The 143020-nt window shown below is 39.0% G+C and overlaps 5 protein-coding genes across 9 annotated transcripts; 3 read left to right on the top strand and 2 right to left on the bottom strand.

Moving 5' to 3' along the window:
- Positions 1 to 776: 776 nt before the first annotated feature.
- Positions 777 to 16121, bottom strand: ZDHHC13 (zinc finger DHHC-type palmitoyltransferase 13). Of its 2 annotated transcripts, XM_032188464.1 has the most exons (17): positions 16069 to 16121; positions 15369 to 15511; positions 14853 to 14975; positions 14306 to 14383; positions 13060 to 13204; positions 11720 to 11784; positions 11013 to 11175; positions 9900 to 10025; positions 9427 to 9560; positions 8623 to 8723; positions 6033 to 6157; positions 4919 to 4981; positions 4451 to 4544; positions 3925 to 4008; positions 2758 to 2915; positions 1553 to 1650; positions 777 to 960 (listed from the first exon to the last, which is right to left on the bottom strand). In XM_032188464.1, exons 1-17 carry the CDS (start codon positions 16090 to 16092, stop codon positions 825 to 827), a joined length of 1860 nt encoding a protein of 619 aa, XP_032044355.1. In that variant the 5' UTR covers positions 16093 to 16121; the 3' UTR covers positions 777 to 824. The 2 variants fall into 2 exon arrangements, with proteins under 2 accessions (XP_032044355.1, XP_032044356.1); XM_032188465.1 differs by lacking the exons at positions 15369 to 15511; positions 16069 to 16121 and having other exon boundaries at positions 14807 to 14862.
- Positions 16122 to 25850: 9729 nt separating this feature from the next.
- On the bottom strand, positions 25851 to 34799 carry DHCR7 (7-dehydrocholesterol reductase). Of its 2 annotated transcripts, none has more exons than XM_032188524.1 (8): positions 34746 to 34799; positions 31714 to 31816; positions 30602 to 30824; positions 29629 to 29719; positions 28720 to 28933; positions 28113 to 28317; positions 27118 to 27249; positions 25851 to 26562 (listed from the first exon to the last, which is right to left on the bottom strand). In XM_032188524.1, exons 2-8 carry the CDS (start codon positions 31806 to 31808, stop codon positions 26098 to 26100), a joined length of 1425 nt encoding a protein of 474 aa, XP_032044415.1. In that variant the 5' UTR covers positions 31809 to 31816; positions 34746 to 34799; the 3' UTR covers positions 25851 to 26097. The 2 variants fall into 2 exon arrangements, with proteins under 2 accessions (XP_032044415.1, XP_032044414.1); XM_032188523.1 differs by lacking the exon at positions 34746 to 34799 and adding an exon at positions 33084 to 33141.
- NADSYN1 (NAD synthetase 1) lies at positions 34297 to 53160 on the top strand. Of its 3 annotated transcripts, XM_032188519.1 has the most exons (21): positions 34297 to 34381; positions 34500 to 34560; positions 35076 to 35192; positions 36167 to 36220; positions 36639 to 36728; positions 37928 to 37979; positions 38345 to 38433; positions 40417 to 40534; positions 41937 to 42068; positions 42854 to 42928; positions 43096 to 43220; positions 43390 to 43438; positions 44118 to 44220; positions 44845 to 45013; positions 45387 to 45522; positions 46974 to 47080; positions 47834 to 47965; positions 48404 to 48473; positions 49190 to 49318; positions 49975 to 50151; positions 52976 to 53160. In XM_032188519.1, exons 1-21 carry the CDS (start codon positions 34297 to 34299, stop codon positions 53030 to 53032), a joined length of 2127 nt encoding a protein of 708 aa, XP_032044410.1. In that variant the 3' UTR covers positions 53033 to 53160. The 3 variants fall into 3 exon arrangements, with proteins under 3 accessions (XP_032044410.1, XP_032044411.1, XP_032044412.1); XM_032188520.1 differs by lacking the exons at positions 34297 to 34381; positions 34500 to 34560; positions 35076 to 35192 and adding an exon at positions 35458 to 35535; XM_032188521.1 differs by lacking the exons at positions 34297 to 34381; positions 34500 to 34560; positions 35076 to 35192 and adding an exon at positions 35547 to 35665.
- Positions 53161 to 55477: 2317 nt separating this feature from the next.
- On the top strand, positions 55478 to 83044 carry TPCN2 (two pore segment channel 2). Its single transcript, XM_032188718.1, has 25 exons — positions 55478 to 55550; positions 57254 to 57318; positions 58431 to 58507; positions 58950 to 59127; positions 59789 to 59905; positions 60962 to 61068; positions 62026 to 62098; positions 65196 to 65295; positions 65608 to 65673; positions 66360 to 66424; positions 69635 to 69732; positions 70039 to 70120; positions 71287 to 71373; positions 71962 to 72081; positions 72424 to 72483; positions 72593 to 72721; positions 73367 to 73416; positions 74893 to 74992; positions 75893 to 75964; positions 78685 to 78758; positions 79120 to 79210; positions 79336 to 79418; positions 80312 to 80393; positions 82006 to 82091; positions 82805 to 83044. Exons 1-25 carry the CDS (start codon positions 55478 to 55480, stop codon positions 82881 to 82883), a joined length of 2214 nt encoding a protein of 737 aa, XP_032044609.1. The 3' UTR covers positions 82884 to 83044.
- A 42290-nt stretch (positions 83045 to 125334) lies between these two features.
- SMIM38 (small integral membrane protein 38) lies at positions 125335 to 125835 on the top strand. The gene has a single exon (XM_032189413.1). The coding sequence runs from the start codon at positions 125437 to 125439 to the stop codon at positions 125566 to 125568; it is 132 nt and encodes a 43-aa protein (XP_032045304.1). The 5' UTR covers positions 125335 to 125436; the 3' UTR covers positions 125569 to 125835.
- Positions 125836 to 143020: the final 17185 nt, after the last annotated feature.

Below are 143020 nucleotides of genomic sequence, written 5' to 3' on the forward strand. Positions count from 1 at the left end.
GATCTGTTCCTCTGCTAGTTTTCATTTTAACTGTTTTGACCTCTATTCCAACGCACTGCCCAGCCTGCAACTCTGGACTGGCCTTTGCATCCTGGGCACATGACTGCACGATAAGCATAGATTTATGTATGCGGTTGAGAATAGCTCCCTGTTATATACACTGGTATTTTCAATCATCTACTTATTCATTTTCATAAACTAGCAAGGCATATATACATGCAAAACACAAGGCAAACAGGCTTTTTCTTATAGCTTTGTGCTTACCTGTTCTTAAACTCTATTGGTCACACATCCCCTGAATCTATTTTAGTTGTAAAATATACTCAAAAGCATAGTGTTTTTTTTTTTTTTGTTTTTTTTTTTAAACACGTAAACCCACTGAATACAGAGTTCTAATATGTTTGATTTTTTTTGTTCCTTTTTTTTTTTATCAACATAAGATAACCAATAAAATTAGAGGGTGAGTGTTATATTGAATTTTTAAACATGAACTCTCATCTTAGTTTTCAAATGTAATTTTTGTTTATTATCTGCAAAAGAACACGAAGTGTATCAACATGGTTTTGAAGTTTTGCCATAAAAACTTTACTTTAAAAATATATTTAGTGTCATCACATGAAATTTCAAACAGTTTAAGCTCATACTAAATGTGGGAACACAGTGATTGTTCCATATTCAAACCTGCTGTAGCCTACGCAAAATAGGTTTAATATTGAAAACAACAGAAACAAAAACAAGCAGCTTTCAGAACAATGTGTAAAAATTAGAAAATACCCAGTTTTATTTATTGTTCAGTTCAGCAGTTTTAAAGATCGAGCAAAACTTCATACAGAATGAACATTTTTCTCCTTTACCAGATGAAAAAGTTTGTACTGCTTGGTCCAGTCAACTATGTTGGGTTTGAACATACCAAAGCACGTACACTGAAAGAAGTCTGCAAGATTCTGAAAGCATCCGAGACTGAAAATGAGAGAAACATCCATTAATAAACCTAACAAAAGATGACTGTGGACATCAAATTTATGCATTCACTATTAAGCAGTACTCTTAAGGTATAAAGCTATCAACAAGTACAGCTCTAGGCAAAGAAACATAAGAGTTCTCTGTTCAGCATTATTCCCCTGTTGAACTTTTTCAACATGTATTACATATAAGTTCAACTCAAATACTTAAAATCAGTAAGATCTTATCTGCTAACACACAAGGGATTACAAAGTTCTGATATAACAGTGAAATCTTGGCACTAATTTCTTTATTGAGCCAAATATTGCATGACAAGTCAGAAAGGCGACAGTACCTTAATACTCTCTCTGGATCTTCAGAACAGACATCAAGAGTGGTATCTTGAACAAATTCAAGAACAATTTGCTCCCCACCCCCAAGTAGTTTCTGCTAGTTAGAGCTGATTTTGGCACAACCTCTGTAACTCCTAACAGGCACGACTACCATGCCCATAGACTAGTTTTTTTGTTTGTTTGTTTTTTACATACTAGTGAAACAAATCAGTGCTATATAGATACATGCCTAAAACACCCTATTCATTAATACTCACTTGTATGAAGTTCTCCTGAGTGAAACAGGATGCTTAGAAGATTTGCTCTGCATCAGTAGGTTCATTCTCTCATGTGAGGTCAGTCCCAAGAAGGCAATCTTACAGAAAGGAAAAAAAGAAGTGGACATCATAAATTCAAATTCTGGTCTTACAAAAAAATACTATTGAAAGTGGAGGGAAGAGAAGTTGGCCATATCTAACAAATATCTACTGCCATAGTAAAGGACTTTGGATAAAACAGAATCCAGAAAGCTGTAATATCAATACTTCCACTGAGAAATCAAGCTTAAATGGGATGACCATAATGATTACACTTTTATACAAATGTCTGTAGAAGTTTAAGATCTATAGCAGTTAAGCACGTACATCTCCTCAGGTTTTGTCTATATTCTACCACAGAAATTGTTAGGAAAAGATCCTCCAGAAAAGACAAAGATAAAATAGTCAGAAGTCAATGATAACTTACTCATTTTCTTGATTCCATGTCTTGTTTCAATGAATTTCACAAACCTCTTTTTTTTTTTTTCCCCGCATTTTTCCTTACCAATTCCCTTCTCCATTTATTTTTTTTTTCTGACGACATAATCTTATAAGACCCTTATAAATGGCAGCAAAATTGCTTTGCTGCATGACATACTAAGCATCATAAAGAACAACTTACAAATAACTGTGTACAAAACACAATACATCGTTGTAAATATCCTACCTAGATTTTTTTTCCCCCCCCACAAGAAAAAAAATGTTATTTTTCCCCTCAGTTCCTTGGACATTATAGCAATCAAGCAGCACACGTTTACAATTGTGTATTTTTTCTTGTACACTGCTGAGCTCTGTCATATAGTTTTCAACTGTGAGATTGAGTTTTCATGCTGTTGTGAGGCAGTAACTCCAGTTCTGTTAGTTAATGAAGTTTCTTGCCTTTAAACATGCCTTTTTGTAGGTTTGGAATTTTTGATGAGTAGTGAAACCAAAATTCAGTTATAGGAATGATTTTCAGACTGTGATCCTACTTTTAACAGGGGAACGATAAGTATACAAGTATCCATGAAACTTAATGGACTGTTCTGGGATTTAAGATAAGCACCTAGATGTGGCATAAATCAGAGAAGTAAAGCAGGTACAAAGCTTTTATGGGAGCAGGACACCTAGAAGTTTTCATTTGGTAACTTGTTAAGAAAGGAACATAAAATAAAGCAAAATAATACCTGGTAAAGTTGAATAGTTAGCCACAATGAAGTCCATGCAATATGGAAACAGGCTAGCATGAAGATGTAGGACACCCAAGGAGAGCAATATGTTATCTGTGTCACGTATGTCCATGCTCCATCTTGATGGTAACTTGTTGAGCAGTGGTTTGACCAATCTGACAAGACACATTATCAGTTAATTACCTTTTTAACATAAGCCACTTAAAAACAGAACAAAAATATATTTGCACAGAATATTATATAACCACATGCTCTAGAAATACCATTTCCTCACTTAAAAAACACCCACAGTGTTATGTGACTGCTTGCTAGTCTTGCTGCGTAATCTTCCTATTATACGTCCATAATACAAGGAAGGAACACTCAAGGCATTAGCTAGATTTTTGTTTTGTTCTTATTTTGAAGTAAACTAGTAATACTGAAGTAAGTTATTACCTCTTATTATCAAGCCTTCTGAAATTTTACTGCATGATTGTTTGTAATTTTAGGACAAGAATTTATCATTTACCTTAAACACTATCATCAACAAAAGAAGACATGATTGTGAAAATGACAAGAAAGAAGTTTTTGCTATGTGAACTTATCCTCAGGAATTACATTATAAGGGCTCTCCACATCTCCAGAATTCTTTTTTTTTTTTTTCCCCCAATTTCTCAGGGATACATTTTGGATTATTAATGAGATATGTAATTCTCTTTTCAAAATTATCACAACACTAAAAACAAAATGAAGCTTTAGCAAATGTTCAACATAGCTATTTCCAAACAACAACAACAAAGCCTTTGTAATAATATATTTACAAACTTATTTTCAATTGCAGGAAGGGGTATACAGACTAGAATCTGTATCCTGACCCTCTTCAGCACAGCTTGCCTATGTTATCTCTAACAAAAATGGTCTCTGATATTGTATCTTCGAAAAATGGACAATCCCACTAGGGCTATATCTTAACACAACACAAACGTAACAGACATTTGATCAAAGATTCCAATGTCCTGACTTATTTTCATTTAGAAAGAGAAAATGATCACTGATGAAATTTGGTATCATCTTATGTTATTTCTGCAGGTATAATTACACTAGACAGAAATAAAGTGTTGAAAAATAATGACTATATGCACAGGTCCCTGAAAGCTAAATTAAAATAAACTCATTGATACATACACAGAAGACTTCCATAGAGCAGCCAGACACTGGTCATAGCTAGGAACAACAGGAACAATAGGTAATAACGATGGTTCCCCATGCCTGTATTTGAGGCAAGGAAAAAAAAAAAAAAAAAGCATGACATTTTAAAATTTTGCATTACTTGTAATTTCTCCTTAACTTAATGGGAATAAGAAGAATCTACACCATTTCCTATTATTACCTTATTTCCTATACTCAAGTTTGACAAGGTTGACCTCTTTCTCAACTTTCTCTTGTAAGCGATCCCAATTTATATAACAAAATTAGCTCTAATAAAGTCAACCAGTCTCTACCCCGCTCCTTTAATCATTTTACTTGTCTTTCTCTCTGTCATTTAAGTAATTTTTCCCTGGCACTTATTAGTAACCCCTTCACATTAGTAACCCCTTCAATATCAACTGTGTACTCTCTTATCTGTTCGCTTTCTAAGGAGATAAACATTTTAAAATGTTGCAGAGATAACACATGGAATTTTCAGATTTGATAAAACAAATACTCTCACCTATGCACTGCCCAATGCACAGAGAATGCTGATCATATCTGGCTACACAGGAATCACAAGCAAGACAATGCACAGATCTCAAAGGCTTCCTTACCTAGTTGAACACGAAAGAAAGGAATACAGTCATTACAAATGCATCTATTTTACTCAAGGTTTGCAGCTTCATCCGAAGAGCACTGTCATATACGGTAACTATTACTACGTAACAGGCTTCACAACACAGATAAGAATTATGCATCTTAATTTTACCAAAAAGAAAAAAACAGCAGAAATAAAACTATTTTATCAAGAATACAGTCCAAGGATCTCAAAACTTAGTGACCATAAGAGGAGAAAAGGAATCTAAGTAATACAGACAAGACAAGGCATATCATACTTGCATTACAAGAAGTGAGGGAAAAAACAATATTGTAGTGTTGAGTAAAAAACAGGCTAGAAAAAGAAAAGAAATATCAAGGCTTCACTTACAAGACAAGATGTGCAAAATGTTCTGAAGTCCAAGCATCCTGCTTCCGCAAGAGCTACAATGTTCTGAAAGACAAAGTTTGTGCTTGTATTTGGATTGCATTTTATGGAGGATCTATGAAGATTTTTTACTTTAGGCCTCTTGCAGTTATTCAGTATTTTGAGAACCAAGCACTTGCTACTCAGGGACAAGATAAGTTCCGTGACAAACAGAGCAGCAAAGACTAATGCAACTTTATTCCTGTAGCTCTATGTTGCCAAAATTAATAAATAAACTGGATGAAATACTCTTATGAAATTAGATGGTATTAAGGCACAAGGTACGTCTCATTGTCAGCTAGACGTTAAAGAGAGGAGGAGAGCTGCTATGTTTAGTCTTCCTTTATCAGTACTAGATAGCTAGTACTGCTAGCCCTGTGGCAACAATATTGACAAAGTTAAAATTGCAGTTTATTCTCCCTGTCAGTGTGAAGAAATGCAATCACATGGAGAACAAAGAGAGATCACAAACAAAATGTTGTTCATAATCAATAGGCTAAGGGACCAAACAATCAATGTTCTATGGACTGGTTGGCCATCTCTTTTTGCCTTTCTAAAATACAACTAGAAAATAGCACATAGTTCACATGAAACTTAAACATAAAGATTTAATCATTATACACATCTTGAGAGCATGTGACAATTTAAACCATTTCTAGCCTTTAGTATGTTTTATGAGCATAGACAATTGTAGAAAAGCACTGTGAGTACCTCTTGCTAACATTAGACAACTGGAATGGAAACCTTACAGAAGTTTTATTTATTAAGTGAAGTTCTATATGAGTTTATATCATTGGTAACATCAGTGATATGAATCTGTACGCTTGGCTGAAGCTCACAATTCAACGAGAAGATGGAGGCAAGGAAATCATGGCAGAACGATCAAGATATGGAAATAATCAGTAGTAAGAGGAATTATCTACAACCTACACTGTTTGATGATGGAGCTAAAAAATTCTTAAAGAATATCTTACTGCTTTCAAATTTAAAAAAAGATACAGTTGATGACAAAAAATCAACCAGAAGGGAACGCACAATGTAGCATGCTAGTCCTTCCACTTATTTTACAGTCACCTACCTCTTTTTTCTCTTTTTCTGAAGACTTAATATACCCAGGATCAGTTCTCCAAGTTTTATAGAAATAATAAAGAAAACCAACCAAGCTGACCATGACAGCAATTTCAGAAATGGTATTGGTTGTATGTATTATTCAGGTTAAGGAATATATCCTTACACACTACAATATCCCCTGTCATCCACTCTAGCAGAGTACAGACTTTTGCCTTTGAATATATAACAGATATAAAATGAATTCAGTTTAGTTTTTCCACTCTGAATACTTTTTCTTTTTTTTTTTTGCATACCTGATTAGTATTAAGATTCCAGCAGCTGTGAGAACTGACTGCTGCACAACCCCCTAAGTTGTCAAACATGCTCTTATTCAGAGAGCTTTGAGTCTTGCCCTCTATTTTTTTCCTCTGCAGTTAAAACAATTGAATAAATTCAGATAGACAAATGCAACTTTTGTCATCCTAGAACTATCTTTGTCACTCCAAAGACACACACTGAAAAACAACTTCTGGAGTAATTGAACATCTACTGGGAAACCTTTCTTCATAAGTATACCAGAAAATCCCAAATCCAAACCAGCATTTCTAGTCTAATTGGATATTTTTCATCCTGATTTTCCCCTTTACTTTTACCCAGTATTTACCCAGAGTGTATTAATTAAACTACACGGAGGGACTTAATTTCTCATCAACTCTAGAGAAGCAGACTTAAATCAGTACTTTTGAAATACGGTTCTTTGCTGCAACTTCTCTAGCAGAAGAATTATTTTTGTACATATGAGAAGATAAACAGTCACTAGAAACAGAAATTATGTTTCTGCATTTCTACACTGTGGACTAAAGACATCTGTAAGTCAGGTGAAAGGGGGAGAAAAATGTGTGAAGATTAATGATCTCCATACAACAACAGAAGAACACGGAGTGGGACAATTCTCACACCAATTAATTCAAGCAATCACCTGGACAGCTTGATCTCCTACAGCAAGGTCCATGAAGCCACCAAGAAGTAGCCAAGAGTGCCCATGCCTGTATTTCAACTCCATTGCCTACCTAGCCATTACATAAATAATAAACATATTGTGAGTAACTCTTAAAAATTAAGGAAAAGCAACCTTGAGGTTGCAGTACTCAGGAACTAAAAATATTGCAAAGTAGCTCTTATTAAAATCAAGAAGAAAAAATATAAAATAATAGCACTGTATATTACCAATCCTACATTATAATGTCTCTATCCCAACTCAATTGTGGGGTACCCTTCTGATCAAGTTATGATGATAATACATTTCCTTTGGATGCCGCTTATCTATTTGCATTTCTATCGGTTTTTGGACCTGAGAGTAGTCCTTAATGAGAATTGCTGGATTTTCATTCAGTTCAGAGGAACAGTTTGACACACATAAATGCAGTTGACTGAAATACTCAGTGCATTTATAACACTCAGATCTGTGGCCAGTTTCAGAGGGAAAACAGATTCATGAGAACAAGGGTTCGCTAGAAGAACAGAAAACTATCTCGCTAAGCCTTTAAGAATATGGCTGTGGTCATCATCTTCAGCAGAATTTAACTCAAACCCATATGGTGAGATTTTTTTTTTCTTTTAATGACGTGAAGAAAACCTTAAAATCTCACAATGCAACACTTAATCACAGGATTTTCATTTAGAAAAGCATGTGTGTATCCTCAGCAGGAATATGCTTGATAAGTTAAAGCTAATGATTACATTAAGATGATCTTAACTGGGAACAGTATAAAAGAAAAATACCACTTAAAGGACAAAGTAATTAAAAATGAATAGCAGTATATTATAGCTTGTTTAGTACAAAATTATTTAAATTTTAAATGTCTCCCTAAAGTCCTTCCTTTTCACAAAGCTTTATAATAAATGGATGACCTCTGTGCAACTGAACAGGGTACTGAAAAGTGAGTGCAAACTATTAATTAAATACTGTTGTACTCATCAGTCCAAAGCATCTTCAAATAAAGTACAAAAAAGGTAGAAGTTAAGGCACTGTGCACTGAGGATGCAGCCTAACCTCTGAATAAACAAACAAAGGAGACTGGAAGATCTACTTGAGGGAATTTAATAAAGTAGTTTGCTAATTTTTTTAATTCTTTTTCTATGCAGAAGCATGAATAGCACTATCAAATCCTTGTAATTTTATAAATAAGAAGTGTTTTTAAAAATGGAATGCATAATGCAAATGTTATTCAGCTTTACTACAAGCCAAAATACATTACTGGATGAGAGACGCAATGAGGAACCATGGAGAGTCACATGGAGATGCTAACATAGAAAACAATGTTTATAACAAAGACATTTTGATATTCTGGTAACATTAAAACAAAACAAAACACTTCAGAATTGTACACAAATATCTGCTAGAAATAAAAGAAGATACATACTTTTAGTCCATATACAACTTTCATTTAAGCTTGAAGTTATTTAACCCCAGCCCAATGTAAGAAAACCAATCTTACCAGACATTAACAGTCATGTGGAATTATCTGGGACTGCTCGTTACTATTTGCATGACTAGATTTAGATTTACTAGGAAGTGTAAGGAAAGTTCTATTGAATTTCTCCAGCAAAAAGGATATCAGGCAGAAACAAGAAAAACCAGGTCACAGACATCCAGAAGACTGAACTTAGCAACAGTGCTGTGGGAAGATACCTTAGATTCTTGAGGCCCACAAACTGCCTGAAAGAATATGAAAAGAAAGCAGTGTTCGTCTTTAATTTGTTTAAAAACTTAACTTAGTGGAGTATACGTTTATCATCAGTTTTGTTATTTTTAAAAAATTTCACTCAGCATACTTTAAGCCCCTCTTAAAGCAATCAAAAATTGCCACTCAAAGGCATTCTTTAGCCAGATACATAACAGGGTTAAAAATGCAAAAATAAACTGAAGAGTGCTCTGTTCCAGCCTAATATTATATATCTGAACTGCTGATGCACTGGGTGAAAAGAACTTTCTCTATTTACAGACTAATAATATTGCCATTTCAATGAATACTGACTGTTGTGGTGTGATGACCACTGCAGGAAACAGGAAGCCTGTGCAACAACTTAGGATATCACTGTGAGGTGTGGGGAGCAGGGAGGGAAGGAATGGCTCATTAAAACTCATGCTGGATCACAAATACAGAGGGAAAAGTTGAAATAAAGCACATTTCTAAGTGCCATGAATGGTTATCCTAGCATCTACCAGGCGTAGAACTTCAGTAACACTCTATCATTTAAAATAGCTAACAGACTGCACCTTTGTTTTTACTCACATCTCTCAGTAATGAGAAACTATGACTTTGCACACCAGACATTCCATTTCAAGATCATTCTGAAAAGTACATATAAATATATATGGTATCTAGAAAAAGTAAATACAGAGAGATAAATGCACAAACCTCACAAACAGAGCCGTCCCGAGCAGCAGGAAGAGAAGCAGACATCCTTTCAAAAGCCAAGAATCAGAACTTAGGTTCATTACGTATCCTATGGCCCACACCAATGTCAAGGAAGACGCCACCAGCAGGAACAGCTATTAAGATGACTATTGTTAAAATACGACAAAGTATTCAAGCAGGATTTACTTCAGGAGCATTCAGATAATATAATAACAAGTGCTGAGACTCAAGGTAGGTAAGACAAAGCGACAAACCACTACACTGGGGGAAGACAGGAGGGGAGGGGGAACAACAGGAGAAAGAGAAGATCCACATCTATACCACAACTAAGTACTTCTTTAGAATTTTGTTTTTGTGTGTCTTATTTTGGAAGCTTTCAAAGATCCACAAGAGCTCTCAGAAAATAATTTTCATGTATCCTGAGCACAGAATGCTGTAGCTTTATTTCCATCAATTATAACTCACGAAATTACCTCATATTTCTCCATTATTCTCAGTAACCTGCTATTTCTTCTGCTTCTCATTCTTTCTTCTTCTGTTAACATATAGACTATGAAGCGATTCTGAGTCTGAACTGCAAGGTCAAGCGGTGTCTCTCCCTTTAAAAACAAAGTTTATTTGGTTACATACTTCACAGGTAAATGCTTTCCTTTGTAACAAATAATAAATAAATTTAGCAAAAACCAAGAACAACTCAGTAGTTGCTTCCTCCAAACCCCTTTTTTCTTTAAGGCAAGGGTAGGGTAAATTCAGAGTTTGGTAGCTATAAAGACTGATACTTTCAACCAGACTGCATCCATTTGAATTACCTTTGCACTCTCTCTGCTAACCTGAAATGCTAAACTGTCAGCTAAAGTATGACATGCTTTCTGAAAGGGAAAGTTTGTTGTTTACGTTAACTTCTTAAAAATCAAACAGCGACATTCTAAGAGTCACACGCAAAAAAGTAGCAGATGGAAAAGCTGCATAGCTTAATACACCAACCCTGAGTAACTACACTATACAAATATCCATACAGGAGATATATATATATATCTACACACGTATAATTTCAACATTTATACTTCTTGGTATCAGTTTTTACAAATATTAGGACTAAGATTTTTACATGACTAGCAATTTTGACTTGCACCTACAAACAGGGATGGACAAACTTCAATATTTTCAGGATGACATATTCATCCTTTTAAAGTCTTCACAAGTCTCAGTGAATACAAAGACACTTATTTTTGAAAAAACTGACAAAAAGCATTACTCATAACAATGTTTTAAAACAGAGAACAGCTGAATAAAATAAAATAAAAAAATAAAAAAATCTGCAAATGACGCAATTATTATGCTCAGAGTGATCAAAAGAATTAGCTGTTCATTAAATGAATATCGCAAAGAATCTCAGCATTCACACTTTGTGCCACACCACAGAAGTGCTCATTCCTCTTGGCTTCCCAAGTAAGGATGCTTTTCTTATTCACCTCCACGTTCAAGAGAATATCCAAAAGGGACAGGGCTCACGTATTTCTTCATGTTCCTTTTATGCATTCATGCCACATGGGCAAAAGAAACTAAAATAATGCAAGAAATTGTACCTTGACATTTTTTATGTCCATGCTAGCACCAGCTTCCAGCAATAGATCCACTGCACTAATATTTCCTGATGTTATTGCCCAATGCAGAGCAGTGTTCTTCTGAACATTGTCAACAGCGTTGAGAGAAGGGTTAAACTTCAGTAGAAACTTTGTGGGTTCTTGTCTAGGTGGAATAAAGTTAAACAGAAAATGATCTGTACTGGAGAGAAAACTCTTGAACACCTTGTAAAAAATAAATCACAGCTCAGATCTGTGAAGTAACAGGAGATACTCTGTCTCTCAACAAGCTCATCAATAATAGATCCAAGTTTAGAACTGGGGACTCGGACTCAAGATTTTTCTCTGTACTTTTAACAGACACGAGCTATACACACAGATTTTATCTTTCTACATTTTGTATAAGCTTGCATCTCCATCACAGATACTAAGTGCACTTACTGTGAACACTTTCATTTACTTTCATTTCTAGGAAAGCACAATGATGTATGTTGCAGTTGAACCAACCACAAACCTAAACTTCTTCAAGGTTGCTTTTTGTCCTTCTTTGCTATACCTAGTTAGCAACTTCATAATTTCTCATCTCTTAAATACTGCTTATTTTGTACAAGCAAAAGAGAAAGGAATGTCACTAAACATTTTCAGAAGACTCAGGATAGTGCCCAGAAAGAGGTGAGCGACAGGTTCTTTTTAAATTGTTCACTACTTACCCCATCACTTTTTGTGCTGATAACATCAAAGGTGTTTGTCCATTGAAGTCTGTTGTATCTATGTTCTAAGTGTAAGAAGAAGATAACAAGAGAGTATCACTGATCTCAGTAAACACTTAGATTGTCAGATTCTGAGCTACACAGCTGACTTAGCTACACCGCAGAAGCGGAAAGAAACCAAAATATACCAGCCAAGAAGCCAACACTCATTTAAATAAATTTTCTTCCTTCCATGGGTCTTGCATGTCATTCATTTCAGGATATGCTGAGTGTCCACTACAGATACTTTAAAAGGAATCATGTGGATATGATTCCTTTAATTAACTGTATTTCTTGTCCTCTCTTCAGCAAAAATACCATAAATAGAGATTACTTTGGGAAGCAACATTAACTATCTTCCTTGTGTAAACAGAGGTGCCTAACAGAATGTCCAAGTACATAAAACTGGTTTATTAATAGAACATAAAATGATTACACATTACACATAATTAGAGATCTACCTCGTATTAGCGAATCTTTTCCCTTCTCTTTCACAACGAAAGTTTCCTTCTCTCCTGCATCCACCCATCATCGCATTTGAGTAGATTTAGTTATGTTTTGTAAGCACTTGGATTTTTTTAATAGAACATAAACTTTCATAAGTTTGTGATGTATACCATCTATATCTACATTCCAGAAGTTGGTTTGCTATTTAAGAGAGCTCTACGAGAAAGAAAATAAACTTACCAAATGTTTAAATCTTATCAGATGGTGTTTTGAAAAAAACACTCTTGATCATAAAAGCACTCTCCTGTCAATTTTATTAGCAAATTGTTACAGCAGTCATCAATTCTGCCTACTTCAGGTATAAGCTAAGCAGATGTGAAGTGGGTATGACACAAAATGTATTAATCAGACTATGTGTGACTTTTTTTAATGGAAATTTCTGTATTCTGTATATTATGCATGCTTCAACTGATGGCCAATTGCAGATGTTACTAGGTACAAGTCTGTAATCAAAGAGTAGATGCTTCATGATGTACTTCATAAAATATTTTTTTTTATCGGTTTTAAAAGCCAGTTGTTATTTACACAGCATCACACATGTTGCTGAGCTTTAACAACTCTGAATTGTACAAGGATGACAAGACGACTAGAAGGCATTAATTTTTTTTAATTTTTTTTTTTTTAAATAAGTTTCTCTGAACATATGGCCCAGGGAAATACTTGCCAAATATCTGCTTGTCATATAGGAAACAGAACAGTAAATTCTGCAATATATCTATAAAGCACAAGCAGTTACTCCTAACTAGAAAACAATTCTTGGGACATCAACAATTGTTGGGACATCAACAACATACCTGGCCCTTTGATATGAGGTAAGCTATAATGGGCATGTGTTGAAACAGCACTGCTAAATGAATGCTAGTGAATCCTTCCCCATCAATAAGACTGGGATCTGCTCCACATTTCAACAATAATATGACCATGGGCAGGTGTCCTTGTCTGTAACGATAGATGAAATGAAACTATAGTAATGACAAAAAAAAAAAAAAAAAAGTAAATCTTAATGAAAGCCTTGCCTAGATACCCTGAAAAAAATAATTTCAGAATCTTGTATTTTTATTCATGAGACATTTTTTAAAAACTAAGGTTTATACCAGAAGATTAAATGTTTATTTCCATAAGTTAATTTATGGCAAACTGGCAATTTAACATACAGTGTTTATTCTGCAGTAGTTTCTCCCATTAGCAGTCAATTTCATAAAAAGCATCTTTGTTCAGGAGAATATGAAACCCAGAGAAAAGCAATATTCTTCCAGTATGAGCATTTGCATTTAGTTATTCTAGAAGCAGTACTTAAGGGGAACTGTTTCCCAAAAGAGAAGTGCATCGCTCTTTTGATCATTTTATTCAAGTCCTGTCCTAGAAGCCAGTATGATTTTACTCCACACAAGTGCTAACAGTTATTGCTGCTCAGAAAGAGGTACTTCATGTTTGCAGTGGCAGCTATAAGTAGCCCAAGAAAAAATCCTGGCACTACTGGGGGAAAAGGCCAAAGGAATCTATGTGCTGCTGAGCAATGTGGCATCATACTTTGGCTCTGCTGCTGCATGCTACTACTTTAAGTCCAGGACTGGAAGCATGGAGTCTTACAGGTGCACACCAAGTTAATTTAGGGCAGAAGCTAAAACAACTGAAAGCAAATTAACTAGACATGACAAAGTCTGTCAAAGACCATGTTTCCAGACTTAAACTATGCCCTAATAGGCATCAAAAGCTAACTTCCATGAAGGAACAATATTAAGTCTTCTTTGCCTAGTAAGGCAGCACCTAAGAGGCCAAGGCTAAAAAGCATTGCTCTTGAGAAAATTCAAAATGCAAGTCTGACTGAAATCCATGGATACACACATAACTCAACTTTGTGGCCTGCAAAGTTGCCAAGAATCAGAGAACACATTTCAGCATAGTTATGGACGTGCTATGAAATTCTGTACACATGAATAAAGGAAAAACAGCACAGATTTAGGATGATCACTTCTGTCCTACACAAAACGCTACTCTTAACACTAGCGGATTTACAATGAGGAGTGGCAAGCAACATACCTAATAGCCCAGTGCAGGGGAGTTGAATTCAGATCTCCACCTAGCTGATCGACTACTGCACCTTTGGAAATATAGTATCTGTATAACAGCAATAAAATAAGATTAAGAAGAGACATAAAGCATTAGAACACTATACTAAGAATAATATAGCTGTAGTAGTAAATAGCTTATAATGAAATTTTCACTAGAAAAGCAAACAAGCAAAAACATTTTGGCAGTGAATGATGCTACTTTGATAAGTTATTTAAGAAAAAAACTATGGTAATTAGCAAGACACTTACGAAGTCAGCTTTAATCTTTCTTAAACAAAACAAATGCGGGAAAATCTAATGATTTCATGTACTACATAATTTTACATACAAAAAAAAAACACGGTAACTATATTTCAGTGACATTTTCACAAACGTAATTGGGTTAAAATTTGAATTTTATGCTTTTCTACTTAAGCAGCACACTCCCTTTGTTTTCAAGTGCAATAGCAACAAAGCAATCATTACTAACACTAGCATAATACTTGAGTTACTTTCACAGGGTCTCTAGAGCTTACTTAACCAGCTCCTGTCTGTTGTTTATCGCTGCCCAGTGAAGAAGAGTCACATTTTCTTTGTCTGGTTGTCGAACATCGTATCCTGCTTCTACCAGTTCTTTGCATCGCTCCAAAATTCCATACCTTAAAAGAGAAAAACAAGTATTTACTTATTTCTGAAATATCCTCCAAATTAAAGAGTGTCACATGCACAAAAAAGTAAATCACAATAAGCCTCATCCAATGGTTCCTACGTGAACAAATTCCACTTTGTATTCAACGGAAGTCATGCAAAAATAAGTTGGTCTGAGCCTTGATATGTAGAATTTTCTACCAAACAAAACAGACTTGAACAAGATTATCATTGTTTATGATAAAAATATTTATAATAGTATACTTAAATGATTTATCTTCTTTCACTAGAGATAGGTGATGGAACCCTAATATTTATTTTCATTTTTAAAATACCCAGCATAGCTTACATGGGAGGAACACCTGTCTATTTCAGCATCTTGCAGACACAGAAGGTACACTTACTGTGTAGCCTTTACAATATCAAACGAGCTCGGGTCCTCAACAATCGGATGTGATCCTGGTAGCACCGGCAGATCTTTCTCGCTGTGGATGCTATGACAGCTGTGCATATGAGGTCGATGAGGCCCATGACAATGGTTTTTACACTGTTGGTTAACAAAATATGTATCAATAAGTATTATTTAGAAGGGGGATACCATCCCTCCCTCCTTACAAGTAGAGGCACACATTGGACTTGCGAAGTCGCGTTAATGCAAATAAGGAAGTAGATTTAGAGCAACTGAAACATAAAACCACCTGACAAGAGGCTAATCTTTCTTCTCAGCACTGAGATACGGGAGGACAGCGCTAAGTTCTCCGAGACAAAAATTACAAAGGCGCTGATGTCCCTGCAGAACCAGCTCCCCACAGCACACCCTGACCGCAGACAGCTGCTCGCCCACAGCCCAGGCTTTCACACCAGCTGCCACAAGCTCCGTCCTCAAGCCTTGAAACACGAGAAGCGCCCCGGGAGCCCCCCAGACAGAGGCGCACACCCACGAGCCCGTTGCGAGGGACCAGGGAACTCCCCCCCGTGGCGCCCAACGCGGCTCCCCGAGGCCAGCAGCCAGCGGGACGCCCCAGCCCCGGGGCCGTGCCGAGCCGGCTCCGGGGCACCCGCGGCCGGGCCCCGCCGCCCTCCCGTCCCCGCGGCTCCCCTCACCGCCGGGCCAGCCCCGCCGGCCATCCTCCCGGCCCCAGCTCCGCGCCCGCCGCTTCCTGCTTCCTGGTTACCGGCGCCCGGGGCGGGGCTGGGCCGGGCCGCGGCGGTACCGGGGGGACGGCTCCGTTCGGGGCAGTGCCGGGGCCTGCGGAGCCCCACGGCCGAGCTCGGGCTCCGCCGCTCCGCCCGGTGCCGCCCCGGGTGGCGGCCATGTGGTGGCACCGCTGCTGGGGTCGGGCACGGGGAGGCTTGGGGGCAGTGGGACCGTGTCAGACATGGGTTAGATGATCTTGGAGGTCTTTTCCAACCTAACGATTCTATGGTTTATTTATTGCTATCTCCATCTCTGTGTCCCTAAGCACCATGTTCAACCTTTCCTTAAACACCCCCAGGGGCGGTGACTCCACCACCTCCCTGGGCAACCCGTCCCAGTGCCTGGCTGTTCTTTCTGAGCAGAAACGTCTCCTCATTATCAACCTGAACCTCCCCTGGCACAACTTGGGGCCATTCCCTCTAGTCCTATCACAAGTTATCTGCGAGAAGAGGCTGACCCCCAGCTCCCCACACCTTCCTTTCAGGCAGTTGCAGAGAGCAATGAGGTCTCCCCTGAGCCTCCTCCAGACCAAACACCCCCAGTTCCCTCAGCTGCTCCTCACAGGACTTGTGTCCAGGCCCTGCACCAGCTTCAGAGCCCTAAATAAATAAAACTCTGCCCCGTTTATGACTGTCCATGAACTGGTTAAAGCACTATCTCTGTTCAGGTAGAAAAAGAGGAAGATTAAGCTGTCCTACCACAACCCACTGACAGAAGGGGCAGAGTACGGCTTCAAGCAATCATAAATCCAACCTCTAACCAGCGAGCACCTGCTGTTGCCACAAGGACATTCCTTCCCCAGGTCTGTGTGTGCAGTTTCCCCAACTATTTTTAAGGAAAAAAGTTTCTGTTTTGTACAGTCACAATAAGCCTTTCATTTATTATTAGAACAACATCTAAATATTTCATTTTAAAACCTCAGAACTCAGCAAATGACCAAAAGAATTTATCAGCTATCTTGAGAGAATCCAAAATACTTGTCAGTTAACAGAGCGGAAGATGCCCTAGTTGCTTCCTGCTTCCTCTCCCTTTTTGACCCAAGGAAAATCTCCAGCTCAGTGCAGCATCAGCAGACAGAGACCTAAATAAGTTAGTAGGGGTGTGTGCAGGGATTTCTGATCTAAAACGAGAAAGCCTGCTCTGGATTCTCATACCTGCTTTCAGCTTGGTATGGCTGCCCTGGCAGAGGGATGATTCTTCATTAAGTTCTCTAAGACGTTCATGTCCTATTAGTAAATTTGCCAGCTACCAAAATTTCTGAGGCATGCAAGCCCGACTGAGAAAAGGGAAAACTTCAGCAAGAAAACAAACAAACACACAAACACAACTCAAATGCAGGTGTTTTGTTGCTCTTTATTAGAAATAAAAATGAAAAATCTTCACCATCCTGCAGTCTTTAGGCTTCCCAGTTCTCATGCTGGAAACCCTAACAAGGCTTCCCCAAAATCACCATAATACTGTAAAGAGAAAAATGCTGGTAGCTTACAGATAGAGGGGCTATCAAAATGCTATATACCCATGATATTGCCATTTTACTAACAGATGATGGTGCCTTCCACATTATATAAACTTCAGCTGAGATTTTCAAACATTTTAAATACATTACTAAGCTGTTTAATGAGATAGGTAAACATTGCTCAGAGCACTCCTCCTATATACCTTGCTATTATTTGCTTTTCCTGTTCTTTCTACCTTCTGAACTTACTGTCTCTAAGGCTTCTTCCTTCTACCTTCCCCCTTACTTTTTCCTTCTCCAGGTCCAGCCTCCCTCACAGCTTCATGTGCTGTCTTGAAGAAAACAGACAGCTATGTTAGGATTCACATAAACAGAAAAGAAGGATCCGAATACCACATTCAGGAATCGTGATGCTCACAAGCATGTTGTATCAATACAGTAGTAAGCTATTCCCCATCAAGCACTTTTTGCGCCTGTTCTGTGCTTGCTCTTGTGAAAGCTGCCAGTGTAAAGTCATGCACAGACACCTACATTGCCCTGAGAATCAAGTTCCTCAAGCCTGTGAAGGTGCCAGCTGAGTCACACTATTGCAAAATGCATCTCTATTTGTACTCCACATTTAGCACTGGAATATCCTGAATTGCACAGTTTAGGCCTGTAAGTTTACTGAATGGAAGGAATTAAGCGTTCCCCCCTCCACTATCAGAGATTATTTGCTTAGATGTTTTTTGTGTCTTGATCTCTACATTCCTGTTAATTTTGGGGTGTTAAAATATTTCAAAAATTATCTGCCATGTAACATTCAAATCACCAAAGAAAGAATAACTGATGTTGACTAAATTAGATCAAACTGTAAATGTGCTTGTGAGTTTTTCAGTTAAAGCTAGTACATTTAGGAAGCTGTTGTGAATGCTGTGGGCATCTGCTGTCTTCCATGGTTACCAACATGGGAGCGAATAACAGAAAGCTAATGCAAACAAGCAGAGAAGACTTCTTCCACCAGAATATGTAGAATGAGTCCACAAAAAAATAATTTCTGAACACAGCTATCAAAGGCTACTCACAGTATACACTCCTGCTACTTGCTTCCGTAGTGTTATTGTGAAAGGACAAATGTGGTCGATGCTAGCCTACAAGTTAGGCTAGATGATGCAGAATGAATGTGAAATCAAATTCCAGTTGACATGTTAATATAGCTTATTCCTTCCATATGCACAACTGCCACATAAATAGATACCAAAGTAGCTTTACTTCATCAATACTCAGAGCTTTAATTTAGTTTGGTATCACAAAATATTTTATGATTTCAATACAGAAATCACGATGGGGAAGATTAGGAGGAAATAGTCGCGTGTTAGCCCTAGGATAGCACAAAGATTTGGTAAGCATTTCAGTACCTCACTATGTGATGGATCCCAAAACTGCAAAAATAAAACTGAAGAATTTGCCAGTTTGGCATGCAAGAAGTTAGCATTTGTAAAAACAGAAGTTAATACAGATAATACTCTGTCTGAGATTATTAATGAACCTCAAAGCCCTTGATTTTATGGTATTGTATGACAATACAACTGTTAGTAGCAGTAATTACAGTAGTACAGTGGCAATTTTCAATTAGATATCTTTTAGTTTTTGTTACCTGAGGCCCTCACCTCTACAATCTTTTCATATAAAAGCCTTCCAGAAATAGGAAAAATGAATGCTTTCCTTCTGTTGTATCTATAACTGGCTTTACAAAAGAAGCCATGTTTGACCTTACTGAAATCTAGAGCAAAGCTCCTAGCAGAAGGCAAGATTTGGTTCTTAGAGAGCAGACAGGCAAATTGTCACTTAAAACTAAATATTATCTTTACTGTAGTTGTGTATTTTGGAACATACAGTGGCAAGCACTTCTTTTTTCCTTTTAAATTAGTCTGTATTTTCTCTGACAACATACAGGGATGAACTAAGTTTAAACAAAGGCGTTGCTGAGCTACTGTGGACAGTAAGTCGAGCCAGAACTTAACAGCTTTATATTCTTTCTACACAGTGCCACGATGTGCTGTTAATGCTGCACTGTTAACACAGCTCATGTATATATAACTTGGTGAATAAATTTGCTCAAGAACTCAAGTGTTTGCATGACTAAGAACAACTTTCAGTTGTTCACAATATTTAAGAGAGTGAAAGACTTAAAGCAAGTGCATTTTCTTCACAAGTCCTAAAACAATCATTCTCCCTCACAGACAACCTTTTACAAGTGACTGTGCCTGTGATGAGTGCCATCTTGATTAGATAACCAGTAAAGAGATACGTAGGCGTTCAGCAGCTTTCAAATAGCATTTTGCATTCACTTCACTGGGTAAATGACAGAAAACTGTGTGTAAGAATGCTATTTAATCAGATCAAATTGTATGAAAATTGCAATTTAAATAGTGAAATGCTTTTTGGTTACTGCAAAACATTATGCTTTCTAAATTATTATTGATGCTGCTTATTACTTTTGATGTTGCTTTATGGAACAGTACAAGCAATAAACTTTTGCACATAAGCGTCTTGTCTAAGGAAAAAAATAGAGGGCAGATGGTTTCTGGTAATAATCTGAATGCTATTTCCTTACTTTCTCTCTTCTAAATTCCTTTTTTTTTTTTTTTTTTTTTTTAATTCTGCTGTCCAAGGAGTTTTTATGGAGCCGCAGAAATAAAACCACAAAGACCTGCCAACAGAAGGATCATTTAAATTCTTCCTCCCTTTACACCACCTAAAATAAAATCATCAGCTGTCAGCGTGCTGTCTGAATTTTAACTAATAAAACCATCTTTCAAGAGAAAGAAGTGTCTTTTATTACTATTATTTTTTATTTTTTTAAAGGTTGGGGAAGTCCCAATCTGATGAATGTTTTCGTCTAGAAAACAAGAGAACTCAGTGGACAAGGCACCTCTTTTCTATGCTCTCCTTAGGAAACAAGTAGGCACAATGTTGTCCAAAGAGATCCAAGAAAAAGAAAAGTCCTAACCACATCATACAAATTAGTTACTCTCTAAGTCAAGTACTTACACACTGTGCAAAAAAAAATGTCATTGTCCTGTTGGACTGCTTCTGTCCTACTTCCTGGCATGCTAAGTTTACCTGTAGGTCAAAGAAGGACATATTCAAACTTAATAAACCTATCTGTTATATGAGTTCATTCACATAACCAGGCTGTAAATATCCTGGACTTAAAGTTCCTAAAATATTACCTTCCAAAGGAAGATACTTAACAGAAAAATTGGGTAATTCAAGTACAACGCTTAAGAACACTCATAAAAGAATGATTTGGTTTCAGTCCTTTCAGCATTTGAGTGTTTTCAGTATTCAGAGAATTGAGGCTTTTTCATATTAGGGAAGTCTGCATTAATAATGCTGCCATGTAGTATAAGATCAAATTCAGCAGTAATAAATTCTAGTCCACATCAATGTCAAAATTATATCCTAAAGTTCTGTGCTCTAATCACAGCAGCATGAATTCACATCCCGTAGTCAGTCTCTTTGAATTTACAGCTGATGGCTGATAATGCAAAATGGAAGTTTCAGAGTGCCAGTGTAAGGAATATGCTCAGACAGTTGTCCTGAAAGCAGTTACCTTTCTGCACTGTAACAGAACCACAATCTTCTTGCTAGCTACCACAGCTCTCTTAAATGTTTCCCCAAGCACCCATACTCCTAACAAACAGGTGCACAAAACATACATAAGAGCTACAACTGTAGTTTAACTTAAAGTTTTGAACAAATTGTACACTTCTTAATCTAGGTTTACTAAACTGGATCAGAGTTCTACCTAGTTCAGTAACCTGCTTGACAAAAAAGGCTTCAGAAGCTAACTCATGTATTACTTAACTGTGAATTAATCAACTCTTCTATAATTCTTTTGAACCAATATAAAGATTTGTTTTAAAATCTTTGTTAAAATGTTAACTTGAATAAGTTAACTAACTCTTACAACTTCTTGTTACCATGAAGTAAATTTACATGTGTAATTTCGAAAAAAAATTCCTTTTTAATTTCATGCACATTTTCAGGCTTTTTTTCCCACCTGTATTCACTGAAGCAGAAAAGTATGATATTCCATTTTTATTTTCAATTGCACATCACTTTTAACCTACAGTGAAGATAGTGCAATATTTCAGTTAGCCCAGTGCAGGTGTGGCTTAAAGGCAGCATGTGATGTGAATTTACACTGTTAATTCAGAACAGAAGAGATTTTGTGGCTGCCACCATGAGGCAACAGCATGTATTGCTATTGTCTGAATAAAGCTGGAACTGAATAATCAAGTTTCCTTATATTCTATACACAACACTTTTGACAAGTCACTGGGTTGTACAAAGTTATGGATTTTAAAAAGGTGCTTACAAGTTTAAAGCCTTAAAGCATTACGTATGCTACAGTCCAACACTGAAATGTGTCAGCATTCTTGCAGGCTGCATTATAATAAAACTGAACTGCAACTTTGCATGAAGAGTTATAAATTAAAAGTATTTCTGAACCCAGGTCTCCGCCTTTCGGAATAAGGAAGGTTATCGTACTGCAGTGCCATCTAGTGACAAGATTTTTTAAACGTGGGAAGGCATCCTCCCGCTCCACATGTGTTGGAGTTCCCCCACTCCCTGCCATCTGCAGATCAGATACTTACGGCCTACAGGAGCAATCCAATCCACTAGAAGGTTGTGATTTTTTCCCCCGCTTAGATCTATGGCAATCTGGAACTTGCTCAGCCTGTTGCACCCTCCTCATTGGCTTTTGTTATTTTTCTTCCTGCAGTAGTCCAAGCAAAGTAAATACATTAAAGTACCATGTTTGTATTTTCTTTACTGCTCCAAGTAACTATCAGAAGCTTTTGTTGTGTTTTTCCATTAGTTTTAAAAGGAGTTTAATGAATATCATTTTTACAAATATTGTAAATTTTAAATTTCCAACATTTTACAGACATATGCTCTAAAAATTTGATAGGTAGTATTAACAGCATTGTATGAAATAGCAGAACAAAGTTAATCTAACACATGCCCACAAGTTCTCCAAAGTAAAATACATATTGACATACTTTTTGGCATTCTGGAGGAAAGAAATTTAAAAATACCTATAATGCAAGATGTGGCAGACATCACCCTATCTGGTAACGAACAAGTCAATAGTCTTTTAAAATGATTCAGCTTTAAAGGTTTAAATCAGTTAAATACTGCTTAGAGCATTGCTTACATATTATGGCAGCATGAAGCCTACAGACTAATTTTTTTAACGTTTCTGCAAGTATCATTTATTTGTAAGAAATGCAAATCTGAATGGAATTAGTACTCTTTTCTAGCCAGATGCCCTATTAAATATAGTCCTGTTAAACATACAGACTGAATCAATACAAACAGTATTGCCACACAGATGGAACATAAATGAAGATCTGTATGGACAGCATGAAAGCCTGAAGAACCAGAATCTGTCATCCTTACAACAAATAGGATGTGAGTTTTATGCAGTGATGGCCCCTTGATTGAAAAACCTTGCAACTAATTGCTTCCTACTATGAGTTTCACAATCTGGACAACAACAAATTCTCACATGCAGCAGCTGGGTTATCTACAGGGCAAAGCCTTCTCATCAGCGGCAGCAAATTCCGCATCAAATACACAGATAAAAATCTTTCCATGCTCCACTGTCAGACTGTGCAGAAAAATCTTTGACAAATATTACATATAACAGAAATTGCTTTAGAGAATCATATGAATGCATAATACTCTAGTTATTCACAGTACTACCCTTTCTCTTCAAATTTCCTCAATTTTATTTTTAAAATGCTGATGCTTTTATTGGTCTAAATCGGGCAATTTCTTCTACTAATCTGGGATTTATCAGTGAGAAGAGCATCCTATGCTGTGCAAGGCTAGTGTGATTTCTGTACAAGGCTACTGTGATTTAGAGCCCAGATTATCTTGCAATATTTAAATAGCCTTGGCATTAACAGCAATTTGTCAGTACAACTTCCAAGGTTACTCAAGAAAATGATACAAGTACTTGTTCTTAGGCAAGGTGAGAAAAGAAACTCATCTAATTACTCCAGGAAAATCTGGGTCAGCCTAAAGCTATGAGGTACTAGCAACTGTTGGGGTCCAACAGCCCTAGAATCCCACACTCTTCCCTTCCTCTGAAAATTGTACTCTCAAATCAACTCTATTACAAGCACCACCCCTTGTTAAACTGTTAAGGTTTATGTACGATGTTAAGATTTATATACAATGTACGATTTAAGTAAAGACACTTACTACTGATTTTTTTTTCTTTCAGTATTTGCATTCAAATGTTCTACCACAGCAAAACATTTGTTGTCAGTGAGCACGCCATTATTACAGCCATTATTCCTCCTCCCAAGGCACCATATTGAATTGGCTACTGCATCAAGAACAAGCATGCAGGTACAAAGATCATCAAAAGGACCATTAAATTGGGACAGTCTACTTTCCCTGAACAGAAAAGGTTTCCAGACACAGTTGCAATATTTTGTAGCAGGTGATACCCAACAGAGATTCTGCTTTTTATTTCCAAAGGACAAGGAAGTGGTGTTGTCCCCTCCAAACTGGACGTTCAAATGAGAACAGGAGCTGTAGGAAGATGACCTACAATGAATGACCTTTGAAGTTCAGAACAAACTATAAACTATATAAATTCTTATTTCACTGTATTACTTATGCAAAATGCTAACAGCCCTTAAAGCAACACACGTCTTAGTATACCTACCTACATGATAGAGACCAGCACAGAACTGTGCAGACAGAAGGATCAAACTTTGTCTGTTTAACCTTCAAATGTAAATAGGAACACTTCTATGACATTTACTACTGCCAGTTGCATCATCAGTCCATTGTGCTTAAATACAGATTTCAAGCAGTATTTGACAATTTAAAGCCATGAAGTCTTTAACCAGCCATTACAAAACCAGCTTTTTTACTCCATGGGAATTCTTTGGGATTTGAGTAGAAGTTGTCAGATACAGCTACTCACAGCTCCATGAAACACACTGTCATGGAGTACTGAAACATGTTACCCCCCAAAATAATAAAATAGTTATGAGGCCTACAGATAGTAGGTGCCAAATAATGATAGTTAGTCTTCTCCAAGAAGGCATCTCTCCATCTCTATTCATCACTGGTACATCCAGCCCTGAAACAAAGCCAAACTTTGTGATGCATTTGTTCTCTAGGTCTGCAGAGCCTGTTTTTCACCTAGCAAAAGGTGATATTCTTCCCGTCAGGGAATGCTGCAATAGTATTAAAACATACTCACCAACGCATCACATTCAAATCTGCCATGAAGATCAGCATATCCAGCAACTTCTACAAGAAGCCAGTACTTAGTTATCTACTTACCGTAAAAACTAACTGTATATTTGTGAACATGACTACTAAGCTCATTACAGGAGGCACAGCTGGCATTCTGATCCCTCTTAATATTTTTTCTTTATGCACCCTTGAATTTGCTCCTTGGGTTGTATTCTTTGAAGAGCTGCTTTTGAATACTATAACTTGGAAAGGTAACTATGTAAACAAGGAAAGAAACAGCTGAAATAAAAATTAGAAGTTTTTTTTTTTTTTTTTTTTAATTGAAACCACACGTTTATTTCTTAAACTATTACAAATGTTATTTTAGGCAAAAATGACAGAAAGTTTTCTACCCACACTAAAGTAGTCAATGTATGATTAGTATCTTGATCAAGAAAGTTTGCGTTCAGTATCAAGACAATACCCAGCTGGTCATGGACCATGTTTGTCTGGTGCTGTAGACTACTGTAATTAGCCTACTGCAATTAATGTAGCTATACCAATTTATACCAGCTTTCACAAATATTTGTGAATCAAAGTATATCAGTCTTCCAAAAAAAAAAAAAAAAAAAAAAAAAAAAAAGGCTTATGATAAGCCTCAGTATTTCCCACGTTCAACCCTTAAAAATTCATGAGTAATAAAGCCTCCTTCAGGGAATTAGTAATTACAGGTTACGACTGTCACAAGCAACCACATCATAAAATTTCTTTCATAAACTGAACACACAGTTCTTTTGCTCCTCTCCTAATTCATTGGCAGCTGGTTCCAAAAACCTTGGTGCTCTGAAGGGTAAGGCCTCCTCCCAGCACTGGAGAGATTTCAGGAATGCAATGCATTCAGTGCATGCAACTTCTCTTCAAGTCCAAGTTAATTTAAAGAAAGAAAAAATAAAAAACCAGTTCCAGGTGAAAGTCTTTTTTTTTTTTTTTAATACAAATATATCTAAAAAGGCCATTTCAGTGCCTTATTTCATTTACTTTAAAGTCTGCCTGCTTACTAGAAGCATGTTCCTTCATTACATCAAGGAATATTCTCCAGACACCTTTTCTCTTCCCAAGCATTATTAAGCATCCTTCCCAAAATAATTTTTGTTAGTTTAACTATACAGATCGACTCTTTTTGTGTCAAAAATTTTTTGCTTCCCCAGATTCTGTGTTAGCCTTAAAATACTCCTGGTATAAGCCGGTAAGGCACTGCAGCAGTGTAGAGCTTCCAGTCCTTCCCATATTTGCTGAAACAACGGTGTTCATCCCTAATGCAACGGTGAGTCAACAGAATAGTCATATAAATGATGTAGAAATAGGGCAAGATGTGTTCAAACCCACAAGCCAGGCAGTAGGCCAAGGAGCCCATCAAATCTCCCGTGTAGTTAAAATGGCGTGCCCAGCCCCAAAATCCTGAGGTCATCAGCTTGCTGTAGTACTTGGTCCCATCCACAGACATGTAGGAGCACTCAATGTATTCTGGCTTCTTCCCCCATATCCTGCAGTTGCCGTTTGTACGACGGAAGAGATCTTTCTGGTGGTTCGTCGTTCTGAAGATATAATAGCCAATCAAGCCCAACATCAAGACCCCTATGGCACTGGCTGTGCTGAGCTGCACAGGGTGGTAAACCAAATATAAACCCTGGGGAGCAGAAAAGAGACAATCAGTACTGCACTTTAAAACATTTTTAGGATGCCAGACTAATTCCTCAACATCCAGTGACCGAGAATGGAAGGGAAAAAAAGTACCAGTAAAACTATGGAATATTTTCAGAAAATATTTTCTGCTTCCTACATTGCCTCTGTCTCTCTTTCCAAAATTGCATGTCATAGGACAAACAAGAATAAGGGAGAAGTCATGAAGATGCACACTAAATGAGATAGGGGAAAATAAAACGACACACGTAAAAACACCCAACATCCAGGAGTACAGAAAGGGCCTGAAAGGATTTAGAAAAAAAATATACAGACACTGTCAGAAAGGGGTACAAAAGATGGAGAGCAAAAGAAAAGATGTCAATTCCATGCAGGGACAGTAAGCTCTACTACAAGCGTATTGTTATAAGACTATTACAATGGTTAGTTAGCATTCAAACCATCAAGAAAGAAATTAAAATACAAATCATTCTGCTGGGAAGAGTAGTTTTGGAAGGTTTCCTTCATTTTAGCCCAAACATCTGTTGTATCACATTTTTACCTGCAAAGTGTAGAGGTAAGGCAACCAAACACAGTCTCCCCAGCCCAAGTACCATCCAAAATGATCATGGCAGATATCAATCGTTTTCAAATACCAGGCTTCATTCCAGAAGAAGTCCAAAACATAAATACCCTGAAACAGAATGATTCTACTTTAATAACACAGCACTGTCACCTGTCATCCTGTCTACCAGTGTCAACCTACTCTTTTGTCTTACAACAAAATCTCAAAGCTGATGTGTTTTCATTTTAACACTTCAAAAAATAGAGGCATTGAGAGGAACATATCAGCAGAGATCTATAATACATCTGTATAGCTAAAGCAATAATAAGTAATACAAAGCAGTATTAACATAAATTAGCACATGGAGAATAGCTGCATTACTTAAGGACATACACTTAGGAAACACACTTGCATTTTATTGCTCCTGCCTCTCAGAGAGTAGGAACAGAGCTTCTGTTAAGCAGCCTTCCATTTATGCATATTAATAAACCCAAACTACTAGTTGTGTTTATTACTTTGGGGACTCCTCAGGAGAAAACATAGCACTGAGTGCCTATTTTCAGGTGTTGGAGACATTTGCATTTCTGCATGTCCTGAGGAAAATAAATAAATAACTAACGTAAAGCTCTGCACTCAAAAAAAAACCTGCCCCAGTTGTGCTCTAACTAAAGCCACAGAACCCTGTCATTGTTCCCCCTGGTCTGAAGATCAAGCTAGAGCATAGGCTCAGAAAAATCTCTCTTAATTTAAGCCTATATCAAAATCTGCTGGCACAGACATAAGTATGCCAGTGGTAGCACACTGGATTATTCACAGTGACATGCTGAATGAATGAAAGCGTCCAAAGAAGCAAGTTCCAATGCATCAGTACCAAGTGACATTGTTCAGGCCAGGAAGAATAATTTAAGTTTGCTTTCAATGCAAGAACTTTTTCCTACTTTAACACTATTTTATTTCCAAATTGGTATCTTGTTTTCCTCCTCCAAATTTACCTGAAGGACATTGACAAGGATCATGGAGTTGGTTACTTGGCCATACAGCTTCTGTTGTTTAGCAGCATAGGAAAGGTTAATCAGAGTCCAGGCTACAATGCCAGGGCGCCCATTGAAGAACAGCTTGAAATCAAACCACTTTCCTATTCGAGGGTTAAATTCAATCCCCATCATGTAGTCGTAAAAGAAGTTGCCAGTGAATTTGCTAGAAAGCATGAGATTAAAAATTTATATTGTTATAATACACATGGTTAGTATTCTGACTATACATTTCAGATAATTTCCTAAGCGGCCTGATATAACAATAATAAAAATCATAAGACCATGTAATGCAATATAAGGTAAAAATTGATCAAAATAAAGTATTACAGTACAAGAGATAAATTGTAGCTTCATAAGCATTGTGTTTAAACTTGCTATCACTTTTCAGGAGTCCAACTATAACTTTGTTTGCTAGACATAATTTAGACACATGCATCTGTGATACCAAGGATGGCAGTCACACGACATGCAGCATGAAACATAACGGGTGGTGCATGTCTTCAAGAATCAGTTCGACATTACTATATGTCTGATTTCCTTGTATGCTCTTATTAAGACAACATACCAGTCTTTAGCATTAGTAGGGAAAAAGTAGCCTTTTATCATTGCGAATGTGGAAACTACATATCCCAGGATGTTGGCACACCATAGGAGAGGAATCCAATTGTCAAAAATGATGGTAGGCGAGAACCAGTGGAAGTAATAGGCATTGGCAAACCAAAGTACATGGGTTATGATCCAAGCCTGGAGTCCATTGATTTCATACTTATTTACTACACCTAAAGTAGGGAAGAAAGAAATCAATATTACTGATGTTACATTAGTACAGTTATTAATAAGGATATGTACACAATAGCCAGGAGGTCAATAGCTCATGAAGTGACCTACTCTGCTTACCTTCCTTGAATGTCACCCTCCGAGTTAAGTATCTTGCAGCACTTTTCTGAGTTTCATTAGATTCTGCTGCAACTTGTAGGCTAAGCTTTTTCTTAACTCTCTTCACAAAAGGATGGATTTATAATCTCACCTACAATCAGCCAAGCTCTCAAGTTATCCTCTGTCACGCTTAGCCCACATCACACATTCTGCTCAAGTCTTGCAGGTTAACTTGGCTCAAATAGGCGTGACTGCATTGTTAGATTCTAGTGATAGTCTGATAATTTTGGTGCTTTAAATCAACGGCAATCTGTATTTTTCCACTTCTGATACTGTGCTTGCTGTATTTTACTTAAGCATGAACTGATCAGCTAATTACGTGATAAATAGCTTTTTAGGAGAAAGAAGTTCTGTAATTTATTCTAAAAGAAGATAAATATTGCTCTGTTTTATTGTTTGAAATAAGCATATCGAAAGTGAAAACATTTATGTCCATGTTTCCTGCAGGTATATACAGATTGCTAAGAACTCCGTACAGAAATGCTATCATTTAAAAAGAGTGTGATTATGTTGTGGTACATCCCAAGGAATAACATACCAGCTGGAGTGACAGCACCTTCTTGTACACCTCCTACATATCCAGGAAGAAACTTGTGGCAGAAGTCAGGAACAAACATATACAAAATCACCTAGAAGTGACAGAATATATTAACCCAAAAAAATTCATACACATACCAAAGATAACAGTCAGTTTCAATTAAGTATTAGATAAGCAAATATTATTAGATTAGCTGTTGTGATTTTAGACCAGTAATATGCCCAAGCTACAGAACAATTTTAAAGACAGCTTTCATATATGGTGGTAAGCCTTTTTTGGTGGGGAGGGAGGACTGTTTCTAGTTAGATTTGGGTCCTTATCCTTTAATTTTAAAACATTATACTTAAGTAACTTTCCAATTTGGAAAACAATAGCAGTAGTTTGCTAAATTTGAAGATATTTTACAAAAAAAAAAATCACTAATAAACATTCATTTAGAGTTTGTCTATAGAAAAATACATCCCTTCTGCAGTTAGTTTATGATAATACTTATTGTGTGTTAATTTAAAGTTAATCAGTATTTTTGTTATATGGCTGGTTTATCTTAACCACATCATCTTAGACTCTTGTAGAGGTCATTTATCTAAAACATCTTAATTTATATTGTATGAAATACTTGTATCACAGAGTTATCTGTGAGAACAAGCAATACTGAGATTTATTTCGTTTCATTTCCCTGTCCTGACTCACTGCCGCACACAATGATTTAGCATAGTATTATATGAGACTCAAGAGAAAGAACACCACTTGTGAGGCAGCCTTCTTTCACCATAAGATCAGAATTGGTATCCTGAGTGCTTAAAACCCATATAATCTTAGTAACTCCCAAATTTTTCATCTGACAGACTATTTTGCCATTACGTAAAAAAAAAAAATACAGTATTCCATTTAGTTCCATCCTTCTTTCATCTGATGGACAGATACATGCTTGTACGCACACACGCTACAACTAGTTTGTAATTCAATAATATACCTGGAAAGCAACCCAAATAATATAGATGCCAGCAGCTGTGTAGGTCAGTGTAGGAGTCTTGTTCCAGATGTCAGACAGATGTTTATTCCCCATGAGCAAGTCAATGAGCGGATCAGTCAGAGAGCACTGGTACTGGTCACAGGACATTATGAAATAATACACGATAAGTGGTGCAAACATGAGAAGGAAAAGGATGCTTGCCAAGGAAAACCAGTCTACCTCCCTGTAATCCAAAACAGAACATTTTTTTTTCAGCTTTCAGTTATGACAGCAGTTCTGATTAAGTCAAGCAATTTTAGTCTAAAAAGACCACTGAAAACTAGATGGATGAAAATGGAAAATATTTTTAGAGCACATATGTTTCTTTGGGTCAAACAGTGACAGGAAGTTTAGCACGTTACATACTTTACCACAAAGCGTTATAAACCTAAGCTGGTTAATCAGAGCAACAGAACAAATAACATCTCTCCTCCAAAAAGGACGCTATTATTACAGTCTTCACATGTTTGATAGCAATCATGGGTACTACTGGTATTCAGTTGGAGGTGGTAATAGAATCACAATACTCTGCAAAGCTTGGAAACACAGAGGACATAGACCCTGAACAGCCAGAAACTGAACATGTTCCAGAACCACTGTCTGTGGTAAGAAACCGTATGGACACCTGCTGCTGTTTTCAGCTACAGTATGGTACTCAACTGATACTTGAACCACGCTCTGACAACAGGAATATGAGCCATAAACCTTGCTGCTGCTGAAGGCATCAGCTAGTAATACCATAGATGGATGCCTGTTTTCCAAATTACAGCAAATATTTTGTTCAGCCTTTGAAGAAACTACAAATTTCACTGAGTATTATGGTTTGTTTTTCATTTTGCAAGAAGGGTTGTATTTTAACCCAAGCCACCTGGCAAGCTCCATATTTAAAAACCTTGAGGAACTCTTCTTTGGCACCTGATACTACAACTCATTAACCAGGAGCTTTCAATGTTAGGTCAATGCACCCATCTTTTAAAAACAGAATAAAGATTAAAAAGAATGTAACGTCTGTAAGAGTACATAAGAACCAATTTGAAATACAGTGACTAATTAGAATCATCAACTTCTCTCACCATGCTCTTCCCCACTGGACTTGAGAAGCTTGAGTATCATTTTGGATGTTTTTGTGGTTTCGTTCTTTAGAGTTTTTCTCCTTGTGGGCTGCCATGGTGTTCTCTGTGAGAGAAAATATTGATATTATTCCAGCTTGTACTCACTAGGTCTTTTGGCTCTACTGAAAAGAAATACAAGTTACTAAAAATAATTAAATAGCTTTCAATTACAAGAAGTTTGGGAGTGAAGAAGAGGAAAGAAAAAAAAGAAAAGAAAAAAAACAGAAAACTTTCCTAAATCCTTCTGTCCTGTCCTGGCCTCATCCCCAAGGCCCTGCCTGGCCACCCCAGGTCTGTGTGACGCTGGTTCCCTTCACCAGGCCGGACCCTGACCTTCATCCCTTGGCTGATGGCCTGGCCCGGCCTTGGCCCAGCTGCATCACCACAGCCTTGCCTGGCAATCACGGAACATGGCCCTGACCTACTGACTGACTTCCCTCGGTTATCACAAGTGCTAACCGCCACCTAACGCTTCAGCAGAGACATTTAAAATACTGTCAGAGTATTTTAGACATTTGGCTGAGATGTGAGCCAGACGTTGCCTCATTCCAGGTGTTAAGTGCTTCCATGACAAGGCTTCTCACGCTAGTAACACACCCATCAAGAGACAATGCTACCGAACGTGTTCAAGAGAAAGCAGACAGAGGAGAGCTACTGTGTTGATGTTAGTTTGGTCCAGTTAGCGGTGCCTGTTTTGCTTTATGATAGTAATTTTGCCAGGACAGAAAGGCTCTTAACCAGGAAGCATCAGTCAGCAGGACGTTGGCTGGATGAAGCCTGTGAAGTTATTTACCTCAGCCCCGTGCTGAGAGCTGGGCCAGCTCAGAGCAGGCTGCCAGGGCATTGCCCAGTTAAGTTTTGCGTATTTCCAAGGATTCCCCATGATCTATCAGTCCTGCTGAGGAAGCAGGCCTCGTCTCCGAGCCAGGAAACAAACCCTAGGCTGAGGCTTTTCGTGGCAGTTCCATTAGTTCGGGGCTCCCAAGCACCCAGCGGCCCGGTTACCCTGCAGGGCTGGGTTTTAAGCACCGCTCTGCCTGCCGAGCACCCGCAGAGCCCCTGCCAGCAGCTGGGGGTTGGTGCAAGCCCCCCAGATCCACCATTAACCCCCCAGACAGCGCAGGAGCACGGCGACCACCCCGCTCCCGGAGCCGCCAGCGGCTAGAGGAGGACGAGCAGCCTCCAGCCAGGCTGCAGGGGGCACGCACGCCTTCCCCCCGCTTACAGCGCGGCTGCCATCGAGGTTCTCCTTCCTACACCACCGCCTGAGCCTACCCCAGCCCGAGGCTCCTGCCCCCCTTCCCACACCCCTGCCCCCCGCGGGCACCCACCTGCAGGCAGCTGCCGGAGCCCCCTCTCCCCGCCTGGCCTCGCCGAGCCGAGCCGAGCCCCCCAAGGCGCTTCGGATCCCCCCCGCCCAGCTCGGTCCCGCCCCCTCCCCGCCCCGCCGGCCAATCGGCGCCGCGCTCCCGCCCGCCCCGCGCCACCCCATTGGCGGAGCGCGCTCAACCCATGGGCCGAGCGGCGGCCCCGGCGGGGTCCCGCTGCCGGCACCACCCGCGGCCGCCCCGCCTCGGGGCCCCGGCCGCCTGGAAGGCAGCAGGGCAGTGGTGGCCCCCTCACTGGGGCTTTCCACAGCCCAGCACTGAAATCCCGCAGTGTAACCACCCCTGTGCCCCTCTGCACCTCAAGGCACTGCTCCTCGCCCTCACGCAGCATTTGCCGTGCAGCCTGCAGGATGCGATCCCTCCCCACAGCCACGGGCTGACGTGCTGTGCTGTGTGCGGGTGTTGTGCTGTGTGAGGGTGCTGGTGGCTGAAGCTTGAGCTCCCAAAGTAGCAGCCACAGACCCTGAGTGCACCCTGGGTGACTGAGTTCATGGCTGCTCCAGTCAGTGCCTCCAATAGCGCAGGCACACTGTGAGCAGCGGTGGCCCCGAAGGCCAGATTTGGCCATCATGTAGGAGGGACCACTACAAAGAACAAGGATGTTGAACGAAAGGGACCTGATGCCCCAGGAGACAATTTAGTACAGGATAATGTTAGGAAGCGTCCCATCGATAAGGCCAAACGCAGAACGGGTTGAGCCCTAAGGAACCCTGCGGGGCATTGTGCCCTGAAGCTGCTTTGGTGCCGCATGCGGTCAGACAGCTCCCAGACCTCTGTGTCCTGCTCCGTGTTACCCCCATCGCCTTCAGCACTCCCAGTCTGACCCAGGTTCGGCAGACACCTCTCAGAGGGTGCTAAAATAAAGGCTGAGACTGCCAAAATGGCCGAGGCGGGGTAAGGAGGCGCAAGGGGAAGGCCCACGGGGGGAGCTGCACCCGGGATCGTGGCAGCAGGTCGCAGCCAGACCGGGATTAAGGCCAGGGCAGGGAGCTTCTCGCGTCCCGCCGCAGGCAGCACCCCTCATTAGCTAATTAGCCCTCAGCGCCCCGAGCTTTGGCAGCGGGCACTCCTCATTTGCTCGGCCAGAGCCCCCCCCCAGGCACGGCCCCTCAGTCCCAGCCCCTGAGGCGGGGCCCGGCGCTGCGGCGGCGGCGCCATGGGGCGGGCGGTGCGGCTGGCAGCCTGCGCCCTCAACCAGTGGGCGCTGGATTTTGAGGGCAACGCGGGGAGGATCCTCAAAAGTGAGCCTTGAGGGGTCCCGGGGGGATCCCCTCTGCCTGGTTTGGGGTCCTGGGGAGGCCGGGCAGGGTTAGGGTTAGGGTCCCGACTGCTGCTTGAGCATGCTCCTTTCTTTTCCAGGTATTGAAATCGCAAAGGGCAAAGGAGCCAGATACAGGCTTGGTCCTGAGCTCGAAATTTGGTAGGAGCGCTGCGGTTATTAGCTGATTGGGGTTAAGAAACGGCAATAATTAAGTACTAAAAATGGTTAAGAAAACATGTAGTAGTCTAATGTTTAAACTGGCGTTAAAAACACGTGGCTGTCAGTGCAAACAGACACATTGCAGATGCAAGCAACGTATTGCAAAACCTGTCTTAAAAACTTACCTTATACCAATATTTGTTGGCTTATTTCAGCGAGCTTTCCTCATGGTGCCTGCAGTACTTTGAGTTCTGCCTATGCGCAAGCTGCTGCTTTAGGAAGGAATATCCCAGCAGCACCGAGGAATTTTAAACAGCCTTCAATGCTGATGCGCACAGCGCTGCATCTTCGTGTTCTCTATAAACTGCATATACAGTGAGATGTTTCATGTCTGGAGTAGTTCTGGTCCCACAGTTCTGTTACTGATAAATTTATGTCTGTATTATATATATATAATTATTTATATAATTTATAATTTTATATCTGCCTGACAATTTATTTCTTTTTCTACACAGCGGTTATGGCTGCTCAGATCACTATTATGAGTCTGATACACTCCTGCACTCATTTCAAGTTCTGGCAAAGCTTTTGGAGTCTCCAGTTACTCAAGATATTATCTGTGATGTGGGAATGTAAGTCTTGTATAAGCAGGATTAAGCGCTACCTCTTTTGAGAATGCGGTCTATGTTGCGTAAACAAATGTCTCTGGATAATGAGGATTTTGCAGCAAACTTGTAAGCACATCTTAGGAGCCATACTACTTTTCATTCTAATTTGCACCAGTAGGATCGCAACATATAAGGTGTTTTTTTTCTGATGTAATCCTTTCAAAATGCTTTTTTTTTTTTTTTTTTTTTTCACTTGGGGGGCAGAGGAGTGAGATTCCTGGTGGCTGGGCTCTTCAAGAGAGAAGTAAAATTTTTTTTTCTCAGGAACCTAAATGGCTGGGCCCTACTGTCATGGACAAGGTTTTGGGTAAGACCTTGTATTATATGTAAAAAAAAAAAAAAAAAAAAAGGGCTTTATAAATTGACTTGTCTTTCAGGAATGTCACGGCTCATGTACCTTGCTTTAACTGACAGCTGTCTTCACAGACAACGTACATGTATGTCATAATCATTTTGATGTTCAAATAAACGTAAAAAATAAACATTGTAAGTTATGTGCTGTGAGTGAGCTGTGATATTTTGTAATTGTAAAAGTAACACATGTGCATACCTGTTTCTTGGTATCGAATGCGTAAAGCTACCTTTTATTTACTTTGGACCAGCCTGGTAGTATCGTAGTCGGTCAGGTTTGCCCAGCCAATGGCATTGGGGTCTGCTGGTGTTTCTCAGGCACACCAGTAATATCCGGTAATCATTGGTAATATCTGAAACTGACAGAAAACCAAAGAGTTTTGTAAACAACTTTTCTAATATAAACATTAGAAACTACATATATTGTGTTATTTAATTCCCTTGAGTGATACAATATAGATTTGTCTTAACATAGTTTTTGTGTATTGAAGGAGATTGTGTAGCTTTTTTCTTTTTTTTTTCTTTTTCTTAAATTTAATCTGATAACGTTGGTTAGCCACTGGTAATTTTTCTTCTTATTTTTGCAGGCCTGTTATGCACAAAAATGTTCGCTACAATTGTCGAGTGATCTTCTTAAATAAGTAAGTAGTTCTTTACATGTTTTGTGAGTCAGAACATTAGCGTAACGTTTCAGAGACCTGTTTGGCCTTCTAGTAAGATTCTTTAGTGCCATGTAAGGGGATGGTGTTGTCCTCCTATCTCTTAAATTTTAGAGAGATGACTTAATGTTTTGCATCATCTGTTTTTCCTTTCTGACCCTGTAGAATCTAAATTTCCACTGTTTTTTGAAACACTTTTTGAAGAGCCCAGAAAGAAAACTTTTACGTCTACAGACAGAAATGTTTAAATAAATAAATAAATAAATAAATGTTGTTTACTGTACGTCACACTAGAAAAAATCAGTGAGTTGATTTTCATCAATGTTCTTATTTAGTCTTATGTGCTTGCACATCAGGTCTTAATTCACCCTTTCTGTTTTGTTTTAATTTATATTTTAAGAAAAATCCTTCTGATTAGACCGAAAATATCACTGGCAAATGCAGGAAACTATAGAGAACTTAGATGGTTTACACCATGGAGCAAAGCAAGGTAGGTTGGCTACTGTTTAACTGCGTTTAAGAAACACAGCTTGCCATTTGCAGCTGCAGCAGAAGGATTGAAAAATATTGCAGTACATCAGCTACAGGGTGAACATCAAAACAAAAGTCAGTAGAGCTATGTAATTGCAGCTTAGTTAAAAAGCTTATTAAACATAAACAAACTCTGAATTGCTGAGCTCGCAAGAAAAGTGCGGCTGAATGATCCTGCCACCAGTGTAGTGCTCTCTTTCCTTTTGTATGCTTTCATATGCAGGTCAGGACTGGAGGAGCGTATGTTTATCTGCTTGATTGTATCCTGTTCAATATTAAACAGGAGAATGGTGTAGAACGAATGAGCTCAGCTAGAATTTCATGACTGCAAGGGAAGGACGCTACCTTACGTACCTTATGAAGCATGGAAATATGCTTGATACACGTCTCTGGTGCTGTTCACTCATCCTGCAGTCAAAGAATGGTTATAACTTGATGGTCTTAGTAAAATACTTCTGAGAGTTCCTGCATATCTGTCCTCTTAATCCCACGCAATTCTAGATGAGCTTCAAGTTATTTCTGGAGTAGCACTGCAAAAGGGAATTTTTTATTTCAAATTTGACTTACCTGTCTTTATCGGTCTAGTTTATAACTAGAAGGGAGCAAGCATGAAAGCTGCGTACCCCTAACATTCACCACATATTACCATGTTAAGTAGAGGTTATTTCCACTGCTGTGTGACCTCTTAACTCTTGGATGGTGACATAATTACTCGTGTTAATTCACTTTAAGCATTCTTCATGCCTATTTCTCTGCAGAATCAGGATGTCTCCCTTAAAGTTTTTTTCTACTGAAGAAGTCCACCTCAGGCTTCAGCCTGAAGACATGCTGTTTTAATACTTGATTATTCACTGGAAAATACAGAAGCAAAACTTACGAAGCCAGAAATAGACAACCCTGTACAGTTATGAAATCTTAAGCTTTATAACATTCTGTTTTCATGTTCACCATGAATTTCTGAAGCAAAAGGTTGTTGTTAATTTTAATCTTAACATTTCAATTTTTTTATTTATTTATTTTTTTACATACCCAGTACTGTACAACTTCAGTGCAATTTCTTTAATCACGGTTAGGAGATGACATAATGTGGATATTAGAATCAGTTGTTATGCTATGCTTTACGTGACCATGTATTCACAGTTTATAAACCTGCTTTAGGCACGTGGAGGAGTATTTTCTACCAAGGATAATTCAGGAAGTGACAGGGCAGGTAAGTTCTTAATGGAGTCTTTTCTTTTTAACTTTGCTATCTTCATAACTCAGCCATCTAAATGCAGGGAATTTGTGGCATGAAACAGTAGAGCACCAAATCATTCTGCCAATCATGTTGCAAATTCAGGTGTTTCAATAATAGTTCTCAGATTAAATGAGAACATAATTTAACCTAATTGGTGTTAGTATTTAGCAGCAAAACATGGAAGGCTTAAATTTGCCTCAGTTGTTTATATGTACAGTGAGTATTCAGTTCTGTTTTTATAGGTTTGTTGATAACTTTCTGAATTTGATGAGATAGATTCTTCCATTCCATTCAAGTCAGGATGTTGTGTTGTTTTGTTTTGTTTTGTTTTCTCTTAGGACACTGTTCCTTTTGGGGATGCAGTGCTAGCAACCAAAGATACCTGTCTAGGGACAGAAATATGTGAAGAGCTCTGGGCGCCAAACAGGTAAAGCAGAAGAAGAAATGGAAAGTAAACTAAAGCATACCTTGGACCTTCCTGAAAGAATTGTTTCTGTAAAAAATCTGCTTGTTATTCTATGTAGTATATCTTTCAGAAAGCGCCAATAAGCTAAATATAATGAGGAACAAGAAATACATCATGGGAAAGAGATGGGAAATTTCAGTAAAAGGGGCTCAAATTTTTTGATGCTTGTCTTCATATAAAACCTTTTCACTGTTATCTGCTATGTGCCTTGTGCATTGGAGTTCTGGAATTTCTGCTGGCAGAATGTGTCAGCCTTGTCCAGAAACTGAGGACTGTATTTATAACAAAAACATTTCAATAAGATTTTCTGTATCTTTCAAGAAGTTGGATAGGTACCACAACAGGTCTGTACATGGGTCAGTTACACTCCTGAAAATGACAGGGCAAGTCATTATCCTGTCAGAATTGCTTGGACACAAATGAAGAGCTCCCATTTCTTATGTCAGATTCAGAGAATCCAGCTAATTTTCACGATGAAGGCTGTGTTCCCAATGATAACCCTTGCAAGGCTACTATTCTATATATTCCAGTGGATTGAATAGCTGTAGAGGGAAGTGAGTAATTAGTGACCAGTAATAGAACAATGAGCCTTTGTTTCTATGAAACATTGATCAGCTGGAGAAATGGAAAGTTTTGAGGATGAAATGGGAGATCTTCTCATTCTGTTGGGATATAGTAAGCATTAAAAACCTCAGCATGGCTGAGATAGAGAATATCATTTGAAATACTGAGCCATGTTTTAAGGTGTTCCTTTCTTTTAGTGCTCTGTATGAAGCTTAACCTGCTTTGAAAAAGCAGTATTGCTGACTCTCTGGGTCTTGGGAAACATTGGGAGTGGTAGGCACAATGACGAAGAACTTAGTTATTTCAGTCTACTGCTCCTCTTAGTGTAAATGTCAGATTATGTTCTTTCCCAAGTGGAAGATAGGTGGGATAAGCCATCCTTTCATGATTTTATTTGGCATGTAGGCCGAATTTCTGGAGTATTGGTTTTGCCAGTAATTATAATCCCATATTATATCATTTACTAATCACAGTCTCAAAAAACTGGGAGTACTAGAGGTTTTTTTCATTTTCCTAGACAAGTAGAGCCTTGTTATAATGGACAAACTAGAGCTTAGGTTCTTGGATCGCTTAGACTTCCATAACTTTGAGATGCATCTATTTACCTATTAGCTTAATCCTTCTCTATTTTTTAAACCATCATCATACAAGGCAGAAGGAAACAACTAAAGGTCATTAACAGGAAGCAAAGTCTAGTGCCCTTAAGTAATAGTTCCTGGTTTTACTTTAGTTCCTGCTACAATTTTAAGTTCTTCCCAAAGACAAAGAAGAACGTATTTACAAAGTTTAGACACGGGAATGGAGAGGAAAAAAAAAAAAAAGAAGTGGTTGCATGAAAGCTGTTGTAGTTAATGCAAAATAAATAAAATGTTCCAGATGTCTTTACAAATCCTTCAACTCAAGTAATTCATTTCCTTATAACTGCAGGTGTGGTATGTTATATACAAAGATACTATGTTTTTTGTTTTTTGTTTTTTTTTTTTCTATTTCTTTTTTTTTTTTTGGCATTTGAAAAAGAGAGGAACAGTAAAAGTTAGGTCATTTCATAGGGTCTTGGTGCTGCCCTTTCAGACCAAGACTGTCTTGTTTTCTTTCTTTGTGACCCAGACTTCTATGGAATAAAGTAGAAGGCATTTTTTTTAGAATACAATTAGCAAAACCCCACCTGCCCACTGCAACCACTACTGGTCTTTGACAAGAATCAAGCTATGCAGGAAACCAGATGTTTTTGTGAGCTCTAGCTTTGTTTGAGCTAAGACCTGGAGAAAACTGGCAATGACATAAATGTTTTTGGTGATGGTGGTTTTAAATGATACCTGCAATATTCCCAGCTGCATGTGATTGCCAACTCAGTTTTTTTTCTGCCTTCTGATTTGACAGCCCTCATATTGAAATGGGACTTGATGGTGTGGAAATTTTCACTAATTCTTCAGGGAGTCACCATGTGCTGCGGAAGGCTCATACACGGGTGGATTTGGTGAATTCTGCTACAGCAAAGGTATACTTAAGGCATGAGCTTAGTGGCCTTGACAGACCTTGTTGCTTGGGTGTTTTGAATTTTTTTTTTTTTTTTTTTTTTTTTTGTGTTTGTTTGTTTGTTGGCCTGTGATTACCTGATTACCTTCCCTCCAGCTGCTGGGATTCTGTACTTCTTTGGGGAGCCCTGCTGTAGGTAATGCTCTAATGTTGGAGACTATTTGGTTACAGATCAGCTCTGTATGATCTGTGGAGCAGGAAAGCAGAAGAAATGCTATTTAGTATTTGCTTGGGAGTATGGAGAAACAAATGTATGCATGTGCATATGTGAGGAGCACGCTAAGAAGGAACTTGGCACAGAAACTCATAGTTCTGCGCTGGCGTACCAACTATATAATCTTATTTTCCACACACCTCTATAAAGGAGAGTCAGAATACCTTAAAGCAGTTTATTTTCTTGCAGCTCTGGAGGCTTGTTGCAAAAATGCAATTGATCTTTATCTTAATTCCATTAAATTGTGAAGATAAAATATTGTACTAATATAGTAGACAGAAAATAGTAGTTATTCAGAGTAACTGACTGCTCTGTAATTGGAAGCATGAAATGTTGAATCTACTGCATACAGAGAAGCAATGAGCTTGAAAGGGCATAGTTGAACATGCATTCTCCATGCAGGACAAACTACCAGTGGCTCTGCTTGTTCCTTGTGGTTATCTGTGCCTCAGCAGTCTCCTTCCATATGCTCTATGTACTGAACTGATGGCTCATTACCAGCATTTAATTCAGTCAGCATAGGGTGATATTTTTCAGGCACATGTAAAACCTTCCAAAAGTGTGTCATTTCCATAAATTCACAGTTCCTTTTTTGATCTTCATTCACAAAGCAACATTCTCTTGGAGAAATATCGGTAACTGTCTTAGGAAGGGAAAGTAGAAATCTGTCTTTAAACTTAGCCATTACTTTTCCTGTCATCTTCGTACTTAAAATTTATTTTGGTTTTTGACATTGAAAATTCTGCCTATTTTAAAGAGAAGCCATCCAAACACAGCTTCTGCCATCATTTTCCCTCTTCTGTCAATCTAACCGTGAACTTAGCATTTCAGTTTTGAAATGTAGCCCTCTCTGTTTGGGCTAAGGGTATGACTCTTCAAGCTAGTAACAGGAGATGTGTTTTCCAACAGCAAGAAGGAGATAGAGTTAATGTACTACATTTCCTTACGTTATTATATGTTTCTGTTGCACGTATAGTGTGTAAAGTACTTTTTCAAATGGAAAAAAACAAGGGTCTAAGCCCTAAGTCATTCCCATCTTAGAGAAGGATTATGAGAAAGACTTGAATAGTGGAAAAAGTTTGATGTTTAAAATTGCCAGGTACTACATTCTGAAATACGTTTTTTGTCTGTTTGCTTGTTTTCCTCACAGAATGGTGGAATATATATTTTATCTAACCAGAAGGGCTGTGATGGTGATCGTCTGTATTATGATGGCTGTGCCATGATTTCTATGAATGGAGAGACAATTGCACAAGGATCTCAATTTTCACTCGATGATGTGGTAATACATTCAACCTATAGATAACTGTTACAGCTGAAGCTAGTGGAGCTATGGTTATGCTCAAGACTTTTCAGAAAATCTACTGATACTAGGTCTATGTCTCATAGACTAAAAATATGTTTTTATGGTGTTATTCAATGGGGTCAAAGGATTTTTCCTCATTAAATTGCCTTGATCTGTAGTAGCTGTCCTGGTTTTGCGAGCAAGGAAGAGCTGTCACAGTGGAGCAACTTAATAAAAGTATTTGAGAATGTAATCACCATGTTTAGGAGAGGCTCTCTTAATTTATATTATTTATTCAAACAAATAAGTGTGAAGACTGCAGTGTTCTAATTATGACCTGCATTGGTAAACAAAAGGTTGGATAGGTTGATCGTTATTTAAAAGCCCCCTTTCTCGGTAATTTGTCATCACAGCTGTAGGTTTCATCACTTTTTGTGCCATGCTCATCTCTTTACCCAGTATGCTTCTTGACTTTTCCTCTAGTTCTTTGCTGCAATTGATGGTGAACTCATCGTTCAGCCATCTGACAAGTGCTATGTATTTGTTGTGGTTTATGAGCATCCTAGAGTACTCAGTGAATTGAGTCAGCTGTTCTCATTTTGTTATATAAGTAAATCTACTGAGACAGAGATGAATTGTAAAGCGAGCAGAAAGATCTGTATTGGAAAAAGTTTTACATGCGTTTTTCTTCCCTAGCACTTTTTTTTGTTTGAGTCCAGTCGTGTCAAGCATTTTTTATCAGTCTATGTGGAATCAATCTAATGCTGAGAGCCTCTCCACAGGAGGTGCTTGTTGCCACACTGGACTTGGAGGATGTTCGAAGTTACAGAGCAGAGATTTCATCTCGTAATTTAGCGGTAAGAATTCTTTACACAGATCAATTGTAAACTCTGCCAAGTTTGAATAGTTATTGAATTTAAAAGCTGTTTGCATGTGTTGATGTTTCAGTGTTCTACAGATCTGTTGTATGGGTTTATGCTTCATTAAAATTTATGTCTGCCAACTCTTCTGTATTTTTGCATAGGCAAGTAAAGTGAATCCCTATCCTAGGATAAAAGTGAATTTTGCTCTGTCATGTTCTGATGATGTAGCTGTACCTGTTTGTATGCCAATCCAGTGGAGACATCATAGTCCTGAAGAGGAGATCTGGTAAGCACACATTGAACCGATTACATGATAAAAAGTTTAAAACTAATGGAGATAAATACAATTTCTTTACATTTAACTAAAGACAGTCTCTCATTGGGGGAGTTGCAAGTTGACTTACTCAGGTCTCATCCCATAACACGCTTGGACTGATGATATTCTGTGATTTCAGCCTTGGTCCTGCATGTTGGCTCTGGGACTACTTAAGGCGCAGCAAACAGGTAAGAAATGTTTTTTTCTGTTCTTTGTCATAGCCTATGCACCTTCTTCTGTGGTATAGGGACAGTACAGATTGCTGTCCTGTGCTGCTGCTAATGCAGACTGATGTCGCTAGTTCATGGTGCAAGGTTAGATCTCACTGGTAGCTCATTTAGACTTGAAACATGTATGGCGTGACTTTAGTATGCTCTGCAGACCTCTTCCTTCAGAGTCATGCTTTCTTTGAAAGCAATAGTCAAACATACCTCATTAAATGAGATTTCTTTTGCTTTAGAACACTATTTTTCAGTAAGAAAAATATTTTTAATGGCATAGGAGGGTGTTTAGAATAAGCAGAGTGACAAGAATTAGTAGTTCAGTTCAATGGTAAATTACATATGAAAACTTTGGTCCTAGTTATGAGCTCTTCTGTATTGCTAGAATATAGCAATAAGACAGACTGACAATTTTTATATCCAGAGGGTTTACATTGACTCCTTGTTTGGATTTTTCCAGTTGGTAAGAGTTGAAGGGGATTTGCTAGATCTGTGGGATTTTTTGTTTGTTTGTTTGTTTGTTTTCCTGCACAACGTAACAGATTGAACGGTGCATATGTAATTTACTAGAGTGTGTTTCTGAATGGTGAAATACATGTTTTTCTGACTTTGTATTTTTGAATTTCTTCCTTGCTTTGTTTTCAAGGCGGGATTTCTTCTACCTCTTAGTGGTGGAATTGACAGCTCTGCTACAGCATGCATAGTATACTCTATGTGTCACCAGGTTTGCCTGGCAGTCAAGAATGGAAGTAAGTAGATACACGTGTCTGGTTAGCCATATTTATTAATGATTAAGGACAAATTAATATTAGCTAGGTGCAATAGATGCAAGGGTTCATTAATAGTAGAATTCTGCCCAGCTTTAATGGTGTCTTTTGCATCTCTTCAGAAATTCCAGAAAAACAGGTTCAGATTTCAGGTTCTTTGAATTGGCTTAATAGCTTTCATTCAGGGTTTAAGAACTGGGTGTGAAACTCAGACCGGTTTCTGTCTAAAGTATTGTTCAAGATGTTGGCTGATGTAGTTTTGGGATTCCATTTTGAGAATTCTTTCCTCTATTAAATTCAGCACTGCAGAACACGGCTGGGCATGGTTCAAGCCCTTTGTATATGTGGAATCATGTTTCTGTGGAGCTTCTTTAAGGCATAGAACAAAAGGATTTAATATTTCCTTGCTCAAAATTAGAAGCAAAACCAGGATTTATTTTTTTAATGTATGAAAACATGTTTGGAGAGTTAGATGAAGTTACCTTATTTGTGAGGGTCAGTGTAAAGCTTAATTGGAATACAAGAAACATAAAAGATATTTGCATACCCTGGATAGTAGGATGACAACAATTTTTACTCATTTTATTTATTTTCCTTTGTCCTCAGATGCAGAGGTGCTGGCTGATACACGCAAGATTGTGCATGATGAGACCTATGTCCCTGAGGATCCTCGAGAATTTTGCAAGCGTATCTTTACCACTTGCTACATGGCTAGTGAGAACTCCTCCCAGGACACTTGCAACAGGGCTAAACTTCTGGCTGAGCAAATAGGCAGGTAGAGATTGGGAAGAAATAGGAAAAAAACCCTCATCTTCTGGAAAAGACTTGCATATAAAGCTTTCAAAGTCTAAAATGGCAAAAATAGGAGAGGAATACTAAATGTGTGTAAGAAGGATTTTATTACACATATTATTTAAGTGTGTAAATGTGAGGCATGCTTGGAATCATTTGGTGAAGAACATAAAAATTTGGAAACAGACTCTGGAAAATGTTATGTTTTCTTAAGGTTCTTCATACCAGATCTGAGTTAGTAGCAGTCTTAAAACATCATTTTATGGATGTGTGTATTTGTTTGTTTTAAGAACTTTAATGTTTTTTATGTAGTCAGACTGTGCTAGCTGAGTCACTTCTGTTTGAATTCTTGTCAGCTATCACATCAACCTGAACATAGATGCGGCTGTGAAAGCTATTGTGGGAATTTTCAGCATGGTGACAGGTCGAACTCCCTGTTTTTCTGTCTATGGAGGGAGCAGCAGAGAAAATCTGGCACTCCAGAATGTGCAGGTGTGTTTCACAAAGGCTTTGTTTAAAATAGTACAAAATGGTAAAGTAGCACTGGGGCCCTTCCTTTCAATTGCTGTGAAGATCTGAACACATCGTGATACATTCCTGAAGATTTATGGGCTTCCACTAAATGCTTGTCTGCAGCAGAAATCTACAATCCCGTATAACTTGGAAGATAAGATAATTGTTACATGTGATTCTTAAAACCTCATGGGATGGTCAGGAAGAAATAGTATGTGCCTTTATCCCATCAACAGCATTAGTCCAGATGTTGTTTAGAAAAACAGCAGAAGGTCGCCAGGTCAGGAAAATGAGCAGCAAAGTGTTTTCATAGATGAGTCTTGAGTTAGTAGGATTGTGGCAGGGCAAGACTTAAAAATTTTGCTGATATACATTAGAATTAACTCTGGTTAACGGTACCAGCTTGTAGTAGGCACTGCATGAGATGTCAGGCTTACCTGTTCCAATTCCTGGCCCTTCTCAGTTTGAGAAGGTAGATGATCTGAGTGTGCTTAAACAGCTTATAAAATGGCTCATAAAAACGTAGCTCAAATACAAATTTCTACTTAAACTTTTTAATTGTGACAGAACAGATCGGTGCTGTACTTGGGTACTGCTGCTCTACATATTATGTAGAATCACAAAAAACATAGCTGTCAAGTGATTTCCAAATAGCTCTTCTAGTCCCTGGCTGTAGATGTACCTTTCATTGTCTTGATGGTTTTCTTTTTGGCCTGTTCTTAAAAGCTTCCAATTGAAGCAGCCAGTTGGCTTTAACTCTGGCTAAATGTTGATTATCTTGTTTGATAGTATTTCTTTTTTGTTGTTGTTGTTATTTTTTTTTATTTTTAGCCAAGGATGTGATTTTTCTTCCCCCGTTATTACTTGATAACTCCATCAGTCTTCCCAGGAAGAAAACATTGCATCTTTTATCATTTTTTTGGCAATGGCATAGGTTTGGTGACAAAAGAATGCGGTGAATTGCTTAACATCACACACAGCTGGAGGCTGAATTTATGTCTGTGTTCAGTATTGTTACCTTCCTTGGAAAATGTGAGTTTTGGAGTGGGGACAGAAATGGAACTTCTTAGAAATTTTGCATAAATGTGGCTAGACTAACTCTATAAGAAGGTGTGTTAGATGGTTTATCTGCGTATTTTATCCCTCTTGGATGCTTATCAGTGCTTGCAGGAATCACAACTACTCCCCATTCTAAAATTCAGAGTAGAATAAACTTGCCCAGTCACATTTGTGGCACTAGCCAATACTGGATCTAGCTTTCCCAAGTGCATGTTCAACGTCCCCTCCACAAGACAGTCCTTGCAGCAACAGTTAGTCCTCTCACATTTTGTTCTTTATAGGTTTGTTTAGAGAATTGTTAATTAGATATGATTGGAAAGAGATAAATTAACAAAGCAAAGTAATTATTTTTTTTTCATTTTGCTTTGTAGGCTCGAGTAAGAATGGTCCTTTCCTACCTGTTTGCTCAGCTGACACTTTGGACTCGTGGGATGCCAGGGGGACTTCTGGTCCTAGGATCAGCCAATGTGGATGAAAGGTTGGTAAAAATTAGAAATCAAAAACCAGGTGAACTGGGAACAGGTCAGTGCAGTTCTTTAGCTCTACCAAATCCCTCAGAAGAGGTAAAAAGCTGAGAGTACACAGATAGCAGTGAAATGAATGATAACAGTTGAATCAACCTGAATGGCAAAACTGTATTTTTCAGTTTACAACCAAAGTATTGTTGTAGTTTTCCAACGAACGACTATTACTTCCTCAGCAGGTCTGTTATTTGTTATATTTTCAATTCATCAATTTGTAATTAAGTTGTGAACTTTTGAATTGAAAAATCGACTTCATAAATGTGGAGTACTGTCATTAGAGCTGGCTGTTGGAAGATAAAGATCCTGGGACTGATAATATCAAAAGTTTGGAGAGTAGCGTGCATTGATTCTAGGAGTTTGGGATATTATTATTGTTATTGTTGTTGTTATTATTATTATTATTATTTTGAATAGTCAGGACAGTATTTTAATTGTGTTTTCACCTAATATATTAACTTAGTGTGGGTAATTTTAGTAGTGCTTCGTAACTGTTTAAAATATCATCTTCCTTCTCCTGTCAATTTCATGGCTTTAGGATAGTTCTGTTTCATCTGGACACCTGTTTGTCCTTTATGTATAAATATGCTAACATTATGCAGTCTGTCTGCCCCGTCTTTATACCACATATGTAATTTATCTAATACAAGCTGTTGTATAGCATACTAATGTTACATTCTTCTGTGTTACATAAAATTTCTCTTGCTCAGTCTCCGAGGTTACTTAACAAAGTATGATTGTTCAAGTGCTGATATCAATCCCATTGGTGGAATCAGCAAGACTGATTTGAAGAACTTCATACAATACTGTATTGAAAACTTTCAGCTCACAGCCCTCAGAAGGTGAGTAGCGAAGCAGTGATTTTTGGTGTCCATGCTACATATTGTGGATTTTTTTTTAAATTTTTTATTTATTAACAGAGAGCTAAGTTGCAGTAATTTTGCAAATGTTAATAAAGAAAAGGTTTCTGCCCATCCCTGTTTTTAGATTATTGTGCATACTTACAGAAGACCAATCTAAGTGGCTGGGTGCAACAAGTCTTAGGAGTTACTGTATACAAACATTTGTGTTGTTTAAAACCACTGAGGAAACTGAACAGATGTTTTATGTTTTGGGTATAGGCATTGCTTTATAAACCTGAAACAGCTTTCAAGTACCACTTCTCAGGGCTATCTAGTCAGCTGCTTATGCCCTGAAGAAAGTTTGAATAAAGCACGTGATTTTTAACAAACCAGACTAATGAGACTGGGTAAAATTTACTTTTCTTCTTCCTCTTACAGTATCATGGCAGCTCCACCTACTGCGGAGTTAGAGCCCCTGGTGGATGGACAAGTGTCTCAAACTGATGAGGTAATGGGCAGTGACTTTAAAATGCTCTGGTAAGCTTTATCCCCAGCCTTGGTTTTTGTCCAAAAAATATTGTTTGCTGTTCTATGTATCCATGTGTATCAATGAGTGTGTCAGAAAATGTCTAAGATATTGACCAGGCACTAACCAGTGTCTTGCACCAGTGTTATCTGTGTTGACAGCAGTCTACAAAAGAAGAAGTCAATATTTTTTTGTTCATTTGTTTTTTGTTTGTTTTGTTTGCTTGTTGTTTGTTTTGTTTTGTTTTTTAATCACTCTGTTGTGGACACTTGGAAGTATGTGTGTTCTGAAATTTTCCAAAATTTTGTTTATTTTAGAGTTTCTAAATATCAAAAGAGCGAAGGGTTGCTTATTTAGAATTTCATGTCTTTCCTTGTTTTGACCTATCTTACTGATATATACTGTACTGAAGCTATCTAGAACAGAAAATGAACAGATCTTCCTCTGGAAAGGAATGCTTTCACTAGCCAAATAAACTGTATTCCTTTTAAGAATTTCAAATATCCCATTTCAGAGAGATCCCAGTTCTTTTCTTCTTTGTGTAATATTGCTCTTCTCTTGTTTGTTTGGTTTTTTGATCATTGGCAATTTAATTTTAGTGTTTCTTTGATTAAACTGGGTTATTGTAATTGGTCATAAGACTATTAAATACAACTTGCATGGTTAAGATTTTCTGTGGTTCCTGTGTGTGATTGCAGGCAGATATGGGGATGACATATGCGGAGCTCTCCATCTATGGCAAATTGAGAAAGATTGCAAAGGCTGGACCGTACAGTATGTTTTGTAAGCTGATTAATATGTGGAAGGAAATTTGTACTCCAAGAGAGGTAATGCACAAAATAAAAATCAAATTGTTTAATGTCTTTGCCAATATAGAGTGTGTTTGGAGAATGTTCAAGTAGAGTTCCTCTTACCTGAAGGGGTGGTTTAATTACTCTCTTGTGTTTAGAGATACTACACAGTTGTAACAGAGTACACTGGAAAAACTGTTGTGGCTTTCCTAAATTAATGTAGTTTGTTGTTTGTGTTAGAAATTGTTAGAACTGTAATTGGGTAATTTGAAAACAATTACTTCAGAACAGTACCTTCAGGGGAAAATTATTCCCTGAAATATATGTGGCTAACTGCTCTTGAAGCCTTGCTTTGAAAGAGTATCTACTTTGCTGTCATTAGGTTCTTAAGTTTCTTGGGCATAAAGGAAAATGTTCAGTACCTGAATCACACAGGCTAGTGATTATTGTTAGGTTTCTTAAGAGGCACTTTGCTACCGGTAAATGTTAGAGACAGAGACCAAGGTGGTGCCTGAAAATGGTCTGAAATACCTCTTGTAATAGAGTCATCCAGAGTAATTCGTACTGATAGTGGTAGGTAATTTACGTGTGTCTTAATGGTGGGAAATGGGTGTGTAAAGCCAGAATGTATGTAAGGTTTTAAATACTAAGATGCTTTAGCTGACTGAAAGCTATATTCTTTTGTACACCAGGTGGCATCAAAGGTTAAGCATTTCTTCAGGATGTACTCGGTGAACAGACATAAAATGACCACCCTCACTCCTTCCTACCATGCTGAAAACTACAGTCCAGATGACAACCGGTTTGATTTGAGGCCTTTCCTTTATAACACCAGCTGGTCCTGGCAATTTAGGTGTATAGATAAACAGGTAAATGTCCTCGGTCTCGTGTATGGTTTTATATGCAAAGCTCTCTCAATGGGACAAGCACAGTTCCAGTAAATCTCCAGCAGAGACAACTAACACTTAGGATAACAGAAATCTCTTTGATTGCTTTTTTCATATAATTCTCTGGTTTTAATGTGATTTTTTTCTCCCATTGCTTAGTATGCTTGCCATGCTGCTAGCAAGGCAAGAGGAGAAGAAAAAAAAAGATGAATTTGTGTATTAAGGCTAGAAACTTCTACGTTACGCCTATATTCATGAAGTACTGTGATAATACAGAAAGCAAGCTTACGTATTTTGGTTTCAGTTCAGGACCTGTCTGAAGGGATCTGTTTAATTGCAGGATTAAGACAACCTGCATGTGTGTGGGGGGAAAACCAGTGAGAGGCAGCAATTCATTGTAAATCCCACCTGCTTCTACAACAGTATCTCCTTTGAACCTTTAAGTCAGTTAACTCACGAATATGTTTGCTCAAATACTGCAGAAGTATAGTGCTTAGTTTGAGCACTGCGAGGTGTGGAGGGGCTCAAGCAGCTATTGTAACTGTAATCTGCTTATCTCTTTGTAGTTTTCAGTCACACCTCTGACGTAGTTGTAATGCGTTTATTTTATGGCAAAAGTATTGCGCTGAAGAATTCTAGCACCTTGAAGTTTTCCCTGCCAGAGATTTTGCACCTCTGTTGCTTTTAAGAACATGTTTATATAAGTAATAAAATATTAATTACCTCGTCTGTGAAATGCCAGACATGCTGTAATAGCATTTTACTACCTTGAAACCTCGGATAAAAGCTACCATGTGCAGCATTTTTGTAGGTCTGTATATTTTTTTCTATAATTCTGGAGTCTTTCCCACTGAAGTTCAGGAAAAAGAGTTCTTTTGGCCTTAGTGCAAGTTGAGTAAAATATTTTTTGAAGGGTCTGGACCAACCTGTAATTACTTAATGCTTACAAAAAATGGGATTAAGATCTTTTAATGATTCAGGATAGTGCTACAGTCTTTAGCTCGATTTGTATGTAGTAGCAGTTGTGCTTGCAAGAGTATCAGCCATTGCAATCTATTCTTGAAAATTAGGAGTCAAGTTTGGGGAATAATCTGTTATCTGGGCAGCAGTATTTCAGAAGTAACTTGAACTGATAACTCGTTATTATGAATAGCCTTTTGCAAGGCTGGAAAATAATGACTTGCAGTAATGAGTCAAATCTGTACTATTCATGAAAGGGAATGCTGTCAGAGTTTCCACTTATTATGCATATTCAGCACAACTGTACTTCTGAAGAGAATTGCTCCAGGACAATGTCTCACTGGTAATTGTGCTTAATCTGCACTTACGGTGTTTGTTTTTTTTATATGTTTGTATAGTAGCAGGACTGTGAAAACATGGCAAACTCTGAATGACATGGTTCTGCCAGAAAACATCTTTATTTAGGCAATACCAGGTTTTCCTGTAAGAGTCATTCTAGCGCATGTGGTCATTTGTGAATGGAAGCTGGTTTGAATGCTAACACCAGAGAAATCTGTTGGATATGTGGAAAATACTTTTCTACTTGTGTTTCATGGGGTAATCAAGTCACTCTACTTAAAGTGCAAAATTTCCTCTGTATTTATTGTAGAAGGAACAGTGGAAAGACAAGGAGGTTTAGATGTCAATGTTTGCTGGGAATTACCAGATCGGCCCTTGGAGTCCTAATGCCAGTCAGCTCTGCTTAGCTGAAGGCTCCACCTGGGTGAGGAAATTTCTAGCAGTTTAGATCAACCCTTGGAGCTGCAGTGGCACTGTCTGTAGTTTCTAGTATCAAATTATGGCTGGGTAAAGGTTATGTGGCCAGATCATGTACTGCAACAATTTCTAATAGTCAAAATATTCATTGAGGTTTTAATAGGTGGCAAAATTAGACCAAACAGTGACATAGCTCAGAAGGAAGCTGACACAACCATCCCCAAAGATGAGCTATCTGCAGTCTGTCTTCTGATTTATTCTTTTTTCCCAGTGCTTACTGGTCACACCACAAGAATAGCCACATTTGCTCAATCCAAAATGTCTACCAGCTTGAGTAAGTGTGACCTTTTCACAACCAGCAGCTGATATTGAGGGAAGAACATAAGAATAGTGTATTTATAGTATAATTTCCCACCCCTATATCTCTCCATAGATTTTGGGAACATAAAACTGAGCTTTCCAGAGCTGAAGAAAACATGCAGACTATCATGTTTAATTGTTGCTGTTGTGCTATCCCCCATGAGCTTGTGGAATCCTTTCTGAAACTATTTATATTGTTAACCTTAACAATAGCTTCGCTAAACATAATGTGATTTCTCTTCTTAAGTCTCAGGAACAGTGAAGGTCAGTCTTACAAGGATGCGTGCATGTGCATGAGAAGCATTTTCTTGTGTTCATTTTTTTCCCAGTTTCTGTTAAGGGCAGGGTTCCAGCTTATGGCCTGATCTGATATGACAGCTGTCACTGAAAGGGACAGACTTGCTTCCCTTTCTATTTATCCAGACTTCTCCTGAGGTGGCTTGGGTACTTGCCTTACTCCTTTGTCAGCCAATGAAGAAAACTAGAAACGGATGAGAGCAAGCAGCTGGGGACAATTGAGAGGGTGGGCTGGGAGAAAGTTTGGCTTTCTCTTCTGACTGCAACTAACAGAGCCTGTTCTGCTGTGTTGTCCCTTGGAGTTTATCCCACTGTCACTTCCTGATAAATCTGGGCTCTACACTGACTTGTGACGGAAGTCAGAAAATACAGGAGATGTTAAATGCAACTTAATTTAATTATACTATTGAATCTGTTTCTTTTTAACTTACAGGTGTCTGATCTGGAAAAAAAGGAAGAAATTTCTGTAGTCAAAGATGTCGAAGACTGATTTGTTCTCTTGTTTGATGCTGGTAATTAATTTGGTAAATGATGTTCAAAACTAGAGTATACTGTGATGATGAGTACTGATGACCCAAACAACAGTTGAAATTACCATTGTAAATGGTATTTATAATCAAGTCCTTTTTCTTTTTCTTTTTTTTTTTTTTTTTAATTGACTCTGGTTTATTCCCAATACACTTAAACCCTAGTTTGTCTAAAGAATCATTCATTGAGGATTTTCAGTAGCTACTTCAATTGATTGAAAATATTTGGATAAGCCCATCAAATATAAATGCACGGGAGTCTTGTGAAAGTGTATACGCATACAGATATTGATTGGTTCTAATGACTTGGATATGATTTTTAGCAATACTCAACTGAAAGAACAAACCATGACGGTTCTGGCATGTGTTGTTGGGGGGGGAATCATTTTATTTTTCAATAAACTAGTAATTTTACAGTAATTTACTCAGTTCTTATTTTACGTGGCTTTTATGTATCTAGCATTAGCTATGTAGACTGTCCCAGTGTTTGAGTAGCTGTGTAAGGATTAATTGAGCAAGGTAGCGGAAGCATGTCCAACTTGAAGCATATTGGTAACGTCCTTATTAATGGCATCCAATCTAGAGTTCAGCTTTTTGTTTTGCATTTACTTGCTGTGTAACTAGTGGCAATTCATTTCAAAATCTCTGATTTAATTTCCTCAGAGGAGTAATACCAACTTTGCACAAATGTTCAAGGACTGTTTAATGGTTACCACTCTTTTTCAGCTGGACTTTAAGGATTTTGAATTAAGTTGTCATGGTGTCAGACATTTTTTAATGTGTAAGAGTAACTCAATTTACCTGAAATAAAAAATGTTTTCTGGCTCATGGTATGTTGAAAAGAAAACACAAGTTTGCTATTCACACTACTGCTATTCCTACTTGTTCAGGTGCTGACTGGCCAGGAACTGAGTGATGTCTGTTGTCAATGACTATGCAGTCAGTGAGTGGTTCGACTTGCCTACATAATCATTTTACTGTTGGAATCAAGTTTGCTGGGTGTAAAACATCTGGAAGTGGAGTGGGTGTTGCAGAAGGAAGTATAAAGTGAGCTTTGAGTTTAGTTAGTGTTACCATCCTCTCACCTACTGCTTCCAAAAAGTTATTTTAACTTCACAACTTCATTAATCTTTTTAATGGTCCAGAGCTATGGAAAAATAAAGGAACAAGCCTATCCTTGCACCATTTTTTATGTGAGTCCCTTTTCTGTTCATTTAATGTCTGGCCATTTCCTTTGCTTTTTTTTTTTTTTTCCCATTGGATTTGAAAGATGTGTTTTTAATAGAGGAAATTAAAAATGAATTTGTGAGGCTTTGGGCAAACAATGCTGTAACTGCTACAGCAGGGGAGGTTAGACCAAGCTAGACTTCTGTTAAAATAGCTGTGCATTGTGTTAATGGAAAATGTCTGGTAAATGTCATGTTCTCCACCGTTGTTTTCCACATTTCAGAGAGACAGGAGAGTTGATTCATGTGGAGTTAAAGATGTTGCATTGTTTTTGGTAGGGTTATTATATGGTACTGGTTTAAATACATCACTAACTTACCTCATTGGACACAGATGAAGGAAAATGGATACATGAAGGAAAATCCCAGCTCGGATTCACCTTCCAGTAGTTGGGCGTTTCCAGTTCTTTAAGCTGGAGTTAAGGGGTGGCTTTTGAACAGAAGTTCAGGAGCCTCTTGCACATCCCAAGTCTTGCTTGCTTTCTTCCTCAAGCTGTCGCTTCCCTCCCTAGCCAGACAGACACAGCAGGAAACGGTTTCTTTCCAGTCAGCAATAGCACAAGCAGTAGGCTGTTTCTGTGCCCCCTGGCCCTGTGGTTACCCTGAGCGTTTCAGGCAGCCAGCAGAAGGACACCAAGTTCCCTAGGCAGTGGCACTCAGGCCGGTTGTGCAAATGGCACTTCACCTCCTTCTGGACGTGCTGACAGGCGCCTGCAGCAGCCCTGCCATGCCTGCCTTGAGCAGGGCTGGCCCTTCCCCTCTGCCTCCTCTACCCCAGCCCTGCACGGGGGTGAAGCCGATGAGAACTGGCCCGCTTTTACCACCGCTTTCCGCTCGGGGTGTGAAGGGGAAGTAGCGGCTGGCGCCCTGGCAGCCGCAGGGCGATGAGGATCGCACCGCATCGCCCCTTTCCCCCTCAGGCTGCCCCTGTCAGGGGGAGGCGGCGCCCGCCCCTTCCTCCCTTCCCGCCCTCTTCTCCCTCAGCCCGGGGGCGGCGGGCTCGGGGCGGTGCCGCCGGGCTGCGGCCGCCACAACGGGGCCGTGCCATGCCCGAAGGGGCCGTGCCGTGCCGAGGCTCCTCCCTGAGGCGCCGGTCACAAGCGGCGGGGGCGGCCGCGCCGCTGCTGCCCCGTCCTGGTGGCGGAGCGCAGCCCAGCCCCAGCCCAGCCCAGGTCGCCGCTGATGGAGGCGGGAGCCGGCGCCGAGACGGAGCCGCTGCTGCCCCCGCGGAGCTGGCTCCGGGGAGCCGAGGAGGGTGAGCGGGGGGCGAGGGGCGGCCGGGGCGGTGGGAGCGTGGCTGTGGAGCCCCCCTGAGGGCTGCTCCTGTGGGGGCTTCTCCTGTGGGGCCGCCCCGCGCTGCCCTCAGCCGCGCTGTGACTCAGCGCCGCTCGCCGGCACCGAGGGCTGGCAGGATGGGTCAAGCGCCCGTCCGGGCAGCCAGCGCGGAGAATGACCTTTTAACAAATAAATAATTCGGGAACTGCCCCAAAGTCATCGCTTCTTGGGAGTTTCCGCGCGTTAGGGCGAAGAGAGGTCGCTCGGCTCCTGCCCTTCTGAAACCCTTGGGGTCAGCGCTGAACTTGCAGCGTCTGCTTCGCAAACGCGGAGCTTCTGCTGTGCCTCGTACCCGTGAACTAATGCTGTGCCTTTAAACAACTTTATTCGTATCTCCCTGCCGCGGCGGGGCTCCAGCAGGATAAAATCTGCCTGCACGTGACAGCAGGAACCTTGCTCGCCGCCGTCTATGTGCCATTTCCCTCACATCCCGGGTTGAGTCGCAAGCGGTACAAAAGCCTGGCTTGTGCTCGCATAAACGGTGACACTTGGAAGCTGTCTGCAGAAAGTGATGCTGCTGAATCATGTGGAACATAATTGTCAGGGACCCAAAGCAGCGGTGCTGCTGGCGCTGCTCGATGAGCAGCACGGGGAGCGCACGGGATCGAGGCGTCCTGTGGGGTCCCTGGCCTGGCACAAATTGCCCCTTCAGCCTCACCCCCTCCTTGGGAAGGTGACACCAGCAGTGTTTTTTTGTTTGTAGCCCCCTAATCTTTCTCTGAAGGAGACTCTTCCTCATAAGTTGGCTTTAACTGCCTGTCTTGTTGGGTTAATTGTCAGGTTAGTTATTCACAGGTCATAAATCAAGCGAATGCAAGCGATTGACCTTTATTCTTAACTTTGTGCATGTCTTCATATAGACTTAGGAATGGGTTTTGAAACATCACATGGAAACTAATTTGCAATATTTTATTTCACTTTGTGTACTTTTACCTCTTTCTGTGTCTTGAACTCTGATCTGTTAGCTATGGTAATAATAACTCTTGGGACTTTTTTTTTTCTTTTTAAAGGACTTATTTCTGTTCTCTTCTGACAAATTTCTGTTGGCTTTGGAGAGAACAACATCAATCTAAACCTTAGTACATTTAACAAACAAAATAAGAGTCTAGAATGCCAGTGGCTCATATTTCCAGCTTGGATCCCCGCTTTATCAAAGAATAATATTGTTAAAGCTCCATTAAATAGAAATAGATCTTTGCTGTCTCATTTAGGGCTGATTTTCTTGAGACTAAGACTGATGAGGATGTAAGGTCATAAAATACAATGCACGCTACTTAAGATTTCTCTCTCCGTATAAAAATTATCCCAGCCTCGCGCTAGTTATTTATTTACTAGCGTAATGTAGCTACTTAAGCTAAATGGAAGAGCGAACCTTTTTGCAAAATAAAGGTAAATGATGTGCTTTGAAATTATCATTACTATTAATTTAATGCCCAACGCTGCCAAACGTGGCAGGAGTTGTCTTTCCGTATTTTCTCAGCGTGTGTGTGTTTATACAGTGCTGTTTATTGTGAGAACCGTGGCTGCGCAGCTTCTGTTCACTCAGGTTAACTGTTAACTAAGCAGGCTGCGGGTCTTATCCAAAATGCAGCAAGTAATTCTTGTTTCTTTTTAACGTTATAGCTACTGGATCGGATAATGACCTTTATATAAACCAAGCCGTAGTATTTATAGAAGACGCGATACAGGTAAATACAACTTGTTTGTTAGCTTTCCGTGCTGGGTATTTGTTATGTGTTCTGCGAGCTTCCAAGTTGTTTTTTTTTTTTGTTGTTCAGGCAAGTTCCACATAACATTGTCTTGTTTTACAAAGCTAAATCAGAATATCAGATTCCTGTGGTATGCAAGTTTCAGTGAATGTCTGCCTGGACTGTGCATGTTTTTGCACAGGGTATTTGTGCAGAACTAGTGTCTTCTTAAGTTTGTCAAAGCAGATGCCGATTATGTTGATTTGTGGGTGGGTGTGCTTTGTTTTTTAATAAAGCCCTTACTGCTAAGAGCAAGTATCAGGGCAAACCCTGTTATTTGCATCTAAATCTGGTTACAAAGCTTGAGAGTTGGCAAAGCTTGAGGTTGGCTTTAAGCAAGAAGCTGGAACTTTAGCTGAGCTTACTGCCTGTGCAAGTCTCCATTTTTGTCTGTCTGTCACAGCATACTTCTGAATTTTCTTGCCTTCCTGTTATTAGTCACGGGCAGTGTGAATGCTTGAGGACAGTTTTGCAGCCCTTTTTCTTTTGGTTGGGAGATTTCAGGAGTTCAGATATATTGAATGCATGCACACCCTTCTGACACTTACTACTTGGAGGAGGCAGAGTAAGAGCAGCCCGGGGGGGCTGTGGAGATTGAGGTCTTCTGTTTCCAGAATTAAATTGTTTGCATCTTACGGCTTTTTGGAGGGGCAAGACAAAAGAAGATCTATGAATGGAAGGAATGCAAGAGGTGAACCAAAAGTCTGGGACTCTTTAACAATAATTCAGTGCCTACTGTTCTATATAATTACGTAAATATGTAATGAGGATAATGCTTGCTTCAGATAACTGTCACGCTGATTGTTTATCCGATCAAATGTGCAATCTTTAGATTAAGGAAAACTTCAGTAGAATCTTTCCCATTGCACATATGTGGGCTATAGCTAAGGTGCACTGATTAGTGAGTGTCATTTTAATAATAACTTGTACAATAATTTCTTTATCTTATTGTCCAACTGGATTTGTCTCGAGCTTTGTTGATTAGAGCTTGGTTTATTTTTGCAAGACCACGTGTAATATTTGAATTATCCTTTTTTGCTTTCTCCCTGCAGTATCGATCTATAAACCACCGTGTGGACTCTAAATCCCTGTGGCTTTATAGGTGGTATTATTCAAGAATTTGTCAATGGTGAGAACTTGTTATTCTTATTGCTTTTTAGTTTAGGACTATAATTTTTGTGTTTATGTCTTATTTTTATTAAATAATTAGATAATTGTGCACTTATTCTTAAGAACTTACGGTAGGAAGCAAGTGGGTGACTACACGTGGACATGGTAGAAGTGGAAAGCAACAAGGCATACAAAAAGTTTTCTAAATGTCTATTTCTAACTGTATTATATATTAATAAGATTGTTGTCAGTTTCAAAATGACACCACATAAGGTTGTTTGGTTGTCATCAGTAGTTATTGTAAAGCAGACAACATCGTGCTAATTAAGTGCTGTGTTATGGTGTAACCAATTTGAGTTAAAGATGATTTCATAAAACTTGATTTTCTTGTAAGAAAATTGTTTGACTGTAAATATTTTGTTATTCATTTTGTTTATTTTTGTTCATCTCTACCCAAACAGCATTTTGAGCTTGACCATTACTATAATCCTGGCTTTGGCTTTCATTGAAAGGCCTTCTTCGCTTACTATCACATCAGATGTACGATACCGCCTTCCTGCCTGGGAGCCTCCATGTGGCCTAACAGAAAGCATCGAGCTGCTTTGCTTCCTCGTGTTCATGATTGATGTGTCTGTGAAGGTGAGCATTGCTTTTCTCTGCCACTGAATGAAATGCTACATGTGCTGGGCAGCTGAGTGAGTAGGTTTAGTCAGTGTTGCTTTTATATTTTGGGAGAAAGGTTGGAGAAGTGTTATTCAAATCTTGGATTTTCGCAATGAGATTGCTTGCAGAGTTGAAGTCCCTCTTTTAGGAGAAATTACTGCAGCTTTAGCGAAAAACTTTTTGTTTGTTTGTTTTTTAATAGAAAATGTATGGCTACTTCCCTAAGAAATATAAACTCTTATTTGTGTGGAATAAGTAAAATTCATTTTACTAGGAATACAATGGCTTTTGCTTGGTTGCTTGTTTTAGGCCGTAAAAATTGGCATGTATAATAACCAAACAGAACTGTTCTTCGGATCCTTCTTTCTGGAAGATCTTTTTGTGGTTACTAAATGGACTTTTTTCTTGCATGCAAAGAATTCTTCCCACATGGTCTGCATTCACCTCTCTCTTCTCTTGATGTTTTTTAATTATTATAGAAAAGTTCTCTGATCAACGTGGGTTTCAGGGAACTCTTTATGAGCACTGCTGTAGAACTATGGATACTTGAAAAACACTTGGTGTTGACTTTATCAGGGTATTGGAATTTATTGTTAAAATAAGTTGTTGTTTTTCTTCTTCTCCCTCTTCCCTTCAGAGTTACTTAGTTGGATGGGAAGAGTTTTGGAAAAATAGATGGCTGATGGCTTATATCCTGACATTAATTGTTTCCCTTACTGACTGGGTTGTATCGCTGAGTTTCGTTTGCACAGAGGTAAGAACTGCTTGCTGCTTTCTGCAGAAACCATCAACAACACAGCTGTGGGGAGAGGCAGAGGAGGAGAAGCTGCTGAGGGATACTGATCAGGGCATGTGTTACTCCTGGGAACTGTTGACCAGGATGAGACCAAGTAACAAAGAGGTCATCCTAAAATGTTGAAAGAATGTATTATTTAAGCCTATACACATTTTTGTTCAAGTTAGCTAGATATTTATATCCTTTTCATTTATTCAAACAAAATAAATATAATATGGCTGAAGTAAGTTAACTGTCAAGGCTAAAGATTGTGCGTTTGTTGGAAATGTGTCTTAGAAAAATTCTAAAATCTTTGGACATAGTACTGGACAAGTAGTTTGAACAGCAGGTTACAATACCAAGGGGTGGATTTTTGCTGTTGTGTGGTGCTGAGAAGACTGATGCTAAAATGGAAGATGCTGAAATACTTGAAGTAGCAGGCAAGTCAGAAATAACTTGAAGGCTGGAAAGTGTCTTGAATGCACAAATCAAGTAGATTCCTTGCTTTAGGTTATGTTAAGGAAAATCAGGACAATCACCTACGTGAGTTTTGTCAGAGGCAGGGAAGGCTGTGTAATAAGCAGACCCTGTAATAAAATAAAAAACAGAAAAAAACCTGAACACTGAAATCATTTGCTTTCAAAATGTGTATCTATTTCTATTGAAAATAGCTTGCTCTTGATACTCACTCTTGAAGTGGGTATCCACTTGGCAGAAAATAGGAAAATGCTATCTCTCGACCTTCTTGTTACGTAAAGTTAAATTGTTTATAATTAATGGTCTGGTGAGGCTACTGAAACTTCAGTGTGTATTTTTAAAGCAATCTATCATTCTTTCAACTTAAGATATATAAAGTCTTCTTTGTGCCTTTTCTAACACCAGAGGGACAGATTCAGCTTCTGAGCACAGCCTTTTTGTGTTACACTGTTGATTTTTGTTGATGTGCATAATTTTTTGACAAGCCTACATTAAAAATGTTTGTGGTACAAGTCTTATGGGAACTCAACATCTGATCCCTTGTTTTGTTTTTTGCAGACTGTGAGAATAAGAAGAATTCTTCGTCCTTTCTTTCTCCTTCAGAATTCTTCAATGATGAAGAAAACATTAAAAAGTATCAACAGCACATTGCCTGAAATGGCAAGGTAGGTAATAGCATAGAAAACATCCTTGCAGAGCAAGCATGTCGTTACTGTTGGTATTCTGGGGTGTGACACCTGAGCAGCTTTCTTCTTGAGGCCTTAGGAAAGTGGTTGTTGAGATCTGATAGTGATGGATGGAAAGTTGTGGTAACTTCTTGGCCCCTTTAGTCTGTAAAATTTCTCTAGAAGGCATGTGATGTGACTGTGTGTGTGACATACAAGGTCTGATTGAGTGGAGTTCTTTTATTCTGTGTACGTTGTGTACAGCCCTTTTGGAAGAGTTATGGGTACTTGCCTCCCAGTCATGAGTGCCCCACAACAAGATACTTTTGTATCTATAAAGTATACTATGCTTTTTTTTTTTTTTTTTTTTTTTTTTTTTTTTTTTTTTTTAAGGGTGCTTTACTTCACAGTTTTAATTTCGAAATGGTTTAAGCAAAATATATGTTAGATCTTATCATTAGAAATGTTGAACTGGAAATGCCATTGGTGAAACGGCAACCAGACAGCATGATGCTTCTTGAGAGCGCTCTTCCTGTTCGCATAGGTTGTGTTACATACAGCTTACAGATCTTGCTGTCCTTGCCTGTTACTTCTCACACAGGGCATCCTGGAAAGTCAAAGGCCTATGCAAACCAAGGTGTTATATTTGTATCCTCTGATCAAAATGTGGTTCTAACTTTAGACAAAAAAAAAAAGAGATGTTAAACTCTCATTGACCTCAGAACTGTTCAAGCTAATGCTGTTGTGTCCTGAAGAAGTGATTCTTCTGAATCAAAGCTTAGATGATCTGTTATCTCCATGTAGTTTTAAAAAATATGCCACGTAAAAAGACAAGGATTTTTTACATGGCATTTAAAAATATCCTTGTCTTTTTACATGGCATTTTTTTTACATTTTTAACAAGAGATGTTAATAATAAAAATGATATTAATGCCTATGATCTGTTCTTTCCAATAGCGTTGTTCTCCTACTAGCTGTTCATCTGTCTCTCTTTACCATGTTTGCCATGCTGCTGTTTGCTCGAACAAAGGTAACCAATTATATTTGTGCATTGATAGATCTCTGCTTTTTTTCTTACTCGTGTTGCTGCGTGTCTAGTTTTCTAATCAAACTGGTGAAACTTGTTTCCCCAGGAAAGGTCATTTTACCTCATCAGACTCACTGGGATGAGTTTAAAGTCTGTTTAGAGAGATTTAAGGTCTTAATAGTACCCTTGTGTAGTTCTGCTTATGTAAGTGTGCATTAGAAGGCTCTTAGTGTAGTGTTAAAATCTCATCATCTTTAGTGCAAATTTTATTTCTCCAGACTTCACTTTGTTTCTGAAATGATAACACACTTTACAACTCCACAACTGCAACTTTGCACTTTGCCATATTATTTTATTAGTTTAGCTCTGTGGCTCAGAGCAAGGTTAGATGGTTCCATGCTAAATGTGGTTGATATCTTTATTTTTTTATGGTCCCACATATTATTGGTATTGATGCTGTTACCACAGGTGAGAAGTTTCAAGTCTGCTTATACAAGCAGCTTCTTACTACAATTCTCCAATTTGGTCCTTTGAGTTACTTTTTCTGCTTTTGTTGAAAGTGCCTATATTGTTTTGTGTCCAAAGCTGTTAATCTTGGTGCTTTTTTGTTTGTATGGTCACTCACTACTTTTTTTTTCCTTTCCCTATCTAGCTTTTTGCTAAGTTTACTTTCTTCCATGTTTTCATATCTTATCTACTGTACTGGTATCCCTGGCATTGCCTTGGTAGGTTTTTGCCTGTATTTCTCTGATGTTTTGGCTTTTGATCTTTGTTTCTTCCTATGTCTTTTTTCTCTTCCTGCTTCCCAAAAGCAGATTTGAAATTTTGTGGTTAAAATCACTTTTGTGTTCCAATGCTCTTGGTGTGTTCTTTCTCCTAACCTTCCTGTATCTTAATGTATCATACTCAGGTTTCATGTTCTTTATTTTTTAGGGCCTCCATAAATGTATCTGTATGATCACTAAGACTTGTGCACTTCTTTCAGTAATCTTAGTCCTTTCCTTAGTCAGTCTTGAACCTAAGTTCCTGCTGCAATTTGTACTTAGCTTGCCTCTAGTCTTCCTTATGGTCAGGAAATTCCTTAAATTCTTGTTATAGAATATCTGTAATTACAAGCAGAGCTCTACTTTTCCCTTTTTTTTTAGTTGCAATCAGTATATCCAGCATTATCTTTCTATGTCACATCTAATTTCCATTATAAGCTTTCCCAGCGGATGGAAATGTATTTAATGTACCTGTATCAGTCAATTTTATACATTTAGGTGAAAAATAACAACCTAGAGATCCTTTTTTTTTTTTTTTTTTTCCTTTTTTGATTTTCTGGCTTGATACCCATACAAACTAATTGTATCTAACAAGGCAAAAGACTCAAAGGATGTTCTAGAAGTACATTCAGTAATAAAATTGATGCCTCTAGATTTATGCGTTTTTTTTTGTTTGTTTGTTTGTTTTACATATTTCTCCTAGAGGTACAGTTTGCCAGTCTTCTCAGCAGATTTTGTCTGTTTACTCTCTACTACATGATTCATGTTTGTATTGTTTGTACTCTGCATATTTTTTTTAGCTGTCAGTACTTGTTGGGAAAAAAAATGTGTATTATCCACATTGTGCCTCCCAGTGTGTCTTTGATTGAAATCCCTGATACTATCACGGCTTCAGCAGATCAGCTGATGTTTTCCACTGAGCCACAAAATACTTCTGAAGACTGTAGTCACCAGAGTAATTGCAAATATTTTTTGGGTGCTGTAGCACTGATCTTGTTTTTTTTTTTTCTTTTTTCTTTTTTTTTTTTTCCCAAGATGTTTAAGCTCTGTGTGATGTTTTCATTGATACCATACAAAGCATTTTGAATCATGTCCTAATCTTTTTTCAAGGCAGATCAATTATGTTTTCTGTGTGCCTAATAACTCCTGTAATGTGTACTAATTCTGGTCATTTTGTATCATTTTATGTTGTGTGCTGTTTGTTGTGTATATCTTTTATTTCCTGTAAAATAAGAGAAAATGAGGGCTGTCCTTGCACTTGTACTTTAAGTACGTCTTCATGTACTTTATTGAAGAAGAACCTAAAACTGTGTTCTGTGCAGACCTTGAGCTGACCGTAATCAAACATGATCTGCCACGAATGTGAAGGAATGACTGGAGAGAAAGGGGAACACTTGCTTTCCAGTTAGTGCTAGTAACTTTGTGCAAACAACTAATATGGACAATGTTGAAAATTTTCCATTCAGAATTCAGAGGGAAAGTGAGAGAGGTGAGAGAGACATTTCATGTTTAGTGAGTATGTAGGAGCTTCGGGTGCTTGAGCATAGCTCGAGCTAGGCAAGAGTCTTCTGTAACACGGAGGTTAAAGCAGTTCTTCATAACTGAGGAGGCCGTGGAGTCACCTGGGTGTTGCTATCCCTGTTTTGTTTCTATCCTTTGGTATAGACAGGGTTTGTTTTAGTATTGTATCCTCAAATTGTGTTATACTTCTGGACTCATCCTGGAGTGGAAAATCAGGAGTCATTCGTTCTCTGCCTATGCTGAGGTACAGCATTGTCTAGCTGGACTAAAAAGCAAGCAGTTCCTGATCTATGCACAATTTTTATGCAGACTGAGATTGAATATGGGATTAGTCTGTGTGATTTATTTTATTTTGGGGGCCGGGAGGAGGGGTTGGAGGTTAAGGGATGTCAAGTTTAGGGAGTTCTTTTAGCTCCAGTACCCCCCCCCAGTATTTCTTTCAGGCTAAAATATGATGCTTTATCTATCAGTCAAGGGTGGCTTTAGATTCCTGTACTGCCTTCTTGTGACTCTGTTGTCCTTCCTGCATTTGAGATGTTAGATGTGACCTCTGTATTGAGCCTCCTGTGTCTGTTTTAGCTTGCTGTTCTTTCTTATGTATTTTATTTCCTGTTAAGAAGTGAAACAATTGCACTGTATTCCTACACGTTGTCCTAGTTTTTATGCTTGCCTTACGTTTTTTCACATGGTAGATTTGACTGTGTGCATAATAAATTGATAAGCGAGAGAATATCTGTATATTTTTATTTTCTTGGTAAGACAGTTTTGGTGATTCTTCATGTTTCTCTGGTAACAATGAGCATCTCTTTGACTAGGATGGCCAGCAGGATAAGGAATGGTTGGGATATTTTCGGAATTTGCCTGATTCACTGACATCACTGCTGGTCCTGCTAACTACAGCAAATAATCCTGATGGTAAGCAATGTGTTTTGGAAATAGTTCTTGTCTGTATTTTCAGTGAATCATGGCATATCTTCAGGCTACCGTAACTGTTCTTTCAGCAAATAGTTCTTAGTACACCCAGAGGAAGGTTCTGTAAGATTTTTTTTTTGTGCCTTAAGTAGCAGGATTTTTCTATTTCCCATGATGTAATTTGTGTTATCTATATGCAGCTCTGAAGTCGAGCAATATAAGAGCTTTTAATGTTTACCAAAAAATTGAGACGTCTCTGCTTTATTTCTCTCAAGCATAAAATTCATAAATGTTTTTTTGTTAAATCTATTACAGTTATGATTCCAGCGTATTCTAAGAACCGAGCTTATTCAATCTTCTTCATACTCTTCACTGTATTAGGTAAGTTGATGTGTTTCTTCGTTAATTTAAATGCACTGTAACTTTAGCACCTGTGCATACCAGCTAAGAAGTTTTATTTTTCTAGAGGTTTTATCACAAAGTTTTTTTTTTTTTTTTTTTTTTTTTTTTTTTTTTTTTTTACTTTTTTGCCTTTCTTCCAGTTACAACGTAGTGTCTTGCAAGATAAATTTCAGGGAAGGAACTTATAAAATGGTTTGTTTTTAGTAACAAATATAGGAGAACAAATATGTGACTTTGTATTCAATGTTAAACTTTATTTTTAGAAAACAAATTGAAGAAAATATTCTTTTGAATTCAGGCCTATGATTTATTATGTATGTTGAAACTTCTTTTCAGTGTTTACGTGATATGCACTGAAATCTCTTCATTCTTAAGAGGGAAAAAATGTGTTAAGCTTGTGAATCTTACATTTGTTAATGTGTTTGAAAAATAATAGCTACTTCTGGTTTATGGAGTATGCTTGAAATGTATCTTTTTGGTGGCTATCCAAGGCTTTTTTGTTGTTTCAGGGGAGAGAAACATTTATATACTGTGTTGTACTTTGTAAAATGTGGAAATGCTTAGATTTAAATAGTCAGCAACCTAAAATCAGAGAAACACAATGCGTCTTGAGAAGCAGAAATGTATTCCAATAATTCCCATTGATTTTTTTTTTTCTTTGATAGGTAACTTATTTCTGATGAACTTGCTTACAGCAATAATATATAACCAGTTTCGAGGATACCTTCTGGTGAGTAAAACATTCCCCGCTTCTGTGTTCTATCACAACCTTAGCACTGTGAAATCCTGAGTGTTTATAGTTTTAACTGTGTATTAAGTCAGTATGCCAATCCGGGTTGTAGATCCATTTTTAACATACTAAAGGCTCTTTAAACACCTGTGTTTTTACCTGTACGAGCTGTTGTAGCTTGATCATTTTATGAGTAAATCACCAGTTTGTATACTTCTGTGTGTTCTGTAGATGTGCAACTTTGACTATCACATGAAGAAAAAACAACACTTAAAAAACTGAATGAGGACAATTAACAAGTAACTTAAACTTGTTCTCCATGTAGAAAACCTGCAGTACTATTTTAATAGCTATTGTTGCAATTCCTATCACTTAATTTCTCTAAGTAGGACAGGATGAGAAGCCTTCAATAAAAACAAATGGCTGATTAAAACATGTCCTCATTTAGTATTTTTACTACCACCTTACTGTGGGTGGATGTGAAATTAGAATGACTGGGGCAGTCTCTTGCTTCTCAGAGGTGGATTTGAGGTTGGTGATTGACTTGTACCAGAAGCAGCTGCCGGTAGGCTGTGTGTAGATACCTGGCCTTTTGAACTAAGATGTCAGAGGCATCTGGATAGGCACCTAACCTGTTCCTTGTAAAAACCTTAATTTTACTGGGGTACCTGGTGTAAGTTGAAATGGTTTTCAAACCACTGAATTACTGTAAGACTTGGATTCTCTGGAGATGTTTACGCAGTAGAAGACAAGGAACTACTAATCTTTGTTGCTTAAACTTCCTTCCTTTCTTTTTGTGTTATGAGCTAAAACCAAATTGCTTTCTGGTGTAGTAGTTATTCCTGTTGGTACTCAGCTTACACTCCATGTGATGCCAGAGTCATCAGTGCAGTACTTCAGTGTGCTTCTAGAAGATGCCTGATCATACGCAGTGCTTCCCTTTTTGTTTAATAGGAATCTGATGTGTGGTGTAATGACCTTTTTTTGACCCATGTATCTACTATATCAGAGAAGTAAAAGGTGACGAAGTAAATGTAGTTGTGCAAGGAACATGCAGTCTGTGGTGGTGGTTAAACTTGATGCTAAAAGTTTTTTTTTTTTCTCGTGTATTAACAAGGACTCGATGACCTTGAGGTCTCTTCCAACCTAGAAAATTCTGTGATTCTGTGATTCCTTTGCTGCATTATGAGCACCAGTTTTGTCTCCAGCTGGCAGCGTAGTCTGGATTTCCCTAGCAGGAAAGGTTGTAAGCTCTTTTGTTTTCTGTATGAGATAGAGGAGCTATACAGTCTGGGAGGAATTGTAATGAGCTAAGGCAAGAGTATTTTAAAAAGCAGGGACAACATAAATCAAATTAAAGGTGATCTCTGCTACTTCCAATATAATGTTCTTCCTACAAGAGGATGAATTCTGTGAATTTCCTAGTGCTGTTTGAAAAACATGTAGCTGACTGGAGAGGTGGGGAAGGAAGAGGCTGCGTGGGTGCAGCTGGAGATTTCCAGAACTGAGTTTGTCACCAGCAATGAATGTAAACATGCAAGGTGCACCACAGTTACTTAGCAGTTAATACATGTAGTAGATTAATACAATTAACACAGTGCTAGGCTAACTAGCTTATCACGCTGATGGTATGTGACTGAATTTTCGGTCAGGCAATCATCAGTCAAACGGGGAGCTCTCAGGCTCTGCTCCTCAACAGGATCTTGCTGAGGTACCATCTTCTGATTTTGTTTTGTGTTTTTTCTTTTTTCTTTTCTTTTTTTTTTTTTTTTAACTTTGGCTTTATAATTTTCAAGGTGATTTTTTTTTTCTCTCAAGTCTTTGCTTACTATTAGTGCTTCAGTTTTACGACCTCCATTTTTGTTTTTGTTATTGTCGTTGTTTTGGTTTTTACTTTTCTGCTGCATATTTCAAGCAACTTCACAGCCCAACAGCAATATTTTTGGTAAACCTGACTCAATGTAGTGGCTGTGCTACACAAAAGCACTGGTCTGATAGCTAAACCCCTGGGCTGTAGTTTAAGGGTAGAATAAACAGCAGTTCCTTGTTACGTGCAATCCACCTTGTCTTTTCTCACGCCTGCTGTTTCCTGTAGGTTTGGTGGGGGGTAACCACCAAACCACCTTGGCTTTGTGTATGACTCCCCTGTAAGTCATTTACATACAGACCTATAGTACTTTCTTTCCCTCAGAGGCGCAAAGACTGGAGCTGAGGGCTTGAGGAAAAAGTGAAATAGTAGTTGCTCTAGGTAAAGGTCCAGAGAGAAGGTAAAGTTCGTTGCGTAGTAAGTCATAAACAATATTACACAGAAGGAATGGCCTCCACCCCACAGTGGGAGAGGCATTTTATATGTAATGTGTGCAAAGAATTTTTGTATTTTTCTTTTTTCCTGCTCTACCTGTTTCTTCCCTTTTTTCTCCATTTTCTTCTTGCCCATGGGAGAACATGTCATAATCTGACTCCCCAAAAACTAGTTAATAGGGATTTTGATGGTGATTGCAATGAAAAATTGAAGCACAAAAAAAACGTGGATCTGACTTCCTTCTCTTTGGTAGGCTGTCCGACAGTGGCATGAATTTGTGTGAATACTTGAGCTCTACAGTTGCCATTGTCTCCAGAATAAGCAAGTGCCTGTGCAGGCAAGAATTAAAAATAAATCATGATCTGGATGTTTACTTGAACTCTAGATATTTGTCTGCTTGGTTCCTTCCTTCTTTCACAGAGCTCTTGTAAGGAGTGAGAGCTGGAAGGTCTCTTCTAGTCTCTAATCACGATTTGGGTGGGGATGTGTGTGTGTACCAGAGGATTGGTATAGTATCTGACCACGGGATGTAGAACTGCTGGGGGTGCTGGGTATTTCTGCTGGTCCCCAAGACCTTCTGGTATGCATGGGCTTTACTGATTTCAGCCTTTGACTCTTAGCAGTATTTCCTTTAAACTGTGGGAGTGCCTGTCTGGTTGCACCTGGTGTCTGAACAACTAAATATAGTGGCTGATGATGGGGACTTTGTTAGGAGGAGAAAGAAAACAGTTTTGTGACTTCATGGAAGCAATTTTCTTTGAACAGATACGGACTTTACTGAATCTTGCTGTGGATTTTGTCTAAGGACTAGGCAAACAGTTTACGCGTCACATTTATATTATCTAATTGGTTTTCCTTTAAACCAGTATAAGTAAATTGTCTCCTTTTGTGGTGTGTTTACTGTACAGAAATCAGTTCAGTCCTCCCTCTTCAGGAGACGGCTAGGAATCCGGGCTGCATTTGAAGTGCTTTCTTCCCTGAAGGAGGCTCCTGCTAATGCAGAACAGTAAGTGAAGGATATTGAAACTGTCATTCACCTTGCAGAAAAAAGCAGGTTTCTGTTCCTCTTGTTTAATATATTAACTGAGGACCCCTTTTTGAAGAAAATGACACTTTTGCTTATCTTTTCATTTTATTATTGATTCAAGTGAGTATTTATAACCTGTTGTTAGGGATTTTTATGGGGTCTGTTTCCTTTTTATTTCTGTGTTTCCAAAAATAAATAAAAAAAAATAAAACAACCATCTGCCATCAAGATAGCTATCTGTTTCAGGGCCCATCCTCTAAGCACATCCTGTCTTCTTTTAAATAGGTCGTACGTCAGTGCTGGGGCCTTGTTTCAAGTGCTGCAGAAAGTTGAAATGGATTCTCGCTGCAAGCAAGCAATCATGAGGGTAGGAGCTTTAAAACTTTGGTGGCCAGGAAATGTCTGATGGGACAGCTGTGAAAACTGAAATGCTTTTTGTCTCAGAACTGATCTAGGAGCAGTAGCTTTAAGCTTAGCTGCTTGTATGCTGCTTTCTTGCTTCATGAGCAGAGGCACAGCTCAGTGTCTGTGTGTTGGTCTTTGCCTACAGAGTTTTTGTTCCAATGATTTCTCCTTAATATTGCTGCTACTTTGGTTACTGTGAAGAGGAAGGCATCTGCCTGTAGGTGGTGTAGGGTAATGAAGACTTTCTTTGTTTTACAAAGCCATAGTTGTCAGAGGACAGAGAAATTGTCTCTGACAGGAGGTTGAAGTTGCAGGAGTTAACAGTATGGTATGAGACTATTATCCAAAAGTAATGTTGCTTTTTAAGAACAAAATTGCAGCAGGTTTTGGAAGTACATGTGGTATGAACTTCTGCCAAGAGAAAGTGATAGTTAAGAGCTGATGGTAGTAACGTGCCAGCAGCTGGTTGGCTCCAGTTTGAAGGTTGGAAGTGGAATGAGGAAGTGTACGTGTGTTGCTTCCCATTGTTGTCTGGGATAGGGGTTGCATAAACAGAGTAGCCTGCAAAAAAAACACCATGCTCTCTACTTATGTCAAGCTGTCCACTGCATTATTTAAGTACGCAAATCCAAGTTCTAGTTCTAGTTAGTGGTGTGTCTTGTTTGTTTTTGTGTGTTTTTTTTTGTTGTTGTTGTTGCTGTGTGTGCTGCAGTTGCAGTTAGCATTTAGCATGCTATGGGAGGGTCTTCTTCATTTTACAATTTGTAAAAATAATTCCATCTTTCCAGGTAGTCATTTCTGCAGAATGATGATAACTAACATACCTTCATTCTTAGGATCTCTGCAGAATAGAAGTACTAAATGAGACTAAGTATCCAAGTATCATTAGAGCATGCTTCTTCTTAAGAAGCTTGTGATCCCAGAGAGGGAAAACAGAAAGGGTGAAACAAATCCCAGTCATTTAACAGGTTAGAATTAAAACAAAAGATATCGAAGCTCACTCTAATACCTTGTGGTTCACAAGGTTACAGCTGTATTCCTAGGCTTTTGAGATAGTCTGAGAGTGCTCGTGTGTTCTGAAGATGCATCTAATGCAGGTGTTGATCTGACTTTCTCTTTCATGTGAAGTCACTCAAAATATGGTCCGGTGACCATCTGTCTGCTGCCCAGTTCCAGAAGCTCTTTGAAGAACTAGACAAAGATGCCATTAAGCAAGTATGTACCTTACAATTATTTATCAATACTGAAAGTGATCGTGGTTTTGAACAAAAATAAGTGATAGTAATTATGCTAGGTGTAGAATTAAATACATTTTACAGTTCTGTGAACACAGGGAATGATCAGGTGTTGTTGATTTTAAGTTGTTTGTAGATTGCTCTATCAGCCACAAATGGCATTGCTTTGGGGAGCTTTTGCAGCATTAGTTTGGGATTGCCAGGTAATGTTAAATATATGAAACACCTGGTTGTTTTCACAGCATTTTTAACCTTCTTGGGCAGACAAAATAGGTGAGGGCTGTATTTATGTTTATTTTGTTTAGTAGGAAGGTTAATTACGATGGAACAAGGAAGAGGAGTTAAGCTTCCAGCATAGACTTTCTGAAAAAAGTGCTCTTGAGAAACATGTATGTCTGTAGTAAATCCTTTTTTGATGAAATGGAAGGGATTTGTCATGTTGCGACAGCCCTATATTAAAACAATGCATCTCCACCATATGTTCATGTTCGCAGAGTAAAAAATAGATTCAAAGACGTTTCTCTAGACTGTGAAATATCAGAAAATCCTTTTGTGTTTGGCTTTTCAGCATCCTCCCAGTCCAGAGTACCAATCCCGTTTTATGCAGCAAGTGCAGTTTGCCTTTGGCCATCCTTACTTTGGGTACTTGGGGAATGTGGTAGCCCTTGCAAACATTATTTCTATCTGCGTAAGTAAGATTATTTATTTTTTCGTGCTGAAAAATCAGTTCTGTTTTTTGTTCTTTTCATCTCTGTTGTAATAACCACTTTCTGTGGTAGGTATCCGTGTTTTGCTTGCTTTAGTCATGTATAGTCTTAGGAGAGAATACTCCTTGGTTAAGGACTATATTCTGGCCTGAAGTTAATGAATATATTCTAAGCTGCTTGAAAAGATCTGTGTAAAGTTTAAGGTATCTGTGTTTTTATCTGTGTTTAAGATCTGTGTAAAGTATGTCCTGTTCTTATGCTAAAAAATCTGTTTTGTGCAGCAGTAAAGCAGTGGATTCATAAAAGATTCCGTGTCTTTTAAGGTGGTTTTGGTGATGGATGCTGATAAGCAGCCTTCTGAAAGAGATGACTTCTTCTTGGGGGTAAGATATGACAGTATTCCTATTTTATTTTATTTTATTTTATTTTTTTTTGCTGTTCTCTGATGCATTTAATTCTAACCATTTTTCTTATTTGGGGGTGGTGGTGAAGGCTATCAACTGCTTCTTCATCCTGTACTATCTGCTGGAAATGTTGCTGAAAATCTTGGCGATGGGCTTGAAAAGATACTTATCATACCCGAGCAATAGGTTTGACGGACTTCTGACTGCAATTCTGCTGGTAAGATATTTTTTTTTGGTTGGTTGTTTTTGTTTTCAACTTCTGTGTTCCTGGATTCAGTGTCTAGGATGATGAGGAGGTGCAAGAGCTAGCAGAATTGTTCTTTATTCAGCACTGTTTCATGTGCTGAGTTAAACAGCTTGAGCCAGTATTGTGGTTTTCATGGGCATGAAGGTTTTGGTAGTGAATGGTACTCTTTGTGTCCCTTTTTTGGAGGTAGGTTTTTTGAAATCAATGGAAAAGTTAAAAAGGATAATTAACAAGAAATCTTAATGTTATGTGGAAACATTGAGCTCTTAAAGTTATCACATGAGGAACTCTGTTACGTAGCTAAGCATCACTTTTTAATAAGAAAGTGGCAGAAGGTTATTATTATTGTTTGGTAAAGGCCTGAAACTGGTATGGCAGAAGAGGTCAAATTCACTGTTTGTGTAATTCATTCAATATCCTTGTATGTATCACCATTAGATTACTTTGGAGGAATTTCTAGTCAAAAATATGTCAATTTCAGAGCTTAAAACTGAGTCAAATTAGTGTTTTAAAGCTCTCAAAAACGTTTCCTGTCAAGAAATGTAAGTAATTCTTAAAACTTAAAATTTACAAAGTTAAACAGCTTTGACTTTTCTTCCCTTCTCCTATCTAAAGGTTTTGGAGATCGCAACTTTCGCAGAGTATGGATTTCCTCATCCTGGTTGGTATGTAATCTCCTTGAACTGTTGCAATTTCTTGAGAATTTAGGGTGGGTCAGGGGAATGCACACACACATTCATGCACACTTATGTTGTGCTATAATTGTCCATAAGTTTCCAAACCTAGGAGAAGTTCTTGCTATTATAATCACCAAAGGCTAGGCAAAATGGATAGGTGAAAGAAAGTTATTTAATCTCCTCATAAATCTTAAGAGTTCTGCTTCTGTGTTTTTTGAGAAGGATGCGTTTGTGTTACTTGTAATCTGATCTAAAATAACATCTTAGCAGACCTATGCTTTTGAAAGGTGCAGAAAGAGGAATTTGATACTACATACACAACCAGCTACTAACTTCATGTTTCAATATCAGACTGTCCATAAGCCCAATTATATGAACTGCTAAACAGCTAGCAAATCCCCCTTTACCCTACCCTGTACATTAAAGACTGAGTTTTATTTCATTCTGTAAAATTTAGTATGAAAAATCCCATAGATTTTTAAACTGTTAATCTGTACTAGAAATAAAATAGCAAGTTAAAGTATCTTGATTTTCCTAAGTTCAGACAGTTCTTGGATTATTATCTTAACCTTTTTTCATCATCAAAGCCACTAAAGTAATCATTTCTACTTTTAAAATGTGTGAACTGCAGACACACCAGAAGAGGAAAGCAAAGGACTTTTGGAGGACTTTGTGAATCTTACTTTTTTGGGGGGGACTTAAATCATATTTTGATACTTTCTCTTCATACAAGCTTGCTCCTAAAATGCTGACTCTCCCTAATTTTTCAGGATATTTGTTATGTTGTAAATTAAGATAACTTCTGTCATTACACTAGGTCTTTATAAAGAGACCAGGTGAAGTAACAGCTAACAGTGCGTTTATTGTTGAACACTTTTTTCCCATTACTCAAAAGCATTGCCATAGGGATGTTAATTGCTAACAATTTAATGTCATTGACTCCCATTGTCCTCATGGTTGATAAGTGCTTCCTTATATCTAGTGTGAGCTGCCCTTGTTTCAGCATAGGCTTATTATCCCTTGCCCTCTTACTGTGCACCATTGAACAGCCTTGCTTCTGTCTTCTTGGGGACCTCTCTGTACTTAATAGAAGGATGTCACTAGATTGCTCTGAAGCAGTCTTTTCTCAGGCTGAGCAAGCCTAGTTCCTGAAACTATAGTGGCAGGGCAGGTGCACCGGTCCCTGGCCATATATTGTTGGCCCTCTGCTGATCTAGCTGTAGTTTATCTCTTTCTTGTACTGGTAATCCCAAAAGTGGGTGCACTGTTTTAGTTGGTCATAGGTTGTAAAAGTGTTTATATGAGGAAATAAAATTCTTTTTCTTTCCAAAACAAATCTTAATATGGCACAGATATTAAGCAGAAGCTGGGGGGAATTTGCAGTTATCTGTAGCTCAGTAGCTTTAATTGTCTTTCTGACATGAGCTGTTTCTTTGATTTATTGTTTTCTTTCATCTTCCCTAGGAGACCTGAGTTCATGGGCTTGTTATCGCTGTGGGACATGGTTCGATTGGTGAACATGCTAATTGTGTTCAGGTTCCTGCGGATCATTCCTAATATGAAGGTGTTTGCTTACTCTTCCACATTTCTGATATCTTTGTTAGTCAAATTATAAATCTTATTAAAGCCTCTTGTAATGTTGTGTACTAACTTGCGATTCTTTCCCACCTGAGTAGGCACAATACCTCACAAACTCTCTTTAGGTTGTTTTCTCCATTGAAAAGCCAGGGAAGTTCTGTTGATGTCATTGCAGTTGATGTTAGGATTCTAAAGTGGGTAGAGAAACATCCAGAAATACTTGCATAACTTACATAAGGCTTCAGTCTGAACTAGGTGACTGGATGTGAAGTCCTTGAAGAACTTCATACTCAGGAGGTGATGGGCTTGCTCTCACCGGATACTGCCAGACAGTTAGTTCAGTAAAGGGTTTTTTTGGAATTAATCCCTTTTTCACTTTCTAGTTTTGCGTATTTATACCAGTGTACCTATTTTTGAATCTGAAATCAGTTGAAGTTGTTTGTTATAATCCCATGCTTAGACTTGCTTGAACACTAAGTCCAAATTGCAATCAGGAGAAGGACTTGTATCTTAATAAATATCCACCTGGTGTAATTTCTGTGGAAAGTATAAAATAGACATGCTTCCTGTTCAATCCATATCAATCACCCTGAAGTTATAGGGGCACTTACATTGTTATTTTCCCTGTTCTGATCTTTATATATAGCCCTTTAGGTCGTGGGAGCCTAATTGTACCTGAAAGTTAGCATGATGGCTGCATATGAAAAAGAGTACGTCACTGTTCATTTTAAGTATCTCATGTAGGTATCACTGTATAAAAGACTATTGTCATTTAGACATATTTCCCTTTCCTGATCAGTATTTGTTTATCCTTTTAGTAAAGATAATTTGATAAAGATTATGAACGGGGTGAATGTAATGCATATCAAATTCTGCTTTGTTTTAGTTCATGGCTTTGGTTGTTACTACATTGCTGGATCTGGTAAAAAACTTGAGAGCCTTTGCAGGAATCCTCGTGGTAAGTCATAAAGCAAGACTGATGAACACATACCACTTATTATACCGCTGTCTGTAAGACAGGAAATGACAAAGTAAACCAGGGTCTTTGGATGACAATTCCTATGAACCATAATATTTCACCATCATCAACTAATTCTGTAGAGCATGTCTTGCAACGACGTAACAAACTACTGTTTTGTTATGGCCAGCATGCAGTGACTGTGCCTCAATTAACAGTTTCCTCCAGGAGTGCCTTTAAAAGGTTATTGAAACTTGTCTAAAGTACTTGTCTGAGGCTGGAAATTCTGCTTTCAAAGAAAAACTCATATGTTTCTAAAGTGGCCTCTCTTTCCTTACCCTGTCTTGCTTACGTTAAATTAAATAGCAAAGCAACTTTAAAATTGTTCTCAGTTGAGAAAGTCTTAAGATGGCTGGCGTGTTTGGACATGAGGTTTTGTGAAAGTCCCTGCCATCGTGTTCAAAGTGTGTTAAATGTGTACAACATACACTCTGTAAACGGATGATTCAAGGATGTATCACAGTGTGTGATGCTGATTACATAAAGTCTACATTTCCTAACTCTTGAGTTTCTGGATTTGCAGCTGTGTCTTCCTGACAGAGCAAATGAGTGGGTGTCTTTATTTCATGTTGTTTTTATTTTTTAAAATACCTTAATTTGAAATAATGGTTAAAAGAGCAAGGTTTTGCTGTGTATTAGGTGTTGTCCGAGAAATTATTCTAATATATCAAAACAAAAACTGACTTAGCATACAATTTATCCAGAATATCTGGTTTTTGTCTTTACTAATCTGCTTGTATCTGTAGGGGAGGGACCTTAGATTGTGGCCTGGAGAGGTTTATGTTGCAATTTGAAATAAAAATAAACATGCTGTAGGGAACTACTGAGAAAACTGAGAAATACTTTGGGAGTGCGCAAACCAGGACATTAGTTTTTACAGGTGAAAATAGGAGTCTCTGGGTTCTTCGGAGCCTAAATACCAGTCTTGCATATGATCAAGCTTGCATAGGACCGGCTTCGGTGTAATGGGAGACTTTTGGCAGTTGTTGGAAATAAATAAATCCCCATGTCTTTCCAAAGCAACTGTAGAAAACGCTGCCCTGCCTTATGGTTGCTCAATGTAATGAGCAGTCTAAAGGCTGCCTGTACTCCTGGTAACTTTGTGATTTCTTGATGAAGTGAGTACACCACGCTAAAGGAGCACACATTTGCTTGTCACCCCAGTCGCAGGCTGCTAGGGTTGCTTGGTGGCTAGGCTGGGGAGGCAGTGATTGACGTTTGCTGCTGCTGAATGTGACAGAGTCCGTATGTCAAAGCCCTGGGAGAGAGCACTCATCAGGTGAGCTCCCTTTGTGCTTTACAGTAGGACCCCAAAGCTGTGCTGCTACTGGCGTGGCTGTACCTGAACTATAGAATTCTGCTGGAGGCTCCTTGCAGTCCTGACAGACATAGCTAAGATGGCACGAGCCTGCAGAAATAGGCTTCAGTTTTAGTTTAGACATGATGCTGTAGTGTTTCAGCATGGTGTCCCTACTCATTCATGTAAGATATAATGCTTGTGAAATGTCATCTGCGGATTGTCCTTTGTGCTGGGAGTGTCAACTGCAGTTTTGCACCAGTTGTGGGGCAACTCTGCAATAGCATTTGCCACTTGCTTTTACTTAAGGCTGAGTAGAAGCTGTCACTGAGCCTTCTACCATAGTCAAGTCCCACTCCATGACCTGCTGATGCAAAAGATCTTTCCGAATTTTAGCCTTGAACATATGTTGATAAAGTAATATAGCTTGTTAGCTAATATGTTAGGCAGTACATCTGTTGAGATGTAATACCTTTATCATAGAATAAAATCGACTTTATTGCAAGGGCAGATGCCCCATCTTCTGGCAGGTTGTGGAATGGCAGCTTCAACTTACTCCAGTAGCATTTAAAATACTGGGATTCACAGATCAGATCAGTCTCTTCCTTTCTTCCCAGACCTTCTTGGGGCTGTCTTCTAGCAAAATACAGAAAAGTGACTAATGACACTTCAATCTCATCAAACACTGATCTTGTCTCAGGCTGTCCTGGAACAAATGGTTCCTTACTCAGAGAAGTATAGATTATTTCTAGAACAAGCTTTTTAGGTCACTTTGCAAATTTTAGTAGTAGGTAACTGTGTAAGACTGCGAAAAACTTCTTTTTAAAAAGAGGTTTGTGTTTTCCTAACAAGTGCAGTTCTTGGACTGCAGTTCCAAAATCATTTAATTATGAAACCTTGGCTTTTAGATTAATAGATTAATATAACATTTTAGAAGAGTTGCTGATGTAATATTGGCTTTTTTTTGTCCTTATGTTAGGTTTTGTAAAAGGTGATTTTCAATGAATCTAACAAAAAGCTCCCCAAATACTTAGGTTATTCCTTGTACATATAGGTACTGTTTTTCTTTCTTTCTTTCTTTCTTTTTTTTTTTTTTTCTGAAAGGTCATAAATTAAATTGATGTAATGCATTTTAACAATGGAAAGTTAAATAGAATATTAAAAAAGTAAGAGCAAGCAATTAAAAAAAACAAAAAACAAAAAACAGACATTAAGAAGTATTTTAACTTCAATAGGTTTGGGCATTGTTCATGACCAGAATCTTTTACTTGTGGTACTAAGGTGAATTCCATGTTTAATTGCATTGTTTGCCTATTTAGTGACAGAAATATTCAAAACTAATACTTAAATACATTTCTTCCAGGTGGTTTTCTATGCATTTGCTATAACTGGCATAATGCTGTTTCAAGGTGCTGTGGTTCCTATGGGAAATACCAGGTAACATTCTAAACATCACTATTCAGATAGTACTCTGATTTTCAAAAGCATCTGCAACTCCATGCCTCTAAGCTGTTTCTGTGTCTTTTTTTTTTTTTTTTTTTTCCTTCTTGCTCTTGAAGCTGGCCTTAATTAATTTTCAATCATACAGCCTTTTTTCATTTGCTACCCTTTCAGTCTTCTTGGTGTGTTGAAATTGCCAGTGTGCTTATCCGTAGCTTTAAATTTTAACCTGCTGTAGCTTTAACGATTTCCCTTGTTTTCTGCGCATATGAGGTGCTTAACTTTAATCATGGGAATCTTGTTTTTTGAGGTATAGTATGTAGAAAGCTGTGCTCATACCAGACCAATTCTCTTGTAGTGTTGTCAATACGACATATAATAATGGCACTCTGCAGTGTGGGACCTATGAACAGCTGGAATATTGGCCGAACAACTTTGATGACTTTGCTGTGAGTCTGATCATAGGTGGAATCCAAACCTCTTTCCCTCTGTGCCTGTCCCTTTCCCTCATTTTCTGAGGCTTTTTAACATGCGATGTAGCAACTCAATTTCTGTTTTACTTGTGTTATTTCAGGCAGCAGTGGTGACCCTCTGGGATGTGATGGTAGTGAACAACTGGCAAGTCTTTCTGGAAGCGTTCTCAAGATACTCAAGTCCGTAAGTAGCTGTAATAATGCCAATATGGAGCCATATAAATCTAGTTTATAAAGTAAATGAACAAGAATTATACACGTAGTACAATTCCTAGAAGCTAGACATGTAGCTAACCTTTCTTCTCTTTCTAAATACCATTTTAGAAGGTATTCGAAGCTGGTTTGGTAGCCGTCTTGCTCCAAAAAAGTGTGAATTGCTTAAGTGAATTTTAAGCAGGTTTGCAACATGCTTTAGGTAGGTGGGTGGCTCTCACTGTAGAGCCAGTCTCACAGAAGAGATGTAAGTGAATCACTGTAAGATATTCTGGGTTGCTTCTGCATTTTCCCTGGAGGTAAATAATGTTTAGTAGACTTAGAACCTAGAGCATATCTTTCATTTGCATCCCATTATGTTTTGGGAATGTTTGAATTAACTGGATGGGTTCTAAGTTAAGCTGTTTCACTGATGTTTGGCTGGTGAAATCTTAATGCAGTAAACCTGGGAAATTTGCTGTTTGACTTCTGTGGAGTCCTGATTTCATGATTTCCATGTCTTGAATCTAGCAGTTTGAATCAAACAGAAGGAAGTGGTTCTTCACCCAGCATGTAGTTAAGGTGTGGAATTCTTCAACAGGCTGTTGTCTGTGATAAATGTTTAATGTGGTCTGGTGAAGACTGGACAAGTTGTGAAAGAAATCCTTTGGGATCTGCAATGAACGGAAGCTACCACTAGCTCAAGAAATCTCTGAACTGCAAATGGTTAGAGATTGGGAGAGCTCTGAGGGGGTAGACTTTTAGATATCTCGTCATGTTCTTGATCTTTTTTCATGTTCTTCCACTTTTGACCACTCAAAGGACACTAGCCTAGATGGATCTTCTTCTTCTACTTTACTTATTGTCTGTTAATCTGATCTGCAGGTGGGCCAAGATCTATTTTGTGGCCTGGTGGTTGATCTCATCTGTCATCTGGGTTAATCTCTTCGTAGCTTTACTTCTAGAGGTAAGAAAGCATGTTTATTTGGTATTGGATCCTGATAGCAGGTTCTGCTCTGTATGGGAAATAGGAGGAACCCAGGAAACTTTCTGGGAAATGCAGGTTGGTTTTGTGTGTTTGCTTAATCTTTTTCCCTATCTCCTTCTCTCAGATGTTGAGGAAACATTTTCTTTTTCCCTGAAAATTGTTTTTTTTTGTTTTTTTTTTTTTTTTTAACTTTGTGACAAATCTAGTTGCATTTCACTGGGCATATACATTTTTTTGTGTCAGCTAACTCACCGTAAAGATGTGTTATATTTAAAAATATTTTAGAAATGCTTCTCTTGTACTTTAATATTGTTAGCATTTTAGCATTTAACTTCAGCTTTAGTTACCCAAGCTGCAAGTATTTTTTGCATTTGTTTTGTCAGCAAATGAAGCTATTTAAGCTTTACATTTCTGTTTTATTTGGTGGTCCTTTGTCTCTTTCCACCTCCCAGTTTGGATTATTACCCAGTTCCACACTGGAAGAGTGGAACTGATTATTTTGAAGAGGTTGTTGTTTAGAGCTTCTTTTAAAATGCCATGGAAATGTAGGTACCTAGCTAATGCCATGATGAACGTGTAGTTTCACTGGTCTCTTGTGTCTCTGTGCTTCTCTTGAAAGTTTAATTGTCTTTTGAGCTTTTTGATGGTGAAGGCAACAAGGGAACATTAATTGTAACGATCTAATCCATGTTAATCATATAAGCCTTGCATAAGTAATGGCAGAAAATGAACATCTTTAGAGGACTTCACCCCATCTTAAAACCAATGAAAATTTCTCTTCTGGAGATGTGGTGGAGTTGTTGTTGCTTTTTGATTGCACAGATAACTAAAATGTGCTGCTTTATGTGGAATGGTAACTAGATCAATTTAGGTGAGATGAGTCTCATGCTAAGCTTCAGTCCTACCCCTGGGCATGTTAGGAAAGACTTTCAGTTCTGACAGGAGGCCAGTCCCATAAAGTTTTCTGTATGCTTGCTTCTGAAGGGCTCTGGACAGAGTTTGTTGTAAGAGCAAAGACAGAGCATACTGGAGCCAGAGGGGATATCACTAGGATGTCACTATTTTTCTCTTTTATTTTTTCTTCCCTAAGCTGTCTGCCTGCACCTAGGTATTGATTCATACAATTAAAAGTGGATTGGGGAGGATGAAAAAAACAGAAGCTGAGTTTTGTGAGTCCTGGACTAAGAATATGTTTATATTGTTTTGTTTTTTTTTAAAGTGGAAAAACTTCAAAGCAGGTGAACTCTTTTGGGTAGTTCACACAGTTATCCTGCGGAGGCAGTCCTTGCTAGGCATAGAAAGCAACAGGGTTATTTTTTAGTTCTGCTGTTCTTTCAGTGTGATGAGGAAGTTATTCCAAAAAAAAAAAAAAAAGTTATTCCATTCCTGAACAACAGATTTGAATAGTGACCCACAGCCAATAAATATGCTGATGTGCTGATGACTAAAATTACTGCCAATAAATAAAACCTGCCACTGTTTAAAGCAGTCCCCCCTCCCCACCTCCCAATGTCTTGATCTGACATAACCTCTTTACTGATGTCAGTAGAAATAGCCTTTAATTTTTCTTTCTGTCTCTTTTATGTTCCAGAACTTTATCCACAAGTGGGACCGTCGCTGTCATCGGGAGTCTCTCTCAGATATTGAATATCAGAGGACAGTTGAACTAATGTTCAGGTGAGTTAAACTAGGCTTAATAATCTACTTAATGTTTTTTTTTGTTGTTCATCTCTTAGTGTGCTGGTTGCAAGAGGGTAAAATGCTTGTCTCTTATTTCCTCTGTCAGAAGCAAACTGCTTCATCTGTTACCTCAGAGAAACTCAGATTATGCTTTGGTTAGGCTTCCTTTAAGCTGCCTTGTTATACTTAATCTTTATATGCTTCCTGCCAATAGCATCATGGGTGAAGAGGTGTTGGAAGTGTGTGTGTGGAGGGGGCTGTGCTGAGAGGTAGAAGAAAAGGGAAGATGAGGAAAGTGATGCAAATTCTTGGCTTATGAAATTGTGGGTGGTGAGTTGATACTTGATGATCAAGCACACGTAGAACTTCTGGTGCACTTTGGATATTCAATAGTAGCATTGGGAACATGTTCTCATTGGGGAGATCTTTCAGGAAAACAAATTTACTGACCTTCAGTTGTATTGTACTGTGTGCAGGAAATTGTTTCCCTGCTCCTTATGGGAAAACAGCTGCTGGTTTCCATGACACATCTGCAAAGGATGGATCACTTGCAAGTAGATGCATCTTTAGGGAGCATCAACTTTATTGTAATTTTAATTCCTCGTTTCAAGAATGAAATGAGCACATGCTGCATCTCTGTGTGCATTGCAAAAACAAATGCTGAGAACTTCCCTTTGCTGTCCCTAACAACTCATGCTTTTTCTTTGTAGAGATGTTTTGGAAGAACCTACAGAGGAAGAGCTGATGGAAAAACTGCACCAGCATCCACACCTGCACTTATGTAGGTGACTGATGGGAAGGACTGATTTATTTAGACCTCTGTTTTCTTGAGGTTGTTAGCTGGAAGAAACTGGATAGATTTTCTGTGAGGTGCTGTTAGGAGAGGCTTGCAGGACAGTATGTAAGGTTTTGCTTGGTAATTCTTTGAAGAAAGAAATTTTTTTATTGTTAGTTAGTATCTTTTTTTTTTTCTTTTTTTTTAAGATATTTGAATCTTTGCTATTTTGACTTGGTTTTAAGTTGCAATTTTAGAGGAATATTGCAGCTATTATTTTTATAAACTGTTAGTACCAGAAAATTTTATTTTCTTTTTTAAGATGGCTAAGTGTTAAAATGACAGTGCACTTTAAAACATGAACTTTTTAACCACTAAGCCTGCTACTTTGAAAAGCACAAGAAAATAGAGCTGCCTTTTATGGTAGAGGATTGTGGTGAGTGCCCTGCAATTCAGGAATGGATTAGGCAGGGCCAGAACAAAATCCATCACCTTTCCATAGAGAAACACTATTTTTCTGAAATGTGACACAAACCTATCTCTCTAAATTTACAGGAGTTATTCACTTTAGAACACAAATTAACTTTATATAATCACAGGGAGTGTTTACTTCAAACCTCTTTCTTTGTTTTTGATCTAGGGCTCATGCTGGTTGCACCGTGCTGGTAACATTGGGCATTTGTGGTTTTCAGTGTGATAAAACCCAGCTCTCCTTTAGAGGAGATATCCTCTCATGTTGCTTTTTAGTGAACTCTTCCTTTATCTTCCTTCCAAGCCCTGTTCCTCACTGTATTGTATTCCGTGAAAAAGGTGAGGGGAATGAACTTTGGCCAGAAGGTAGCATCACAATCACTGCAAGTCTCCCACTTAAAGGGAGGGGGGAAAAAAAGGCTGAATGGGATAATCAAAGCTTTTAGCAGTTCAGCTTTTGAGTCTAGGGAATTGAAAGTGCTCAGCCAGTGTTCCAATATCATGTTCTTTTGTGGCTTTGTGGCCACGTGCAGTATACCTGAGTGGTACTTTTTATGTGAATAACTTTGTCAACAAATCTAAATTTGAGAAATAACAGTAAGTTATGTCTGCATGCTTTTCATTAGCCCTTAGTATTCCTCTAAAAAAGGTGTTTGTTTGAATCTTTGTCATGTAACTAGGAAATCACTATGAAGAATATAATCAATTCCAACTAAAATTACTATATGTGAAAATGAAACTACCCTTTGGGGTGCTGAATTTTCACTGAGACACTTGTCACTGAAATAGACATTGCTGTGATTCTCCGCACTGACACAGGCGTGGGGAAGGTAAATGATAATATAGCTCTTATAAATTTATGAATTACCAGGTCTTTTTTAGGTAACAAAACATTTTAGGAAAGTGCCAAGCTCCATCTTATTTACTTTTTCCCTCTCTTGCTTTCCCTCTCTTGTTTTGTTACTAGTCTTTTCTTAGTTTCGTCTCCCTAATGCAGGAAACAATCTGGGATAATGGTGCAGTTGAGCTCAAAAGCGTATTTCTGTATTGTTGTCTCATTGTTTAGAAGATATGTGGTGGTTCTTGTCTGTGTCTTTATCTGCTATTAATTTTCCTTGTGCTTTGGAACAAAATACGTCTTCTAGTTTGCATATGTGTAGCACAAATCTGAACTGAGCGCTGAGACACTCAGCCATCTTTCTACACTTCTGTCATCTTGCATCTGAAGCCATGCTCTTGTTTTGTGTTCACTTTCTTTCCTCTGATCTGTAATCCACTCATTAACTCAGCTGCACAGGTTTCAGTGGCATTACCGTATTTATTTTCTGCCACGAGCTTAGAACACACATCATAGCAAGTAGATAAAAGTGTCAGAACACTTCTTTTTTTTTTTTTTTAAGGATAGTTTCCACATGTTTTACGATTAAATGAAGCTAAAAGACCAATTTATTGGCACTGTTAATGGAGTTCAAATACTCTGCTTACCTTTTCACTCTTTTTTTGTTTTCCACTTTTCTAAGTACTTTGAGAAGCCACTTTACCTCATCAAAAAAGTAAGTAGGTGGCCAGTTCCTGACTGCCCACAAGCTTTTTTCTTTTTTCTATTTCTTAAGCTTTTTCTTTGACCATTACATTTTACATTCCACTACAGTCTACCAAAGCAACATGACTTGGTGTGGGTTTATCAAAAACATCATAACTGTCTCCACTATGCAGTTTTCGCATCTGGACAAAAGGGAGTAGTCTTAGTCTTGTTCTTGTTTCACTTGTGTGTAATAGATGGGAAGTGTAACTAGAAGTTAATATAAAATCGTGGTATGTAAAGGCAGTTGTACTGGAAGATGTAACTAACTGCAAGTCTTGCACAAAAAATGTATAAATAATGAAAATGAATGTATGTAACTGGGTAAAATTTGAGGTTTGTATTATTAAAAAACAAGTTTCTTCTTAAAAATATGAAGACAATTGAGGTGTTACAGTGATTCCTGTGTTGTGTTTTTTCGTTGTTGTTTTTTTTTTTTTTTTTTTTTTCTTTTTTTCCCTCACCTTTCTGCTACCAATTTACCTTGTGTTCAGTACCTATTATCATTTTTAGTTGAAGGTTGGGCTTGTGAAAGAGGTTACATGCAGGTAGGACACAACTGCTTGATTTCAAAATGCAGAACCTAAAATATGCTGCTCGGTTATCTCCACCTCTAGAGGCATGTGGTGTCATCTTTAGGTACCTGAGATGCTTAGTTTTAAAGACGAAACTTCTTTGGAACTGAGTGAGGATGTTGGGGAGTTTGGTTTCCGTATGTATTTCAGTCTTTGCATCTGCAAACTGGATTTATTCTTTTGAATCAGGTTCTGTTTTTTTAAGAACAAGAAAAAAAAATCTATTCTTGGTCAAACTAAAGGCTTTCTTAAGTTTGCTGATGTCTCTGGCAATGGCTTAGGTGGAACATATGAGAGCCAAAGCAAATAGAAGGTGATCTTGCCTTATTAAATTGTGCTCAGATTTTGCTAGCTTCTGAAGGAGGGCTTTAATAACCAGACTGTTGGCTAATTTGAGATTCCTTAGATGTAATTTTTCTTCCTCATCTGCTATTACTTAAAGATTTTAGGAGTGAAGAGAGAGAGGAGAGAAAATTCAAGTGTTCTAAATTCTTTCAGTAGAAACACAAAAACAACCTCACAAGGACACTTAACTGTGATGAAATTTTAAAAACTCATCTCTATCAGACCTGTAAATAGGGCAGCCGGAGTGATTTTAGTAACTGTGTAGAAGTTGCAGACAAAGGAAAAGACACCCTCCTATGTTTCAAGGGATTTTGTGAGCAGAGTATGTGATGTCTGCTTTCTTAGCCTCTTTGTTGCATTATTCTTGTACATCTCTTATCAAATTTTAGGGAATGTTGCTTTTTCATCTCTCTAACATTTTTTTAACCTGCAGAAAAATATAGGGACGTAGCAAGCTATCAGGAAACGGATGGGGAGTATTGATTAATTATGTATGAAATGTAAGGTAAAGGTATCTCGTAGCTTGTTAGGTAGTTTCTTTTCACCTGTCAGTATGCCATGGGCAGTAGCAACTGTGCGTAGTGTTACCGTGACTTCTGCTATTGCTTAACATTCCTTTAGTCAGATGAAGTCATTTAAGTTTTTCATGTGTCTTGACTTTTTATTAAAATAAAAATAGGCATCTGCTTTTTTTTATGCAGGTGTTGATTTTTCTTTCCCTAGATTTCTGTCTAAATAAAAGCCCTTCCAACTGAGGGGAGTTTTACACAGGTCAAATAGTTTTGACTTAATTTGCAGTCTTTTAAATGCTTGGAGGCATTTATTATGTGAACTTTGGGTAGAAATTAGTTGGAGGGGGGGGTAAAACTTGGTTTCTATTTCAACTTTAAACACTGTACAAGATACAGTTCAAAATGGCCTTGATAACCTAGAGGAGATTACCAAAAACTATTGCTATAAAATTTAATAAAGATAGGCTATTACGTTTTAGATGTACAAAACATAGAAGTAAAAAAAGGGGACCAAGTGGTAAGAGGACAAATCTTGATGGTTTCAGATATGTTACAGACTAAACAGCATCTGAAAGAGGTCAGAAGGAAATTACTTTGGTATTCCAGTTTGAACTGCCATTCCAGTTTTGGGCCCCACACTTTAAAATGAACAGGATGGGGGAGCCATTTGCTACAGGACAGTAACAGAGGTTATGAGAGATTTGGAAGCTGTGTGTTGGGAGGAATTTTGAAGGAAATGACTTGCTCAGGAAAATGAGATAGGTAGATTGTTTTTAAACAGCATTTAAGTATATAAATGTTTTGAGAGGGACGATCGTTTATGTCGTGTAATCTCTGTGTGCTGACTGTAGGACAAGTCATAATTCAGACTTCATCAGAAAGAGTTGCTAGATAAGAGGAGAAGCTTCCTAACTCTGAGCACTGAAATTTCCCCTTCACTGGAGGGCCTTGTAGGAAAGGGTTTGTCACCTGCTACAGCTTTGGATGTTTGTGAACCTGCCCCAGCTTGGTGATGCTTCAGCTGGTCCCTGAGATCCTGTCCCGCCTACCTCTCAGTGATTTCACTGGAAGGAATTCCCATGGCTGTAACAAACCCTGCTTTTGTTGCTTAGAGCATGTGCTGTTGGTTCTAGCTAATGGCTTACAAATGTTTACAGTATACAAGTTTTTTACAAGTAGGGAGAGCAAAAACTAAGCACCTTCAGCCTCCTGTAGCCAAGCAGTAAGATGAAATTTAGTTGTATGTGCTATGTCACTGACGTTCAACTGTACTTCCCTCAGTCACCCATCATCTCCCCATAACAGTGCAGTTTTCCCCATTTTTTTTCCCTTTAATCTTGTTTCTACATCTCTCACCTCTTTGGACGAGAGAAAGAATGTGCCGCCCTTCTATAACAGTTCATGCATTTGCTTATTGGCAAGCCAAGCAGATGAGATGACTGTTTGTCTTTCCTGTGGTTGGAACACTTAATGTAGGCACTCTCCTCTACTTGCTACCAGTTGTCACAAAATGCATGAGACTTTTTTTGTTGTTGTTGTTTTTTAACACATTAGGTCTTTTGTCAAATATGGTTTGGTGAATGAGTTAAAAAATTATCAGGGGACTCATGTTCTATGTGATTCTTACAATGAAGCAGCTAGCAAATCTTAACAAAAAGTAAAGCTGGATTGTTGGGAATTATGTTAATTAAAAATGGCACGATGTTTCACTGGATCCAGGGTGACTTGGGATCAGAATACTGTCATTGAGAACTGAGCACTTGTGCTCTTTTTCTCCCCGGCAGAGGCTTTCTGAGACTGAAGTGTGCTCAGCATTAGTAGTCTGTAGAATGTGGGAAAATTTCTCAGAACTGTGAACTGGGCTTTCCTGTATTCATCCTCCAGGGGGATACCATTGCCTTTTTTTTTTTTTTTTTTTTTTTTTTTTTTTAAGATAAAGTAGATCATGATCTATCTAAATAATGGAGGTAAGGTAATGGTAAATCTGTTGCAGGAGTAAACACCAGCTCCTCAGACTTCTTTATTCACAAACCTCATGTTTTGTTCTATTCTTAAATCTTTTTCTGTGTTTATAGAAGCACTACTTTCCCTGCATACAAGGAGAGAGAATGTTCAGGAAAAGGCTTCAAGGCTAAGATGGTGCTCTTCAAATACTAGCTATGTAGAGATATGAACAGCAAACTACTGGGTGAACTACCTGTAGTTAACTCCCATAAAGAATATGAAAACAATTTCAAGAATGTGTATAAAATGGAATCACAAGGGATACTAAGTATGCTTGTGTTTTTAAAATGTCTTAGTGGACTAAAATTGTTGCAATTTTGGAGGAAAAACTGGTGTTACCTCTGTTAGTTACCTCTGTTTTACACATCTTTGTTTTCCAAAGGTAGCAAAATGATGTTTTGCCATGAATTACCACTTTTATCTACTAAAAGAGAAAATACAAGCATCCGTCCTGATTTCTAATTCTAGCTATTCATGTAGTTTATTTGCAATGATGTTCATATCCAATCTTATACTTACTTTTTTTTTCCACGGTAATTGTATAAAAATGGCTTGCTGATTTTAAGTTTTTGACCTTCAAACTGTAAGTTGAAGCTAATTGCAGCTTGTCCTTTTCTTTAATGCTAAACATTCCTTATAACAGGCTCGGTCATCTTTTTTCCATTAAGCTAGTTGAGCAGGTGTTGTCTTTGTTCTGTAAGGATACTTTCATGGCCCCCATCATTGCATTACTTGAGTGCTTCCCAAGTACTTTACTGAAAACATCCTGTTGGGATAGGAAAATATTGCTATCCTTATTTTACAGATGATCAGCTGAGATATTTGGTCATCTGCCCACAGCCAAGCTTGAAATCCGTGGGAGAGTTAAGAATAAAACCTGGAGTCCCTGCTCACTGCCTTTGCTAACAGACAATGCTGCCTTTTTTCTTTGCAACAGCTGTGAACTTAAGGTGTATGTTTATAAGATGATGTTGACGTTTCCATGTCAATTGGTTTAGTTTTGCTACTGCCTGTTCTTGTATGTAACACTTTTATTTACTTTGTTTTAAAACTGCAGAAAAATCCTGGAACCTCTAAACTTCTAACTATACTTACTTCCCATCTTACCTAAAAAAAAGGAGGATTATCACTGATCTGCCATCTGATTAACAAATATTTAGTAGAAATGATCTAAGGCTGGCCCATATGCTGGAAGTTTAGTGAATGTAAGTAATCTACAAAATTCTAGTAACTAAGGTGCTACTGTAGTTGTATAAAAAGACAAGGGGGGGGGGGAAAAAGACGACTATCCTTACATAGCATTTATTTGACAACTCCGGTTCTCACTGCTGTCAGGCCTGGAACTCAATTCAGGAATGCTTAGTTTTTCCTTAGCATCATCTCCTTTCATACGGCCTGCATCTTTCAAAGAGATAAAAATGAATGGTCCGACTTCTCAGAGCTGGTGAGTGCCTGCAACAGCATATTGAATTTTGAAAGCTATGTCCAATTACCCTGGATTACCTCACTAACAAAGGATCATGAGCATTTGAGAGGATGGAAATTGATGTCAAAATAGAAAATGGAGTACATTTTTAACACCAAAGTCTATTGTATAACAGGTGTGCATGTCTGTAATGTGAAACACAATCTCTAATATGGCTACAGGTTGCTGGGCTGGATGCAGAAATCAGAGTCAAATTATAAGGATTATGTTACACAGGCTGTCACATCAGGTAAGCATATAAACCCCTTCTGGTCTTAAAGTTAGGATTATTGTGCAGGATTCTGGCTAAAATCAGACTGGGTTCTATTAGCTTCCAGAAAAGAACTATGGCTTTGTGTGTGATGTAAAACTGTAACACTATAGCATTGAACTGGGTAATGGTAGTATAACAACGGTCTCATACAGTGAGCATCCAATTGAGGTGAACTGGAAAGCCAGTCTAACCCATATTATTTTATGATGTTATGTCTCCTTCTTGCGTTTAGGAATGAATTGGTTCCACACGCAGTGAGTTGAGCTGTTGCCAGTACTCTTTTTATTAAGTAATGATCTTAGAAAGTAAAGCTTAAGTCTTTAATGTGGCTTCCCTTACCTGTTTAATGCCAGTGAGAATAATCTTGTATTTCAGCAAAACTACGAGTGCTTATTTTCCAGCATCCTGGATAATTGGTAGTTTCTCTGAAAAGACTTGAACAATTATTTGCTGTAGAAAAATGACTCTAAAGAAAGAACTTCTCTGTAAAATCAAAGGTGAAGGTGTTAAACCCAGACAATAAAACTTAGATCAAAGTAGCCAGCGGAAAGGGCTGTAAGAAGAGCAGATTGTCTTTTAAGCTTCACTGTGTTGTGCAGGGTGTTACCTCTCCCTTCTTCTAATCAGATTTCATGAAGAAAGCAAAGCTATTCTTTTCCAATGTAATTCAATCAGAGCCCTCAGCTAGATCAGCAGGAAAAGCACCTGCCTTTCTTGCTTTAGATTTGGTAGATAGACCTCAGTTTTTGATAGCAGTTAGTTAATCCATAACCCAAGCATGTGCCCACAGCAACACCTGCCATGCAGGTGAGCTTTTGGTCTTGTTAATGTATAAATATAGTATGGATTTTTGTATTAAACTCGCACACTTGCGCACCCAATGGTGATCGTCATAAGTAGGAGAATTTAATAAAATGAGATCATAAATGTCTAATGTACTTTTTGTTGGGCAATAAAATTGCCCACATGTTGTAATTGAGGTCTGAAGTTAACTTGCTTGCTGGGGCCTCTCTAGGGTAGATTACAATGACTAATAGAGCACATGAAAAAAATGTTTTTCATGCTCTGCTTTTTCTCCCTTTTTGTCCACTAGCCTTTCTTCCTTAGCTCTATCTTGGGTTGGTGCCCATTGTAATATCTACTGCCATCAAACTCAGTACTTTAATATTAGGCACACATTTGAAACATCTGCATGACCGAGACCCTCCACAGTGACTTTTAAGCTTTTGTCTCTGTTTTCCAAAGTTCTTGGTTCTCTTCTAGTCTCCTGAGTGATCCTGATATAGTCCTCCAGAGGTCTGTAAAGCAGGCTCCTGTACTTTCTAATTTTGCAGATATTGGAACGTGAAGTGTGGGTTGAAGGCTTGATTTCAGGCATAAGTTTTCTAAAACTGACCTACATTGCATATAAGTGGCCACTGTGAAATTTAGGTGTGGAGGACCTTATATTCAGTTGTGCCCTGAAGTTCCCTGCGTGTGATGTCCTGGTTTGTACAGAGCAGGGTGTTACCTGACTTCACAGGTGTTTGGGGAGGGCCACATCTACTTAGTAAAGGAAGGGCAGGGTGGAGTTAAATCCCACATAGATAAGATGGTGGTGAAGAAAAAGGGTTGTGATCCATCAGTGTATGGAAGAATCCCATTGAGAGGAAGGGAATTTCAGTTCTTTAAGATAGAGTACACAAACATTGTCCAGGATATGTTATGTTACACTTGAGTTTTCTGTGGCTGGCAGCAGGTTAGTGTGCGAAAAGACTTACCGGAAAACAGCTAACACTTTACAGAACATTTTACTGTATCATTTTACAGAACAAACTCTTGATGGAGCTTTTGCAAGGATCATGTCAGGTACCTCATTGCTACGGTTGCATTCTATCCCCTTCACGTTTACAGTAGTTTGTGTCCTTGAGACTGTCGAGGAGTGCTGTGGTGCCCCATGGCTTTTCCTGACACTGCTTTTTGGTGACCTTTAGTGACTGTTACACAGTTTCACTTTCAGATTGAGGTAAATACCTTCCCATAGAAGGGGTGCTTTGACTATTATATTATTAGATCTGGTTGTCTGTCTTACACCTTGCGATGCTGATCAAACTCAGGTCAGGTATGTGTAAAATGCTGTAATTTGAATTTGGAAGTACCTTACTGCAGAAGTGAGCTTCCAGTGGGGGTAGTGGCACCAGAGTCCTCTGATTAACACAGTCTGCTCTGCCATATATGCCTCAAGTCATGTTACAGGATTACAGTCACAACACTGCACAATACTTGCTGGTTAATTGCAACTTAAAAATGAATGCTCCTGTTGAAGATTGTAGTAGGTCAGACCCAGTGCTCTAGCAACACTTCTGGAATGCATTTTAAAAATGAATACAAATGGTATTTGTTTGCTGTTGAACAAATAAAAGGATTACAATAGGAAAGGACAAGTTAACAGCCAGTTTGTGACCCATCACAGAAAGCACTGGAGAGTCACAGAGTCTGCCCTGTGAGCTTAATGGGGCTTGCACTCTCTCTTACAGTCAAAATAGATGAAAGGAAGAAGGCAAGGAAAAAACACTTTCCAGAGAGAGACTGAAACAAAAAGACTTTGGGCACAAGGAATTATCTCAGGAGTGGGAACTGAACCCAAATCCCAAATTCAACACTTCATTACCTTCAACGGACCATTCTTCACAGTAAGTTTGCCCCTAAGTTATAATTTTGGTCGTTGACAAAGTGTCTGTGTTACAGTGGTGGGTTTCTTTCCGGCAGTTCTCCCACCTTTTCTTGTGAGGATGTTCTCATTACATTGATTGCCTCATCAGTTACCATGCTTTATGTGGTCTGTTGACATTGCTTAAGAAGGAAACTGTGCAGAGCTCATCTCCAGAGCTTCCCAGTCACAAACTGGTGCTTCATGGGAGCAGCAGATATGGAGAGCAGGAGTTTTCCTTTCAGGTGCTATAATCTCACTTTGAGACACATACTTTCAGAGGCTGGCAGGCTTCAGGTAGCAGGATGCTGGTGTGAGTGCATCTGAATGCTGGAAAGCCTAGGAAATGCAGCCAAGTAGCAGGGCAGCTTGGCTTCATTTCCCTACCCAGGGGAGAGGCAGGAACCCAAGACAGTATTTTTTCCTGGAAGCAGAAGCAGGTGCCCGTCACCTTCAGTGAGATGGAGAGGAGAGGCCAGCTGTGGGTAGGAGAATGTGGAAGTTGGAGAGCCCTCATTGAAACTGTGTGAAAGGATGTGTAAGAGTATAGACGTTGGAGAGGTGTATAGAGGACCTAAGGCCTGCCTTTGTGAGTTCATGCCAGGTGTGTATTTGTAAGCTGAGTTTCAATCCTAGCTATTAGAGAAAATGAAGAAGCATGGAGAAAGTGAGAAGACATTAAAAATCAGAGGACAATTTAAAAAAAAAAAAAAATCGAACTCTCATGATTCTGTTGTGCCCTTTCCCTCTCTTCTCCCCTTATTTTCTTTTTTATTAGTTTTGACATACTGTTTTTCTTATTTTGAGGGTATGGTGGTATCTATTTATTTATTAAATCTCTAGTTGCAGTTTTTGCCAGCAGAGGGAGTTGAAGACCCCCTTTTAGACTTGGACCATGCAGGTTGGGCTGCAGCCCTTTTGGGTGCATTTGATGGAACATTCTCAGCACAGTTAAATGCTGGGGCCTGCATCAAGGGGTTGGAATACCATCAGGTGGGCTTTGCTGGTTGGTTGGTTTTAATGGAGAAATCTGGGAAGATGTGTTTTGAGGCAGTGAATTATCAATGCTAAACATCTGTTTGTCCCAAAATGTTTGTGCATGCCTGTTTGAATGCTTCTTCTTGTGCTTGGGGTATGAAAATAAAGTGAAACTCCTCACCACTTGGTAAATTCAATTTCATTGTCCCATTTGAATAAAATACTGGTGTATAGGTAAACTGCAGATGCATTTCAAAACAATCTCCGATCTTTGAGAATCCCAGAGGTGGACAAAAAATTTTGAAACTAACTTCTAAAGTTTAACACAGTGATCAGTTTTTCTTTTGGACAGTTCTAGGGAAAGAATTGTTCTTTAAGTTTTCAGTGCATACACCAGGACCCATATGTTCTGGTGACAGGGATATCCTGCTGTATCTTACGTGCCAAAACAAGAATAATAACGATACATGTGAAAATAAATCAGGCACTGCTGGGCTTCCTTTAGATGTGTAATTGTGGTTCCTCCGTCTTTTGACCATAAATCTCTCAGTTGAGCATTCATCCATTGAGCAGTCAGGGTCTTTTATAGCATCTCAAGCTGATAACTGAAATATAAACCACATTTTAAAGTAATTTGTTGTATAAATTGGCTTGCAAACCTCAAATTCTACTGATTGGAGCAGATACCCCTGTTACAGTTCTAGCAGCGTGGACAAATTCTTCAGAACTGAGCAGCTTGTTCTTGTGGCTAAATACGTACTGACAAAATTTCTTTGCTAGTTTCTAGAATTTCTTTATACCAGCATTCTGCGACTGTTTATTTTCATTGTGAGAAAAGCTGTAGTGTTTATAAACACTTGAAGGCTTTTCAAATAATAATTATAGGTGGGATGAATCTTTAGATGCAAGTAAGTGTTCCACTGTTTCACTTAAACCTGGTGGGCTACTGCTTATGTTTATATACCATTGCAAACTTAATTTAGATGTAGTAGTAAGGTCTAAAACAAGTTGTGCTTTGTAAAGAAACTGAAGAAAGGAACTAAACAGTGCCTGAGTGAAAACAGTGAGGGGAATCAGCGTGTCTGGCATTGACATAATACTGCGAAATCAATGCTTTGATCAACTATAAAGCATAACAGCTACGTGAAAGGTTTGCTGTGGTTAGCTGGCATTATCTCTTGTGCAAAGCAAAGTACATTGTAAACCAGTAAAAATTAACTGCCAGAGCACAATGATGTTTTTGTGACTGGGAATTCAATAAAATTATGCTTTTGTTGGCAGAATGATAAAAAGAATGGGGTCCATTTGCATACAGGTGAAGAGGGACAGCGATGTCCCATGTTCCTCAAAGTCTGAGGCACCACAGGTATGCGAAGTGCTTCAGCTCGAAGTGCTGCCTTTAATTAAACTTTTTTTTTTTAACCTGTGTGGTTATCAAGTGGATGGAAATGGGCAATACCAAGATAAGTCATTGGGTGGCAGCAGAGCATTTACCACTTACTGTGGCATTCCAACAAAAGAAAGGACCATGCATAGTTCTGCTTAATTTTCATGTAGGTATCTGAAAACAAATCTTGCACTCTGAAACACTGTCTCAGAATACTTATGATGAGAGAGCTCTCTGAGACAGGAGATTTCCCTTCTGAAGAGTGTTAGCGTGTGTGTATATATTTATATAAGGTGTTTGTGTTTAAGCATATGTGTACGTGTGCACATAAAAAACTGTGTCTCTGTGTGACCTCCGCCAGTTTTAGCTCAGTGATAGAGTAGCGAGGAGCTTTAATGTGATTACTACAACTACCAGCTCTCAAATTAGATCCCATATCCCTGACAGTTCAAGCTTGTTCCTAAGATGTATAGCTCGGTGCTGCTGTGAGTGAAGCCATGTCATAGTTCTTAATTATTTTTCTGCTAGGAGGAACTAAGTGTTTCTGTGAATGTGGCCAGCGATGGCTAGTTAACCAAAACTGCCAATGCTTTTATTAGTCATGTCTAGCTTTTTGTAAGAAAAGCATGAGAAGTAGGACAGTTAATATTTATTATCCTTTAGGTAGGAGTGCACCTCTGTGTTTATTCGACAATTTAAATATTAGGTCTCTCTTTTGGCTGAAAGATGTGGATGGTGCTTCAAGGACTTTGAAAATACTGTTTTCGTTTGGAACTAGAGAGTAAGTTATTCTTTGTGTATTTTTCCATTTCAGTGAAGGGATCAGATGTTCGTTTTCGCTTGTTTTGTCTTCTACTGTAACATCAGCCCTGAAGAGGGCTGATTCTGTACACCTCACGGTGTAGTTAGTGCAAAGGAATGTTCCATGACCTTAAGGAGGACACATCAAACGTAGCATGCATTGGTACAAACATACACGTTTCCTTTTCCTCGTACACATTATGAAGTTACAGGCAGCTACAGGAAGATCAGGTTATTCTTTTCTTTAGTTCTGCTCACCCATTCCGAGCAAGCAGGCACTTAACTAATGTAAACTGTGCAGCTAAAGCAGTTTTGAATACCAAGTATGACCAGTAGCAAGTAGATTGTAACCCATGCATGCTCAGCACCCTGGCCAATAATCTCTGCTTGCTTTCCACTCTAGCACTACGCAATAAGTGGGTCTTGCAATGAGGCAAGGAGGTCAACTCTTGCAAACCCGAAGCAGAAAATAAATTCCACAATTTGTCTTCAAGTGCATCCTGGTTTGATCCTTTGTGATGAAGACCTGCTGCTGTGTGTCTGTGCCTCTGTGTTGAGGAAGCAGAAGGCACAGGGAGGCAGAGGAACCACAGATGTTTCAGGTGATCTCAACTGTATGGTAACACAGAGAAGGGGTAGTCTGAGGCATCGGCACTGATTTGTTAGGCCAAAACGAACTCCTCTCTAAGTAATGTCATAACACGCTTTCTGTGAAAAAATGTAAGATACGGTATCACTTGCAGAACAAATTAAAGTGGAAGTTACAGCCCAAAGATATGCCTAGTGGAAGGCATAAAACCGAGAAGGGGGAAAGGTGATGAAGACAGTATGATGGCAGTGAGAACTTTTTGCTTGTATTTGGACCATATCTCATGAAGTGACTACATTTCAGGATATTCTCTTTGTCTGCAAATGATTTAGCTGTAATGAACTCACTTTTTTTTCCCCTACCACTTTCTCTTATTAGCTTAACTAGTTCTTTTGTTAACTGCTCGATCCACACGACTCTGGGCTTATTTGAATTTGCCTATACGTGGGACAAGTGTCCACTCATATGTTGTTTCTTTATTTACTTCCACGCTCTGTCGTTAACTTCTGCAGAACATTAAGAAGTAGAGTGGAAATGATAGGAATCGTGGTACTGAGGGTCAAGCGTGCCAAGTCTTCCGATACCTCTCTTTGCCACTAATGTGCACACGTGCTAGGAATTGAGTCATCAGTGCAAATGTGTTGGGAGGAACAACACTGAGCTTTTTATCTGTAGATAATTTGTTTGGATGAAGCCACTTTGGGTTTATGTCAGACTGTGGGTGATTAAGTGAATTTGTGGTAGAAAATGAAGGTGACTAATGAGAGTTCTGTCAATTTTGGTCTGTGGTACGTGCAGCAGATATTTTTCTTTTACTTCTGAATAGACAACAGTTGTGGAGAGAAGTACCAGAAAATGTTAGAAAGCTATTTGCAATCCCTTATATGTAAGGGTTACAGTACTGATGCTTCACGTCTTCCCAAGGCTGTGTGCTGCTTCTTTTTGAGGAATCAGCTCTCTAAATCTCGAACAACCTGAACAAGTTAATTGATTATTTTTTTATGAACAAATTGTTTTTCATTTTCTCCCCATTCAGGGGTTGTTCAACCTGACTGCAGAAAATACACCGTGCCTGTTGCCCTTTGCCTATTTTACATGCTGACAATAGAAAACCTTTCTTTTCCCACAAGTTTGCACTGACATTCTCATCTTCCCTAAGGGTAACTTCAAGAGGATGACCACCATTTCCTCCCAGTTAAGCTTCCCTATGTCAAAGATATTTGATCATTTCTAGTGGATGGAAAAGGGCAGTTGGTAATTGTACGTGTACCTCTGCAGGCTGTTGTGATCTCGTCTATTTTACGGCATCCCTTGAATTCAGTGAAAGTGCATCGGAACCCCCTGGGTGTCACAGGATGATTTTAGGTTCAGTGCCTTGCATGTTTTAACTATTTTATCTAGAAAGCTTTGGACTGTAGTTAGGGAAATCTCTACACAAATTTTTGAGGAGAGGAAAGAGGTCACTGTCATTTTGAAGAATGCCAATGTCATGCATCAAAGCATTCATGGGGGCAATCTGGGATGAAATGCAGTCACTTTGAAGTGTCACTCTACATCTCAGTGTAGACAGCAGGGCAATGTATGTGTGACGATATGAGCCCTGTTGGCATCTGGTGGTTTCAGGTGCTTTGGTGTTCTAGTTTGTGTACTGTCCTCAGCATGGAACTGATTTCCCAGGGAAACTGAAATGTAAAAATTGTAGAGTAGCTCAGTTTGAATTTACGCTGAATGAGCTGTAATGTTGGCAGGTAGTGGTATTGATGCCTCTGCGCATGGTAAGTAGCTGTCAGTAATCCATGTGGTTGCGTTAATACTGTGAGTTCTGCTGCGATATAGCCTAGGATGTTTCAGATACAGTGATCATAGCTGTCCAGGGAAGCATCTATGCTGCTTTTTCTTCAGCATTTTGGATGTTCTTGTTCAAGTTTTGACATATTACCCTCATTCAGTGGTAAATTGGGTTCTGAGATGACAAATCAGGTTTTTGTGCCTCTTTTACGGTGTACCACAGAGCTTTGGAATTTCATGTGGCCTTATATAAAAGGAAGTAAATGATTGTGCATTATTCATAAAATAATGTCTCCATCTTTTGTGTGTTTCCTCTCCATAAATTCACCAGCAGAGGGCTTTACTGCCTACTTACCTTACCTTAAATTCATGAGTACACTACTGAGACTTCCCTCCTGAAAGAACTGTTCCTGACAGGTTTTGACCATAGAACTAAAACACTCGGTGCTGTCTGAATGTGTGATGTATGCTGCATACCATCCTAAGCTAGGAGGTACATCCTATACATCCTTTCCACGTCTGAGTAATGTTCCTAGCAAAAACTTCAGATGTCACTTTTCAAGCAGTATGACATTTTGAAGCATTATTGTTTTACATCAGAGCTGCTGAGTGGATGCTTTTCTGTGAGGTGCAGTTTTAAGCTGGTTTAGATCTGCCTGATAGTTTCTGGTCTGCATGAGGGAGCTTACTAGGTAAGGTGGCTGTAAGGTCAATCTTGATCTGACGCTGATGTCTCTCTACAGCAGCTTTGGCTGACAACTCAGTGCATGCTCAGGAAAGTTCTTCTGCTCTCCTTGTTGCATGCCCTACTGAGTTGGGTTAAAAACAGGACTTTGTATTCTGAGAACATAGCCAAAGGTGGAAACTTGAGCTTCATGGGAAAGTAAACAGATTCTTTTGGCATCTCAGAATGGGCTAGTTCCCGCAATAACCCAACACGTTTTTCCTAATGAGAAGACTGGGATTCAGAGTTCCTGCTCTTAAAAGTGGTAGAAATTCATTCACTACCATACAGAAATCGTGGTTGAGTTGCTTTTGAGCTGTTCTGCAGAAAATGGAATTATTTCTTGATTCTAAGTCCACTGAAAAGACTGAAAGACTTCCACTGGTTTCAGTGGCCTTTGGTCAGATACATGATGTATTATGAAAATAGCAAAGAATGTCGCTGTGGGCTTTTGACCCTAAAAGCAGATTGGCAGCATAGATATAACCTAGCTCTTCATGTTTTCCGAGTGCTTTGCTGTTAAGAAAATTACATAAAACATTATTATAAAATTTTCAGTTAAAAATATTTAGATGGACGTGTTCAGAGACCATTTTAATGGTTTTAAGAGTGTCTTCTTCCTGAGTCTTTTGGATTCTTCTATATCCAAATGTGATCTCTCAGGACCATTTTTGCCAATGGAATGTTTTCTTAATTGTATCCAGGCAGTTCAGTGCAGAGAAGGAGTGACTGTGAGCAGGAATAAATCACTGCTAAGTACCCTGAAAAGAAAAATGAGCAAGACTTGAATAAAAACAAATTTACCGCCATGACTTACTATTTCTGAGGTGCCTAGAGTAGAAGTGTGATCACATTTCTTGTTATAAGCCTTGTTTGAAATGAATGAATGTTTTTCAAAAGAATTAGTGACTTAGATTCTATACAATTCTGCATGCTTGTTGTGTGCTTTCTAGAGTTCCTTTTGCAAAGATGGATAAATATGATTAATATCACTCTGTAAAGTATTTACCTAGGGCAAAAGCAGTTTCTTTCTATTCTCTGCTTTTTATGGTAGTGACTAGAGGCTGGTTAAGAGCAGGGCTATGTTGCATTAGACGCAGAACAGAAATGATCCCTGTCCCAGTGAAGCTGTAATTTAAAAAGACAGCATGAAGAAAGGGACGTTCGGAGAGGTAATAGTGTAATAAAATCATATTAATTTTAGCATTGTTCTTTTTTGAGATATTCTCTATTCTGGGAGAAGCTAAATGGATTGGCAAAGGGAAAGCAGCTGTCTGATCTGCAAAGGAGGTAAAGGATGATGGAATAAAGCTGAGATGAAGACCAAGGGTCTCCGAGAGGTCTCTCAGCATCAGTTGTCTTCTTTCCATTGCGAAGTGCACAGTGTTTTTGCACATCTATGTATATATGAACATACGTGTTTAATAGCAGACTTATGTCTGCATGCGCTTTACTAGTGGTTTCTCAGTGAGCATATCTGTATGAATATTCAGCAACATTCTTATCAATGTACTAGGTTTTTCTTTTTTTGTCCTGGGAAAAGCAGGAAATACAGAATATCTGAGAAATGTATTTCTTGAAACTGGCTTCCCATAGCGTATAGTGCCTCTTCAGTGCTTCCTGTGTTGTGTGTGCAAGGTGAGATACTGCCCCGATGGTAGCTGTGGCAATACCCCAGCATGATCAGTGCTGGAATGTTTGATGGTTTGAAAGAAAGTCCTGACTTAGTGAAAAGCAACAGAATACTTTGTGGCAGTGGTGATGACACAAGGATTATAAAGCTTGCTTGATATTTTTGTGTATCGTGGAGTTCAGCAACAAGTTCAGTTTCTGAGATCCCCAAATCCTTTTTAAAGCCATATATGTGTGTGTGTATATATATGCACTATATATATATGCATTCTATATATACTATATATATATGTATATAGTGTCTCTGTCCTCAGAGGTGCAACATTTCCTGTACAAGGTTCATCGTTCCTAAATAAACGTAGGGTACAAGTGTTCATGTTGTCAGTAGCTCAAATGTGCTATAGCCTAACCTTCTCAAAACTTTGACTAATCTCCTTATTCATTGATGAGGAAAAAACAGGTAAGTTGGGAACTTCATTGAGTCTCAAAAACTAAAACACACAAGGGCTGTTCTCTTTGCAGTAAGTATTTCTGCTGAAGTGCTCAGATAAAAAAGTGAGGTCATGAAACACAGGATTTTTTTTCTTGCAGTTTGGAGGTGAGTTTGAAGTTATTTTTTCATTTAGTGAGGAAAGTTGATTATCATTAATAATGCAGCCTCTAATGTTTTGTTGTAATCTTATTTTAAGGAAATGTTTAAGCATTAAGCATTTTTCCCACAGCAGTAAAACAATGTACTTTTCCCTGCCAAAGATCACATTCACATATATCCTCCTCATTCCTGTAGCTGGAAGGTAAAGTTTGGAGTTTTTCCAGTAGCCCAGCTGCCAATTTGCCATCATTGATTATTATCAGGAGTTGTTTGACTGAGATGTCTGATGTATAGCAAAGTATGTTCTTGGCAGTGTGTGATGTATTAGCTGTTTCAGGTCTTGGGGTCCCACTGGTACTGCTTCATGGAAGGCTGCACTTCAGAACTGATTGTAGTTTGCTGAGAGAGAGCTCCTATGATGTAATTAAGTTGTAGTGCATCGATTAGGCAGCGTGTGTGTGATGGGAGAACGAGTTTGCTGGCACCCATACTATAAACAGAATACCTAATCCAATTCCTTGGCGTTCAGAAAGTTCAGCTATTGAATTCGGTGAGAGGAGGTGCATGCTCAGTGCGCTTTTGACTTAGTATCCAACTCCCCATGTCCCTGAAATGTTACCTTTTCTGTTAGGACAGGTATTAGGAGATCAAGAGTTGGATTCAGTATCATCCTCAGCATTAAGTGGGGAAAAATGAGGAAAAAAAATAATATATATATATATGGAGATCTTATTTCAGATGAAAAGAAATGCAATTTTTGTGAAGTGAAGGTATGTCATAGTATTTAGCCCCTTGGTTTGCTAGTAAGAGATGATCACAATTGTCACATCATGATAATGCAGGAGATGCTGCAAAGTCTCTGGATGCTGATTCTAATTAACTTCTGAAACCAAGTTTTAATCATGAATGAGAGTTTTTCTGTGACAAAGCACTTAAAGTCAGCATCACATTTGCATTAATGCCTTATTTAAGCACTGGAGCTAGCAAGCTAAGATACAAAAATCAGAAGGAATTTAAAAAAACGGTTGATCTTAGTATTTTATTATCAGTCTTTTGATTTAGCAATGCTTGTTTCACTTTGAGTTTTTCAGTTCTGCGTTGTTAGGATTACATATGCCATATGAGCATTTGTTTAAAGATCAATTTTTTTTATTGGGAGTAAAATAAAAACTGGAAATCTGTCTGTTATTCTAAGGCATTATAACAGCTTATTTGTACAAAGTTTAAATTTGGGGCCAAATTTGACTTGTGCTTTAAGACAATAATAACCTCAGAACCCTGCTAGTAAATGCTGGAGGTTTGTCAGTGCTCAAACGAGTTTGAAAACATTCGGGTTATTGGCCATACTTAGTTTTTACACTGGTGGAGTTTAGAATAGAATGTATGGGTCTGCACTGGAATTCCCTAAAAAGCTGAATGTTCATTACAAGGTGTGTATAACAGCTATCCTTATTGTTTGTAGCCGTCTTTGCTTTCTTAACACTTTCATAATCTATTAATCATTTATTAACCCTTTATAAACCATTTATAAATGTACCCTGAATAAAAAAGTGTGACCATTCATTTTTTTCCTCGAGTTGAATATTAAAGGCAAGTCCAAGGTCAAGATGAGCATAGGGAGGCTTTAGGGAGTTGGTATAGTTTATATTTTGGTCAGTCAGCTGAGGAACCACGTGGAACTAAAATTAGTAAAGTGTGTGCAGCGAAGAAAGTTCACACGGTGTAATACGCTGTGGGCAGTATTAGCGTTGATTTACCCAATCTGTTAATGGTGTGGGCTGTCCAGACCTTTGGAACATTCCTTAGCTCCTTATTTAATGTAGGAGGAATCATTTCTGAAATTAGCATATAAATTGTCCGGAGTCAGCAGCCCTTTAAAACACTGTTCTACCCTTGTGTCATGGCATAATCGCTGTTCTAAAAATCCCCAGTCAGGCACGCTATTGTGAAGAAGCTCTCAGCTTTAGGTTGCATACTGAGAAAAGGGCATAAAGCTAAGAAAATTCATTAAGTTTAAAATGGGGGAAAAGGTCAGAATTTGGTTTGGTAAGTTGTATTTATTTAGTGATGTTAATAAGAGAAAGTGTATTATGATAGGGAAACACCTGGCAGGGTCTATTCATATAGAAGGCTTACACGTATGTAATTGAAACTGGAGGGTTTTCTCATTCTGACATTGTATTTGTTGTCTTTCCTTGGTCTTCCCATAACGTGTAAATACGCTGTGCCCTATGTTGTGTTCATCGAGGGCTCACCCCACCTGAGCCTTGCATGCGAACGAGTCCGCTTCTGGTACCGAGCAGCAGGCTGCTGCAGGGAGGAGGTGCGAGGAACCTGTCGGAGGCAAACCCTCTTCCCCAGCTCCTGTTTTTGCTGGCTCTTCGAGGTGCTGTGCTTGTTCGCAGCTCAGTTGCCAAGAGTAACATGCAGCGCCCTGATCTTGCTTATCGTTTGCAGAGAAAGATAATGGAGCACGTTTTCTGCTTGTGAATCGTGCAGGAATCAGGAACTCGCTTCTTAAAAAGAGCATATTTGTGTATGGAGGCAGAAAATAAATGAGGACACAGCGTGGTAGGTTCATTTGGCATGGATCTGAGATGACCACACTGAGCAGTGAAGCCAATAAAATCTTTGTACTACAAAATCATGTGTTCAGAACATGCCATGTACTTACAGAAAAACTATTCCAGGAATGTTGTTAGAGACTTTTATATGTTTATTTGGTACTTATTTTTCGTCTCCCTTGCTCCAAGAGCCAGGTGCTTTAATCACAACAAAATCAACTGCCCAGGTCACAGAGAAATAGGGCTGGGAAATAATGTAGTTCCAGAAGCTCTTAAAAATCGTCTAAAATAGCATTTTTGTATGTAACTGAATAACAATTTTAAGTTGGGATATTTCCTTACTTCCTAAGGGTTAAATACGGAATTTGTTACTTAAAATGCTTTATTGAAAAGCTTTTTCCATTCCAGAAAGGGTTGGCTTGTGGCCAGGAAAGTCTCCAAGATACTGGATCTTTAATTGGTCCTGGTCTCCCAGTGTCTACCCCTATGTCACCCCAGTCTTCTGGGGATGGCAAGTGTTTCGGAAGAGGGGGGAAAGAGCTTTTATTGCAATAAATAGTGAAGGAGAAGTGTTGGAGAAAGAAAGAAAAATCCAAGGTCCCTTGAAACTAAATAAGTTGCTTAACTGATGTTAAAGTAAGGTATGAGAAGAGTTTCTTTGTGAACTCCTTCTCCCATCTTCTATTCAGTACCTTTAAAATTCTTTTGTATATGGGCAGCCCCAGTGAACTTCTGGTTGAGCTTATATTACTTTATATATGAGGATCTCAAAACTCATAGTAGTGTGTTTTTTGTTTATGATTTTTTTTTTTTTTTAAAGGCTCACAACTCCGAAGGCTAAACATAGGAGTTCTGATAGGTAGAGGATTACGTGCGGTGAGCAGGTGTTGTGTTCTGCCTTAGTGCTCTGCCTGGCACAGCGAGGCCTTGGCTGGGCTCTGTGGGCCACAAGCTCGACGCTAAACAAAAATCGCAATAGCAACGTGACAGTCTTCTCGCCAGAGCGAGCGATAGCAGTTATTTTGTGACTGTGAACTTAGCAACTGAAGAACTGCATTTATTTCACAGGCTGCACAGAGTGTCTGATCCAAAGATAACCATGTGCAAAAGTGTCAGAATGTTCTGGATGAATCAGAGCAGGCTGGTGTTCATGCAAACGTGAGCTTGACTGCCGTGCCTTTGGACAGGCACAGATTTAGCGAGGTGCTATGAAAAGTCTCAACACGCCTCTCTGCACACCTACCACACCTCTGCCAGAGCACTCCTGGGCCTCACTGGAGCGCTGCATCTGCCAAATTTGTGATGGTAAGTTGGGATTTTGACACAAGCTTCTCGGGGACCTGACTTGGGGTTATTTTCCTGACTGAGCTTGTGGCCCAAGTCAAACAAAACCCAATGACATGAAAAATGGCCGCCTTCACTACAGCAGTGCACCATGTTTCTGGGGCACAGAGTAAGGTTCATACAGTCGATGTGTCCTCAGGGCCACGTTTATATTTTTATTTTATTTTATTTTTGACAAGTCCCCAGTGGAAAAACATCTTTGAATTTTCTTATCCGTGGTTCTCTCTGACATTTTGTGGCTTGTGGTAAATGATGAATACTTTTTTTTTTTTTTTTTTTTTTATGTTTTTCTTTAAAAATATTTATGCTTCAGTGGCACTTTAAATGTTTGAAGGGGTCCCCCCCCACTCCCTTATTACTCAATTTAATTGGAATTATGGTGCCCATCAGAAATATTACTCCAAGGTGACCTGGAAATAATCATTTCCTTTCATCTATACCAAACATTTGTAGATCATTAAAATGTCACAAATAAAAAAGTCTTATTCACAAAGAAATGGCTTTATATGAGCACAATAAAATATGAGATTTCATTATATACAAAAAGGCTATGTTTTGTATTCGTGGTTCACAGAGCAAACGTCCAACACATGTGGAATGCATGGCAGGATGTAGGACCCTCTAAGGGTTGTATACAGATATATGAAGGGAAGGGGGGGGAGCACTTGTGGGTCTGAGGAAACGACCCCTTTCAGGAACAAATGGAGCATGTGCTCCGGGTCTCTGGGAGGATTTGTGCGGGGATCTTGCTTCCCATGTGTGCGCATTCCTCTGAATCAGACAGGTGTTAAAGTGAAATGGTGCCCAGAGGACGCAGCACCCTCCTATGCTATCAGCAGCCCAACCACATGACGGATCCGAGAGCAGCCAAGCACAACTGCTGAGGGGTTTGCCAAGGGGTTAGATGCTGAATGCTGAGAGGGAGGATCCTTGCCAGCTTGGCACCTTTAGGCCGTGTGGCTGCTCCTGGCATGGAGTCGTCCTTGTAACGTGCTGGGGAGAACGGAACCTGAAACTCTGTCTTAACAGTTCCTTGTGAATGAAGATAACTTACTGTTGTGCATATAAAATATCAGTTACCTTGCGAGTGCGTTTGGGCGGCTGCGCACGGTGTTGGCATCTGTCCATAGTCGCAGTGGTGAAATCGGAGGATCCCCTCCTGGCAGTCGAATTTGTTTGCTCCCCCCTCCCCTCCCACATTGCACTGGAAATGAGTAAGAGAAACTGTTTGGAAACAATTGACATCTGGGGAAAGATGTTCATTGGCTTCTGGGGCTTGAATCAGCCCCTGAGCTGGTGCCTTAGGAGTGGATTTAACCAGTGCTGTAATCTTTTGGCACCTGTTGCAGTTATTTTGGCAGTGGCATAGGACTGCTTTGATTGCACTGGGACTAGAGTAGTGAGCATATGTCTGATGCCCACCCCAGAAAGAGCAACTCAGTGCCCTTAATGCCTTTCCCATTGTTTTCCTTCCACTCCCTCTTATTCATCAAGCTGCTGTTAGTAATTATCATTACATGCAGACAAGCATCTATCAGCATCTCCAAAGCTAACAAATGAAGGACGAAGGAAGAGGAGAACAGGCATTAGGAGAGGTCTGTGTTGTTGTCAGAGTCCAGCTGCTTTTTGCATTTGATTCGGAATTGTTTATCTGGCCCTGAGTTTTAAGAAGTGTGGTAAACAAAGGACTCCAGGCAAAATGATACATGTCCTAGTGTCTGAGATGTAATCAGAAGAAGAGTATTTGGGTTTATAAATACGTTAAGCAAAATAACCAAATATGTATCTTCAAGAAGAGAATTCAGTGGACCCATTAAAGGAAGTCTCTGCCTACATGTCTCTGCACTGATTGTACATCTGTAAATGGCTGCCGTCCAGCAAAGCTCTTAAGTGCATGCTTAACTCTTAGCACGGCTTGGCTACAGCAGTGTTACTAACTTTGGCATGTGAGCCTTTATGCATTTGGGGCATTCACATGCCTAGTATTAAGCACATGTTTGTGTGCCCTTCTGGGTAACTAACTCTTCCTTGTGCCCCACAGGCCTGCAGCCAGGAGTGAGTCCAGTTTCCACCTCTGTTTCCTGCTCCTGTAGAAGTTTTTGAGGAAGACAGTAGGGCCACATCATCTACAGCTCTTAGAATTTTACCCTTCATGTGGACATAGCTGAAATACAGAGGTACAGACTCCTGAATAATGTCATGAATCCTACCAATACTGCATGTACTTTACCTTCTCAAGTGCCTTAGAATCAGTCCAGGGACTCTCAAGCATCTCTAGAACATAGTCTGAGATCTGCTAATCAAAATGTGCTGTTCCCTTTTCTGAAGGGGACTGTAAGCCTCTGCAGTCACCAGGGCTGTTCATTAAGCTCTGATGGACAGACCCCATCCTTACACACTAAGTTATAGTGAGATGGTCCATTGAGGCCCCCGTTGTCGTAAATTAACGCATCTTAAATATATTAGCTGTACAGTCTGTGTAGAATTTAGCATTTTGTTGAAAATGACTCCTCAGGTAACCCCCGTGGCAGAGGCAGAAAGCATAGTGGCACGCTCAGGTACGCACACAATCCGTATTGCTGCACTGCAGTTGTGCGTGCTTGTACTGACGGACAGTCTGAGTGTTACAGGTGGTAAAATCTATCATTGCATTTGCTGCCTTGTGAAACGTCATTCTTGAGAGGTGGGGTTATTAGATTTGGAAAGAAAGCTCTGAAATCGTTACGGCAGTTTCTGGAATTACAACTCAGCTTTGTTAATCTAGAAAGATGAGAGGAGCTCAGGCTTCCTGCCTACTGACAGACTTCAAGCGAGAAAAATGTCGGCAAAGACAGCTTGCATGCTAAAGCTCTTAAATGATGAACAAGGAGAAATTAATTGAATATAATGTAGTAGTCACAGTTCATAGATCTCATTGGGTACTTCTTTAAAAAAAAAAAAAAGTAATAATACTTGGTTTAAAAAAAAATAAAAAGCAAAAACAAAAATTCCATCCGTAACAAACAACTGTATTCATAAGTAAAGTCCAAGCAAGCTAACCCCAGCAAACTATTCTGGTGTGCACAGTTCAGAGTCCACTCAGATATTTTCCGGTCTCCCATCTGCACCAGAAAGTTGCTGGACAAGTAACTCGTTCTCTCCAGTAGTTTCTTGGTATGCCTGAGGTGAGGTTCCAAAAGAGAAATAGCTGGCAGGTTGCTGGGTTTTGTTTTATTTTTATTTTTTTACCCTCACCAAAACCTGTTTGTATTGCAGACATCTCTGGTCTTTGGTACTTGTAGTCATTTATTTTAAGAAAGTTAATTTCTTGGACTTAATAAAAAAAAAAAAAATCTAAATGGGAGAAAAATATCCTGTTGTGAGAAAGTTTCTTATCTGCTGCATTGAAATAATTGAAAATGGCTTTCTAAACAGTCCAGAGAAGTTCATTTAAGGGCTAAGACCCAAATGCAAGTTTGAGAAATACTTTAAAATATCGTTGTCCAGCTTTTTGCCCCTGGAGGAGGAAAAGAGAAATCTAGAAAGCACCACATGTTACAGATGCTGTTCAAGATGCTTAACACGTTACTTAAAGAAGCTCTGTAACCATCTTGTTGTGAGTAATAAAAGAATGTGAATGGGATGGAAGAGGAACAATCCAGGCTTACTGTAACCACATCTGTAGCCTTGCCATTCTCGCATGATGTAAAGAGGTCCACAGACTTCTGCCAGTTCCTGAGGTATTACTGAACGTATCTCTGCAGTGCAAAGCAGCACCAGATTAGGGAGCCTCCAGGTTACCTCCGAGTGAGCTGGCACGTCTGTAGTAGACTACCCCACACGGATACTCGCTTCAGTGCCAGAAACAGTAAAGCTCTGTTACTGCCATACATAGTTAATTAGCTCGGGTGTCACACAGAGCAAACACAGCTATATTGCTTCTGGTTCTGCAGCTCAGTTAATTGACGCTGGCTTGGGGATCTTTGCCCCAATGTGCAGTGCAGACATACCCAGGAATGCGCTCCTATTGTTGATTGAATACTGTATTTTCTCATAAATGTGGCAGGAGTATAATTGCAGGGTGGAAAAAGAAGGGCAATATACATTCACTTCACTTTAGAAACTAAATTAAACCTTTGACTTAACTCACTTCTATACCAGCTCCCTGCAGGCATTTCTACAGGCTTCATTAGAGCCAACCTAGAGGCCATGGAAAAGGTCTTACAAAAGACTAGCCAGGAAGCCAGTCACAGCCCTAGATCCTGCTGCTACAGAGCACAATCTGCCTCTTGGCACCTCGGGCTTGCAGCTGCCAGGCACTCTCCTTATGTGGTCACTGGTGTTGGCTCCGAGGCTGGAGCAGATAGACGAGGAGGGCTGAGGGGGAACACATTCATCACTGCCAGCACAGAGCGGAGGCAGTGCCAAGTCACTATGTAACTAAGCACATGTGCCAATTTGCTCAGTAATTGGATTGCTATTTGAAAAATTAAAGTGGTGTCTAGAAAATTCTAACCTTTGCATTTATGAAGTACGAAGCTTGCGGCTGAGAGCCCGAACAGGAAGAATAAAGGTGATCAAACATAGGTGTTTAGGAGAGCAAATGTAGGAAGTAATTTGATTAATTTCAGAAGTGTTGCCCCAGCCTCACAAGCAGACACTCTGTATGGAGAGACAAAGAGCAAGACACAGTGCAGTGGAAAGCTGCAACATTATGGACAAGCTGTAACCCATTGCTTACTAAGGAAAATTAGTGCAGACTTGTCAGCTGAAAGCAATTCATATAAAGAAAACATATAATTAGAGGGAAGGGCTTGATGTACTTGCTGTAATTTTTTCCCTAAAGAGGGAAAAAGACCCGACGACTGCTAATAGGCATTATATCTTTTTTTTTTTTTTTTTTTTTCTGAGCCTGGAAATTTGTTGCTTCTGTCTGCTATTGTATACATTACTCAAATGCATTTGCTGAGCAAGTCCTATGTACTAATATTAAAAATGAATTACATTGAATTATCCAGCTACAGAGAAAACTTCTTATTAAAAGCATGCCTATGCCACAAAGCTTTCTGCTCCCCCTGAAATCAAATTCAGACCTTGCTTTGACTTCAGTAGAAGCCTAATTATGTCCCAAAATACAGTTACCTAAATAGTCCTTCAGGCGTTTCATTATTCTTTGCAGTTGAGCTCATTGACCTTCCTTATTCAGCTAAAAATTTTGAGCATATGGATACAATGGATTATAAATTTTTCCTAAGATAATATTTGTAGTTTAAAGTATAATCCAGTTGCTCGTAGACATATAAAAGTAGTGCCTGGGTTCTTCATCACTGTTAAGCGGAAACTCAAGCTGGAAGCCCTGTGTTTAAAATAATAAAAAGGAAAAATGTATGGACTCGTACTGAGGAAGAACTATTTGGAACCTCTGTGAAATGTCTGATTATTTCTCATGCACTCAGTCCTGGTAGAATGAGGTTAACACATGTCAAAGCAGAGGCTCGAGAAATTTTGGGTTACATTTCTGCCCCTAGATGGAGTATTCTGCACACTGGTATTTTGGATATTTTGGGAGAATGGAGCTGTGTGTTAGGAGCCTTGAAATGCCTCTTGTTCTGAATTCCCTTTACAGTGTATCAAGTGCTGCCCACTGGGACCAGAGTAACTGGGTCCCAGAGACCATTTAGAAGAGAAAAATCAAAATAGGGTTTGTTTGTATAATTGATCGGATACTATAAAGGGCTCTGCAGTTTCTTAGTGTCTCTTATTTGTTGGTTAGTAATAGATACGTACGTAAAAAAAAAAGCAAGAAGTCCATATTTTATAAAGTGCCACTAATTACTATGAAACATCTGATATTTGCAGCTTGCAGTGCTTGGTGTTTCTGTGACTTTCGTGGTATTCCCTTCTCTTAGTATACTGTGAGTACCATGGTAACGTTAACTGCTTGTAAAACATTTTAATAGTGACCACTGTAATATAGTGCTTGTGTGCAAACAGCATGCACCATTGCTTCGGAGGAGTTTGTAACATTTTGTTTTTGTCACAATCAGAGTAAAATGCTGCCAGATCTCAACAAGTGAATCCTAAACTTGCCAAATGGGGAGCCGCAAGTAAGTTCTCCTCTTCTGCAGCCTCTGTCTTTGATCATCTCTGGAGTTTCATTGATACATTCCTACCCAGCACTCAGGAGCTTAGTGAAGCATGGCTCCAGAAAGCTCCAAGTTGCTTGGGAAAAGCATTTGGCTGCAGACGCTGCATGTGGAGGGGGGAGGTGGGTGTCAGCTTCGAAGCCAGCTTTTGAGAAACCTAGATTGTTTTGTGCTGTGAGCGAGGATTCAGCTGTAGGCTCTTAGCTCAGGTATGTTCGCATGCGGGCTTCTGGTTCAGCCCGCGGTAACAGGAGGGACCAGCTGCAAAGTTTGTCCCTGGACTGGGAGCTGGATTCCTGCAGAATCCAGGATTTTGGTTTGGACCTTTTTAAATATGATGTAAATGCCAGCAGCTTCCTAACAACTGTTCCTGAAGCTCAGAGCAGAATTTAGAGCAGACCCTTGTGGGTTAGGGAATTGCACAAGATATCCCTTCTCAGAACAGAAAGGAAAAGCCCGACAAAACCTAAGCCATCTGACCAGAGTCCTGAGAAATGCTTTCCAGCTTTCAAAGAAAGAAAGGGTCTTAATTCAGATTTGCCGGAATCGTCTAATTAGTCCCTTTAATGCCATGCACCTTATAGTCTGCGCCACCGGATTCGTCCTATAAATGAGACGATGGGCTAATTCATCTTGGCAGCAGTAAACAGACCTTGTGATTGTCCTCCTTACAAACACCGGCCTGATTTTAGGAAAATGCTTTGACCAAGCCTGTGTCCCTGCTCCCTCCCCCGCGCCCCCCCCTTTTCCGAATGCTGCCTGTGCTTCTTGCCCTCCTTCTTCCCCACCGACCCACCCCACCCCGTCTCACACACAGTGACATACCTCACACATTTGCCACTGCTAACAACAACCTGTCAACTCTTTCTTTGCACCGTGCTAGGCGCCCTTTGTTTCTGCAGCCCAGCAAGCCTTGCAGCTGTTGTCCGAGGCCTGCTCCGACAGCCTGTGATCAGTCAGCTGCAAAATCCTCCCTGAACAACTCGGTATTCACAGCTCTAATCGGGCCAGCGGACTGTTTCCTCCTCTCTCGCAGTAAATCTTTATCACTTGCGCTCTGCTCGTCAGTTAGTGGCGCCAGCTCTTTGGGCTGCTCTATCCCTTTCCCATACTCTGCTGCGCCGTGTGCTCTGAATGCTAACTCCAGCCTTGTTTAGACTCGGGGCTGCCTCGCTGCTGCGGTCCACATGTTGGGAAGGTCCAAATTCCTGCTCCCTCCCCATTTTTAAGCTGCACGGACACCAAGTTTATCTCTCTCCAATTGCAGAGATACTCAAAAACTCCCTCTGCCTGCCTACTTGGTGTTGTATCCATATAAGTTAATTATGTGATTATCTTTCTGTTTCTCCCCAGCAGTCTGTCATGCTTCTGTTTAATAGCTGCTTTTGGTAGGAAGGCGAGGGTGAGCTGCCTAGCCTAGGAAAGCTGGGGATGGCAAGGGAAGCCCTGGGGAAACTGGCACAAGCTTCAATTTGATCGCATGCCCAGGGCTATTAACCTTCCTCCTAATGGTTCCCCCACGGACGGAAACACATTTCCCTCCATCCTGTTCCTGACTTGGTGCCATCTCAGTCTTTTAAAAGATTTACGTCAAAGATGTTGAATTGTGAAGCAGATTTTCAGAGAAAGGATCAAAGTTTGCTTTCTTAGGATCCCGCTTGAGCCGAGGAGAGTCCACGAAGCTTTTCAGATGAGGTTTGTTTCAATCTGGAGTTGCTCAGGATTTACACTTGTGGAGCTGAAAACACAACTTTATCTGTGCCTGTTGCAGCTCCTGCCACAGCATGAAAACTCCTCCTGCCTCCTTTGCAAAGCCTTGTGGGTTTTGCTTTCCTGTGTTGTGCCTGGGCCTGGGATTTTAGACAAGTAATTATTGCTCGGTTAAACAGCAAGTTTTGCAAAGAGGTTCATCTAGCTTTCAAGTAGAGCTTGCTGGAGATTACTTTTAAAAACAAATTATCCAGCACAGTGAGGTTTTATACGTGTTTGTAAGGAACCTGGGAAGCTTTGCCTGAACACTGGTCTGACAACCAAAACCTGCTGTTTTTTAATCTTGTCTCTGATGCTGAATCCATTTCCAGCACTGGAAAATGCATTTCTCTTTCTGCTTCAGCTTCCCACACCTTAAAGTCTTTATTTTCAGCCCTTCCAGGTGTGTGTGTGTGCGTGCACAGGGGTGAAGATTAGCCAAATGTAGAAATATTCCTCTAAGAGTAAAACATGAACTGGCTTTAAAAATATGTTGTTGCTATTAATTTTATGAGGCAGCTGTAAAATAGATGCTGCTTGGAAAATCTGGGTTCACTTCCACTCAGACTCTCTACTCATCAGTATAGTGGAAGGTAGATTTGCTTGATCAAAGAAAAACTCATCTGTATAAGATTTTAGTGTATGTGTGTGTTGGTGACCAGTTCAAGCTTGTAAATAGATGCACAGGGTAAACTTGATGGCAACGACAGTCACTCTAACATGCAAAGGAGCACTGCAATGAGATCGTATTAAGCAGCTATGTCCAGCAATACGCAGGTAACGTGGGGCACTGCTGAGTCACCGAGCTCCAAGTTTGAGGCTGACAGCCTCACTCACATCTGTCTCCTGCCGATCTGTGGCAGCCTGCAGTCGTGTGCACTTTCTGGCCCTTGTGGTTGTGTTCTGTTGATGCACTCTCTTTAAACTGCTCCCATATACATCTCCAGATGGGATGTTTTGCTGCTGTGTAACCAGACCTATAAACACATTTTAGGCTTATTTTAGGGAAATAGCTTAGATCTTTCTGGAATTTGCTACAGAAACGTTTGTTGGTCTCTGTGTGTTCTTCAGCGAAATTGAACATCCGTAAACAGGATTTGAATACTTTTTTTCTGTAGGCTGTCTGCAAGGGGAAAAAAAGTCTACAAGAAAATAGGCTGGTTGAACCTTTTGTTGTGGGAAGCTTTACTGTTGAAAGTGCTCCTATGGTCAGAGTCAGTTGGTGGGATATCAGATAAAGAAGATACAATAACATCTTGACAAGCCCCAGGCAAGCATCTTAGATAACCCTTTCCCTTCCTCTAATTTTTCTCATCTTGCTCTTTGTTCCTTTCTTCACGTCCCAGGGTTTTACCTCTCATCCTTTGGTGACCCCAGCTGTCTCCAAGGTCCTGGAGACTCCTGTGAGACCGGTGCCCTGGCTGAGTTTCGTGGTTTGGCTCACATGGCTCTTGGCACAAGTGATGACGTGAGACCTCCTGTGCAGTCAACCACCCCTGCTTCATCCGTACTTGAAAGTCTCATCTGTCCTGTGAGCCTTGATGGAGTTTCTTTGCTTACAGTTATAATAACTGCACCGTTTGGAGGAAATATGAGTTGTGTACCCTGACACCTACCAGCTAAAAGTGTAATAGCAAGTTTAGCCCCAGCACACCTTCTTATTTTTGTCAAATAGTCTGCAGTAGGCTGGACGCAGTTATTTTTTGATGTGAATATCTTCTATTTAATGAAGCAGTTCAGCTTCACCATACTTGGAAGAAAACTTGTCCAGTTCCACGGCATGAAAGGCAGTTTATTTTGAAGTATTTCTCAAGCACTTGATGTCCTTCAATGTCCTTTAAAAATCAATATGTTGTACATCATATTTTTCTTTGAGTAAAATCATGGTAGCTCAGGATTTATCCATAACACTGATACAGGGGAAGGAAATATTTTGTATTCTGAATTACAAAGGAAGGAAGGTGCTTCTGTCACTTCAAAGAGTCTGAAATGAAAGTAAATAGAACAAGAAGACTTTCTCAAAACCGAGCATCCAATCTCAGCTCCCTGCTCCAAGAGGCAAGCACAGCCTTTGTGTTGACCCAGAGCTGCAGTGCAGGCTTAGTATTTTTTTTTCTGTTAATGGTTACTGCTAGAAGAGTACTTGTTCGTGGCGGTAGGGTGAGCAGAGTTTGAGAACAGCTGATCCGTTCCCTGTTCCAAATGGAAAAAGGACTTGCCTTGCCTTTTCTAATGTACATGTGTATCTGAATCCATATATAGGAGCAGGATGTTCTATTGCTCTGTTATTAAGGAGCAATGTCAACATTTCTCTAGCTCCTTCTGCATCTGCCTTAAGCAAATTTCAGACACCAGCAACATTCTATTAGAATTTTTTTCCCGAGCTGCTGATAATATGCTTACGCTGTAATTCCATTTTAAAATAGTCTTTTAGTCTAGGAATTTCCTCGTCTGATTTGCCTCAGACTTTCCAGAAAAATTCTACTTTGGCATAAAGTTTGCACCTGTGAAAGTTCAAGGAAATCGGGTTAGCTTTTGCTAAATGAGGAAGGGATTCTGCCAAAATTGGGTTTACAATGAAAGGCTAGTTTAAATATGGGCTGACTAGTCTCTTTGTAATTATTAGGTAATATTAATGTATAATCAGTCCCATAAAGAAAAAAAGAAATCTAAATGGACTTTATATTGCTTATAAAAATGCGTTTTTGTTTCTTCTTTGGCTAGTCAGGAGAGAATGTTCGCTATTAACCCATCTTGTTTAATTTTGTGAGCCGCCACTCGTGTGCAAATTTCCTGTACATCTTGAACAAAAACATGTAAAAGATGAACAAAGAATGAGGGGGGAAATTATAAATGGATCCATGTGACTGCCTCTTCTCCAGACATTTTTTTCCCTCACTTAGGAAGTTTAGAGGGAACGCAGGACCATGCAGTGTGTGTTAAAACTGATTGGAATATCTTTCTCCCTCAGGGTATTTCTTTAATCAATGTTTCTTTATACCATTAGGTCATCTCTTCTTTCTTTCTTTATTTATTTTCTGAAGAATCCTTGTTTTGTATGTTTTCATGCATCCTGACATTTATTCTCAGAATTATGGCCTGATCACTTCCTGTCCTTTTCCTCAAAATTTCTCTCATTTTATCTATTTTAAGTGCTGAAGCACAAAGATAACCCCATCATAGTTCTCTCATTTTCCCCAGCGGCTCCCCCCCTTGCCTCCCCGCAATGAAAAATGAAAGGTCTCATGGTCTTACAGATTTTCTTTATGCTTATTTTGGCCTATTTGCAACCCAAATACATCATCATGCTATAAGACGGCTCTCTAAGGCTCTTGGATCAATTAAAGGTAGCCCTATTCATTGCCAGTACAAACCTTTGCCTATTAACTCTTTCAAAGGGCATTTGTCATCGCAAAAAGCTGTGAATGCTGTCTGGGTTCATTGATTAAAAAAAAGGTATTGTTTTAAGGCTGCTGAATATCTTAATTAGTTGTAATCAGAGGGTAGCTTGTGTCTGTAAAGTGATACAGTTACCTTTCACCTACTTGCTTTATTCTGTGTGTTTTTAAAAGAAAAATATCTCAAATGTAATTTAAGCAGAGTGTTTTGAGGGTACAAGAGGAGTGCACTTGCTGATCAAAGTATAATTTATGACATTATTTTATAAAGCCAAATATTTAATGTGCTAACTCAGAATATGTCTCATTGGCTCACAACCAGCCTTGAGAGGGTAAGTGGAGCGGCGCTGCTCATTGCCAGCTATCATCCTCCTTTCTTCGCTCACAAATCCAATGTCTGTATTCTGGAAATGTAGAAATCCACCTCAATTCTGTAAGCACTCGCACGTGTGCTTCGCTAGAGCACATGAATAGTCTGCTAGTACAGAATATGTGCTGCGCTGTTTGCCAGACCAAGGTAGAACTGGGTAACTATTCTTTTTCAGATCAATAGTTCATTTGCCACAAGTTTGTGCTGTCAAACTTGCTGCAGCTATTTGTGAATTTGTACCAAAACTGTGAAATTGTTTAAGCTGGGAAAACGTCTTTTCTGCTGGCCCTTGAATCAAAGCAGTGGTTAATAATAATCTGTTTCTTATTCAAAGAGACCCCTCTGAAAATTGAAATCTACATTTTTCCTTGGGCTTCATGAAAAATTATGGTTGCACTCGATGCTCTTTTGGTTAATTTTTCTGAGAAAATAGTTTGCATTTCCCCTAAAATATTTCACTCAAATCAAGTGGTTATTTATGTGCCTCTAATGGAGGCATTGGGGTGTAAACGGATCCCTTGCAGTCATGTGTCTCAACGATGCATCAGTAGCTTGCATAATCTCACCCTCACCCTCTGGAGATGCATTTCTAGAGATGATGATTTAGGGGTATATGCTTTTCTTTCCATATTTGAGTAAATATCTTAGACAAAAAAAAAAAAAAAAAAAAAAAAAAAACATGACAGAAAATCTTAAGTTAAATTGCGGTTGGTAGAAATGCGTGCTTTTGCTCTTGGAGGCTGGATAGAATAACAGCAGTAAATGACATTTTATTTGTTTCGTCTTTGGAAGGGGAGGAGGGCACAAATGGTGTCTTAATGGGGAGACCCTCTTATCTGGGAGAAAATATCTTTAGAAAGTACCTCACACACTGACCAGGTGCATTTTGTTGCCAGTGCATTTTGGTGAGCTGGAAAGCAGGGCAGTGCCATGTCTGGGAGCCACCAGACAAGTGAATCCTTAGCTCCTGCCATCAACTTGTGGACTGCTTGATGAATTTTATTATGAGAAATCCATGCATGCTCATACAGGGATTCTCAAGATAATGTGGCAGACTTATGTAGATGCTAACAGTACTGTATCTAATCTCTTATTTTTCAGTGGGTAAGTATGCTAAATAACACTTCCCTCACAGGACAATTTTGCTATAGATGCTTGGATTCATATTATGAGTACCTTATCTCCTTTTAATTTTTGTAACAAAAATTCTTCAAAAAGACTAGTTCTGTCTTCAGTCGACTGTAATCATCCCTGTTTCATAGATGGGGGAAAAACAGCCTGATAAAGATTAAAATCCTAATTCAAGAAAATGCGAAAACTTTTGGACGTCTTTTAATGTTCCTGTGATTTTGGAGTAAGCTGTTCTGAAAAGTTTCTGTGGGGTGTTGTCAGAGGCAAAAATAGAATATGCATTTGAGTTGCAGACAGTGCCTCAGTCCCAGTATTCCTTGCTGCAATATGTGGACTTCAGAATTTTTCTTTAGTCTTAATGATAAATGTGAGGCATGGCATGGTTGTACAGCAGAGGGATTTATTTTAGTATTTGGTTATTGAATTCAGTGATTTATCTCCACACCAAAATTAATTTTAGTGTTGTAGTATAACAGTGTAGGTCTAACCTTTTCCTTCAGCTTTGTACATTTTCACTGCATCGCGTAGTGCATCTTCTTTGGTCAGGTGCCTTAGCAATAAATTTGAAGAAATAAAATCGTGCATTTCTACTGTAACTGTGGCGTGCATATGAATTCCAATATAATGGCATTGTGTGTCTTGCTCTATACAACATTTTTAGTTTTTTTGTAAAAGTAGGAGATGATTTACGAAGTGTGACTCATTTTTCCTTCTCCACACTGTTCCAGTGGAAGAGCTCAGACTGCGATGAGAAAAACTAGTACACGTTATTAAGAATTCTGATAAAGTAGGCTGAATAAATTTGTTTTCTTTGTGAGCCTTAATCCTGTGTTGTATTGGCTTCTTGGACATGGCTAATTTATTTGGAATTCCATTCTGTTCCCGACAGCATTCCTGATTAGCAGTTTGATCACCCGGAGCAAAGTTACATACCAGCTTTCAACTCTTGTAATCTAGCAGTGTAATTTTTTCAAATGGACTCTTTTCTTTCCTCCTTTGCCCTAGCTCCCCTTCTTTTTGTGTGCAAAGAGACTTTAAAAGTAAGCAGGATAACCTGTTAGTAGACTGAAAGATTTGTTCAAAACACAATGCAGTTTGCTGAATGCCCAACTTCTGTCAGACCACAAAGCATCAGATGCAAAGTTCAGACTAGAATATAGAAAATTCCAAAATCACGGTCAGATCGCTGTGTGTTTATTGTGAGTTTAGTGTTTTGTAGCTATCAAAATGCAATTTAAGAAAGCAAACGATTAGGGAGAAAAAGCTAACACGTAAAGCCTGAGCCATGCAATCTCACGCCATTTTTTGATTTAGCGTGACAATGGTAGGTCTGATAATTCACTATTGCACATGGGGCTTTAAATAAACATAGGAAGTTTTTATTGAAGTTAAACGTGTTTAATAAGTACCTTGTTGAATGAAGTCATATTTTTGATTGTGTCTTCAAAGTTTCCATGACTCCATTATTTTCCAAATAAAGCTTTGTAAGAAATATTTCAACTATACCTTTCACGTAATGTACTTGTTTTTAAGTAAAAGACTAAGGTTAGGAGCTGTGTCAGCCCAGCACGTGAAATGTTTGCCTTCTATCACTTGTAAAGGATAGCAATTATTTTCAGCGCGGTTCTTTCCACGATCTGTAGTTTGTCAAAGCGCATTCTGCCTGTGGTAAATTTTAGAAACTTTACTTATCTATTTAGTTAAGTTTGTCACATGCTAGACCTCATATGGAAATTGCAGTTACATCGTTGTTCACTTCCGTCAATGTTGACTTAAGCTTTCAAAACAAATGATGACCGAGAAACCCAAATTTAATTGTAAATCAGAGACAGATTTTGATCTGATCTCTTCCTGGTAGAGCATGGGAGAAGCATCCTCACTGTGAAACTAGAGGAAACATGGCTTAATCTGCTGAAGACATGTAGTTACAGATGAAAGGGAACTGTCTTTCCCATCCTGTGAAGTTTCTTAAGGTCCCAGTATGGTTTTGTGCACAGTGAGAAGAAAGTGAGGTTTGTAAGTCATGAGAAACTTGGGAATAGCTTGAAGATAGGTGGCCATGGCACTCGTCAGGAGACTCAGCCTGTGGTTTTATGTATGAGTGTTTTGACTGTCTAATACTTAGAAGAGTTTGATCTTCTTGTTCTGGTCTTAAATTTTACGGATCTAAAAAACAGCTCCTGACAAATATATCATCATAGCTGGAGTCTGTTTTGCCAGATTTTCTGCTTTTGAAAAACTGACATTTGAAATGAAACACTGTTTAGTCAAAAATAATGCAAAATAATAAATTAAAAATAAAATTCTCTACTAGATTGGCGTGTAATACCATGAATTCAGTGGAAAAAAAATCCACCAATGGAAGAAAAGCTCTGAGAAAGGATGGTTTAGGACTAAATCCATTTTGTCCAATTTAATTCAGTGATAATTCCTTAATTTCACCAGCAGAAGTCCAGAGGGTCTTTCCAAGAAATAAAATTACACAACTCAGTGTGAAGACTTAGCAAGCTGTGTAGGGCCTCTGGCAACTGAAGAAGAAAATGGGTGTGATAATTGCTTATAACAAATTATTTTCATGTTCATAATACATGCAAGGCTTTTTTTCCTGTGAGTGGCTATTAATATATATATATTTGCATTTTTATTCTTGTTTGTTGTGCGATAGTTGTCTTGGATGTTACTAATATTTTAATTCAGTGATGTGATTAAATACCATGGCATGTACATGATCTACTTGGCTACTTCTAGATAATGTTCTGATCGTGCTTCTGGAAAGAAAATTCTGTAAGCTGAAGGGCAATAATCTGTCCGCTATTGAGTGTTGCGGTGTGCAGCAGCATGTGGAGGAGATGATGCACTCACAGCTCCTGAACTGCGAAGGTCATATTGAGTCTTTTTTAAAACACACGTCTCTCTAGGTAATCACTTTTAAGTCAGATTTATGAGTTTAATTTCATTTCCTTCTGATCACTTTCCTTCATTTTTATTATTTTTCCTACACTGTGCTTTTTTTTTTTTTTTTTTTTTTTTTTTTTTTCCCCCCACTTGTGGCTGTGAGGCCTTGAGGATGTGGTTGAGTTTGAGTTTTACAAACACTTCTGGTTTTACAGCCACTAAAGTTCTTGACAGAAGATATAGGTAATAAATGAAGTATCTTATTTCTGTCCTTGATCATGGAAAGGGGCATATTGAACTGACTGTGGTGGGAGGAGTATGTTTGCTGGGGACTTTCCAGTAGAAAACCAGTGGGGCAGGTGTTTGGGCTTTTCTTTGACTCAATGCAACATTGAATGGTCCTGAAATGTGCTTATTATCACAAGTTATTTGAAGTAGGAATTGACTTTGAATGTTAGGTTTTGTCCTCTAAAGCTATGAATACCTTGATCTGGCTCTTTTTAAGTGGTGTTTTATTTTCCGTGTGATGTAAAATGCTTGTTCAGGAGATTTCATGTGTGCAAACTGGAGCAAGGTGCCTTTTTCACTCTGATAACTGTAGCAGGCACATGACTGAGAGATAAGTGCTGGTTCTGAATTTCTTTTTTTTTTTTTTTCTTTTTTTCTGTGTTCGTTGTTTTTTTCTTTTTAGCAATGAACTGGGAATTTCTTGTTAGCCGTGCTGACACCTGCAACTCTATGCCATTTTTCTTTATAGATATACTGACTTTTGAATATGTGGTAAATACAGTAAGTGAAATATCCTTTTAATTTCTTTATATTTTGAGATATATTTCAAATTGCTAACAGTGGATGTTTATATGATTATTGTTGTGCTGATTTATTGCTTGTAATTTTACTGGATATTTTAACATTTTAGGAATGTAATGGTATTTTAGGAGATAGACTGCTTTATAATTGGAAGTGGAAAATTGGATATGAAATCTGTTGGATTACATTTTAAAAGACTGCAGTCTTTGACTTTTTTTTTTGGCTAAACTACCCTTCAGAGTACCAGGGCAATTAATTACTTGATGATAATTTATTAGCAAAATGCAGAATTTGTCTTGGAAATAGTTTCAAATTAGAGGATTTTCATAAATATTTATAGGAGGAGAAGGTAATAACGTTGGTTATGTGATGAAAACATATATTAGTGAGAAAATACCACCCATCAGGAATAGTCTTCTATCATGCCGTTATTCTCTAGAGAGGCGATTAGTTGAAAAACGATTTTAGCAAAATAAACTCTGAGCAGAGAGGATGCTTTTACATGTGATACAGCATATGTTCTTTGAAAAGGCAGGTCAGTCAAAACAATGCCAGGCATTGGGAACTTACGTTATCTGAAAATATATATTTGGAAAAATTCAAGCAATAATGATTTATATATAGGTTGTACATAGTGCTTTTCCTCAGTGAGACTAAGAATACTTTGCAAAGGAGAGGAGAACAGTGATTCATATTAAACTGCATTTTCTACAGTCACAGAGTGTTTTCCTTTGGCATGCAGAATTGTCCTGCTTATGCTGTGCATTAATTTTCTGTGCAAGGAAATCTGTCCTAAGGAGTGAAATATAAGCAGAAAAATACTTTCCTTCCGTCTTCGGCAACTGATGGTTCCTTTGTGTGAATAAATGCAGTACCTGCAGGGAGTGCCAAGCTGACAGCCGTGGCATGTGGAGCCAAAGACCTGCAGCAGCAGCAGGGGAAGCTTACCCAGCTCTGTGTCAGCCTGTCCCGAGGAGAGCCCCGTGCCAGGCGCCAGGGTTGTGTGGTTTCCCTTCCGGCTTTGACACCTCTCAGGGAATGCCAGAGATGGCATAGCTGAGAACCACTTGTGAGCCCGGGGAGGAGGCACCTGTTCGCTTGGAATGAACCACCAATTTGTTCTTCGTGTGCCCTTAAATAACCACTGGGCTTCTCACCACTAGCAGATTGAACTGGAGCTGCTGATGGCCAGGGAATATGATGTGCTGTATGTCACAACAGTCATGCTAGCTAATACTGAGCTCACTAAAATCTGCTGGTGGTTTTCAACAAACCTGTTAGAGTCCGGAGAGCAGGATGGCATTAGGGTAAAGGTGATGACTGTCATGGAAGAAGCACTTTTAGGAAGAGCAAAGGCATCCATCCAGAACTGTACTTTCTGAATTAAGGCAGGTATCATCGTCTCCACCAATAAATTACTTACGGCTATAAAGTGAGCCAGTTGCCCAAGGGAGCATGTAATGCAGAGCCACTGGCTGTGGGCTTATGTTGGTTGTATTGTACCAGATAGAGCCACTGATCAGTTTTTCAAACTGTTTTTCCCACTTAAATCCCTTTTCAGATGAAACAAAGATTTTATTTCTCATCATCTTTGTGGATGTGGGTCTCTTAAAAACAAACAAACAGGTTAGAGAAACACCTGCCAGGAATGGCATAGTTGATCTTGCTTTAGGACAAGCTTATAGAACTCGTGGGTCCCTTTCTTCCCTTTTTTCCTCCTATAGCTGGAGGTGACCCAACTTATATATATGTGTGTGTATAAATGTACGTATATACATTTGTATTTTCCACCATGCTGCATTCTTTAAGCAAAATCTTAACTAGTTGGAGTGAGTAGTCCCTTTAAACTCTGCATCTTTTGAAGTCTGTAGGTATAGAAAGATACTCATTGTTCAGTGCACCTCCACAAAGAATCCCTCTTAATCCCGACTGTGTGTATTCATCCCTTGGTTGAGCCTTCCTATACAGAGGAATTTGAGTTGATTCACATTCCTTCATAAATGCACGTAGGGTAATACATCAGACTTTTTCCTTTTAAGCAATCTGATCAGTTCTGACACTTTCCAAGTCCATTAAAAACTCCCCATAGTAGTTAAGAGTACCCATTAGAGTGAACAAACTCCTGAAACCCCTTAAAGTATTTGCTTTGCCATGCCATTTAACTATTTACAAAGCCTGGAGCTTTGCTCCTGATACACCGTTAATAAAAGGGAATAGACTAAATTTTTTCCTTGTAGTGTAAATGTATCTGTGTTGTCCTTGTAGAAGACAATGTGTCGGATCTCCTGAGGCTACCCCAATCAGGGCAATTTTGACCAGAAAATGGTAATGTAAGAGAGTATTGACAACTGATATTTTGTATGCAGTTTGGTTTAACACAGAGTTAGGAAATTCAGGGAAGCAGTCCTGACACTGTGCTATTGCTTGGACCTCCTCCAAGTCATTTCTCTTACTGTTAATCCTTCATGTTGTTACCTTCCCAACTCCACTTGTCCAGTTCCAGTTGCTGAGATCCAGGCCCAGACGAGGTATTAAACATCTGTGTAAGTTCCTTGTTCCCCTCCTGAGCTGCATCCTAGAGTTTGTGCTTGTTCTAATGGGGACTTGGCATCAAAGGAGACCTCAAGGTATTACCGTACCTATTCCCTGATTTTACAAGAAAACAAATGTAGATTTCACAGAGCTTTAAGTCTCAGAATCAGGCTTTAAGTTCTTTTAAATGGAAAGTATGGTTTCTGGGCAAAGCAGTTTGCTAGTTGAGCAAGTTCAAAAAGATCTTAGCAGTTCCAGTAATCACTCATTTCATCAATCCTCTATATTTAAAGTGAGCTAAACCAAGTTCTTTCCTATAATGTCTACTTCAAATAATGCTGCTTTACATTTGGAGAGCCAAATAAGGAAATAGGACATAATCTTCCAGGAGTTTCTTTCCCTTTTAGTTCGTCTAACTCAGAGACTTGCTGTAACAAGAGCCCTTCTTTCTATGAAACCTGTTTAACATATTCAACTAAACAAACTATCTCCTAAAGAAAGCACGAGCATTTTTTGTGTGTGCCTTGCTCTAGCGTTGGATTTGAGGACATTTCAGCGTTTGTCGATGCACTAATTGAGTGATGCATTTTGGACAGCTTCTGTGTTCTGATTTGTTTTGTTGTGCTTTTTTTTTTTTTTTTTTTTTCCCTCCCTCCCTTCTTCCCCTTTTAATTTGTCTAGGAGAAAAAAAGCCCCTCCAGTGTTGTTTCCTGCAAAGACCATTCTTAAGAGCTCGTTGGACAGCGCAGGGCTCTTGAAGTGATAGCTAATTGGTGAAAGAAAGGCCCCGATTGTCTTGAGGGAGCTGGAAAGTGCTGCGTGTGCTGCTGAAAGGGACTAGGGAGAAGGTGCCTGGTTTCGCTGAGCAGCTGCTGCTGGAGATGTTTGGAGATTACATCAGCATTGGAAAAAAGGGGCAAAAAAAAAGTCCAACTTCACAGAGATGGAGTTTATGGAGTTTTTTTCCCCTTCCAAAGGTCTTCTGACAATACTGTCATTGTCAATATAAGAGTTGTTAATTCTTTATGAATAGCACATGGGGCCTCTTGACTAAATAGTACGTTACATGTCCCAAATCTGTCAGCTGGGCTCTTCTCTCACATGCTAGTGAGATCACTTTGATTGGAATGTTACAGGAATTGCGGGGCCGGCCACAGAACTGAATACTGCATTATATAATTAGATCTCCCCAAGTATTTTTTTTTTTTTTTTTCACATTACCTCATTATTCTAGCTTAAATATGGAATCAGTCCTTTTGATGATTTTGCTGATTGTGATTATATTCATACGATTTGTTTTATGGTCCTGCCTTAGTGCTTATATAGATTACAAACTGTCCCGAAGGTTTCCTGACAAGAGAAAAGAGGACTAGGATACTTCAAAAGGCTTGTTTGGATTTGAAATGGCAATGGGGACAACCGGACAAGGTAAATGGAGCTAGAGCAGATTTTACTTCGGGTTCTGATGAGAGAGAAATGACCTGCTGAGACTGCAACTGAGTGAAGAGTCTTCAGAAGGCCTCATGCTGACAGAGAGGGGGGGAAATCCAACAACTGATTGAATCAAACGACTTCCTATCAGACTAGGGCAAGAATTTGTTGTTGGGAACAGACTTGTGGACTTTTGCCAATGAAATGATCTGGACAAGCTGGAAGGAATCCTATTGTTGGGCAGTCCAAGGCTGCCAGTGGCCCCGTCTTGATACATGAAATGCGATGGCTTGTTGCCTGCTGGATAAACTGCTGATCTGCACGTTAAGATGTCAGCTGCACAGCCTGCCTGGATGCAACAACTGACTGCGCCTGAACGAACACGAAGATTACTGGCCCAGCTTAGGATCCATGTCTAAGGAAGCAGATTTACAGAGTGCATTTTTACATGATTGACTGTCTTGTTGCTAAATTCTGCTTGTGGTTCATCACGGTCAGTTGGATCAGAAACTGAGTGTTTTTAACTGACTATAACCTGATGATTATCCCCATTTCTTATCAAGTGATATATCTGAATAATCACACACAGCACACCCCTGGAATACTCTGCTCCATGAAAAACAGATCTGCGCATCTGAGTTTGTCTGACAGACTAGCTGTGCTTCAGCAGCGCCAGGTGTGGGGACATGCAACAACACTCAGAGTCCTTGCAAAGTAATTTCATTTCTAGGCTTTCATAAGGAGCTACTGGGACACAGGAAGATTTGATGACTTGCCCAAGGCAATAGTGACTTAGGATTCTTTGGTGGTTAATGCGTCTTGCAAAATGGGACGGGGGACTCCAAGTGAATTGTTTGCCTTCAGGTGGCTGTTATACTAAGTCAAACATCCAGAGAACCTTGCTGCAACAACAGAATTTAACACCTGCTGTTAAACACTTGGTTTTCCTACAGGAAAAGTAGGAAAATTGTACTGCCTTGCCTGAGAAATGAAGTTGAAATGCAATGTCCTTGGCCCGATCAACTTGAAAAAGGTTTCCCTGGGTTGATGATTATGTCATTTGAAAGTAAAGACTCCCATGTGATAAACTTACTTCAGTGTCTCTGGGTAGCTTATGTGATGATATCAGACTTCAGCCTAGGTAAAATCCTGAAGCATTCCTGTAAAGAGTTTCTGGCCCATTCATGAGTCACACACTCCTACAGGCTTGTCTCATTTTAGCAACTGTTAATCAGCCCTTATCACTTTGTTGTTTGAAGCCTCCTAAAATTCAGACATGAGAGGTGGCATGTGTTTATGCTGTGGAGCAGGGTAAATGTCAGGTCAATTGATTGCAGCTTCAGGTTTTATTTATGGTGGATGAGCAACCTACAAGACAGCCCGCGATGTCTGAAGATGCATGCCATTGCCTTGGAATCTAGCTAGTTAATAAATTATGTCTAGATGTAACTAATCCCCTTGTCTGTTTTTGTGGATCCTAATTTTAATGATGATTGTCTCATATTTGTTTTTGTGTTCCCCAGCACCAGCAGACCACAAAGGGAAAGTGAAATGGTGTCTATCTGATGTGCAGACATACCTTTGATAATAAGTAACTGGAAAAATAGGCACAGTGATCCATTTTTCTTCTGTCAATTAAATGCAGCTATTCTTAGCTGTTGTATGCATCATTGTGAAGAAAATGAAACTTGTAGATAAATTGATATGATAGTGCCTTTAAGGAACAAGTTTCCTAATCCTTTTTTTTTTTTTTAATTTAAACTATACTTGACAGTGTCATATATTAATCATTTTAAAATGTGAATATAAAGAGAAATGCTACAGATGGAGCTGTGAGTTAATGTCCTTAATGTTTGGTGATGTTTGGAACTGACACTGGTGTGGAATTCACGTCTTTGATTACTTTATTTCTACAGAGCTGCATCTTGAATTTTCCATGTAAATCAGAGATCACAGTCTTGTTATGGATCATCCTCTTATGCAGGCCACATTTTCATTGATCTCTGTGGCACAGTTGGAAGAGCTGGCAGGATGGAATCACCAGAATGGTTTAATGCCTGAGTTGTCATAACCACCCCCTTTAATGGTTTGGGGGGTGGGGTGCAGAAAAGAGGGCTGACACTGGGTGATCTTGCTGATTAGTAGTTATAAAGAATGGGGGATATCTATCCTGTCAGATATGGGGAATATGGGGAACAGCCTGTCAATGGGCTGCTTCTGTTTGAGTTTGTCTGTTTGTTAAATTTGGACCTTCTGAGTTGCACGAATTTCATCCTGATTATAAGAATGTTATGGCCAATGTCTGTCAATATTAGATTTGCATCCTGTACAGGTAAAACTGGCTGGAACCCCAAAGAGTTCTAGAATGTGAAGGCTTTGAGGCACATATGATTAATAAAAAATGAATATCTTGTCTAAAAGATTCATTTAGATGATTTGAATACCCTTCATAAAAGGTCTTGTTACCTCTTAAACTCCATATGCATTCAAAGCAATTTTAATAACTTTGTGTTGAATTTCTGCTGGGGATTCATGTTGTTCTTATTCAGTGCTGCAGGGCGTTTTCGAAATGGAAGGTCATCCTGTTTGTGCTGTTATCACAAAATCAGGGCTATTGCTCTTTTAAGTGTGCAAAACGTAATGGAAAGGAGGATCTTCCTCTTTATTCCCGTAGACATTTTCCCTTTCACTTTTCATGGAGACAAACAAAATCTAGGCCCATGTCAGCTGTGCAGTGACATGGAAGTGTTACTGTTTCCTGACCCAGTCCCACGGAGCACCGTGCTGAGATGTCCAAAATGAGAGAGTTACTTCAAGGACTGAAAGAAATACCGCTCCATCCACTCTAGGCTGTGACAATGTGCTTTGATTAATCTTGAGACCAAAGCCATGTCTCTGCAGGACTGTGCCGTGGTGACAAACCTTCTGGGCTGGCCATGCTTGGGTTGGCATTGCTGTCTAGTCACTACACACTGGAGCAGTTGCATCCCTGAGTACACCTGGGCCCTGAGGTGCCTCTGGCACTGCTGCACAGCACCCTGTTACTCCCAAGGGCTGGTGTGTGGAGTCGGAATTCAAAACAGGATTGTTCTGCTGCTTTGGATGTAGCTCATGTGGAGCCAGCTTCTGATCTACCCCCTGCCTGAAGCAGTCACAATGACGATAGAAGTTATTTTTCACTGCAAATGGTGTATTTGGCCCAGTTTTGTGCCTTTTGAGGTAACTGTTCTGGTGTCTGAAAGACCATTGTATCTTTGTGCTTTTTAGAATTTTTTGTCACAGATCTTATGTTGTGCTCTGATTTAACCATATATTTTTCTTTCAGGAAAATGTAGTATCAAGTTAATAATGATATTTTTACTTGTTTTACAGTATTAAAAAAAATAAAATTAAAAGCTAGGTTGTCTCTGTGCTTACAAGTTATTTTCTTTTTACGAGACAGAATGCAGCAGAAGAAAAAATTTTGGAGAATAAATGCTTCATGTCAGGTAGTTGTACTTTATTTAAGTTCCATCCTGAAGCCCATATTTCAATGGGAGTTGAATGGGGTTGGCTGGGAATCATTCTAGAGTCCTTTAAAACCGATTCAATTTCAGGTAGGTATTTAAGAAGATGCTTACACCACGCTGTTTTTGATTGTGTTTAAGGACATATTTAAAAATAAGCATATGTTTAACAGCAGTTTTGAGCTGTGGACAATGTGAATGAAGGCTGCACCATGGAGCCACCTTTCAAGACATGAAACCAAGGTATATGTAAATGAATAGAAAAAATATCACTAATGTCACTAAATACTGTGATGATATTAAAATTCCTTACAAATGTAACATTAATTTATATACATAGATGCTCAAATCTACTACACATAAACATATTCCTGATATATTATAGAAGCTTATCGGCCACCTATGATGCACTAAAAAAAAAACAAACAACAACAACAAAACTCTTATATTTCACTTTCACTGTTGCTCATAAACATTTGTGTGTGAAATGATTTCTTGATTTCTTTTTTGCTTATCTAGTAATGCATACATAACAAATACTTGTATATTTAAAAAAATAAATGGAAGTATATGACATGGATGCAGAACTGTTGCTAGAATATTGTAACCATTTCTTACGTTTATAGGATTATGCTTTGTTTTGTTGGAAGCCAGTGATTTGGACAAAAGTGTGAGTCAGTTATCAGTTATGTAAGTACTATTTCTTTTTGTTTCTTTTTTCTTTTTTTTTTTTTTTTTTTTTTGAGACTACTCTTGGAAGGTTATCATGACTTCCTATTTCTGAATTTCCTCTTCTAAGATCAGTGTGTGTCTGTCTTACAGGTGTTAGTAGGGTCAACTTTAAATGTTGGAGAGCATTTATTTACTTTGGTTGTACACCCTTGGCTATAAGCATATACAGATATGTACGTGGATATGTGTTTTGGCATGTATGTGCATAGATTTTTATATGGAAATATTAATTTTTTAATATCCTATGATAATGGCCCTTCCCACTTTGTTATGCTACCCAAGCTTGTATAGTTCTGGAGGGGAAAAAATGAACAAACTGCTCAAGTAACTGAAGTTGCAAAATCCTCTTTGCATTGGTGGATATCAGGGCTGTGGAAATACCTAGCGACCGTTTTCCTAGTACTAGTGATACCATTATAACCAAATTTGCTCCCAAACCAAATCGCCATTTTGAAGTTTCACAGTTAGTGCTTTGTGATTTTTCTTTTGCCAGGACTCAGAATCTTTCTGATCTGCAAAAGCTCAATTGATTGTAAATATCCTGTCATCTGCTAATGTAATTTCTTTTTGACGTTCTGTAATGCGCACAAAGTTGGCATCATGGACTGCATTATGGTATGGAGAACTAATTACAGATAAGCTCATAGTCTGATAAGTGTGTAATTATATTTATTGATTAAAATAAGTCTATAATTATATTTTGCAGTGTCATTACAATGGCATCCACTTAAACAATTACTGTCAAACCATGTAAACCAAACTCCAGTAGGAGTGCCTTAAATAGATCTGGCGATGCAACAGGTGGTCTAATTACTTTAGGTAGCTTCATTACAGCAGACTTTGGTGGAGAAGCAGAAGACACAAGTAAGGATACGATTATGTTGACTTTCGCAGGAAGAGTCTGAACAGCTGGAGGCCCAGTGGCTTGTCCGCTAGCTCTTTATGATGAGCTGCCATATCAGAAACTGAAGCTCAGGGGACATCTTGTAAGTAGTGCTGCTATGCTCACTCCTAAGTCTATGACTAGGGAGCTCTAGGGAGCAGAATCTCTCTGTCTAGATTCAACAAGGCATCACATTGTAGGACAACTAAATGGCAGAAGACTCATCTCAGTTATGGTAACAGAAACCCAGAGAAAATCCATAAATGCAGTTGTTTTATGCTTGATTGACACCAAAATGGGTGACCTTATAATGTGGCCCTTTGATTTTTGGTAGAGGTGGGGCTAGTAGTGGCATCTATTGCTAAGGCTGCCAAGCACTTCCAGTCCTGAAGCCCTATTTTCAGCTATTCACAACTTTGTCAAAGTAACTTTTCAAACCAAACAAATTTTCTGTGTTGCATTGGGTGTCTGCCTCAGGCTGAATTCTCTTCAGAAAGTTTCAGCCAGAACAGTTTAGTGTCTTCCAAGAACAAGGCTACAGAAAAATACATTGTTTTACACATGCTCAAAATTATTGGCAATATTTTCTCTGACAAGATGTAGTCGTCCCATTTTGGGACATGCAATTGGTCTGGATTTGTTTCCATATCAGGGATGTGTAACTCATGTTCACATAAACAAAACTACCTAAATACCTGCTTGAAATTCAAGGGGGACACAACTAGATCTGATGTGTGTAAACAAGGATAAGGAAATCATCAGGGAAAAGAAGACACCGTAACGACAGTTTAGGCAGAGGAGGAAAGTGGCTGTGCATAGTTGATAGAAAGCGAGCTAGACTGCACCATGTAGGAAAACGGGCACTAAGGCTGAGGGATGGAGATAAGAGGGTGGACAGAAGCTGTTGAGTTGGTGGGAATCAAGCCCTGTTCAGGCAAAGTGAGCGGGACAGAAGTATTGGGCTGCTCAGAAGGAACTGGGGGAGGCTGTGTTTGTCCAGATCTGATAAGGAACAGAAGTCTAGAAGACAGAGATGGAAAGAGTGGGGAATGATGCTGAAACAAGAACAGCCAGTGAGGAGGTGGGCACTGAGGCTGGATGTAAGGACTGAGAGCAAAACCCACATAAAAGCAGGTGAGTTGACTTAATGCAAAGCTGAGGTAGGAGACAGGCTGAAGAAAGTTAGGAGAGCTTGGGCTAACAGACAGGGTAAAAGTGGAGGCTGGAGTAAGCAATAAAGCTGAGGCTGGGAGGCTAAGTCTTACTGAGCAAAGAGATCTGTCCTGGAACAAGAAGTCCAGAGAAATGCCAAAGGGATAAGAACAGGATAAAATGTCTGCTGGACCAGACAAATCCTGGGACTTGCGTTTCACTTTTTTTGGCTATCAGAAAATTTCTGTGAAACTTGCTGTCACACTTACTGTCAAAAATTCCTCTGTCCCACCTACCCCTCATCTTCCAACATAAAGTGCTCTGCGTCTGTATACTCGGGTGTTGCTGGTCAAACACAGAATTATCAGCGTAGCCTTGTGTGCTGGGCATTTAGCTGGCTGTATTAACAGGATGTAACAAAGTTAAGTACTGAGATGAAGACAGTGATAGAATTAAGGCTTTATGTGCAGTTCTTGTTCTGCCCCCAGGCATTATGATACAGTCTTAAACTGCTCTTTTCCCACAGGTTCTTTTGCTCATTTATTGCTCTGGTTGTCATGCTCTGGGATTGAAGGTTGCAGTGACAGTGCTTTGAGTGTTCCAGAAAGATGGAGTGTGGAAGACAGAGCTTTAGGAAGATTAATGTTTTGAGTACAGTTATGAGGAAATTAGTCCTGTCTTTGCCTGTCATTGAGTTCTGAGTGAAAACACTTAAATGTTTTCTTTTACTTTTTTGAATGCTTACCTGGAGAAGCTGTGTATAACTTAATTATGTGCCCAGAACTAGTAGCTGCAGATCAAAGCAGTGTAACAAGCAAACTGGTACCAGTTTAACAAGTAAATTGGTATGCTGAGAATTTGAATTCTGAGAATCTGAAGTGTGACACTTAAAACAAAATGCAAATAAAGTAATTCTCTAAGATCCTCTTCATTGCAAGATGAGGTAACGTGGATATAACAAGAATGTTAATCAGCATCTACGGACCATATAAAAATTAAAGGGTATTCAGGAGGAAATTATTCTCGCAAAGGGGACCAGGAGAAAACACGAGAACTTATTACGTACACACTGTCCATCCTGTCTGCTGAAAGTAGCAGGAATCCCTTGGAAAAAACATCTACTTTTAAATAAGAAAATAAGTTTTCTTCCCGTGTCATATAAGAAATCGATAGTTTCTTCTCTCAAGTCTGATAGTGGGCTTTTATCATGTCCACTGGACTCGAGAGCTTTTATCGTGTCCACTACTCGAGGGAAGAGCAGACAGGTATAGCTTAGTTTCCAGATCTTGTTCACACTGGTGTGTGATAGATGAGGAGCTTCCAGCACAGAGATGTAAACACTCTGGGTGTATGCAGAAGAATAAAAATAAGGGAAATCTGTGTAGAAAAGAGACATATGTAGTATTTAGGTATGCTTGGGAGGCTTTTAGCTTTGTATGTTGGCCTTAGATAGCTAGACTGAGTATCAGGGGTACATGCCTAAATCCCCTTTTAGGAAAGGCTCTAGTGAGTTTGAAGCTCTAGTCCCATATTTAAAGGAATGTTTGAACTTACAACCAGCACTAGCCTGTGTGTTTTAAGAGACCATTTCCCACAAGCCCTGGCTGCTTCCCCATTGAGAGTTGCCGGCCTTTGAGCTCTTCATCAGTGTCTCTAATTGAAACTCATGAGGCTGATAATCTCTCTTTAGTGTCAATAATTGTTTTGGTTTCTTTAAAGACTTTTTTTTTTCTTTTCCACACATGTTATTAAAAAAAAAAATGGATTAGGGGAATTATTATCAAATAATAACGCTAGAGATTGCTATGTCTCCTCCCTGATCTTTGTATTAAGACAAATTCATGGAAGAAAGATTTATTGGGGCTTCAGATGCAGGAAATCCTTGTACTACAGGAACCTGAAGAGGCTAGAGAAGCATCACTATGTGCTTGTCCTGCTCTTAGTCTCTTAGATATCCAGTGTTGATCATGATGGGGCATGGTGCAGTGTTAACTGGACTAGTGGTCTGATTCTGCAGTGTTCTGCTCTACTGGCCCAGGATGTTGTCTTTGCATCTGACAATTATGAGTCTGTCCATTATGTTATTTAGCATTGACCGATGTGACAAGTGCTTCCAGAAGGCAGGAAGAACTGGCATCTGCTGTCTGTGAACTCAACAAAGCAAAGTGTTGTGCTGAAAGGATGAAGAGAAAGTCAGCAGTCCCAATTATGAGCTACCTGAAGGCACGTAACTTTAACACTTTCTGTGCTGATACCAGAGCATGTACCTCCAGAAGCATACCTCTGTGGCTCTGGCAGTTGATGAGATATCTGATTTTGTCTGCACTCTGGTTCTTTCTTTAGACATGCTTTCTTTGGCATGCATCTCAGACCGAATATAGCGACTTCCAGATTTTTAGTCCCTGCAAAATGTCTCCCACCACGCCTACATTTAAAAGGGCGCAGGATCCAGTTAGCTAATTTGTTCCTAGGCAGTTAAAGTACTTTACACGAGCTCTAGACCATGGAGTAGATTTAACATACTATTTTAAGAATATGAACAGTGTTGCATAGGGGGACGTATCTGTATCTGTCTCATAGTAATAATCTAATTGGAGGGCGTCCTTTGTGTAACCCTGTTAACATTTTAAACTATTCTGGGAAACCCTATGGCCCAAGTACTATGGAATGTAGTTAGGAAAAACAGTGTTTTCTCAAATATTTCAGATGTGGAATATTTATTTTGTAGCCAGAGAAACTTGTTTTGTTGCCAAGCAACTGACCATGAGTAGGATCCACTGCCAACTGTACTTGAAAAAAGGAAAAAACCCAGTTACCTCTCCTCTCCTCAGTCTGCATGTGAGCGTTTACAGTGCAGTCAGGAGAAATTTTAAAATCAGTACGGGAAGATTCGCTGTTAGTAACCTCAGGTCTCCAAGGGCTTTTCCTTTCACCATCCCTTCAGTCATATAATCACTGTTAGCAACCAACAGAAGGCACTAATGAAAATACTGATGAAATAAATTATGTTGCTTCCAAAAGTCTTGTTTTGACGTCTGCTTCATCAGAGCCTTAGATAACTGAGTCTTATCTGCTCTTTGCTTGGCTTCTGATCCCAAACCAGGTGAGACCCATAGATGCAGCTCAGGATTCTTCTCTCTTTATCGACTTTACGTTAGCCTGAACAGGCCTTCAGCATCCAGAAGTTTAAATATTGTTAGTTTCAGAATCCAGATACTCAAGCTGGTTTTCAGAGGAGTTAAAGATGCTCAGCTTGCATGCGGTAGGTGAAGGCTAAAATGAGAAATAAATTACTTTGAAAGAAATTTACAGCAAAGTGGTTGTAATTATTTCAGCACAAGAAAAGCACTTCTTACTGTACAGATTTATTGAATGAAAAGTAGTTACCTGGGGAAGTGTACATTTGTGAATAAACCTGCCTGTTACACTGGACTTATCTCAAGTAAAGTAAAGACTTGTTTTGGAATAACCTGATGTTCCTGGCACTCGTTCATTGTGGTGGTTATGCCTGTGACGGACGCCTCCATCTCTGCGTCTAGGCTGAGGCTGTACCAGTGGACAGCCCAGTGCCCCTTTGTTAGGAATGCTCATTGACTGCTCTTTTAAAAAGTAAATTGCCTGTGTGGGTCCAATGTAAAATACTACCCATCTGTGAAATTTGGGGGCTTGAGGAAGCATTCAGATTTTGGAATATTTGGTGGGATATGTGTGTACTGTTTTTCATAGCATGAATCTTTTTGTCTTTCTCAAAGAAGTTCAGGAAATGCCTGTTTGTCTCTGTTTCTAGTGTGTATTAGTTTATCTGTTCTTTGTTGTGGATACAGTACACTTCCAAGATTCACTGCCTACTTCAGAGATGATTGCTTGGGTTTCTGCTGGGAAGGGACAGATGTCAAATTCTTTATGTTTTCAAATATGAAAGGAGCTTGCCCGAGATGGTGCTGTTCAGACTCCAAAAGCTTTCTTTCCAACTTTGGCTCTTCTTTCCATTTTTGTCCTCCTGCTCCAGAATAATGCCTGTCAGTTGACCTCATTTAGCAGTCAAGGCTCCACATCACCTGTTCTGCAGTTTGCTCTTCAACCACTGGTGGAGATTGTGTGCACGTTAGTTTGGTTGGTTTCTCTGACAGCAGGTGACTTTCAACTTGTAATGGTATGTGAGGCATTTTCATGGCTTTTGTGAATTAAATGGAAAGTTCAAGTACTGGATTACCTCAAAAATTGCTCTGTTTCAAGTTTACTTCAGTTAACATAAGAATGATCATATGATCATGTGAAGGTAAAGATGCTTACCACATTTCTAGTACATTTGGGGGAATTAATTCCCCTTCCCCCCAAAAAACAATCTCATCATTATGTTTTTTCTCTAGCTAAATGTGTTTGTAACTTACTGTGCTGACAAGTTTGAGATTTTTATTAGCATAGTTTCGTTTAGGAAAAATTTTGAGGTTTCATTCTGGATTCAAAAAATATATATTTTTTCCAAGTGTTCCAAGTATATATCTCAACCATAAAAACAGCTCAATTTACTGTTGGTGCAAACTAGTGCATGAGTGTCAGTGACGAATTCTGTTTCTGTCATGTAAGCATTACTGTGACATTATTGATAAGAAGATAAGATCAGCAGTACATAATGACTTAAGCGTATAAATAAACTTCTGATATAATTCCATGCACAAATACCTTGTATCATTTGCAGGCTGTGGCACAGATTGGCCTGCCTGTGATAATATTTATTTTTATTACTTTAAAAAAAAAATCAAAGACCAGTGCTGGGAGGTGTGATATCTCTCCTAAATATGATTATGATAGTTTTTGTGAAAGTAACATCTCTGTTATTCAGACTAGTGATCTTTTATGTTAGGCAGTGCACAGGCATATACATGTGGAAAAAAATGCATTTAATGCTATTTCTGTTGTAGTACCTTGTGCTCTGAAAACGTTAGATCCTGATGGATGAGCTGCTATGATACTGAAGTTTATAGCCTCCAAAGAGTAATACAAAGGAGTCAGTGTTTCCCTGCTCTTTGCTAACAAATTATGTGAATTTTATACTATCTTGTCCAGTGGCCTACAATGCAACGCATCTGAGTAGTTACCAAGAGAGGAAAGGGAGAGAATAAAGAAATGCCTTTCTTTCCTTTGAGCCTTGCCATTCTCTGGCAGCACAGCTCTGCATGCAGGAAACAATTTGTGTCTACGCAAATCAAACTGGGAGGTAAGTGACCGAGAGAGCTGAATTGCATTCTGAAAGGTTACGTGAAAATGTGAGAGTTGCTGTCTCTCTGAATGTTAGAGGCTTTGACAGAGGAAGACACTAAATTTTCAAATTGAAAAAGGTGGAAAAGTTGTGATAGAAATTTTGTTTGGGAAGATTTCTTTGGTCCCAACCTGAAATTTCTGCTAAAAATAAGAAAACCCAGCTGTGCCTCAGAGCTCTGGAATGGCTAGCACCCTCCTTCACGCAGCCACCTAGAATATGACAGACCAAGTTAGCTGCTAAAATGAGTCCATCGTGCTAAAATGAGAGACTGGCACTACCTCATATAAGCCTTGTGATTATTTTTTTAAGCTATGCTAAGTTGTATCACTGTGTTGATTAAAACTAGAAACCTGTATTTATGTAGACTGAAAAGTATTTTTTCTCTTTTACAGGTTAACCTTTCATTAACAGAACTGGGGCACTGGTACCTGCCAAGTTCTCCCTCAGGCCACAGAGTGGAAGTTTATCTCCAGGAGATACCTCACAAGCTGGAATTAATGCCACAGTTGAGCATTGTGAGTGAGAAGGGAGGAATGTCCCTTGAATATTTTGTTTTCCTTGTCTTCAGATTACATTGATGTCATTTTGAGGAAAGCTGGAAATCCTGTCAGTTCTTATGCAAATAATAGCTCATTGCATTCTTTTTGTGAGCAATATCACTGAAAAAGATGATCTTATGCATGTGTTGTCAGTTACTTTCCAATATTTACTTCCATTAGTGGAAAACATGGTATTTCACAGGCTATATTTTAGGCAGATACATGTACCAGATATGAATAACCTCTCCGCACAGTATTGTGTTGCTGAGCCAAAGCTCAAAGTATATCTAGAAGGATATTCCTTCATTCTTTGTTTCTGATTTTGTTTTGTTTTTGGTGTTGTAACACAGGGGACGTAATTTTTCAGATCAAAGAAAAAGTTGACATACTTTTATTTGTACCAGAATTTTGGGTTAGTCGTTTAGAATTATAACCTCAATAATATGAGTATATGAAGAATTTGAACCTGTAGTTGGTATCTAATATTTAAAGAACCTGTTTTTCTCCATTTGTAAGTTAAACAAAATGAATCCTAAAGAAAAGTGCAACATTTTTCTTGTCATTCACAGTATTTCAGTCTATTTCCAGCAAACATTTTTTCACCAACAAAAACAGCAGAAGATTTATTAAAAAAAATAATAATAATCTGCAGATTGTGATTGCCCGCAGATTCAGCCTGGAAATAATGTTCAGTCATCTTGAAATCTTTTCTGTGTGTACCACATAGTTGAGTGACGAAGGAACAGAGGCAATGCTATCTAATTTTGCCGTCTAGTTGTAAATAAGAATAACAGCTGATGAACATATGATCTGGCTCAGTGTTTCTGTGTTTTGCCCAAATCCAAGGTCAGAAATATGATTGCACATTTTTTTAACATACATTTTGGAATCACAGGCGTGGCACGTAAGAGTCATGCCTGTTCTCCCTCTTTTGATCACAACAGCTATTGAAAACGTTCCCAGCTGAAGCTTGTTTTCCCAGCACTAATGCAGACACAATATAGTGGCTGTGGTATATTATGCATTATTTTATTTGAAAATCTTTTCTACCTTGTGTGCTCTTAGTGTGCTGTGGCTGCTCAGAAGGTCATTATTAGTCATCCTGGCCCTGGTTCTTGGCTATGCTCTTGTGAGTATGCACTGGTCTATGGGATCTATACAGTGAAAGGCAGTCCATGACAATCCTTTGCTGTTGCCATAGCAGTTCCTATGCTGCATAGGATGCAAAGCTATAAGCAAGGGAGCATGGTCCAAACATCCCAACAATGCCTGAAAACTGCAACAGCTCTAAGTCACTGACAGCTGAAGCAAAGCAGAGCAGCTCTGAAGATGCTCCACTTTACACCAGGGTTTGACCTGGAGGATCGCCTGTCGCATGGTGCGGGGAGCCCTGGCAGCATGCTCCTGCCCCGGCCTGGCTCTGGGCTCTTCTTGTGCGGTTTGCGTGCTGCTAAGAGCCTGGCTCGATGCTGGCTGCACTGAGGTGTTCATTTTCTGAGTGCTCGTGTGTATTGCATGCACATTGCTTGTGGCTGCAGGCCGTGATGAATATATGTATAAGCTAGAGCTGGCAAGCACACAGCTGGTACATAGAAGGAATATAACTGAGTCAAGTAGCAGAAATATGCTTTCATGCTTCTCATGGTTAGCAGATATTACTAACCCAGTTTTACAGTAGAATTTACTGGTGCACCTAATGCAGAAACAATTTTAAAATCATATATCTGCTGAGGTGCTGCTATGAGAGATAGTGTTCAAGGGTAGTGAAAGTTCATTAACATTTTTAATTATTTGTTCTGTTCCATTCTCGCTTTTTCTGCTTGTCTTCTGAGGTGAAGAAATGGGCTTTGCAGCCTTAGCAGTCACCTATGGAATAGTTAGAGCAATGTGTAATATTTTGTGGCTCCGTTTTCCCAAAGCTTCCTGAAGGCGTCTCTGTTTATCATTCAGCCTACACTGCCTGTATTGGGTTACACTAGGAATGTGGAAAGCTATATGGGAAAATCTGTCAGGCTGCAAAAAGCTTTCAGAGTCTGAAATTTTATGGACCACGCTTTCTAATGCACATTCCATATTTCAGGGTGTCTGGCTACCCTCAGTCCTTGTAAGGATGTGACGTGTGTTGTAGAATATATGTGCATGTTTTGTTACAGGTGCTACTGAGCTGATAAATGAGGCCACAGACCTAGGGAGACAGAGAAAGGAAATCCCATTAGGGAATAAATTATAGTGACACCTACTAGAGTGGGTACAGATAAGGGTCAGTCACCATTTACTACACTTAATCTTTAATGTGGTAAGGAGCACCTATGTAACTCCTTTTCCACAACTGCGCTCCAGTAAACTCTCAGTTTGGGAGTGGGGCCCATGTTTTTCGTAAATACAAATCATTATGAAAGACTTGTTACAGATTAGATCTTCAGCTGGTGGAAATCATGTTCATAGCCAGATGATTTGCTTTCACATACTTCAGCAGGACCTGAATTTGCAAATCATCAAGCCCAGTTAGTAGGACTTTGATCAAATGTCTTGAGTATGTTTATGTGGGCTTTGTAAAAAGAAAAAAAACTGCTCATGAAATTACCCTTTGCATGCAAAAGATACTGAGATACCGTGTAAACAGTTTCAGGAGCCTAAAACTGGACTGTATTGAAGAGGCTTTTTTCCTCATTTATAACTTTGATTAGTCTTGTTAAGGTTACCTACATGCCCTGGTAAGATGATTGAAAAATAATAAGAAATAAAACAAAACTAAAAAAACAACACCAAAAACAACTTAAGAAATGAAAGAAATTTCCCAATTAAAAAGTTGCAACAAAGCATAATCATTAAAATCTTCTCTTCTTTTGTACTCACCAAGCTAATCAGCTTTCCTGACTACCCATTTAAAAGGTGGGATATTAACAGCAGATCTGCTAATGGAGGCTGAACAGATGGGATTATTTATACATACGTGCTTATAGAAGTGAGGCGTGAATTCCAAAATGGCAGGAGTTTCTATACGTGCTCATGTCCATTAATGTTTCTGTAAGGCAGAAGACTCCAAGATTGTGAATGCAACATAGTCAGTCAGCCCCTTGAGTAGGTATATCCAAAGCCATTTTATGATTTTACACACCAAAACAAAGTGGCAAATTCCACTCAGAAGGCAGTAGACAGCCCTTCAGGTATTATCCATGTTCTGTGGTTTTAGGGAGAGTCTCTGATTAATTATTACTCCATAGATGTGCAGAAGGTCAGTTTGTCTATTAGATGAAATTCTGTGGTCTGAATCTGTAGATCTGACCATATTGTGGGAATTTGAGCACAAAATGAATATGCATTTCTTGAGTATTGTCATTGTTCGATAGCTCCCTATTTTAAACAAGCGTACCTTGGAAGATGCTAGGCTTTTGTTCACTGGAAAAAATAAAAATAAAAAAATCTGACCCAAGGCAGCCACTGCTTGCTTCAGAAAAGGACTCCTAAGAAGACACGGCATAAAAATAAAATAAAAATCAAGCCCTAAGGAGGAACTGTGGATTTCATCCATGATGCATGTCTGTAGCACCTGGATAGTTATGGGCCGATTTGAATCCCCAGCAACACCTTAGTTATGCATGTATGTTCATGGGCACATTAAGGCTGATGGATTAGGGACACCTTTCCCTGATGCTTGTGTTGTTTTGTTGGGCTTATATCCAGACCTTAGTGCTATTCAAACCTCATAGTTTTTGTTTGAAATATGAAGCAAATACATTGTGAAACTGATATCTTTCCAAATAATTTTGTCATCAGGCAATTAAAATATCATGTGCTATAAACATCTCTAAGACGCTATGGTTGGGAACATTGCCAGTTTCACAAGTCACATTGCCTTCAAAAGTACAATGAATGTACAGTACTCTGAACAGTCTGGAAAGAGAAGTCATTTTCCAGCTCTTAAAATCTTTTTTTAGCTTTTCGCAGTACTCTGAAGTCAAATTATGATGATTTTAAAGGCAGAACTGTTAAATGCCAATGATATGTCAGTATTGGGCACACTTAAATTCCTAACAACACAGATAGACCAGTGCTTAATATCTTAATTGTGCATACAAAACACTTTTAAAGTAAAGTTAGCCAGAATATGTATGCTTTTAAAATAATTATATATTTAAAATATATTAGGAAAGAAAAATCAGATAACATACCTTTTTACTCCAATATTGCTATTTTTGGCTAGGAATATGATTGCATAGACTAGGAGTTTAAAGAGGAGTCTGTAAGATTTGACTCGGACTCATGCTTAGACACCAGATTATCTTCCTTGACTTTGAAAACTGTATTTCTTATGGGCTTCATCAAATTGATTTCAATTTACAAGAAGTTACAAAGCAACTCGTGAATTAATTTGTTAGCTTCAGTGGAAAGTGTTTTGAACGTAATGCCTTAGAAACAACCAACACAGGTCTGAATGTGTAGCGACAAACTTCAGGCATTTATTTTATTACTGGTCTATGCCTCAGTTTGCTGGGTTGCAGGGTGAAGATAGTGGTGGTGTGTCACACAGCAGGGCTGCGGTTTGGTGTCGTTTCTATTCTGAGGGAAGAAATAAGCATCTGAAAGGTCAAGGTGGTGTTTGGGAGCCAGGTCCTGCTTCCTGCATGGCTGGTGTCTTCCTGGGTGCTTTTAGAGGAATAGTCTAGGCTTAGATCCGTGGGAGTATTTGGGCATTTCCTTCAAAATGAGATAAAAAGGGGCTCTGTTTTCCATGGATCTGACTCAAACTCTTCCTGTATCTCTGTCCTCATATGTAAAGAATAATTGTCATGTGCTGTTACAGGACATGTATTTATGAATAACTATACTGATAGCTTCAAATGCTACAGTAAGAGGAGTCAGGGCAGTGAAATTTGGTGAATAGAAAAGCTATTTTTCAAAATGACATAGAAGTGTAGGTCTCGTTGACCTCAATAGTTCTGACTCTCCCAGGTAGTTTAGAAAAATGCACCCTAAAAGTGAATTGACTCTTAGAAATAAGGCATAATATAACTTTATTATTGACTTCATCAGTTTAACACTTGAGTATTCCAACAGGGTGTCCTAAATGAAAAATAACAAGCTAATTAAGACCAATGTTGTACAACCCCTTGAAAACTGTGGTCATGAGGATCTTCGGTGTAATGCACGTGAAAAAAGAAATAATATTCTAGATCCTGTAACTTATCTGAAAAATAAAGCAAACAAATAAACTGACAGTGTTAATGGTCAGTCCCAAAGTAATAGCAGTTCCTTTAGTCTATTGTTGCTCCTTAGGAATAAAAATTGTGGTGAGAAAACCCCAGAGGAGTGCGAACA

The sequence above is a fragment of the Aythya fuligula genome, chromosome 5 (genome assembly GCF_009819795.1).
Source record: "Aythya fuligula isolate bAytFul2 chromosome 5, bAytFul2.pri, whole genome shotgun sequence".
Classification (NCBI taxonomy): Eukaryota; Metazoa; Chordata; class Aves; order Anseriformes; family Anatidae; genus Aythya; species Aythya fuligula.

What these genes read in the sequence shown, in the direction of transcription:
- ZDHHC13 (XM_032188464.1), bottom strand. Translation starts at nt 16,092, where the DNA reads ATGGCCGGCGGGGCTGGCCCGGCG. An exon ending in TCAGCACAAAAAGTGATGGG is followed by an intron (nt 11,176 to 11,719) that starts GTAAGTAGTGAA and finishes TATTCCACCTAG; the next exon opens with ACAAGAACCCACAAAGTTTC. An exon ending in TGGACATAAAAAATGTCAAG is followed by an intron (nt 10,026 to 11,012) that starts GTACAATTTCTT and finishes TTGTTTTTAAAG; the next exon opens with GGAGAGACACCGCTTGACCT.
- DHCR7 (XM_032188524.1), bottom strand. Translation starts at nt 31,808, where the DNA reads ATGGCAGCCCACAAGGAGAAAAACTCTAAAGAACGAAACCACAAAAAC. An exon ending in TTATTTGGGTTGCTTTCCAG is followed by an intron (nt 29,720 to 30,601) that starts GTATATTATTGA and finishes TGTCACTTCTAG; the next exon opens with GTGATTTTGTATATGTTTGT. An exon ending in CCTACTAATGCTAAAGACTG is followed by an intron (nt 28,318 to 28,719) that starts GTATGTTGTCTT and finishes CATGCTTTCTAG; the next exon opens with CAAATTCACTGGCAACTTCT.
- NADSYN1 (XM_032188519.1), top strand. Translation starts at nt 34,297, where the DNA reads ATGGGGCGGGCGGTGCGGCTGGCAGCCTGCGCCCTCAACCAGTGGGCG. An exon ending in CGCGGGGAGGATCCTCAAAA is followed by an intron (nt 34,382 to 34,499) that starts GTGAGCCTTGAG and finishes TTTCTTTTCCAG; the next exon opens with GTATTGAAATCGCAAAGGGC. An exon ending in CTGGCTGAGCAAATAGGCAG is followed by an intron (nt 45,014 to 45,386) that starts GTAGAGATTGGG and finishes AATTCTTGTCAG; the next exon opens with CTATCACATCAACCTGAACA.
- TPCN2 (XM_032188718.1), top strand. Translation starts at nt 55,478, where the DNA reads ATGGAGGCGGGAGCCGGCGCCGAGACGGAGCCGCTGCTGCCCCCGCGG. An exon ending in ACAAAGATGCCATTAAGCAA is followed by an intron (nt 71,374 to 71,961) that starts GTATGTACCTTA and finishes TTGGCTTTTCAG; the next exon opens with CATCCTCCCAGTCCAGAGTA. An exon ending in TTCTGACTGCAATTCTGCTG is followed by an intron (nt 72,722 to 73,366) that starts GTAAGATATTTT and finishes TCCTATCTAAAG; the next exon opens with GTTTTGGAGATCGCAACTTT.
- SMIM38 (XM_032189413.1), top strand. Translation starts at nt 125,437, where the DNA reads ATGGAATCAGTCCTTTTGATGATTTTGCTGATTGTGATTATATTCATA.